Source organism: Alnus glutinosa, chromosome 10, assembly GCF_958979055.1.
Source record: "Alnus glutinosa chromosome 10, dhAlnGlut1.1, whole genome shotgun sequence".
NCBI lineage: Eukaryota > Viridiplantae > Streptophyta > Magnoliopsida > Fagales > Betulaceae > Alnus > Alnus glutinosa.
In genome coordinates this window covers 16205076-16349254 of record NC_084895.1, presented here as the reverse complement: position 1 = coordinate 16349254, position 144179 = coordinate 16205076, and the positions used below count along the sequence as shown (strand labels likewise).

Genomic DNA, 144179 nt, shown 5'->3' with positions numbered 1-144179 from the left:
TGCTGCAGCCTCATCCAGGGGCTTGCTGATGTAGAAGCTGCTGTTTGCCTTTGCACTGCCATCAAGGCCAATGTTTTGGGCATCAATCTTAATGTCCCCATCTCATTGAGCTTGCTCCTCAATTATTGTGGAAAGAATCTTTCTACCAGCTTCCAATGCGCCTAGTTCCATATATTGGTCACATCATCATGAACTACTTGACCTTCCACTTCTACTTCTAGTGGCAATAAATTATAAAAAAAAAAAAAAAAAAAAAAAAAAAAAAAAGGGGCCATTACGGGGAAACAGTAAAATCTGTGTTTCTTACGTTCTCTTCATGAATAATGGTGCTTTCGATATGTGTGTGTGTGTGTGGCGCCTAGTTCCATATATTGGTCACATCATCATGAACTACTTGACCTTCCACTTCTACTTCTAGTGGCAATAAATTAAAAAAAAAAAAAAAAAAAAGAAAAAAAAAAAAAAGGCCATTACGGGGAAACAGTAAAATCTGTGTTTCTTACATTCTCTTCATGAATAATGGTGCTTTCGATATGTGTGTGTGTGTCCTTTAGCTGCAAAGGGCTTCATGTGGTCCGCTCCGCCCTAGAGTTCTTTGTACTATAAAGGTCAGTATTACTTCCTCATTCAGAATATGAGCAACCATGCATCTGTAATATATTATAATATTGTTTTTATGTACTTCCATTGAAGTATTTGCAGTATTAGCGTCATAAACATCATTTTCGTCGTAAATAAAAATGGAAATAAATATTAGAGATATATAGCTAGCCATTTAGAATACTGATCACCTAGTAATGAATAATAAATTAAAGCCACTTTGCTTCATTTTGGATGGTTATATATTTTTTTAAAAAGAATAAAATAAAATTTATCTATTACTTATCCCAAAAAAAAAAAAAAAAAAAATTAAAGTGTTTTCTATTTCGAAAGCAAGGGTAGAGTGGTACAGGGCGGAGGCGGAGCCAACTTTTGCAGTATGAGGGGGCCAAATTATTATAAAAAAATAAAAAATATATACATAAAATTGGGGGGTGGGGGGCCAAAAATAATAAAAAAAAAATTAGGGGTAAAATTTTATTTTATTTTATTTATTTATTTTTGGTGAAAATCTTGGGGCTTGGAGGAAGCTTGCACACCCCCCCCCCCCGGTCCCCAAGCCCCTAAGTACCTCTGCCCCTGATGTGATACGTACAGTAAGAATTGTTAGAAAATATATTCTCCATGTAATTGTGATTAATTGGATTATGAGAATATATAAGATTGTACGATTTGATTATATTGTAATTGATTATAATTAAATTAAAATTGAATATATTCAATTCTAATTTGATTTGATCTTATTCCATACATTTTTGTATTCTCCCTATATCCCTATAAATATGGATCATTTATATTGTAAATTCAATAAGAATTAAGAGTATAATTAATGAAGCCCTAAAGGCTTTATCCTGTGAACATAGGTTATAGATCGAACCACATAAAATTTTTTGTCTTTATTTTATTGTTTTGTACTTTATCTTTAATTTCTTTTAGGTTTATATTTTCTTTCAAGAATAAGACCAAACAATATAAATTAGATTGAGATGCTATATCATGTGTATGAAAGCACGACCATTTTATAATATCGCAGTAATTTGGTTTATTTAACTCACTACAATTTTTTTTTTTAATGATTGGGTATTAGTGGCTTGTCAGGAGGTCTAACACATCGCTAAAATCTAGTGGTGTGTGATTAATAGCATGATTACAACATCACTAAAAACAATTTAGTGGCATGGCAAGGTTTCCACACCACTGGTTAGTGGCGTGACACCTTTGCCACGCCACTAACATTAGTGGCGTGGCACTTTAGCCATGCCACTAACATTAACTTGCCACGCCACTAAAGTTAGTGGCGTGGATTAAATGTCACGCCACTAAAGTTAGTTGTGTCGCAATTCATGTCACATCACTAAATTAAGGAAAAAAATATAAAATTATTTTAAAAATTTGTCGTGTTTACAGCTAATAGACAATTTCTATTTCCATCAATCCATCAACACTTAATAGAAAATTTACATTTCCATCAACAATTACAATTTACAACTATTCAAAATTAAAACACTAGTTTCAACAAACATACAATCAATATCTGTCATAGAAATGAACAAGGTATACAGATTACAAAACAAGAACAAATAATACAAGCACCTCATGACTTTCACCAACTATAAATTGTAATCGTTGGGTTTGAGGACATATTCGTTGACCTTCATTCAGCCATCACTGGATGAATAAACGATTAGAAGTTTGCAAATCAACACAAGTTGCAAATACTTTAAAATCAATGATTAGGAAAAATCATAAGAAATGATTTAAACATAAAGAAAAATGTAGGCTGTTCAATCATGTTTCAAGTCTTCAAACAAGCCAACCATTACTTTCTCATATACCACACCAAACCAACCATCAAGTCTTCACCAAACTAACCACTAAGTATTCTCTTAAACCAATCATAACCCATCCTTAACCGAATTCTCATTACAAAACATGACCAAAACTCCCAAGAGAGCACCACAATACTAAAGGCATCAGGGTATAATTTTAGAACTTGCAGGTACAACTATTTACTGGATTTGGGTTCAATAAGTAAACAATCTATAATCAAAACCCCAAACTTATCATTTAATCATTACAAAGAATCTAACCTTCTATTTATCTCATAAACTTCAAACACCAACAAGATCGATTTTCAGCCAACATAGGATTTTTCCATTAAGAAAACTGGATCTCCAAAACTTATCTTTTTAACGCATATATAACAATGACAAATCACAATCTTCAATAAATAATCAATTTACTTGACAAACGATGCAAAGCTCCAACCCGAGGCCAAAACCAAACCAACCAAAATATGACCGACATCGACAAGAGTTGAAATATCATTCCAAATTCCAATGACAATCTATACAAAATAAAAATAACAATAGTCAAAACAGAATGTTACCTCCTACACAAAATTTCTAGTTTATCATTCGGTTTCGTGATTACCACCATCTTTATGTCTGAACAACGTTGGCACAGCATGCTCCACGTCAGCTGCGAATGATAAAACAAATGACATCAACTCACAATATGAAAGAATCATATCATGTCCTAGGCATTTGGCATATTGTGGATGTAAACAAACATCATAATACTAAAATAAATAAAAAAGAAAACCATTAATTATTAACTGATTTGCTATCCATAAACGATCTCAGAGTCAAACGAGGTGCAGAAGCTCTATGAGACATTGTGGTCTGCTGAGTGACCGTGGGCCCGGATGTCGATGTGCCAAACATTGACTCAACGGCTCTAAGATGAGCCTCCCAATCAGCCCGCTCAGCATCACGCGCTGCCTGGTTAACAATGCGCTCAGCATCACATGCAGCCCGCTCAGCATCAAGCGCGGCCCGCTCAGTCTGTAGTGCTGCCTAGATTGCTCTCTCGATTGCTTGGTCAATATATTCTTGTGAGTAGGTGGCGCGACTTGAACTCTGTGATCGTGCTTGCAAGAGTATATAATATGATTGTGTGGTCCTTCACACTGGCAGAACATTTAGCCCAACCTGGCAGACCTTGCCCGCGTACTTTGGCTTATTGTCGTGCACCCTAGCGTACGCGTCGTCCGGTGTCCAACGCACCGTCCCTTGAGTCACGCTCGTAGATACAGCAGGATCAGTTGGTATGAGCTCCTCCAACCTCTCCTTTATGTTGTAATAAATGTGGGTACTCTAGTCAAATGTCAATCGTAAACAAGTTATAACACACATAAATTTAAAAAAATATGGATGGTGAGTTGCATACACATCTCTCTTTTATTACGTCGTTGGGATAGCTTTCATCCTTTTTTGTATATGTTTTAATATACGATTGTGCTTTAGTTGGAGGAGTGCCATCCCTGATAGTCTGTGGGGAAAAAAAAAAAAAAAAACATTAACACACACACACACACACATAACCAAGGGTAAGTTGTGGAACATACATCCTCGTACACCCTTGCAAAGCTTTTTGTCCCAGGGCAGTGGGGAGTATTGTTCAATGCTCGTAATCGCTTCATGTAAGCAGGATATTCCTATAACATTAACATTTTTATATACGTCATCCACAAAAAGAATTACATAAAATTAATAAAAATACACAAAATAGTTTTATAACACATGACCTACCTTATTCTCCTTAGTACACCACTTTTCCAACAATACAGTCAAGTCTTGGGGGTCGTACTTTGCGATGTTCTCTTCCCCATTCTTGCCCGTATCGTTTCAGGTGTATCGTCCGATTGAATTTTTAGCAAAGATTTGAACTTGTGTCTCCAGTTCCATTGCTTTAGGCCCATATCCCGAAACGTGTCACATTTTATAGATTTTAGATCGCACGTTTCTGAGATGTAGAACTGTACCTGCACAATTTAAAAGTTGTTAAATTAAAAAATCAATAAATAATATTAACAATATGTTACGGATATGAATGATAACATATAGTTTAAACTAACCACAAATGCCTGCCATATATTGTCCTTTGACCTTTGCGGTACATGCGCTTGTCATCCCGCATATTCACATAGTTCCTGCTTCTTATTAGCTTACTGATCTCCCATCTAAATCTATTAGCGCTTCGTCCTATGGGCTAGGACGCTGAATTATATTCAACTACAATCTTTTTCCCCGCAAGGATCCCCAAATAATTGTCTATGTCGGTAACTGTCAGCACTTTGAATTGAGTGCTGCCATCCGTTTGTACCTAACACATTAGTTGGCTCCGATTGATGCTAATTATTAGAAACCGAATATTAGCTACCAAAACACTATATATCTATATAATGGTGTTTTTATAGAAATATATACTTACTGATCATCCGAATTTGGTTGGTGCGCAGCACCTGGGTAGCAGGGTCCTCTGGCTGTGCATCATGCAGGCCCTCTGGTGCCTATGTCTCGCTATTGTCTGGTGCCTATGTGTCATCAGTGTCATGCACACACGGGATGCTCCAAAAAAAGGGGAAGTGTTGCACCATGTAACCGAGGGGGCACACCCCCTAACTAGCTCATCGTCGAATGTATCGTCCAGCCCATGCTGCTGGTACTGGTACTCAAGAGGATCAGGGAATACTGGATGGTAACCACTGTCCACCTGCTGAGTTGAGTTAGATCCCGACCCTTGGTTGTCCGACTACCTGCGTTGGCATTGGGTCTTATGAGATACCGTGTGTTTCCCCCTAAAACTCATTGTAACCTACAAAATACAACACACAACCATATTAGTATACTTAATTATTTATACATTAAACGTCACTAAATATGCTTATAATAATTATTACCATTTACAAATGATGCAATAATTAGTTAACTAACTACCAATCAATGTAGAAACAATTAACACATCTGGGAATATGACATTTAATAATTAGTGACTTTATAATTTTTTAAAATTTAATGATTCACATACGCTTGGATCAGATCTACGTCTAGTCAGACGTGACTGAAGTCATCCTGCGGATCTTGTTCGTTACTATTGGTCAATAGGAGCAACTGGCACTCGTGGTAGTTGGCACATGCATTATGAGGCCCTTCACCATTACCAACGTTGTATACATTCCTGGGTTTAGTTCTTACGGTGCAAGCCCAATCTGGGTCCCTTTCATCTTCGACGTAACATACTTGGTCAACTTGTGTAGTTAGCACATGTGGTTCATTAGTAATTAGCTCCCTGCTATGGACAAGGTTTTTGAAGTTGATAAGCACTAGCTCACACTCGTCCACCTTGTACCCAATGTCTCTCGTAGTGTCTGTCCAATCACACTTGAACAGGACGTACTTGGTCTTGTCGTAGTACTCGACCCCAATTATCTCTATTAACTTCCTGTAGTACATTTCACACACATACGCCGTTGTTTTGAGTCTTCTTTCCAGCATCATATGCAATAGTACGAAACAGTTTTCTATTAACAACGTATCTATTATATCTGAATGCGGTCTCCTTCGGCCCTCTACAGTGCATAACCAGTTTGTCACCCATTTCCTTCCGTCGTTGATCGTCCAATCAATCGACCTTCGAGTATATTACGTAAAATGTAAAACCAAATGTGCTTGTGGTTAGTTGATATGAACCAGAAGCTTAACATACGAGGCATGTAATAGATAAACATCACGTTAGTCTTACATATTCACGGAACCAATCGCAGAACTGCGCATGATGTTGGGCTTCCGATTGATCGCCCGTAGTTCGCCACCTATTGCATGATCACCTAAGCGTACCCATGTGCTTCCTACAATTGAAATTTATTTTTATTAGTTATTATTCAACATAAACGCTACAACATGACTAAACATGCACATGATAGTCTTATTAGCTTATGTCCGCATTTGAAGGAACTCGTCCGAGTTGAACGTAATATATCGGTGGACCTGGGTCAATGTGATACGGTTGAGGATGACTCGTCTTCCCACCCCCTTTGAAGCATCAAGATTTCTTTGGGTTCTGTTATGGAAGGCTAGTGCGTTGTCTAGATACCTCAAGCATAACGTCACCAACTCGGTGGCTATGTAGCCCTCAGGAGTCGCTTTATTGCGCACACTGGATTTGAAAAGCCCAAGGCTCCTACATATGTGCATGATGAAACCACAACAGTTAGTCATTGTCTTACAACATCGGGAAATTAAATTAATGAATATACATACAAAACTTTTACCTCTTTCCCGGATACATCTACCTATACTGTGCGGGTCCCCTAAGTCGGCATTATGCACGACCAAGTGAACCATGCTGGTAAAAAAACCGAAGGGGGGGAGATATCTGTTCCATCTTGCACAAAGTAACACAGATGTCACCCTCAAGTCGGTCTATATCATCATGTGTTAATTTTGTTGAGCATAGGCCCTTAAAGAATGTGGACAGCTCTACAAGAGGTTTAACCACATTACCAAGTAGTGATCCGCGCAATGTAATCGGGAGTAGTTGTTGCATCAATACGTGGCTGTCATGACTCTTCAATCCCGATATCGTGCGTTCCTTGCGTTTTACACATCGAGAAACGTTCGAGACATATCTGTTGGGTACCTTCACATTTCAAAGCACTTCAAAAAGTATGTTTTATCATCCCTGGACATTATGTGGCAAGTTGCGGGAATATAGGTTCTACCATCATCGGTTGTGAACGGATGAAGTTTAGGCCTCAAACTCATTTCCACCAAGTCTGTTTGGGCTGCGAGATCGTCCTCCGTTTTCCCTCTGATGTCAAGAATTGTGCCAAGTATGTTGTCTTTCACATTTTTCTCTATGTGCATTACATCGAGGTTGTGTCTTAATATATTTTCTTTCCAGAATGGTAACCTGAAAAATATATTTTTCTTATTTCACACTACATCATCAGTAGTTGCTTCTTCCCTTTTTTCTTGTCGCCCGTCTTGGCCTTACCCGTGTTCTCATCCCCAAATACCATCCTCTCCAACTGTCTCATGATTTCATCACCACTTTGCACATGGGGTGCACATTCTAGTTCTTGATTTCCATCAAATTTTCTTTTGTTCTGCCTCCAAGGATGATCCATGGGCAAGTATCGCCTGTGCCTCATGTAACAAATTTTTTTGTCGTGTTTTAACCATCTAGACCTTGTCGAATGCATACAGCAAGGACAAGCCTTCTCACCTCTGTTAGGCCACCTGGACAAATCTGCGTATGCCGAGAAGTCATTAATTGTCCACATCAACTGCCCTCACAGCACAAAATTATTTTTCTTGGAGGCATCGAATGTGCTCACCCCTACGTTCCATAGTTCTTGTAACTCATTAATCAAGGGCTGAAGGTAGACATTTATATCCATTCCAGGTGAACTTGGGCCCGGAATAATCAGTGATAGTATGAATGACGTTTGTTTCATGCATATCTAAGGAGGCAAGTTGTACGGAACAAGCATTACTGGCCAAGTGCTGTGGGAAGTTCTCATGTTCCCAAATGGATTAAATCCATTTGAGGTTAGTCCAAGCCTTACATTCCTGTTGTTCGTTGAAAATTCTTGATATAAGAGGTTGAATGACTTCCATGCTTCACCGTCGGTTGGATGCCTTAGTACGCCGTCCTTAGTGCGGCCTTCCGCATGCCAACTCATATAGGGCGCGATATGCTCCGACATAAATATGTGTTGTAGTTGTAGGATGAGTGGAAACCACCACAACACTTTCACTGGACCGTCGTCGTCTAAATGAATTTCATCATTTCATTTAGATTCTCCGCAGACAGTACATGAATCTAACTCCCCATTACCCTTTCAGAATAACATACAGTCATTACGGCATGCTAGAATCTTCTCATACCTGAGCCAAATGTCCCTGAGACATTTTTTCGCCTCATATGTATTAACTAGCAGAGTCTCTTCACTCACATGCAACAATTGAATGATGAACTCAAGCAAAGCCGAGAATATATTCTTACTAAGTCCATCAACGCATTTCAAGTTGTATAGATGTACAATAGCATTCAGTTTGCTATGTTTGGTACCCTCATGAAGTGGCTTCTTCGCCTTTTTAAGCAAGTCATAGTACTTCAATACGTCACCTTCAGCGAATTCTTCATTAACAATTTCTTCACCTCCCTACACCATGACCTCAAGCTCACAAGTGTCCTCCCTTACTTTGTGCATGCCGAATGCATCATGCAACATGGCATGCATGTCGCCACCCTGTTATGAGCTTCCACCCGGTGCATATGCTACCGGTCAATTCAAATAAGAGTTTGTAGCAGGACCGTGTGCATGCTTCTCACCGTGCCAATACCATGTAGTGTAGGTAGGCCACATTCCCTTACCCCCTGTCAAGTGGGCAAGTACAAAACCAGGATCGTGTCACTAGTTATTTCAACACAACTTACAGGGATAGCAAATTTTTACCATCAAGGATTATAGAGTTACGAACTACAAAGTCCACAAACGATCTACACTTGTCTCGGTATTCCCTCGTATCCCAAGACTTTGCCATCCATGTCTTGTCCATTTTTTTTTCTCTACGATCAATACAAAACAGTAACGTATGAACACGTAAATTAAAAAAATCTGGTACATTCATGTGACCCAAAAAAAAAAAAAAAAAAAAGGTAAATTATTTAATGTTGGAGGCCTTTAATTGCATCGATATATAGTTTAATTCCCAAATGGATTAAAGTGTATAGTTTAATGTAGTGATTTCCTTTTATTTTCGTACTCGTTACCATTCACATGTAGTACAAAGCCAATGGAAACCGCCCATAGAAGAGACACCTCGAGATACATAGTGCTGGAGGCTAAAGATACCATCGATTTTTTTTTTTTTTTTTTTTTTTTTTTTGGAGTGTGTGAATTTCCCTTAAAATTTTAAATGGCACAATCACAAAATATTCTCTTAATAATTTATTGATAGCAAAATGGTCTTTAAATAGAAAATAATTGGATAACAACTAAAATGGTCAATAGGTCACTAACATATCAACCTAATTTTGGGGCTTTGGGCAAGACAACCTTTGAACGTAACAAATTAGAATGTATTTATGTTGTGACTAGGCAAATAAAGAACACAGCCTCACTTTCATTATAGCAGGAGAACACAAATCTGAAAGTAATTTTCCATCAAAATTACTGAGATCACAAATGTAATAAATTCAACCTTTTCCAGCCCAATGCCAGAAACTCAATCTCAATTATCAAAACTTATCATTTTTCTATTATTCTAAATAATTTTTATCATAAAAATAAAATAAATCACTATTGCATAAAACTCAAAAATAAAAATATAGGTCTCAGACCCACGTGTGGAGACCCAAGACCACTCGTGGGTCTCAGACCCACGACTTTGTGGCCATGGGTCTTAGAGAGAGAGAGGGAGAGAGAAATATACCAGTGTCGGAGAGGGTTGTCGGCGATGAGATGGAGCGAGTGATCAGAGAGAGAGAGAGAGAGAAAGATAAAGCTTGATGGAGCGAGTGATCAAAAAGTGAGTGATTTCTAGCCACTTTTAGTGATGTGTCAACACTGACACGCCACTAAATTGTGGCGTGCATGTAATGACACGCCACAATTTAGTGACTTGTCAGTATCGACACGTCACTAATTTTAATAAAACCGCTTTTTCTAGAAAAAAAAAGTGTAATAGTAGCGTGTCAGGGTGACACACCACTAAATTAGTGGCGTGTCTTTCTAACACGCCAATATTTATTTTAAATATACAATAATTTGAATTTTTTCAATAAATTAGTGACGTGCTTAATGTGCCACACCACTATTTAGTGAGGTGGCATATTCAACACGTCACTAAATAGTGAGGTGACAAATTTAGCACACCACTAAATTATTTAGTGACATTTCATAAAATAAAACCTCACTAATTAGTGACGTGGCATAAAGTGAGTTACTGTAGCCACGTCACTAAATTGCTAATTTTTTTTTTGTAGCGACTTCAAGCCAAATGACGAATTTCAGTCAACTTGATGGAAGAAGAGATGAACCAACGAAATTGACTATCACAAACTTGCTGTAATGCTTTATATATATATATATATATATATATATATATATATATATATATGCTCTATACTATTTACCACACTAATATTTTACTATGCATGTTATTAGGGTTAACAATTTTTAACATGACTTACGAACTCGACACGAATTTAATACAAAATTAAAAGATTATTGTTGAGGAATTTGACTCATTTAATTAAATGAGTTGACTTATGGTTGATCTATATACTCTTATACACATGTTTCGACACGATCAAAACCCAACACACGACATAATGGTGGCTATTTTTGACCTGCTTAATTAAATTGGTCAGATTATGGTTAACATATATACTCTTATACCCATGCCTTAACACGATCCTAACCCGACACGCGAACACAGATTACCACCCGTTTGTGGTAGTGCCTTCTTTTGGATTCCAAGAAAACGCTTGTATCTTTCAACTCGACACGGTAATCTTTCTGGAAATTAATTCCAGAAAGATTAATAGATTTCAAGTTCCTAGTCTTATCCTTTTGTATAATTTCTGAAGAACCAACCAAGGGCTTACGGTTTCTATCAAAGAAGAGGTTCTATTTTAATCCTATATCTTTTTTAACTCAAGTTCCTATTCTAAAGCTTAGCATGTTTAGATGAATTGCCCGCAGTTTTTTTTTTTTTTCAAAAAAAAAAAAAAAAAAAAAAATCGAGAAGAACTACTTGCCAAAAGAACATCTAAGTGGCCAATTTTTTATTTTTCTAAAGTCAAAAGAAAAGAGAAGAAAAAGACCGAAGGTACAGTACAACTCTGACTTTAAATTTGAGCTAATCTTAACACAAGAAATGGACAAAAAAAAAAAAAAAAAGAAGAAGAAGAAAGAAAGAAAGGAAACACAGCCGGCCTGGATCATGAGCTTACATATTCATTAGGATTTTTCTGATCAGCGGGCGAGTAGAACCACAAAAGAAAAAACCATTGAAGTTGTCATGTGCACATGACCAAATGGGTTGTTTTCGGGCCAAACCTATTTTTATGGGCAAAATCTCAAATTGGTTGGTTTTGAGCCCAAATAATTTTTTTGGGCTAAAAAAGTGTTTATTGGACATGTTTATAAACACTCTTAACATATTCATTATCTTAAATTATTACAAATTGCCACTAATATATATGAAGTTAAACAAGAATCGATTAATATTGTTAAGACGTTGTCTTACCATACTTTAACCTTTCTCTATATAAAGATACTGATAACCATATGTTTAAGTCGGTTCGTTTCGGTTAATTAACCGATGAAGTAAAAACTATACCAATTAATCGAACCAAACCGACGTCGATGTAAATTTTTTATTTCGACTACTAATAGCCCAAAGTCGATAGATGCGATATATAGTCGATGAGAGTTCAATGACGATCGGTAGGTGGTAATCAATTATTTTGCCCACCACAGCCCTAGTAGCTGCTCAACGTGAAACACAAAAAAAAAGAAACAACTTCATTTTTTTTTTCTCACATTTTGTTCCTTTCTTTTGTCACAAGAGTCGTCCACTTAAATCCACCAATATGGGAAAAGCTTTGACAAAGTTGTTGCTTTCTTGTGTTGTGTTCTCTCTATCTGCCTTATCGTTGGCTTAAACTTGCAAGAGCAATGCATTCTCTGCCAACAGGGTGCCATATAGAATCTAATAATATAAAAAGATAAAGATCGATCGAGGTAATTCGGCATATGGCTTACATCTGTACATTAAAACATTCTAGGCTACATCTTTCCTTAACGTTTGATTTGAGTACAAATGCTATATTTATAGAGCTTTAAATTTTTTTTGAGAAAAATATTTTTTAACCCCTCAAAATTTATCCACCTTTTCACTTTTACCTCAAATGTTTAAAAAGTAACAATGACTCTAACAAAGTTTTTGAAATGTTCAATGTAACCACTCCATTAATTTTACCAAAAAATGCACGTGTGGTGCGCATAGGCTATTTTCTGTCAAAGACTACGAAAATGGTTAACAAAGTGGTTACATTGAAAATTTCAAAAACATTGTAAGGGTATATTATTTTTAAACATTTGACGCAAAAGTAAAAAAGTAGTTAAATTTTAGAGTTAAATTCACCTTTGGTCCCTGAGTTTTGGAAATTTTATTTTTTACTACCTGAGTTTCAATTCGCATCACAGATGGTATCTCAATTTTGGAAAAAGACCAAATTAGTACCTCAGTCAAGTTTTTCGTTCAAAAACTAACGGGCCGCCAAGGGTTGACACGTGTCACAATATAAAAAATTACAAAAATCAAAAATCTTTAAAAATTAATTATAAAATCAAAAAAATAATAAAACTTAAAAACTTATTAAAAACTTATAAAAAAAAAAAAAAAAAAAAGAAAAAAAAAAGGAAGAAGAAGAGGGTGGCCTTGGCCAGCCCCATGGTGGCCAAGGGGGTGGCTAAGACACTCCCATGACCGGCCTGGGGTGGTCGAACCACCCCCATGGGCCACGAGGGTGGTTCGACCACCTCCAAGGGCCAAAATGCTTCAATTTTTTTTTTCCTGTCATGGGGTGGCCAAACCACCAATGGAGATGGTTTAGCCACCCCAGACAGGTCATAGGGGTGGCTAAGCCACCCCCTTGGCCACCATTGGGGTGGCCGGCCACCCCTTTCTTTTTCTTTTCTGTTTTTGAAAAAAAAATTAAATAACTTTTTTTAGTTTTATTATTTTTTTTAATTTTATAATTAATTTTTTAAAGATTTTTTATTTTTTATTTTTGTAATTTTTTATATTGTGACACATGTCAACCCTCAGAGGTTAACACGTGGTGGACCGTTAGTTTATGGACAGAAAACTTGACTAAGGTACTAATTTGGTCTCTTTCCCAAATTGAGGTACCATTTGTGATGCGAATTGAAACTCAGATACTAAAAAATAAAGTTGTCAAAACTCAGAGACCAAAAAGGTGTTTAACCCTAAATTTTTAAGAGGTAAAATGTATTTTTTTCGCAAAATTTTAAATGACGTTGCAATATATTTACCATGAGACAATATATACATCAACAGATCGAGAAAAAGAGAATCATATTCTATCTATAACAGGCCTACATAAATCTTGTGCAAAATCTTTAGAAATTCTCCGAGCGTTAGATTCAGCACTAATCTATGTTCTATCATCATATGGTAGAAGCGCCATCCAAGAGCCTTCTAATGCCTTTTTGTTTTTAAATAAAACTTTAATACATCCAGCTCTCCCAAGTAGCGGTGGGCAAATTATCCGATTACCAACTACCAAAAACCTTCCAACCGCCACCGAACTGCCTACCGTATAATTAAAAATTCGAAAATCGGAATAAATTTTTTTTCCAAATTAATAGTATGTCGGTAATCGGTGAATAGGGTTTTTTCGCCAGGTGCCAACCCGACCCGACTATTGCAAAACCACATCGTTTTGAGAACGAGTAAAATGACGCCATTTAGCAAACTCTATATATACGAATTTTTTCTCAAAATACAGAACACAATTCAAACCCTAGCTCAGTCGATTCACTCCCGCCTGCGCCGTCTCACGATTAAAAAAACCCTAGATCACTCCCTCCCCATCGCCCACGTTGTGACACCCATCTACTGCCCAAGCCCAGTTACCCATGGCCCACGCCCACCGTCTCTCTGTCTCTCTCACTCTCGTATTTCAGTGTTCAACTAAATCGTCGAATCGAGGTAACATTCGGCATTTTCTTGTCAAAGCTGTGAATCTTGTGATCCTTTTTGGGGGGAGATAAAATGTATTTTCCTCATAAATTATTTTGTGGAGTACCTTTTTGTTGGTTTTATTGGGAGCCGAATGTTATTTATGTTTGGCTTCCTTTTTTGTTTCTGTTGATGAGGTGAGGTAAACTAACTTGTCTTTGCTTTGTTTTCATAGTTGAACTGTGATCCGCTCTGTTGATATTTACTTGAAGTGTTTTATGTTGGTTTTTACTTTCGGTTTGTATGCTACTCAATCACCGGTTTTGTAAGTTTTTATGAATAAGCTTCTTTTTCTTTTTCTTTTTCTTTCTTTCTTTTTCTTCTGTGCTTGATCCCTGTTACAAGATGGATGTACTGGAGTTTTGGTTCTTGAGTAGTGTAGGTGAGGGGAAAACAAACAAGATTGTCTCCAACTTAAAGAATGTTTTGAATTAGTTATATAATCACTATGCTATGAATGTTGGAGGAAGTGGGGCAAGACTGTCAAATGAAGGTCAGAGTTGCACAAGTTAAACTTCATTGGGTGTGGGTAGTGGTACTTCTGATCCAGTGTAGAAAGATGCTTTAAAGGACTTCCATTCATTTTGAGCAAGGAGAAATTTGATGCTAACTCGAACAGAGATGGAAAAATATTTTGTGGAGGATGTTAAGACACCAAGTGAAACCTTTGATATCTTAATGTGGTGGAAGGTAAATTCAGCAAAGTATCCAGTTCTCTCCGAGATAGTGCGAATGTCTTGGCTATTCCACTTACCACCGTTGCTTCTAAGTTTGCATTTAGCACTGGAGGTCGCATCATAGATCCTTATCAGAGTTCTTTGGCACTGAAAACAATGGAGGTTCTTATATGTAGTCAAAATTGGTTGAGATCTACTTGGATTAGTGAAAGTGACGAGTCAAACTTGCCTTTGCCTAGTGTTGAAGATAAAGAGAGCTACAAGCTTGACTCATGTAATATTTGTTAATTATATATTTGTTCATTGGCATTGTTCAAATTATTCAATTTATTTGATCGAATTGATTTTTACTAATACTTTAAAAATTGCATTGTGGTAGAAATTTTGTCTAATTCCATCACACTTGACAACAATTAAGGCTTGAGGAATGTACTTTGTCGAGTGATGTTTGTTGAAAGTATCTGGTAAGTTTTTTGCATCTTATTGTTTTCTTACTTGATATTTACTTCATTATATGGTCTTTTATTTTTTTTATTGATCACTAATTATGTTTATGTTTTGATTTGTTTGATTCTTGAAGAATGCAAATTAAAGGTAATCCATGTAATGTTCGAGGTGGCTCATGGAATTTTGAAAATTGGGAATTTGAAATGGTTGTAATCGTATTGTTTAATTTGTTTTGCTTTGCTTTTGATTTTGTTTAAGAATGGGTTGAATTGTTTGATTAGTCTAATACATTGATTGGCAAGCTAGACTATTTGACCCTTCTTAGTATTGACATGAAATATTTCTTTAAATTAGCATGTCTCTTAAGCTTGAGATTGATGATTGATGTCATATAGCTTTTGCAGTGATGGATATTGTTTGACTTTGCCCGCTTTAGATTGATGATTCATTTCATTGATAGTTCATGGAATAAGGTCTTTGCTGTTATTGGTTGTTTGTCTTTGTGATGTGTTTAAACATGGAATATCAGATTTAGTTGAATTGCTTTCATAAGCGTGTGATTCAATTAATGGGTGGATGTTAGATTTAATTGATTTGTTTTATATAGATACTCTGTTTTTTACCCTGTTTCCCATACTCCGACTTAGTTGAATTGTTTTTATTCTTTAGATCATGCGGTTCATGCATACAGCAGATGAGGAAAGTAGAAGATTTAGGTTCATTTCTTTCTTTCTTTTGATAAAAAAAAATAATTCCAGGTTGCAAATTTTTAGTTATTTTTCTCTTCCTATATTTTTATCAGCAACCAAACATGTACTTTTTTTTTCTTTTTTTTTATAAATCTAGTTTTTGTTATGCAGACTGCAGTGTTTGGTTGCTCGAAAATTAGAGCAAAAGAGAAGAAAATTTGCATTTCAACTCAATGTACAAGATTTGCATAAGAGTTTCACGTGTTCATTTCATTTCTTTTATGTGGTTTCTTTAGAATTTGTTAGACTGATGGTTAAAATAGAATAATAGAGTTAAAGACTTAAAGGGGCAAATAGGCCATTAAACGTGTCATCTCAAATCGAATAGGGGCAATGGGCCATTAAACATGTCAAATTAAAGCAATTTTTAGCCTAAAAAATTGTTTTGGTTTGGGCCAAAAAAATTCATTTTGGCCCATCAAAGTGGGATTGGCCCAATTTAAAAAGCTCACTAATAATCTGTTACCTGACATACCCGACCGACAATTACCAAATTATCTATTTTTCCCGAATTATTCAAAAATTTCGAAAATAATTGTTCGCGGAAAAAAGTCGGGTAATTACCCGATTTACCTGACTATTTCGGTTGTAAATCGATGAAGGGTTTTCGACACCGATTTAACCGATACCCAAGCCTACAGTCCTAAGTCGAACGAAGTGCAAATAATGTCTTCAAAAACTTGTCGATTAGCATAACGCTCTAACCAACTGAGCTAATAGGCCGTTTACTTTTTTTAGTTGTTTTTAATAAATTATTAGACAGCTCTACATGGTTTGATACTTTAGAAGTTTTTGGTTCTTAAAGCTATAGAGCAGATAAAGGAAAATGATTGGATCAATCTCATTATAATCACCATGGATTACTCTTTGTAATATTAAAATCAGCTATTTGTTTTGATTATAATTATCCTTTTGTTTACGCTTGTGGTGAACGATAAGAACAAAGATGAAGGGAGGGGAGGGCCGGTATGGGCTACAACTCTTCCACTTCTTTTGAAAATTTTCTTTATTATGGTTCTAGTGCTAATGAAAATAAGATAGAGCAAATTGCTAAAAGGACAAACATTTGTGTACTTAGAGTTGCAAGACGTACGTTTGCTGTTATTCAAGATAAGAAAAACAAATGTTTGTGTAGTTAATTCACATCATTTGTATAGTTTAAATTGGGTCATATTGATTTAATGATTGATTAGGAAAAAAAAATAAAAAATACATAAATGAGAGATGGACCGGAGATAGAAAAATATCATTATTACCTTAAAATGATTAGTCAATTTGAAGTTTTTTTTATAATTACTTATAAAGTTCAGTTTCGCTCAGTAAGTAGTCAATGTGGGACTTAATTAACACTAATGAGTGTCTTTATAAATTACACTCTCTATATGAACTACCCATCTTTTTAATATAGGACGGCGGCGTTACATCGACAATATTATCTTTATGGTAGCCAGCTTCATCGAGAGCAATTTTAAAAGTTAAAAAAAAAAAAAAAAAAAAAAAAAAAAAAAAAAAAAAAGAAAAGAAGATTTCATCTCAATCTGAAGTTTAGCAACCTAGATCTAGATTTCACACAACATAACTGACCATATGTGATCCAAAATAGAGTCTAATTCATGATTTTTCACACAAAATAATCAAATCTAGTTTGCACGCGCGGTTCCAAATATCAACAATTCAGGGATGATGGTGAACATATGAAGAGTTCAAACAAATTAAAAACAAATAAGGTGGGTTGACCCTTGGAGAAGAGGTTAGCTTCTTGTAGACCCTGACCTGATCAAGAAATGGCTTGAGCTCCACGACACCTGAGAAATCCCACAACTGACAACAAGGCTCATCTTCTTCCTTCCGCGCCTTTCAAAAGTATATATATATATATATATATAAATATATCCATCAACCCTTTGCTTAATTTGTATCTAGTTTTGCACCAAGATGAGTCCGCTAAGAACCGGTGTTACTTTCATGTTGGGCACCATGTGCGGCATCTTCGTAACTCGTAGGGTTCAACGTTGCCATCATAATCACGAAGCTCACCGGAACTGATCTTGTCCTCGTGACGCTGGTAAGAAGAAAACTGATGCAAGTCTCGGAGTGGAAGAGGCAACAAAAACAATTCCGAATAATTAGCCACGTAGATGTGTTGCAGTAACTAGTTATAACCCCAGTTCTTAATTTCCACTTCTTGTCATATTGTTGTATTTGTGTTACTATAAAGTGTGTTTCTTTCTTTCTGAGCTAATATTATTAAGTTTTGGAATAATATGAAGATGACATATTGTGCATTTGGAAGGTTTGATTTGTGGATCAACTTTAATGGGTTGTGAGTACGTAGCTTATGCAGTGTTTAACTCACTTAAAATCAAGCATAATTGGGCTTTTTTCTTCAATTAATCGTTTAAGCTCGATCAATTGAGAAATATAAAGTAGATTTAAAATGGAGGAGTCTTTACTGATGATGGTGTTCTTGGATTATCCGATGGAGATTGGGGATCCAGTTTGTTGATGATTTTGGGTTGATTGAGTTAGTGAGGATAATGCACAAAAGTGGTCTGAGTCAAAAGAGGACTTGTTTGAGACCGAGTCAAAGGATCTCATTGTCTTCTTTACAGGGCAATTTTTTTGTTTCTTTCTTCAATGTTCAATTGACTAAAATGATGTTTGATATTTTAATTCTTACGAAGAAAATAAAATATGGTCCTATAGTACTATAATGATGATGTTTGATATTTCAATTGAGTAATTTTTTTAAGACTAAAGAAAAAACCATGACGCTGTAAATATGCAAATTAAATATATCTTAGTTGTAACCCATGCAAATATATATATATATATATATATATATATATATATATATATATATATATATATATATATTATCTCATTTCATCTTATGAATACCACTTATAATACTTTTTAAAATCGGAGTAGTCATTAGTTTTGAGCATTATCCACGCGTACAAAAAAATATTTAACCCAAATTTTAATTCCACCCCTAATCACTTTATAATGAACACGCATGTTGATATTAGGCCATGACGGGTGCTGGAGGACTATTTTTGAGCATTTTTAGTAGCCTCACAAAATAAATTTTTATTTATTTTGGTGAGTTAATTCAGTGAAATTATCCAAAATGACTTTCTAGCAGCCTTACCAATTTGGTAAAAAAAAAAAATTGGGAGTGAACAGTACCCACCAACAATAGGTAGCACTGTATACGCAGCAAATCTATAAAAAAAACGATTAAATCTTTATCTCTCTTCCTCTCTTTTTTTTCTTTTTTTTCTCTTTCATGCATTACACTGTCTCAATTTTGAAAAATATTATTCAAATGGAATAGTGATAGTAAATAGCTAAAACGGTGAGGATGGTTGGAGTGCTTTAAAAAAGTAAATGGCTAAAATAGAGAAAAAAAAAAATTTGTTTATCTATTTTGGCTAGTAAAATTTGATAAAGTTACTAAAAATGCTCTTAGACCGTATATTTATTTGATTGTTCTTTTTTTATAGATGTAAAAAATTCCAAGTTGTTAAGGGTATGTTTGGGTAACATATTTTTTATTATTATATTTTATTAATTTTCAAATACATGTTTGGGTTATTTTGTTAAATTTGAATTATATTTAAGTTTTATCTAGCTTTTTCTCATTTTTTCTCAAATTTTTTATATCATTCAAACATAATTTTTTTTAAAAAAATCTTGATATTCGTAATTTTAAATATAATAATAAAAAAATCGCACAAATTACTCAAGCAGGGCATGTTGAGCCTTGTAAAAGGGGTAACCAATACGAGTACTGGAGCTCATCCACAAAGCCTTGGGCACTACCAAGGGCGGAAGGAGGGGTTTGAGAGGGGTTCAGTTTGTCGATTTATAAAAACAAATCTTAAAATAGGAGAAAAGAATCATATTTAGCCCTTAAAATTTCATTTGATTGAGATTTAGTCCTTAAGTTTAAAGGAATTATTCATCTAAAAGATAATTCATAGCAGTCAAATTAGTCAATGGAGAGATCTCTTTTATGTGTACAAGTCTCTTTTGTATGTGTTTTTTTTTTGTCCTTAAATTACCATCGGTTCAGATTGTCAATTAAAAGCTCTTTTGAAATTGCCAACTACTTGATATTCTCGTCTAAAAAACATAATAATAAGAAAAACTTTTTAAAATTACTATTGGTTCATATTGCCAACTACCAAAAATTCTCTTTTAAAATTGCCAACTACTTGCCAACTACCAAAAATTCTCTTTTAAAATTGTGAGGGCCTTGATATATTCATAACCCCCACCCAACTATTGCACAACCCCGAGGCATATTAGAGCGGGCCCACACAATGGGTCTCACCCCAATATGCCGTGAGGTTGTACAATAATTGAGTGGGGGTTGTGATTCTAACATTTTCCAAATTGCCAACTACTTGCCAACTTTCAAAAATTCTCTTTTTTAAAATTGCACCGTCATTGGTAGCACCCCGCTGCAGATCGATACCGTAGACCCTATTCCCCACCATGCACGACCAAAAAAGGCAGAACCTGGCCATCACGCGTGCCAGAGAGCAAAAGCAAACTATTAAACTACTTATCAATAGTATGAAAATCGGCCACTGTCTCTTTTGAATTCAACCCATTGCGTGTACTTTTTTGAAAATTCAATGCAGATAGTGGGCTTGTTTGGCAAAGACATGTACAGAACAGAACAAAATAGTGGGTTGTTATAGTTGGAATTAGTAAAAAGTGATGATGCGATATAAAGTAAAAAAATATATAGATATATATAGAAAAGTGAAAAAAATTTGGATTGTAGTGAATTTTTTTATTTAAATAGTAATAAAAAAATTATTGATGTGATATAAAAAGTAAAAAAAGTAATACATAAACAGTAATCCATTATCCTATTATGCTCCGTCACTTGATAAACCCCAGTAAATCATGAACGCATATAAAACATTTTGTAGACAGCTGGGTGGAGTAAGGGTCAGTGTTGCTGGTATGTTGTCATATCAAAGGATTAAAAAAAGAAAAATAATAATAATAATAATAAAAGAAGCAAAAACAAGACTCTAGTACTCTTTTTTACATTACTTTTCTTGCCCCATAGAATAATGTAAATATTTTTAAATATTAAAATAAATGTATTTGGTGTCATATTTTTTTACAAATTCATCATTAAATATGTAGAATTTCATAATATAAATTTGCATATTTCTTATATAAAGATAAACCAAAAATATGAAAAATAATGAAATTAAATATTTCTCATGTCAATCAAAAGAAAAAAATTTAAAAATTCTACCACTCTCAAATTGGGGAAAAAAAAAATCAATCTTCTAGTAATTTTGAGCCTATAATGTCCATTTAAATATACGAATCATAAGATCGACTTGTTATTGATAAACTGTTTTAGAGGTTTGAATGGTCTCAATGAACCAAAATCTAATACAATGAGACGTTTGAAGACAAAACAAGAGTAGTCTACTCATCAACAGCTTTACTCACGTCAATACTTCTTCGTCTCATAAACCACGGCAAGATTTCCGTGAGTCACGTTTGCACTCATTCCCGACATTCAAAAGGAAGGGGAGGATTAATTGAAAAGGAAAAAAAAAATACCAATAATAAAGCTGGAATGGAAGAAGTATTTCACTTTTACAAATTCTTGGTCTTTAAAGGTCATTAATGGTGGCTTTGGATTCGTTACCTAGATAAAACAAAAGATTTAGTTAATATTTATACACTTATAGTTCATTTGTAATATTAAATTTGTTTTGAAAAGAGAGGCTATCAAATTTAATTTAAACTATAAAATAAATTTTCTAAACCATCAACTAAATTTTTATTTTTTTTTTTTAATTTAAATTTCATGTAGGATTTAATTAACGGTGCAGAAGAAAAGGGATGAAAATTTCTATGGTGACTATAACCTTTAGAGGCATCCGCATCCAATTATTAGTATTAGTTGTATTGGGTTTATTATAACCGTTGGTCCCTGTGGTATGTCATAATTATTTTTCACTCCCTATGGTTTAAAAAATGCATAAGAGGTCCCTGTAATATGTAATAATTACAAATCGATCCCTATAATCAAATTCCGTTAAAAATTTTAACAGATTCCGTCAAATGCCACTCAGTGCCAGGTGTCGCCATCTTATTGGCAACACGTGGCGCTGACATGTCCATCTTGATAAAATAATATAAATTTATATATTAAAAAAAAAATAAAAATACTTATTTTTTTAAAAAAAAATCAAATTCAAAAAAAAAAAAAACAAAAAAAGGAAAAAGGTGACAAGGGGGTGGCCCAGGCCACCACCAGAGGCCGCAGGGGGTGCTCGCGGCCACCGGCCACCCCTTGCCTACCAGTTTTTTTTTTTTCTTCTTTTTTTTTTTTAAAAAAATATAAATTTATTTATTTATTAATAAATTTATATTTTTTATGAAGATGGACACATGTCGCCATCTTATTGGCGACACGTGGCGCTGGCGTGTAGGGCTAACAGATTCCGTCAAAATTGTGGACGAAAAATCGACCCAGGGAGTAAAACGTAATTATTGCATATCACAGGGACCTCCATGCACTTTTTAAACCATAGGGAGTGAAAAATAATTATGACATACCACAGGGACCAACGATACAATTATCCCATAAATTTAAGTCAAGTTATGGTTAAATCAAACTTGAAAAGGTTTATAAGCACTTACTTTACAGCTTAAAGATATGTATTATTGTTATAGTCATGACCAACTAAAGTAACCTTAATTGATCTCTCATCCTTATCTTTTTGAATATAAAAATAAAAAATAAAAAGTCTGAAAATTGAGTGGTAGCTCATAATTTAAGGAGATTCCATCTTTGAAGACTTGAAGAGAGTGTGAGTCAATCAATGTATTTTTGCTGTGAGAAAAACAATGGTGGTATCACAAGAGTATCATCAAGTTTTTATATAAATTTATTCTGCCTCCAGTCAAAATTTCACTCCAAATTTAACTTACAAAATTAAGGAGCAATTTGAATATTTTATTATTTTCACGTCTTTTTACTTTTTCGCTCCACTTTTGCTCTCTCCTTTCACTTCATTCTTCCTCCTATATTGTACCTACCGTTCTCACCATCTTTGCGTTCACAAACTTTCTCTCCCCTTATACTTCACTTTCCTTCTCCCAACACTCTCCAGCTCCAGCATACGCACACTCCCGGTTTGGTACTATTCTCTCTCTCTCCCTCTCTTTCCCTTCCTATGCTATAGAATATAGAATACATAAATGGGTGTAGGTTTTTATCACTGACTTGCACTGGAGCTATATTGGGTAAAGGTTTTTTATTTTTTATAGAAAATTTCAATTTCTTTTACAAAGATTTGATTTTTTTTTTTTTTTCATCTGGGTATTTATTATCTGCACTTGCTTTAGAGAGTTTGATGACTTCGAAGATTTTTTGCACCAGCTTTAGAGAGTTTCTTGATTTTCTGCAACTTGGAACTTATTAGTACTTGTTGTATTATTATAGATGTAAAATGAGTTTTTAGATTGATATGTTTGGTATTTGATCCTGCAAGTTGGAGTGATTTGTTTGACCTGACCGTGTTCGCAAGAATCATAATCTTTTTTCCCCGACTTTTACTAGATTTTCTAACCCTCTGCTAAGACAAGGTAAATGATACCTGTTCATATTTGGCCATCACTTTGTCAGGCGTATATGGAGTCATGGAATTAAAAGAATTATAGTTCCTTTTAATTCCGTTGGATGAGTTTTGTTGTGAAAATTATCAACTAGATATCATCTAGCAGTAAGTCCTACTCCTACTCACATGCTTCACAATACTATGGCTCTCTCTCATATACACCGTAAAGCAAAGCCATTTGGTCGTTTATTTCATGACAGTTAAAGTTATTAGAAGTGATCGTTTAAAATTAATAAAAAATTAATATTTAGTTAAAATTAAAAAAGTTTAGAAAATTTGATGTAAAAAAGTTTATTAAAAGTAGTAGTTAAAATAACAAAAATAAACTTATTAGTTAAAATTTGAAGAGTTTGTCGGAAATTCTCGTCTCTCAAAGAGCTTATTTGAACTTGTCCGAGTTGATCAGTGACAATCATTCTTTTAGATGTTACTATTAGATACATTTTTTCTGTTTTGGATTTACTTATAAATTATATATAAATTTTACATTATTGCTAATTTAATAATGATTGGCTTTTTGTTGAAACTATTAATTTTAAAGAAACGAGACCGGTTTGCAGGACAAGTGAATTATCATTTATGAATGGATCGATTGGGTGTTTGACTTTTTGAAAAATTACGAATATTGAAAAAAATTTATTTTTAAAATTACATTTGAATGATTTAAAAATTTAAAAATAAAATTAAAAAAATATATATATAAGTAAAAATAGATATTAAAAAAATATTTAAAAAGTATCTGAAAAATATCCCTCACTCAAACATGCGGGAAAGTTTTCTACCAAATCATGAGCACAATATAAAAAAAACATTTGGTGTGTTGTCATATCAAAGGGCAATGGTTTTTTAAAAGAAGCTGCTGTGTCACGTTTTATCGTATCAGGGATTCCTTTGGTTTTATTGAATCTCCATTTAAATATATGATCAATTCGCAGCAACTTATTTTGATATTAAGACACAAGTGCAGAATTTGTTGTTTTTCATAAACTGTTTTGGAGATTTGAATGGTCTCAATGAACAGGAGAGTGATACAAATACAACTTTAACATAACCCCTCGGCCCTCTCATATGAGGTGGAGCCCCATCACATAGTCTCACACTATGTGAGAGGGAGTGTGTAGAAATTGTATAAAAAAATTGTGTAAATATCATTTCTCCAATGAATAAATTGTTCTAGACATTCTTCGAACTTGTCAAAGGTTTGTGAACCGTGCTTGTCAACAATAGTGAACACTATTTACTCAACAAATTTATAAAAAAACTATTAAAACTCTCTCTTCCTTTTTTTTTTTATTTATTTTATTTCTCTTTCATGCATCACGCGCGACCTCCATTTTAAAAAATGTTATTTAAATGGAATAATAGTAGTAGTTAGCTAAAATGGTGATGCTGCTAGGAGTGTTTTAAAAAAGTAAATTGTGAAAATAGAAAAAAAATAATAATAATTTTTAGCTATTTTGACTAATAAAATTTGATAAGACTATTGCTCTTAGACTGTATATTTATTTGATTGTTCTTTATTTAGTGATTTAAAAATTTTCAAGTTGTTAAGGTATGTTTAGGTAATACATTTTTTATTATATTTTATTAATTTTCAAATACTTGGTTGGGTTGTTTTGTTAAATTTGAATTCTACTAATGTTTTATTCAACTTTTTTTTAAAAAAAATTTTGGCCCAATTTTTTTAAATCATTCAAAGATAATTTTAAAAAACAAATTTTATTAATATTAACAATTTTAAATATAATAGAAAATAATACAAAAAAAAAATATACACCTAAACGTACGCTAATTTACTTAAGTGGGGAATGTTGAGCCTTTTAAAAGGGGTAACCAATATGAGTATTGAAGCTAGCTCATTCACAAAGCCTTGGGCACTACGATACCTCAACAACTCACCTAACTTATAAAACCCTATTTTCATCCAAACCTCATACAACTTAAATCCCTAGCTCTTTACGAGTTTCCCTCTTCCTCTATAAAATTATTTATACACATTTTTGTAACTTCTCGACTTTGGGTATCATAAGGAGGAGCACCTTCTCACTCAAGGTGGGGAGTTTATGAGGGGTTTAATATCTCTCAGAAAGTTAGCCCAACCGTTGAATCGAGCTAATAACTCACTGATAAAAGTTGATTAATAATGGTACCAAACGACAGTAATTATGATACAACATTAATAGGATCATATTTGGTGTTTGGACAAAGAACTCTTTGATTGCCTTTTGGCGTGCACACGAAAGTTGAATATGCTGTCTTCCTGACTGCCTTTTTTACTACAAACCCACCATGCAAAGAACCAGGGCAGATTTTTAGTAAATTATAATATATTTTTTCGTAATCACGTCCAATTATGCTTTTTTTTTTTTTTGGACTTTAAGAGCTTATTCTATCTTTTCTCACATTTTGTTAGAGTAGAGTACTAAAAACAACTTTCTTAAGAACCATTTCATTTCTTAAATGTTGGAAAAAAACTCATAAATTTTTTTTTTGAAACAGAATTTTTTGTTGTTCCCTAACCTTTTGGAGCACCAAAGCTATACGTGACCTTGCGCTACACCAATATACTCCCCGGGGGTGCATGGTTGCTTGAGTGCGCGGTGTCCAGATTTTAGCCTGCAGGTGTATCGTTCTTTTGGTGCGCGCTTCACACCAAATTCCCGCATGTTTTATTTTATTTGATTTTTTAATTTTTTATTCCAAAAGAAAAATGTGTTTGTGTTTGTGTTTGTATATGTGTTTACGGTATTATTTTAATAATAATAATAATCATAATAAATAAATAAAAAATTAACAAACAGCTCCAAAAACAAAATTTTTTAAAATTATTTTTAAATTTTGATATTACATCAAAACATTCCTTCAAATTAAAAACCAAAAAGACGTTAAAAAACCAAAACATTATTGGCACAGCCAACTCGATTGAAGCTTTCTCAATAATTTTTATCCATTATTGATTTATTGTAATGCTATTCTGCTGTACGTGTCTTTTTACCCTCGATGTAAAATTCAAATGCACCTGTTTCTATTTCTGATATATGTTGTAAACAAACAAACAGATATGTAAGTAATTGCACCCTTTGTCATATCTTTTACTAAAAAGCCATTCCCATAAATAAATAAATAATTATTGCTCCAAACATTTTTGTCATGTGTTGTCATATCAGTGTTAAAGTAGCTGGTAACGATAATTGCCTTCCACTCCTTTCTAATATTTCTCGGTTACTCAAAACACTTGTTCATTCTACCCTTTCAAGTTTCAACTACGATCCCTTGAGAGCGCTTCAGTTTTGAGCATTCCTTCACTCACCATCAGGATCGATGTCCGAACACCTTCTCATGGGCCCTGCCCAGCAAATCATTGACAATTTGGGCTCACTGGCTACCAATGATATCGCATTACTTTGGCGTCTCGGAGATGAGCTTCAAAGCCTGACCGTCGCCGTTTCAACAATCAAAGCTGTGCTTCTCGATGCGGAGGAGAAAAACGCTGCTGGGAACCATCAAGTCAGAGACTGGCTCAGAAGGCTAGAAGATGCCATGTATGATGCGGATGACTTGCTGGATACTGTTTCCACTGACGCTCTACAAAAGGAAATATTGACTCGTGATAAGACGGCCAGACAGGTAAGCATTTTATTCGACAAATTTAACCAGCTTGTCTATCGTGGTAAAATGGCCCGTAAGATTAAGGCCATGAGAGAGAGGTTAGATTCCATCTACGCCGAGGGGGACAGATTGCACTTGGAGGTACGCCCTGTGGAGACACGTGTCGGGGGAAACAGGGGTAACACTCATTCTGTTGTCTGTGCGGAAGAAGTTATTGGTCGAGACGATGATAAGAAGGATGTTATCCACCTTCTGCTGGACTCCAACGTTGAAGACAATGTTTCAATCCTTCCAATTGTTGCCATCGGTGGATTAGGAAAGACTACACTCGCACAACTCATTTTCAACGATGACCAAATCCAAAACCATTTTCAGCTCCAAATGTGGGTGTGTGTCTCTGATCCCTTCCATGTTAAAAATATTGTTGAAAAAATCTTAGAAGCTGCAACAGAGCAGAAACCAGAACCCGCTGAAATGAATACGTTGGTAGTTAAACTTAAAAAAGAAATTGATGGAAAGAAATACTTGCTCGTGTTGGATGACGTGTGGAATGATGATCGTGAAAAATGGTCTGAATTGAAAAAAGTGCTAATGGGTGGTGCAAGAGGCAGTAGAATATTGGTGACTACACGCAGTGAAAAGGTTGCAAGGATTAGCGGGACAGTTGAACCATATTTCTTGGAAGGTTTAGAGGAAGACGCGTCATGGTCTTTATTGAAGCAATTGGCATTTGAGAAAGGAAAAGAGCCGGAGGACAATTCAAGCATCGCAACAGTTGGGAGGGAGATACTAAAAAAGTGTTCTGGTGTCCCACTGGCCATAAGGACAATTGGAAGTGTATTACGCTTCAAAATTTCAGAAGGAGAGTGGTCATCTTTTAAGGAGAATGAACTCTCACAAATACGTCAGAATGAAAATGACATCTTACCAACTCTGAAGCTGAGTTATTATCACCTTCCTTCACATTTGAAGCACTGCTTTGCTTACTGCAGTTTGTTTCCAAAAGGTTACGAGTTTGATAAATCAAGACTGATTCAGCTCTGGATGGCACAAGGGTTTGTCAAGTCTTGTGATGATCAAAACCGATGTTTGGAAGAGGTTGGCAATGACTATTTTATGGATTTACTATGGAGATCATTCTTTCAAGAAGCTGAAAAGGATAGGTTTGATAATGTAATTAGATGCAAAATGCATGACCTGATGCATGATCTTGCCATATTAGTGGCAGGATCGTTGATCACCACCTTAAATGATAAGAAGACAAACTTTCATGAGAAAACTCGGCATGTATCAGTTGTTGAATACTACAGTGTCGATGCTTCATCAATTACAACTTCATTGTGTAAAGCAAGTAGCATACGAACATTTCTTTGTAATCCCACTTCCGTCAACTTTTTAGATTGTGAAGAAATTTTTTCAAATTCCAAGTTCTTGCGCGTGTTGGACCTGCACGGGAGAAATCTTAAACTTCTGCCAAGCTCTATTGGGAAGTTGAAGCATTTAAGATATCTTGATCTTTCTTCAAACAACAATCTTAAGGAGCTACCCAATTCTATAACTAGGTTGCAGAATTTGCAGACACTAAAACTCTCATTTTGTTATCATCTAGAAGAATTGCCAAGCTCTATTGTGGAGTTGAAACATTTAAGATATCTTGATCTTACTCGGAACGAGAATCTCAAGAAGTTACCCAATTCTGTATGTATGTTGCAAAATTTGCGGAAGCTAACACTCTCATATTGTTCAATGCTTGAAGAATTGCCGAAAGACATGAAAGAATTAGTCAATCTCAGACATCTTGAGATAAATGGATGTCATCGGTTGCCTTATATGCCACGCGGATTGGGGCTACTTACTAATCTCCAGACGTTATCAAACTTTGTGGTCCACAAGGATCCTCTCTCTCAGCATAGCAGTGGGTTAAAAGAACTAGAGGGACTAAATAACCTAAGAGGATACTTATCTATTAACAATCTGAGACATGGAAAAGATGTTGCCTCAGAATGTAAGGAAGCAAATTTAAAAGAGAAAAAACATCTTCATGGTTTGTCTTTACGGTGGAGTTATTGGAGTACTGAAGGAGGTGTCAATGCTTCAGACGTTAATGTTGATGATGGGATGTTATTGGAAGTCCTCCAACCGCATCCACATCTGAAAGAGCTTTGTTTAGAAGGCAATTGGGGTTCAAGGCTTTCAAGTTGGCTTTCGTCACTCACAAATCTTGTTACATTGCGGTTATTTGAGTGTATGAAATGCCAATACCTGCCACCATTGAGTCAACTGCCTTCTCTCAAAGATCTTGTGTTTCACGTAATGAATGCTATGGAGTACATATCTGACAGTGGTGACAGCAATGAATTCTCTTCTTTTTTCCCATCTCTCAAGAGTATCGAACTCTCTTTTTGCCACAATCTCAAGGGGTGGTGGAGGAGGAGGGATTCTTCTGTGCAGGTCAATAGTGATAGTCATAATTCCATTGAAAATACAGAGCATCCTTTACTCCCTTCCTTTCCTTGTCTCTCAAAATTACGAATCTCGTATTGCCCTATGTTGACTTCCATGCCAACGTTTCCGCATCTTGAAGAAAAGTTGTTCTTTTGCAATGCTAGCTGGAAGCCACTGCAACAGACAATGATGATGAAAATGGGAGCACCGCAAAGCCCAACATCAACAGCAATATCCTCCTCTTCATCCACTCCTCTCTCAAAATTGAGGTCTATAAGTCTGGATTCCATTGAGGATCTAGAAACGCTGCCAGAGGAGTGGTTAAAGAACCTCACTTCTCTCAAGTTTTTAACAATACGGGGATGCAATAGATTAAATTCCCTCTCCCCAGGTATACAACATCTCGCTGCCCTTCAATACTTGGAACTTCATGATTGTCTTGAGCTTGAGCTAGCCAATGTTGAGGATGAGATGCAATGGCAAGGTCTTAAGAGCCTCCTCTCTTTGATTTTTTCACGTCTTCCGAAATTGGTGTTTCTCCCGTTGGGGCTTCAACATGGGACCACTCTACAAAAGCTCCTGATTTCAGATTGTGAAAACTTGACGGCTATACCAGAATGGATCCACAACTGCACATCACTTCATGTGCTTGAAATTGATGGATGCTCCAGTTTGACATCACTGCCCGAAGGAATGCGTAGCCTAACGTCTTTGCAGAGGCTGAAAATTAAAAACTGTCCCATCTTATTGCAAAGATGCAAGAGAGAAGCGGGTGAGGATTGGAGCAAGATTGCTCACATCCAAGAGTTGAAATTACAGCATTTGAATTCAGGTATATTCTTATCATTTTATCTTAATCCTTCGTGGAAATTTAAGTAACCACCTTCTTCTCCATCATTTTCTTCATTTTTCTCGCTCAGTATTTATTGGCTGTTAAATTCCAGGTACATAAGAAACAGAGGATTTGGATTCAGGTATAGACTCATCATCTAATCTTAATCCTTCATGGAAATTTAACCACTTTCTTCACCATCATTTTCTTCATTTCTTTTTCTTGGTATTCCTTGGTTGTAAAATTCCAGATTTAGAAGTAGCAGAACCAGCTAAAGCAAAGAAGAAACAGAGGATTTGGGGCATATTCAAAAAATCTAGGGCACTGAATTCATGATGCTTCACATATCAGGAGAAACAATTAGCCTCTATTCTTTCTCTTACCACCACCTCTCTACTGTCATCTCAAACAAAAGATAGTAAGTTAAATCGCTCATTCAAGATCTTTGCTCACCCCTGCACCATGGTGTGTGAGTTGTACTGTGCAGGATTTGGGTACTTAAATATCAGAAGTTTGATATTTTTTAGAAGAAAAAAATATATAAGCACAATCTTTCTTTTAAGAGTAGAACTGAACAAATGCGAAGATGTTTGGTTGAATTTGAAATTATATTCATTATGTTTTGGTGAAGGTTTTAAAAGCACAAAGCGTATCATCAAAACATACGGAGGCAATTGGGAACTAATTGATTAAGCATTTCTTTCTTTAAGTAGCTGTTTGGTATTCTTTAGATTGAGTAGCTGTGCTGTAGGAATTCATGTACTGGAAGAAAAGTATTGGCAGTAATTCATGAGAGAATCTATAAACGACTATAAAAAGATGTGGTGGTAGTTTGGTAAGTGGATCTGGAAGTACTTGCATGGAAGGATTCTTTGAGTTCAGTTTGGTTAGAGTAAAATATAGAAAGTTGCTAGGGAAGCATTGAAGTCACCTCAGACAACTAAACTGGGTAGCATTTCAGATTATTCACATAAGTTATGTTGATGTACATGTTGATGCAGGGTGTCGTGTAATTGAATATTGGGTGGTGCTTCAGTTTAGGTTTTGGGTGGAATTGAATAGTGGGTCAGAGAAAGTGTAAGGGTGAGGTATCGTGTCTTTTTCCAGATTATTCACATAAGTTAGTTTCATTGATGTGGAAGCACGCTCATGACTCAATAACTGCTTCTGTGGTGTTTTAGGTGAAAATGGAATCAGATGTTGGTAGTAAACAGAAGAAGAACAAAGTTTGTACCATTTTTGTTTTTCTTTTTCTTTTGATGAATAAAAATACTGTTGTTCAAATTTATGTAGGACGTCAAAATGTCATCCACTGCTTCAAATTCTAGTTCTCTGTCCATCAAAAAATACTATTGTTTGATAGTTATGGATGATAAAACCATAGCAGGATGGACATCATGATAAAATTCAAGTTATTGCTCTATTTTCTAATAGCTTTCATGTTCCACCAATGGTTTTTGTTACAATAGTAACACTTCTGTTTTCTTTTGCTTAATTTCTTGTTGGATGCAGTTTGATTTATAGGATTCGTTGTTCCTTATAGAACAGCATTGTGTGTAACATGATCTCTGTCTCTCTTTCATCTTGTGTTATTCTTGATGTACTTGAGTCAATACGCCAATCTTCAATAACTGTGGGCCTATTCTTGCTGGGATATGTCAAATTTGGTTTCCGTGGTTCATGTGATTGGTTTCCTTGAAATCTAATGTCTACTGTAATAAGATTTGGGATCAGAAACGGGTAGTTGGGGATGGGACCATGTTCAATTTTTATTTGGAAAGTTGGAGGTAGCAAATGTCAGTATATGATGACCATCTTGTATTCGTAAGTAAAGAAACAATAAAGAATAACTAAGTTGTATTTTTGGTTCCAACACAAGGAGTTGTATTTTTGGTTCCTAGCTAAGTTGGTAGGCCACTGTAGTGGAAATAGGCTGATAGCAAGCATTTTCTCTTACGCATAATTGAAGTACAAAACATGCAAAATTGCAGTTTCATGTTAACAATAAGTTCTGTAATTCTGCAGAATTAATGATGCTTATTTTTTTGGGAGACACGCTCGTTTTCATGCTGAATTCATCTTATGTTACAATCATGATGCGGTAATAAATTCATGTTAGCATTGACAATCTCCTTTAATGTTCTGTTTTATTTGAGTCAAAACTATCAAAAAAGTTAGAATTTGTGGTAGATTGGAAGTGAATTCTAAAATCTTCAGATTCTTGTCTTAAATTATGGGCTTAATTGATCTTCTAAATCCCATTGCAGAGTTAAACCATAGCTTAAATTTTTTTCCCGCAATTCAAGGGGATCAAAATAAATTTCTGCATAGTAACAATAGAAATTGTTCTCACATGCATTTTTGCTATATTTGTTTGCAGGTCAACGATGGCATTTCTGTTATGGAAAATTTATTACCCTATAAACGTTTAGCTGATGGATCCAAAAGAGTACTCAGGTTCCTCATTTTCTCAGTGCACAGGTGAAGCTGTTTACCTGAAAAAACATGTTTAACTGCAACCAGTGTTTAGAAATTGGCAGGGTCGAGAGACGGCAGTGTATAATGTTCTTGTAAACTGATTGTATATGTTAATGGACCCCCTAAGCCTTTACCTAGCTACACCTGAATTCAACGGTTCTCGGGGTAGGCCAAAATAATAATGTAGTCATTGCAATCAAATTCTGTCAAAATACTTGATGGATTCTATTAGTGTGTCACATCATTATATTGACACGTGTCACTCTTTTCTAAAAATATATAAATATATAAAACTAAAAAATTTAATTTTTTAAAAAAAGGGGAAAAAAAAACTATAAAAAGAAAGGGGTGGCCTAAGAGCCACTCCCACCCGCATTAATTTTGTATATATCCAAAAAAAAAAAAAAATTAAAAAAAATCAGTAGACTAATATGAAAAGGGCCATATTTCTCCTTTTATATATATATATATATATATATATATATATATGATAGAAGTTAAGGCTAAATTATATTTTCCTCATATATAAATATATAAAAAAGAAAAGGCTGATATAGGCACGGATATTGTGGAAAGATTTTTATGATGAGCGGGCGAGTAGAACCACAAATGCCATTGTCCATGGCCAAAAGCCATTGTGGATAATGGATATTGTGGCACGTTTTTGTAATTAGATTTGGCATTTGTCTTTGTTGTATCATCCCAAATACATGGCCAAGAGATTTCATTAAAGTTGTCACGTGCAACGCACATTTCCAAATGGGTTGTTTTTGGGCAAGCCTATTTTTATGGGTCAAATATCAAATTGGTTGGTTTTAAAATTAAACTTTAATACACGCATCCAGTTCTCCCAAGTCGAATGAAGTACGAATAATGTCTTCAAACGCTCTAACAAACTGACCTAATAAGTTGTACGGACAGCTCTACAGGGTACGATGCTTTAGAAGTATTTGGTTCTTAAAGCAATAGAGCAGATAAAGGAAAATTATTGGATCGATCTCATTATAATCACCATGGCTTACTCTTCCACTTCTTTTGAAAATTTTCTTTATTATAGTTCTTGTGTACGTGCTAATGAAAATAATTAAGAAGAGTCGGAGATAGAGCGAATTGCTAAAACAACAAACATTTGTGTACTTAAGAGTTGCAATACGTCCGTTTGCTGTTATTCAAGATAAGAAAAACAAATTAATGTTTGTGTAGTTAATTCACATCGTCTGTATAGTTTGTAGTGCTTATAAATTGGGTTATATTTATTCAATGATTGATATGAAAAAAAATAAAATAAAAATTACAAGAATGAGAGATGGATGACAGATAAAAAAAATAATAATAAATAAAAAAAAATAGCATTTTTCTAATGAATAACTAATTAAATGCACATGGCAAACTACCATGCACAAATCTCTTCATTGTTAGAAGGGATTTGAATTGATATATATATATCCTCACATCCACTCTAACGACTTAAAAAAAAAAGTCACATTTGCACTATTACCTTAAAATGAAAATAACTTTTTTAAAATATTCATAGTAGCTCATGAGAATAATTTTTTTTGTTATTTTGGTGAGTCAATTCAGTGAAATTATCCAAAATGACTTTCCAGCAACCTAACCAATTTGGTAAGTGAACAGTATTCACCAACAATAGCGAACATTATTCACTCAGCAGCAAATCTATAAAAAAAACTATTAAAACTTTCTTTGTCTTTTTTTTTTTTTTTTTTATTCTCTCTCTTGCAATACACAGTCTCCATTTTGAAAAATATAATCTAAATGAAATTGTGATAGTTGATAGTTAAAATGGTAAGGCTGCTAGGAGTGCTTTAAAAAAGTGGATAACTAAAATAGAGAAATATAATTTTTAGTTATTTTAGCTAGTAAAATTTGATGAGGCTAGTAAAAATGGTCTAAAGACCGTATATTTATTTTATTGTTCTTCATTTATTGATTTAAAAAATTCCAAGTTGTTAAGGGCATGTTTGGGTAACACATTTTTTTTTTAATTATATTTTATTATTTTTCAAATACATGTTTGGGTTGTTTTGTTAATTTGAATTCTACTCAAGTTTTATTTAACTTTTTTCTATTTTGTCTAAAGTTTTCAAAATCATCCAAACATAATTTCAAAAAACAAATTTCATTGATAGTCACAATTTTAAATATAATAATAAAATATAATACAAAAAAATCGTACACTTAAACATACTCTAAATTACTTAAGCAAGTCATGTTGAGCCTTGTAAAAGAGGTAACCGATACGAGTATTGAAGCTAGCTCATCCACAAAGCCTTTAGCACTATGATACCTCAACAACTCACCTAATTACTTATAAAACCCTATTTTCCTCCGAACCTCATACAACTCAAATCTCTAGCTGTTTATAAGTTTCTCTCTTCCTCTATAAAATTATTTATACAAAATTTTGCAACTTTAATTTCTTGACTTTTTGTGCGTGATCGGCAACATAAGGAGCACCTTTCTCACTCATGGTGGGGAGTTTGTGTGGGGGTTTATTTCTCTCAGAAAGTTAGCTGATTGTGGCTTTTTGATGGCCAAGCACATTGAGGAAACCCACCGCAAGCCCAACACCAAGAGCCAAGACGACGACGCTTTGAAGTAATACATTCTTTTTGCAAGATCATGATCCCCATTTAAAGATCTAGTCTCTTACATATTATTATAACTCTTCCAATTATATATATATATATATATAGGTATGTCGTCATTGTAGTTATAAGGATATGGTATGTTCTTCGTATCATGGTCTTAGTGTTATTGGGAATAGCATGATTATGATTTCCACGATTTTCAAATTGGGTTATAAATTTGTTTTCGATCGACCATGATTCTCAAATTGGATTGTAGTTTGAGGAGCCTTAACTTATGATAAATTAACTCAATGATTTTATTAATATTCTAGTATTTCTAAATAAACACTAACAATTAAATGAAATAGATAAGACCCAACTATTTATAAACTTAATTTTTAAAAATAATGAAAATAAAACTAACCTAATCTTAATTTATAAAAACAAATCTTTAAATAGGAGAAAAAAATCATATTTAACCCTTAGATTTTCATCTAATTTAGATCTAGTCTTTATGTTTTCATCTAATTTTCAATTTCAAGAATAAGATCCTTAAGTTTTACCAAGATTTCAAATAGGTTTATACTATGAAAGTTAACGGTATGCGATTTGCCACGTGTGTCATTTCACATGCCAGCATTCACATTAACAACGTAATATAAATGCCACGTCATCCATACAAAAAAATAAATAAGTCATTGGATTTCTTTTGAACAAAAATCAAAACACCTTGTATTGATACTCATAAAACTTGTTCTAAGCAGTCTATTCTGTGAATGCATAATTGAATGTGTGATTCGCCTCTTAATCAGGAAAGAATCTGGATTTAATTCTTTGTTCCGACCTATTTCTCTAATTTGACAAAATTAGCGGTAAAAAATTGGAGGATCCTAGATTTCTTTGTCAAACACTAAGTTTGGAATAACTTTATCATTTTCCATGCCCTTTATTCAAGGATCACCCTTTAAATAGGTGAACGATAGGACTCAAACTTAAAAATTGAAGATAGACTTGTACTCTTACTTGGAGATAAACTTCGACAAAGACTCTACTAAAACATGTGCAATGTAGTGCCACACCTAAATTAAATAATTAAAACAACAATTACTTTAAATAGATACACAGTGCATGCAATATCCCTTAGTAACCTATTATCACAAATTCCTCCCTCCCATCCCCCTTAAAAATGCCATTGCCTTAAGGGTGAGTTCTGGAAACTGTTGCTTCTATTAAGGCGTTAATCATGAAAGAAATCTAAAACCTAAAAGAAATAAAACGCGGAATAATAAAATAAGAGAGATAAGAGATTTTACGTGGCGGCCTATGACCTATATTCATAGGGTAAAGCCTAAAGGACTACATTGCTATTCTTATTGCTTGATTAATTTACAATACAAATAATCTCTATTTATAAGGATATAGAGAGAATACAAAATGGTATGTAGAGAGAATATAATCAAATCAAAATTGAATGTATTCAAATCTGATTTGATTATAATCAATTACAATTAATGAGGATTAAATCAAATCCTCCAATATATGGAGAGTACCGTAATATACGGTATCGATATATTCTCTAACATCTATATAGAGAGTACTGTAATACACGGTATCAATATATTCTCTAACAAATCACACGGTGTTGCCCAGTTACATCACATTGTTGGCATTGTTTGGTAAATAGCTGTGTTGTGAAATTTTTATTTGAATAGTAGGTAGAATTGATTGATGTGATATAAAGTAGAAAAAAGTTTTAAATTTTTTTTAATGGAAAAGTAAAAAAGAGTTTTTTTTTTTAATTTAAATAGTAATAAAAGATGATTGATGTAATATAAAAAGTGAAAAAAGTTATTATATTTAAAATTTAATTTTTTTAAAAAATTAAAAATTAAAAAAAATGGTGAAAAAATAATTACAAAACGGTGCCGTTGTTGTTGGCCGAAAGATAGAGAAGTTTGTTTGAATTAAATGCAATTTGGGGTTCAAGTAAGGTGGGCCCATAGGCCCCATACTCCATAGTTTGTGGTAAAACTGTTGCTCACATCATCCTAACAAGTGGTGCGCCAGCTGTTTGGCCACTTTGATGCTTGTCGGCACTCACATCTTTCAGCCTTTTCTTCTTTTCTTCACTTTGTTCTTTTGTTGACCTGTCATTGTTCTTTATAATCGAAGTGGATGCCAATGATTTAGCCATTTAGGCCAACTTTTGATTTTGATTTTCGTGACACTTATTTCCAATAATTAATGGCTTTATCCATCTAAAAGATAATTCAGTGCAATCAATAGAGGTTAAAAATCTCTTTTATGTGCCAAAGTCCTGATGTAAAATATATCAGCTTTGGCAAAAGCAAAAAATTAAGAGCCTTTATAGTTTAGATTTGGCAATTTGGGTTATCGTGTTAACCTGGTTAACTAATTTGATAAAAAAATATGTTATTAAAGCGTCGTAAATATGTCATAAATGAGTTAATCGGTCACAAACGTGTCATAAACGTATCATACCCTAAACCTAAACTCTATTTGTTCGTGTCGTGTTCATATCGAATTTGCGGGTTGTGTTAAAATTGTCAAACTTATTTTATACCTCTTTTTATGTGCCAATTAAGGACGCCAACTGGTTCACAAAGTCTATTTTTGATATCTCTGCCTTTATTTTTTTTTTTTGTAATAAATCATCAACTCTCAATGTAAACAGCTAGTTGCATGCACGGTCAAAGTCAGTAATTATGCGTAATGGGTCAATGTGTTGTTATATCAAGAGTTAGTAGGGTTTATGTTTTTTAAAAGAGCTACCGTGTCACATGTTATCATAATTTTGCACTTTCGAATGTTTTCAAAACGACGAGCAAATTGTGTCTCTGTTTTGCTAAAGTGTCCATGTCACATCTACACCAATTCCCTTAAATAATTGCTCCAACTAGGATAGTAGATAAATCAGTCTATTCGGCAACTTGTTCGATATCCACTCTGACCACTCAATTTAGCCGTATTCAAACTCAAACTTGAACTTGATATTATAGAAACCCGCTTGTTATTGTATAAACGTATTCGATTAGTAAGTAATACATATTCGACTCGCTTGACAAAACTCGATAAAAGCTCGCGAGCTCAACTCGTTTAAAATTCAACTGGATTACTCGCCCAAGTCATTAGCTCATTCATTTCTCTTGTATATATATTAATATATTACTAAAAATGAGTTATATAAATTTAAGAGCATCTCAAGTAGCAAAAGCTAATTTAGCTATTCAAAAAACTTATTTTTCTATTTTACCTATTCATTTTTAAACACAACACTCCATCAAATTATTTACTTAACTCAAATTTTTTCTTCCACCCCTTTCTCTCTAGCTCCCCACGCATACCCCCTTCCCTTCAATCTAAACAAATTTACTTCAAGAACAAATAGCGAAAACAAATTTACACACACAGGGAGGGAGGGAGAGCAATTAATGGCCGTGTAAGTTAATCTCCAAATTTTTCTATACCGATTTTCCTTGAATTAGGTCTCAATTTTTATTTTTTGGCAGCTTAGAAAGAGTAAGGTTGAGAAAAAAAAAAGTAATGGGTTTTAATTTTTTAATCTTTTTTTTTTTTTTTAAGAACTTCACTTAAAACTTATGATCTTTTATCATTTTTTAAAACTTTGAAATTTGTTGTTAAAATCCGGCGAGTTAGGGACCATTGAGATCAAAGCTCATTAATTTATAACAAGAGAGTGGTTTCTGTTTTCTCTCTACGTCATTTTCTCAAACACCACACTTACCATCGATCTGCTCTTTTCAGCAAATTGTTCATTGTTCTTGTTAGTACAGTTTCCGGTGTAGTGTGACGTACAACAGCTTGTCAGGGGTGCCGGCTTCACCCACTCTGATACCCAAGTCAGTTTTAATCAACAATTTTGAAAGTATTTAGAGCAAAGTGACGTAAATTTATACCTGAGATAGTAGTCTATTTATATGCACACAGTTCTAAAATTACCGGAGTGATTAAGTGCAATAAGATTATGAATCTAAGTCCTAGATTGCATGAGCTTAAGACTTTTCTTAATAGAATCCAAGTTGGAGAACTTCAACTCTTCAGCTGATTCTATGTTAATAGGTGTCTTATCCCCTGATTTATGGTATAAGGGTCTATTCCGAGATAGTTGGGATAGGAGTCTCTTGATGATATGGAGAATCCTGGATAGAGAAATTAATCTGTGAAATTCGAACATAGTTCCCTGGATGCCTTGCCAGATCTTCCTGTAGAGTTTGAGGAGATGTATTCGAGTCGGTCTAACATGCTCTGACAGTACTATGTCCAAGGGAGGGTTATCCCGAGATGATTTTCCACTGAGGTGTGGACGTCTTGAGATGTTTTACATCCTGAGGAATTTTAAGCTCGAGATGCTTTTACTCTGAGGTTCTTGGAGTTCGAGGTACTTTTGTCATGTGATACTGTAATGAATACTCGATTGTATATGGACCGAGCTAGCCTAGTCGGGTCGGTCCGACTAGTTGGGCCCACAACTCGACTGTGAGCCCAGTTGAGTTTAGGAAAGATAATTTTCCCAATAGTTCTTTTTGCTTCATTTTCCTTTTTACAGATCAATTATTCTTCATATCAAATGGAATAAAAATTTTTTTTTAAAAAAAAAACAAACAACTTCTTCAACTCAACCTTCTCCCTTGTCCAACTCTATTTCACCTTCACCTTCAGCCGTGTTCCATCGGCAATAGGTTTTTTTTTTTTTTTTTTTTTTTTAAAAAAAAGAAGGTTTTTAATAAAAAAAAAAAAAAAAGTACTAATTTAAGGTCATTTAGGCCCCCAAAAAAAAAAAAACCATAAAGTGTTGTTTTAGCTAATGTATCAATGCCTATGTGAATAAAGAGTGACTCACCCTAATAGATGTTGAGAAACTGAACGGAAAAAATACGGAATGACTATTTTGAAATTCGCAAAAAACTGAAGGAGCGAATCTTTATTTTTAAGAAATGAGAAAGTAATTTTAAATCGTCCATTAACTCAAATTTTTTTTTTTTAAAAAAAAAGAATTAAAAGGAGAAAAGTTGTAAAGAAAAGAAAAGAAAAAAAAAAAAAAAGTCTTAGGAAGATGAGGAGAATCAATAATGTTGATTCCAATTTCCAACACCCAGCTAACAAATAAAAGATTGCCTGATATAGAGAGTCTCTTTGAGTAGCATGTCATAAAGTATTAAAGTAGAAAAACTGTCCTAAAATTATTGAATCCTTAAAAAGACTAGAAAATATTATATTTAAGATTTCTTAAAATAGACAAAAAAAAAAAAAAACATCACAAAACCAAAAAAGTTAACAAATAACTCAAAACATAAATTTTCTTAAAATTGTTTTTAATTTTATATTACATCAAAATATTCATTCAAACTAAAAACAAAAACCAAGTTAAAAAAAAAAAAAAACCCTCAATTTTTCAGTACCATTTATATAAAAACTCAAAAGTCATAGTTAAATAGAGAAAAAAAAAACATATTTATATTTATCTTCATTCTCTACTATTTCTACCCGTCAACTACTACTTCAAAAGAAAGAGCGTGTCATTTTGAGAAAAAAATCCACCAATCTGAACAGGCTGTAAAATTTTATTTTTACAGTCTTCAATATAACGGCAATACATCATCTTACAAATACCAAATATAATATACATGAAATAAAAATGTAAACAGTGGACCTATTTCAATTTCCGATATATCTGTTTTTATTTTTATTTTTGGGTAATATGGTGTAAAATTCATTGCACGTGTTTTTTTTTTTTTTTTGAGAAGGAATGCACCTGTTTCTATTTCCGATATATCTGGTTTGTTGTTTTTGTTTTTACCGATAAATCATCAAGGCAATATAAAATATCTTGTAAAAAAACAATTGAGTCAGTAATTACACGTTTTCTCATATTTTTGCGAGTGTCTCTCTCTTTTACTAAAAACTCATTCCCATAAATAAACAAATAATTATTGCTCCAAACATTTTTGTCATGTGTTGTCATATCAGTGTTAAAGTAGGTGGGGTAACATGTTCCACACAATAATTGCGTTCCACTCCTTTCTAATATTTCTCGGCTACTCAAAATACTTCTTCATTCTATCGATCCTTTCAACTACGATCCCTCAAGAGCGCTTCAGTTTTGAGCATTCCTTCACTCACCATCAGTATCTATGGCCGAACAACTTCTCCTCGTCCCTGCCGAGCAAATCATTGAGTCTTTGGGTTCACTGGCTGCCAATAAGATCGCTTTGCTATGGGGTCTCGAAGATGAGCTTCAACGCCTGAGGAACACCGTTTCAGCAATCAAAGCTGTGCTTCTGGATGCGGAGGAGAAACAGGCTGCTGGGAACCATGCAGTCACAGATTGGCTCAAAAAGCTAGAAGATGCCATGTACGATGCGGATGACTTGCTGGATGCTGTTTCCACTGAAGCTCTACAGAGGGAAATACTGACTCGTGATAACAAGGCCAAACAGGTACGCATTTTCTTTTCCAAATCAAACCAGCTTCTCTATCGTCTTAAAATGGCCCCTAAGATTAAGGTCATGAGAGAGAGGTTAGATTCCATCTACGCCGAGGGGGACAGATTGCACTTGGAGGTACGCCCTGTGGACACAAGTGTCGGGGGAAACAGGGGGGACACTCATTCTTTTGTACGTGCGGAAGCAGTTATTGGTCGAGACGATGATAAGAAGGCTGTTATCCACCGTCTGCTGGACTCCAACGTTGAAGACAATGTTTCAATCCTTCCAATTGTTGCCATCGGTGGATTGGGAAAGACTACACTCGCTCAACTCATTTTCAACGATGACCAAATCCAAAACCATTTTCAGCTCCAAATGTGGGTGTGTGTCTCTGATCCCTTCCACGTTAAAAATATTGTTGAAAAAATCTTAGAAGCTGCAACAAAGAATAAACCACAACCCGCTGAAATGAATACGTTGGTAGGTAAACTTAAAGAAGAAATTGATGGAAAGAAATACTTGCTCGTCTTGGATGACGTGTGGAATGAGGATCATGAAAAATGGTCTGAATTGAAAGAAGTGTTGATGGGTGGTGCAAGCGGCAGTAGAATATTAGTGACTACACGCAGTGAAAAGGTTGCAAGGATTAGCGGGACAATTCAATCATATTCTTTAAGGGGTTTAAAGGAAGACGAGTCATGGTGTTTATTGAAGCAACTGGCATTTGAGAAAGAAAAAGAGCCGGAGGAGACTTCAAGCATCGCAACAGTTGGGAGGGAGATACTAAAAAAGTGCTATGGTGTCCCACTGGCAATAAGGACAATTGGAAGTTTACTACGCTTCAAAAATTCAGAAGCAGAGTGGTCGTCTTTTAAGGAAAATGAACTCTCAAAAATAGATCAAAATGAAAAAGACATCTTACCAACTCTGAAGTTGAGTTATGATCATCTTCCTTCATATTTGAAGCACTGCTTTGCTTATTGCAGTTTGTTTCCAAAAGATTATGTGTTTAAAAAATCAAGACTGATTCAGCTCTGGATAGCACAAGGGTTTGTCAAGTCATGTGATGATCAAAACCAATGCTTGGAAGAGGTTGCAAATGAGTATTTTAAGGATTTACTATGGAGATCATTCTTTCAAGAAGTTGAAACGGATGAATTTGGTGACTTAAGTTATTGCAAAATGCATGACCTAATGCATGATCTTGCCATATTAGTGGCAGGATCGTTGATCACCGCATTAGATGATAAGAAGAGAAGCCTTAATGAGAAAACTCGTCATGTTTCAATTGTTGATTACTACGATATCGATGCTTCATCAATTACAACTTCATCGAGTAATGCAAGTAGCATACGAACATTTCTTTGTATTACCACTTGGTACAGATTTCCTTCTCATTCCACTTCCTCCAACATTTTAGATTGTGAAGCAATTTTTTCAGGTTCCAAGTTCTTGCGCGCTCTGGACCTAGAAAAGAGAAATCTTGAACTTCTGCCAAGCTCTATTGGGAAGTTGAGGCATTTAAGATATCTTAATCTTTCTCATAACTACAGTCTCAAGAAGCTACCCAATTCTATATCCAGGTTGCAGAATTTGCAAACACTAAATCTCTCATATTGTCACAATCTTGAAGAATTGCCAAGCTCTATTGTTGAGTTGAAGCATTTAAGATATCTTGATCTTTCTCGTAACCGAAATCTCAAGAAGCTACCCAATTATATATCCAGGTTGCAGAATTTGCAGACACTAAATCTCTCATTTTGTTGTCATCTTGAAGAATTTCCAAGCTCTATTGTTGAGTTGAAGCATTTAAGATATCTTAATCTTTTTCGGAACGACAATCTCAAGAAGCTACCAGATTCTATAACCAGGTTGCAGAATTTGCAAACACTAAATCTCTCATATTGTCACAATCTTGAAGAATTGCCAAGCTCTATTGTGGAGTTGAAACATTTAAGATATCTTGATCTTTCTGGGAACGAGAATCTCAAGAAACTACCCAATTCTATGTCCAGGTTGCTGAATTTGCAGGCACTAAAACTCAAATATTGTAAAAATCTTGAAGAATTGCCAAGAGACATGAAAGAATTAGTCAATCTCAGGCATCTTGAGATAAATCAATGTGAACGGTTGACTTATATGCCACGTGGATTGGGGCTACTCACTGATCTCCAGACGTTATCAAACTTTGTGGTCCAAAAGGATCCTTTCTCTCCGCATAGTTGTGGGTTAAAAGAACTAAAGGGACTAAATAACCTGAGAAGGAAGTTAGTTATTACAAATATGAGACATGGGAAAGATGGTGCGTCAGAATGTAAGGAAGCAAATTTAAAAGCGAAGCAACATCTTCATGGTTTGTCTTTACAGTGGAGTACTGAAGGAGGTGTCAATGCTTCAGACGTTATTGTTGATGATGAGATGTTGTTGGAAGTCCTCCAACCGCACCCAAATCTGAAAGAGCTTTGTCTAGAAGGAAATGGGGGTTCAAGGCTTCCAAGTTGGCTTTTGTCGTTCACAAATCTCAAATCTCTTGTTCTTTCCCGAATGGATGCTATGGAGTACATATTAGACAGTGGTTACAGCAATGAGTTCTCTTATTCTTTTATCCCATCTCTCAAGGAAATCAAGCTAAAAAATTGCCCTAATCTCAAGGGGTGGTGGAGGAGGAGAGATTCTTCTGTGGAGGTCAATAGTGATGGTCATAATTCCATTGAAAATACAGAGGATCCTTTACTCCCTTCCTTTCCTCCTTGTCTCTCACGATTATTTATCATGGATTGCCCTATGTTGACTTCCATGCCAACGTTTCCACATCTTGAAGAAAGCTTGTACCTTAGGAATGCTAGCTGGAAGCCACTGCAACAAACAATGATGATGAATATGGGAGCACCACAAAGCCCAACGTCAACAGCAAAAGCCTCCTCTTCATCCACTCCTCTCGCAAAATTGAAGTTTCTACGACTCGAATCCTTTGAGGATCTAGAAACTCTACCAAAGGAGTGGTTGAAGAACTTCACTTCCCTCAATCATTTAGTGATACGTAGCTGCAATAGATTAAGTTCTCTCTTCCCAGGTATACAACATCTCGCTGCCCTTCAATACCTGGATCTTCATGATTGTCCTGAGCTTGAGCTAGCCAATGTTGAGGATGAGATGCAGTGCCAAGGTCTTAAGAGCCTCCTCTCTTTGGAGTTTTCATGTCTTCCGAAATTGGTGTCTCTCCCATTGGGGCTTCATCATGCGACCACTCTACAAGAGCTCCTAATTTCAGATTGTGAAAACTTGACGGCTATACCAGAGTGGATCCACAACTGCACATCACTTCAAGAGCTTGAAATTGATGCATGCTCCAGTTTGACATCATTGCCCGAAGGAATCCGTAGCCTAACGTCTTTGCGGAGGCTGAAAATTAAAAACTGTCCCAACTTATTGCAAAGATGCAAGAGAGAAGTGGGTGAGGATTGGCCCAAGATTGCTCACATCCCAGAGTTGGAATTACAGTATCCAGATTCAGGTATAGACTCATCATTTTATCTTAATCCTTCATGGAAATTTAAGTAACCACCTTCTTCACCATCATTTTCTTCATTTTTATCTCTCAATATTTATTGGTTGTTAAATTCCAGGTACAGAAGTAGGAGAACCAGCTAAAGCACAGAAGAACCAGCTAAAGCACAGAAGTAGGATTTGGAGCATATTCAAAAAATCTAGGGCGCAGAATTCGTGATTCTTCACGTATTACGAGAAACAATTAGCCTCTATTCTTGCTCTTCCTACCACCTCACTGCTGTCATCTCAAACAAAAGACAGAAAGTCAATTCGTTCATCAAGATCTTTGCCCACCCCTACACCATGGTGTGCGAGTTGTACTATGCAGGAGGATTGGGGGCTGTTTAGTGGGACAAAGCCCATATTGGCCTCTACATGGGAATTGGTATCAAATTCTATTTTATTATGTTGTTTGTGTTTTTAGAATTTTTTGTCTCGTTTTTCAACATTTGTGAGTAAAAAAAGACATAGTTGTGTGGATTTATCATCCTCTGGCTTAAGATACATACCTAGATGGAAAAGTATATGTACACCCAACAAATAATGTTAGTGCGTTAGCAGAGAAAACCCCAATATGAGGTAATCACATTATGAGCTCTTGTTTGATTGACCTCATCATGCCAAAGTTCAAAAGCTTCATTGTCATCTTCATAAAAACTAACCCATAGTGTGTCAGCTGGCAATGCAAATCTATAACCAAAAAAGCACCCAGTTAATGATTTTCTTGCATACAAAAATGAATTACGATGAAATAATATACTAACTTTTCCTTTTTTGTTCTGATAGAAAAACAATAAATGCCTGAGCGCACACACAAACAAACAATTAGGATACATTGAGGCTGTGAACTTGAAACTTGCTAACTCTGAGGCTCGCCGACTTCTCAATTCTATTCTACACTAACATTTAGAACATATTGAGGTTTTGAACTTGAAATAAATTGAGAGATTAGATGCCCAAAATACTTATTGTTGATGGTATATCTAATTTTCTGGCATAAACAATATTCACAAATCACAAAAAAAACAAATTATGGAGATGACAAGAGCTGAAAGTTTATTTAAGGACTAAAAGTTTATGTCCTGTTTTATAGGCTGAAGTTTAATGAGGAAAAAAAAAGGGAATGTTTTCCATGCTTAACTAACTTAACATGTTGAAAATTTATGATTGAAGAACTGGCAAAATGCTATAGTGCTGTGTGTTTGAGTTATTGCTATTTACATTGTGTTCCAATTGCATTGATTAAGCAACTTACATGGAAGGCTTGAAACTGCCAGATGACGTTGGTAAATTGCGCGAGGACTTTGAGTTCCATATATGACTCTCACATTTTACTGGGACAATGAAATAACTTCTTTGATCTATCACTTTTGATGGTAGCATGTGATAGACTTTATTAGCGTTTTGTTGCTTAATAAATATTTTCATGTCAGGCATCAATGCGTGCTTTCCTATACATGTAAGCTATAATTTACGGCAACTTTAACTATGCAGATAGTTATTCTAAATTCTGGAGCATACACGTGTTTTAGTTAAGAGTGGTGTTGTCTGTATATTAGAATTTCGTTAACAAACATATATAAGTTCCTCAAGGGAAAGAAAAAATGAGAAAAAAGGAATGGTTGTCTTAGGTATTTCTTGCCAAGCAACATCTGCACTTAACCATCAGAATTGTTGACACAACTATATGTTTTTGCTTTGATAGTATTTGTGTTGTTTTCAGGCCTAAGCTTTTTCATACATAGCTGGCTGGCATCTCTGCCTTATGGTTTGGCCTCTTGAAGAAATATGGTTCCAAGTAATTTGTATGATTATCTGTTAATTCACAAGAATTTTTTCCTTCTTAGTGAATGTGATGCATATGAGAGCTTAGGTTTCAAAACTAAACTTGTGATTGTACAAATGTTGTTTTCTTAAATTTGGAGGTACTTGCCTTTGACTTTCAAAACTAAACTTGCAGTAAAGGAGGATGGTCATTCGTAGAATCTCTGATCTTTTTTCTCAAGATGAAGTGGGCACTTCTGTCCTCAATTTAATTTCTTTAGAAGTAACTTGAGCTCACTGAGGATTCCTTTTGATAGAATTGCCTTCCAAATTTTATCTAACTGGCATAATTACTCTTTTTTCATCAAGTTATCCATTTTTTTTTTTCTTTTGTTGTGTGGAAATGATATTAAACTTCAATTGTTGTTGATTTATTTTATTTTTGTACTCATTGCTTTACTCTTCATGTAAATGATTAATTCATTACATGGATGCAGAAAGAAGCTGTATATGGCTTGATGAAGCTTTTGAGAGAGGAAGTCAAAAGTGCTCGTCTAGTTGTTATCCAACATCCGTTCAGCTTCCTCTAGTTCCCTTGATTAAGGTTTGTGTCCCTTATTTTGTGTTGCGTGTAGGATGGATCATTGTGTTCTTTGGTGACAAATGGTCAAGTTACTGTGCAGTGCTTTGGATATGTGTGTGCTGAGGTTATTTTAATAGCTAAATACATCAGCAACATGTGAGAATTGTGCTTGAGATTAGTGGCTCGAAATTAAGACTTAAGAATGTATCTCAGAGATAAATTGAATTTATGCATAGGTTGTATATATGCTTTAGATGTTTCTATGATAACAAGGGAAGATCGAGGTAAAACACATGCTTAGAAGCTATCCTCAAGAAAAGAAAGGAAGAAAAAATGATTAATGTACAAAAGATAATTTCAATTGAATCGAATAAACTATATAAAGTTTAAACTTCAAGAAAGGCGTTTGAAGATAATCAAATTAGTGATTTATTTGACTAATTATTATATGAACCTTGGCTGCACTAATTACTCTCTATGATACTAATGTGGAATCCATCCTTTGATAATATGGATGCTTGAAGTATTTTAATTGCACATGGTTTGATATATTCTTTAGATTATGGCACTGTACTACCCATTCCAAAAATGAAGTATTTTAATTGCTTAGGGCTCCATTGGTCACTTTTATGCCTTACAGTTTTGATGATTTTCTGCGTGCTTTTTGGCTTGCAGGCTAATCTCATTGAATTTAGGAATGTCATTATTGACTGCATTCCCCGTGAAAATTCTTTGCATTGGTACATGACTCCTTACCTGGTTTATCATAATTTTTTTGTTTAATTTTCCTATATCCTTTAATCAAGATCATACTTGCTATCATACTTTGCACAGTCATAATTGTAATGTTTCTTTTGTAGGACATCATTGTGGCCAACGATTATTTGAAGCAAAGAGGAGTTGGCAGAAAATCAAGAGGATTAGAACCTTGTATTCATATGCCAATGTATCAACCAAGTGTGTGAAATAAGGTGTAGTGATGAGTGTAATTTATGTCCCATTCTAACATCCACAATTCTCTTCCCGCCAGAAAGCCATTTCCCAGGATTTGAAAGTCCAAAACACACAAAAAGTCGCAGTGAATTCAATTCTAGAGAGAGAGAGAGAGAGATGGAGGCAAAAAAGATGGGTCATCGCTGGACTATCTGAGCTCGTCCTTGCATGAAACAGTGAGTCAATTGCCTCCTCTCTTTGAAGTTTTCACGTCTTCTGAAATTGGTGTCTCTCCCATTGGGGCTTCCACATGGGACCACTCTACAAAAGCTCCAGATTTCAAATTGTGAAAACTTGATGGATCCACAACTGCAGATCACTTCAAGTGTTTGAAATTCTTGGATGCTCCAGTTTGACATCACTGCCCGAAGGAATGCGTAGCCTAACGTCTTTGCAAAGGCTTACAATTTGGAACTCTCCCTACTTATTGTACAGATGCAAGAGAGAAGCAGGTGAGGATTGGCCCAAGATTGCTCACATCCCAAAGTTGGAATTACAGCATTCGAATTCAGGTATAGACTCAGCATTTTATCTTAATCCTTCGTGGAAATTTAAGTACACACCTTCACCATCATTTTCTTCATTTCTTTCTCTCAGTATTCCTTGGTTGTCAAATTCCAGCTAAAGAAAAGAAGAAACAGAGGATTTGGAGCATATTCAAAAAATCCAGGGCGCTGAATTCATGATTCTTCACATATCAGGAGAAACAATTAGCCTCTATTCTTGCTCTTCCCACCCCCTTTCTGCTGTCATCTCCAACAAAAGACAGTAAGTCAAATCGCTCATCAAGATCTTTGCTCACCCCTGCACCATGGTGTGCGAATTGTACTGTGCAGAATGTGGGTACTTAAATGGAAGTTTGATATTTTTTAGAAGAAAAAAATTAAAGTACAATCTTTCTTTTAAGAGTAGAACTGAACAAATGCGAAGATGTTTGGTTGAATTTGAAATTATATTCATTATGTTTAGGTGAAGGTTTTAAAAGCACAAAGCATGTGGAGGCAATCAGGAACTAATTGATTAAGCATTTCTTTCTTTAATTAGCTGTTTGGTATTCTTTAGATTGAGTAGCTGTGATGTAGGAATTCATGTACTGGAGGAGTATTGGCAGTAACTCATGAGAGAATTTATAAACAACTATAAAAATATGGTGAAAATGGAATCAGATGTTGGTAGTAAACAGAAGAACAAAGTTTGTACCATTTTTGTTTTCCTTTTTCTTTTGGTGAAAAAAATACTGTTCAAATTATGTAGGACGTCAAAATGTCATCCACTGCTTCAAATTCTAGTTTTCTGTTATATGAAAACAAAACAAAATCTGGATGGTAAAGCTTGATAAAACCATAACAGGATGGACATCATGATAAAATTCAAGTTATTGCTCTATTTTCTATAGCTTTTATGTTCCACCAATGGTTTTTGTTACGATAGTAACACTTCTATTTTCTTTTGCTTAATTTCTTGTTGGATGCAGTTTGATATATAGGATTCGTTGTTCCTTATAGAACAGCACTGTGTGCAACATGATCTCTGTCTCTCTTTCATCTTGTGTTATTCTGGATATACTTAATAACTGGTATATGTCAAATTTGGTTTCCGTGGTTCATGTGATTGGTTTCCTTGAAATCTAATGTCTAATGTAATACGATTTGGGATCAGAATCGGGTAGTTGGGGATGGGAGCATGTTCAATTTTTATTTGGAAAGATGGAGGTAGCAAATGTCACTAAATGATGATCATCTTGTATTCGTAAGTAAATGATGATCAGTAAATGTTGTATTTTTGGTTCCAACACGAGGAGTTTTATTTTTGTTTCCTAGCTAAGTTGGTAGGCCACTATAGTGGAAATAGGCTGATAGCAAACATTCTCTCTTACGCATAATTGAAGTACAAAACATGCAAAATTGCAGTTTCATGTTAACAATAAGTTCTGTAATTCTGCAGAATGAATGATGCTTTATTTTTTTGGGAGACACGCTCGTTTTCATGCTGAATTCATCTTATGTTATAAATTCTGAACCTCTGATTTCTATCACAATCATGATGCGGTAATAAATTCATTCTAGTATTGACAATCTCCTTTAATGTTTTCTGTTTTATTTGAGTCAAAACTATCAAAAAAGTTAGAATTTGTGGTAGATTGGAAGTGAATTCTAAAATCTTCAGATTCTTGTCTTAAATTATGGGCTTAATTGATCTTCCAAATCCCATTGCAGAGTTAAACCATAGCTTAAATTTTTTCCTGCAATTCAAGGGGATCAAAATAAATTTCTGCATAGTAACAATAGAAATTGTTCTCACATGCATTTTTGCTATATTTGTTTGCAGGCCCACGATGTCTTTTCTGCTATGGAAAATTTATTACCCTATAAACGTTTAGCTGATGGATCCAAAAGAGTACTCAGGTTCCTCATTTTCTCAGTGCACAGGTAAAGCTGTTTACCTGAAAAAACATGTTTAACTGCAACCAGTGTTTAGAAATTGGCAGGGTCGAGAGACGGCAGTGTATAATGTTCTTGTAAACTGATTACATATGTTAATGGACCCCCTAAGCCTTTATCTAGCTACACTCTTGAATTTAATGGTCCTCGGGGTAGGCCAAAATAACAATGTTGTCATTGCAGTCAAATTCCATCAAAATACTTGACGGACTCCATTAGTGTGTCACATCATTACAATGACACATGTCACTCTTTTTTTTTAAAAAAAAAATATAAATATATAAAACTTAAAAATTTAATATTTAAAAAAAAGGGAAAAAAAAAAAAAAGAAAAAAAAAAAAGAAAGGGGGTGGCCTAAGAGCCACTCCCACCGGCATTGATTTTGTATTTATCCAAAAAAAAAAAAATTAAAAAAAATCAGTAGGCTAATATGAAAAGGGCCATATTTCTCCTTTTATATATATATATATATATATATGATAGAAGTTAAGGATAAAATATATTTTCCTCTTATATATATACAAAAGAAAAGGCTGATATAGGCACGGATATTGTGGAAAGATTTTTATGATGAGCGGGCGAGTAGAACCACAAATGCTATTGTCCATGGCCAAGTACATGAATATTGAATATATAGCTAGTGGCACGTTTTTGTAATTAGATTTGGCATTTGTCTTTGTTGTACCATCCCAAGTACATGGCCAAGAGATTTCAAAGCCCCATAGCTTCACTGGTGCTGTACGTATAAATGTTTTTCTTTCGGTAAGGTTTTAGTGCTTAATTTCGGACCATTTTATAGGAAAAATAAAAATAATTACAACGTTTCTTAAAATAATCATAATTCTTTAATTAATTCCAAAGCATCTTCTTTTAACGATATGCAGCTCACAAGAGATTACGGTCAAATTTTGTTTTTCTATTCATTCTAACGGTCAACACTAACAAAAAGGCCTCTTAGTTACAAAACAATAAGTGTTACGCCTGTCACTTTATGAGACTTTTTTAAAAAATGACATGGAGTGAAAAGGCCATTTTATATTTTTTAAATTGATTTACTTTTTCATAATTGTAAAGTGGTAATTTAGGCATTTTAAGTGTCAAAAGTGGGGGTATTTCAAAAAAAAAAAGAAAAAGAAAAAAAGCAACGCACATGACCAAACGAGTTGTTTTTGGGCCAAGCCTATTTTTAATGAGCCAAATCTCAAATTGGTTGGTTTTGAAATAAAACTTTAAACATGCATCCAGCTCTCCCAAGTCGAACGAAGTGCGAATAATGCCTTCAAACGCTCTAACAAACTGACCTAATAAGTTGTACGGACAGCTCTACAGGATACGATTCTTTAGAAGTATTTGGTTCTTAAAGCTATAGAGCAGATAAAGGAAAATTATTGGATCGATCTCATTATAATCACCATGGCTTACTCTTCCACTTCTTTTGAAAATTTTCTTTATTATAGTTCTTGTGCTAATGAAAATAATTAAAAAGAGTGGAAGATTGAGCGAATTGAATTGCTAAAACAACAGACATTTGTGTTGTTAGAGTTGCAATACATTTGCTGTCATTCAAGATAAGAAAAACAAAAATGTTTGTGTAGTTAATTCACATCGTTTGTATAGTTTGTAGTACTTATAAATTGGGTCATATTGATTCAATGATTTTTTATTTTTTTATTTTTTTATTTTTTTTAAAAAGAAGAAAAAAAAAAAAAAAAATACAAGAATGAGAGATAGACTACAGATAACAAAAAAAATAGCATTTTTCTAACAAATAACTAATTAAACTCACATGGCAAAACTATCATGGACAATCTCTTCATTGTTAGAAGGGATTTGAATTGATACATATCCTCATATTCATTGTAACGACAAAAAAAAAAAAAAAAAAAAAAAACGCTAGTTACATTTGTACTATCATCTTAAAAGGATTAGTCAATTTAGAGCTTTCCTAGAATCATTTATAAAGCTCAATTTCGCATAGTAAGTAATTAATGTGGGACTTATATAGCACCTATACATGAGTGTCTTTATAAACTACACAGTCTTTATGCGGACTACTCGTCATTTCAATATAGGACGGCGGTGTTAATCCATAATATGATCTTTATAGTGGCAGCTTGATAGAGAGGAATTTTAAAAGTTAGAAAAAAAGATTTCATCTCAATATGAAGTTTAGCAAACTAGATCTAGATTTCACACAACATAACTGACCATATGTGATCTAAAATAGAGTCTAATTCATGGTTTTTCACACAAAATAATCAACTCTAGTTTGGACGCGCGCGGTTCCAAATATCAACAATTCATGGATGATGATGAACATATGACCCACTAGGATTTTTTACTTTTTTAAACAAATTGATTAAGTGTACAGCAACTTAGGAATTAAGTGCAGGCCGGTAAGCAATTAAACACCGAAAATTAGCTTGTTCAAGTTTAAGGCTAGTAATTTTTTATACGATCTACAAACACGACATGAACTTAATATAAAATTAGCAGGTTATGGTTAAAATATTTGACTCGTTTAATTATATAGGCCTACTTAATTAGAGTTAACATATATAATCGTATACTCATGTCTTAACATGTTTCAAACCCGATACGAGACCCATAATCAAGTTCAGTCATGAATTTAAAACTACTGCAAATATTAAATTTAAATTTTTGAAGATCCCACGCCAGAAGAGTTCAAACAAATTAAAAAAAATAAAAAATAAAGTGGGTTGACCCTTGGAGAAGAGGTTAACTTGTTGTAGACTTGACCTGATCAAGAAATGGCTTGAGCTCCACGACACCTGAGAAATCCCACAACAAGGCTCATCTTCTTCCTTCTACACCTTTCAAAAGTATACATATATATCCATCAACCCTATGCTTAATTTGTATCTACTTTTGCACCAAGATGAGTCCGCTAAGAACTGGTGTTACTTTCGTGTTGGGCACCATGTGCGGGATCCTCGTAACTCGCGGGGTTCAACGTTGCCATCATAATCACGAAGCTCGCCAGAACTGGTCTTGCCCTCGCGACGCCAGTAGGAAGAAAACTGCTGCAAGCCCCGGAGTGGAAGAGGCAACAAAAACAATTCCGAATAATTAGCCCCGTACATGTGTTGCAGTAACTGGTTATAACCCGATCGAGTTCTTAATTTCTGGCCACTTCTTGTCATATAGTTGTATTTGTGTTACTGTTAAGTGTGTTTCTTTATTTTCTGAGCTAATATTATTAAGTTTTGGTGTAATATGAAGATGACATATTGTGCATTTGGAGGGTTGATTTGTGGATCAACTTTAATGGGTTGTGAGTAGCTTATGCAGTGTTTAACTCACTTAAAATCTCCCTTCAAAAAAAAAAAAAAAAAACTCACTTAAAATCAAGCTTAATTGGGCTTTTTTCTTCAATTAAACGATGGGAGATTCAATTAGAATTATAATAAGCTCGATCAATTGAGAATTAAAAAGTAGATTTAAAATGGAGGCGTCTTTACAGATAATGGTGTTCTTGGATTATCCGATGGAGATTCAGTTTGTTGATGATTTTGGGTTGATTGAGTTACTGCATGAGGATAACGCACAAAGTGGTCTGAGTCAAAAGAGGAGTTGTTGGAGACCGAGTCAAAGGATCTTATTGTCTTCTTTACCGGGCAATTTTTTTTGTTTCTTTCTTCAATGTTCAATTGACTAAAATGATGTTTGATATTTCAATTGAATAATTTGTTAAGACTAAAAAAAACAAACCAGACCTTGACGCGGGGATCGAATATGCAAAATATATCTTACTTGTAAGTTGTAACCATGCAAAATATATATATATATATATATATAACCCAACTTTTAATTCCACCCCAATCACTTTATAACGGACACGCATGCTGATATTAGAAGGTCCTGACCATGACCAGGTGCTGGAGGACTATTTTAAACCGTATATTTATTTGATTGTTTTTTATTTATTGATTTAAAAAAAATTCAAGTTGTTAAATTACTTGAGCAGGGCATGCTGAGCCTTCTAAAAGGGGTAACCGACCAATATGAGTAGTACGGAAGCTCATTAATTCACAAAGTCCTTTATACAAATTTTTCAACTTTTTTTTTGGCTTTTTGTGTGCATGTGATCGGCAACATGTATGGTTATCATAAGGAGCACCTTCTCACTCATGGTGGAGAGTTAATTGTGTGGGTTTATATCGGTCAGAACTACAACGTTCCCAACATTAGAAAGTTAATTAGTTGATTCTGGCTTTTTGATGGCCAAGCACGTTGAAGAGACGCTTTGAACTAATACACTCATTTTGCAAGACCATGACCCCCATTTAAAAATCTAGTCTTTTATATATGATTATAACTCTTCCAGTTATATATATTAGGTATGTTATTGTAGTTAGAATGATATGGTATGTTCTTCATATCATGGTCCATCTTAGTGTTATTGCGAATAGCATGTTTATGATTTCCAACATTCTCAAATCGGGCTATAAATTCGTATCCGACCATGATACTCAAATTGGATTGTAGTTTGAGGAACCTAACCTGGCCTCTGATAAAATAACTCAATGATTTTATTAATATTATAGTGTTTCTAAATAAACACTAACAATTAGATAAAATAGATAACTCCCAACTATTTATAAAACTTAATTTTTATAAATATTGATAATACTTAATTTTTATAAATATTGATAAAAAAACTAACATTGATCTTAATTTATAAAAACAAATCTTTAAATACCTTAGGTTTCCAATTTCAAGAATATGATCTTTTAAGTTTTGCCAAGATTTCAAATAGGTCCATACTATGAAAGTTAATATATACGATTTGCCACATGTGTCTCATTTCACACACCAGCGTTCATATTAACAACATAATATCAATGCCACATCATCAAGTGTCATGATATTCATACAAAAAAAAAAAATAATACTAAGTGACTAAATGAGTCCTCGGATTTCTTTTAAACAAAAATTAAAACACCTTGTGCTGGTACTCATAAAACTTGTGCTACATAGTCTATTCTGTGAATGCATAATTGAATGTGTGATTCGCCTCTTAATCGGGAAAGAAGCTGGATTTAACTCCTTGCTCCGGCTTATTTCGCTAATTTGAAAGAATTAGCGGTAGAAAATTGGAGGATCCTATGCCTCTTTGTCAAACGCTAAAGTTTGGAATAACTTTATCATTTTGCATGCCCTTTATTCAAGGATCACCCTTTAAATAGGTGAACGACATGACGTAGATTTAAAAATTGAAGATAGACTCGTACTCTTACTCTTACTTAGAGATAAACTTCGACAAAGACTCTACTAAAACAAGTGCACTGTAGTGCCACACCTAAATTAAATAATTAAAACAATAATCACTTTAAATAGATAAATAATGCATGCAATATCCCTTAGTAACCTTTATCACAACATTCTTCCCTCCCATCCCCCTTAAATACGCCATTGCCTTGAAGGGTGAGTCCTGAAAATTGTTGTTGCCATTAAGGCGAGCGGCGGTAATCACATGGTGTTGCCCAGTTACATCACGTTGTTAGCATCGTTTAGTAAATGGTTGTGTTATGAAATTTTTGTTTGAATAATATAAACAATTGATTGATCCAAGAAAGTTTTTATTTTATTTTATTTGAACAATAATAAAAAATGATTGGTGTGATATAAAAAGTGAAAAAAGTTATTATGTTTCGATTTCTTGTTTTTTTTTTTGTTTTTTGTTTTAAGAAGTGAAAAAAAGGGTGAGAAAATGATTACAAAACGGTGCCGCTGTTGGCCGAAAGAGGGAAAAGTTTGTTTGAATTAATTGCAATTTGGGGTTCAAGTCAGGTGGGCCCATAGGCCCCATAATCGATAGTTTGTGTTGCTCACATTATCCTACCAAGTGGTGCGGCAGGTGTTTGGGCATTGACTGCAATCGTTTGTTTGGAATTGGATAGCATGATTTATGCCACTTGATGCTTGTCGGCACTCATATCTTTCAATTCACCCTTTTCTTCTTTTCTTCACTTTTTGTTCTTTTGTTCTTTTTGGTCAGGGTATGGATCAAAAAGGCCAAGAGGGAAAGGAAAGGAGAAAGAGAGAGAGAGAGAGCGAGCGAGAGATTTTTAAAGAAAAAAGTGGTTAGTGAATAGTAAGTGCGCCAGAAGAAACCCAAAAAAAAAAAACAAAACAAAAAACAAAAAACTTAAATTAAATTAAAAGAAAAAACTTCGTCAGGCTAATGATCATTTCGGTCATTGTTCTTTATAATCGAAGGGGATGCCAGTGATTAAGGCCAACTTTTGATTTTGATTTTCGTGACACTTATTTTCAATAATTAGTGGCATTATGCATCTAAAAGATAATTCAATAGAAATTAAAAATTTTCTTTTATGTATCACTTGAAACACTCCTAATAGCTTATAAATCTCCCCATTTAAGCTAAAATAGCTAAAATATTGTTTGGTTACCAAAAAAGGGGAATGAATATTTTTTTTTTTTTTTTGAGAATGATCCATGCACTACTAGTGCACAACAAGTGCACTACCCCAAGACACATTGGGGTGAGACTTAATGTGTGGTTCCTACCCCAGTGTGTCTTGGGGTAGTGCACTTGTTGTACACTTATAGTATTTTTAGCATTTCCCTTATGCTAATAAGATATCTTGATCTTTCTTCAAACTACAATCTCAAGAAGCTACCCTATTCTATAACCAGGTTGTAGAATTTGCAGACACTAAATCTCTCATTTTGTTCTGATCTTGAAGAATTGTGAAGCTCTATCGTGGAGTTGAAGCATTTAAGATATCTTGATCTTTCTTGGAACAAGAATCTCAAAAAGCTACCCAATTCTATAACCAGGTTGCAGAATTTGTAGACACTATACCTCTCACATTGTGAAGAGCTTGAAGAATTACCAAGCTTTGATGTTGAGTTGAAGCATTTAAGATATCTTGATCTCTTTGAGAACAAGAATCTTAAGAAGCTACCCAATTCTATATCCAAGTTGCAGAATTTGCAGACATTAAATCTCTTATTTTATCAAAATCTTGAAAAATTGCCAAGCTCTATTGTTGAGTTGAAGCATTTAATGTTAAAAATAATTAAATAACAATTATTTCTTTAACCTAACATGCGCAGCGGAAAATTAAATAGAACAGTTTTAGACATACCTCCGGCCATTGTTGCTCAAGCACTCCTCCAGAATTTCTAAGAACAAAATTATGAGGTGTCTTCTAACCTATGCCTATTGCTTGATGGCTGTACTGATGGTGTACACATGCACTCTATTTATAGGCTAGGTTAGGGACCCTCAAATGGTAAACACCGTATTGTTTCCCTTCATCAAGGAAACAATATTGTTAATTGATTTTTAAAATCAATTAACCGATTCCATATTTACGGTAATCTAAATTAATAGAAATAACCATAATACCGATTCCATATTTACGGTAATCTAAATTAATAGAAATAATCATAATACCGTATATGTTTATTAAAAAAATAATAAACATAGCAAACACCGTAAAATGTGATATAAAGGCCACATAAGGGAATAATATCTTACATTCTCCCACTTGGCTTTTATGACACATGACCTTATGGTATTAGGTTCTTTAGTTTGGCCAATCACTTATGGAATCCTCCCACTCAGATAAGAAATGTTTCACACGAATCATGGCGGTAAAACTATTATTAAATTAGGTTGTCCCTTCCATGTATCACAATGTAAAACACTCCTTACATCAGTACCTTATGGATAATCAAGCTTTATGAATGAACTTCCTATAAGTCATTCGGGTCCAACTTTATTTATCCTCATGGATAAAATAACAAATGTGCACAAAATCTTTATTATCATAACTTTATGTCTATAGAACAAAAAGAGACAAACCAAGCGAAAATGAATTAATGAGTCTCATATATTCCGCATGACTTTATTCTTTCTTTACCGGTAAACTTTAAGTCATGGGATCCGCAATCATTAATTCAGTACTTATGTGCTCAATAGACCCTTTATGTCTCTTAATGTTATCTCTCGTACTGAGATACTTGATGTCGATTTACTTCTGCTTCTACTCTTTATTCTTATAAAAGAAGATTATAGTAGAATTACCGCAGAGTATCTTTATGGTCTAACTGTAAAATCGACAATATTGAGACTTTCAACAAAATGTCTCAACCATCATGCCTGTGTACTAAATTCATAGCACGCTAGAATTTTAGCTTTCTTGGTAGACGTAGCAACCATAGTCTGCATACTGCATATTTAAGATATATCTCTCAATAAAAAATATATATACCCTAAATAGACTTTCTACTATCTACACAATCAGCAAAACTCAAATCTGAACAACTAACCACCTTCAAATGGAAAGGTATCCTTAGGTTAAGTTGTACTTCTTGGTTCCTTGCATATACCGCAAGACTTTATTTGCAACACTTTATTGACCCAATATTCTTATTGTCAGTCATATGGTTATGCATAATGCAGACGCTTTAAAAAAAAAACTTTTCATCTGCCCTTATTCCAATACCTTTTGGGACATTAATCTGTATTTAATTAGTCCCTCTTAATTGCTACTGAAGGTACATAATCCTTCATTCTAAATCTTCCCAAAACTTTTTCAATGTAGGCCTTCCGAGACAATGTTAATATTCTTTATGTCTATGTGAATCTCTATGTCAAAAGACATAAGAGGTTTCACCCAAATCCTTCATTTCAAAGTTTTGTGAAATGAACCTTATGTAGCAAACCTAAATCACCACTTGCAAAAACAATATCTACATATAGAACTAGAAAGATTACTGTACTCCCACTGACCTTAAGGTATATATACTAATTAACAAGGTTTTCAGTAAACAATAAAACAATTACCTTGTAAAAAATATATCACCGGTGAGAGATCTATCACAGCCCATAAATAGAATTCTTTAATTTGCAAGTATTCTGACTGTTATTTTATAAAACGTTTAGGTTGTGTCATGTAAACCTCATCTTTAAGATCCTCATTCAGAAAAGTTGTTTTCGCATCCATTTGATGTAGCTCTAGATAAAAAAATGAGCTACTAATGCTATGATTATCTTGATGAACCATTCTTAGACACTGGAGAGAATGTTTCACGATAATCAATGCCTTCCTTATAAGTAAAACCATTGGCTACGAGTCTAGCTTGACTTTTGAGCAATGGATTTATCTCTTACTTCATGGCACTGAATCTCAATGTGGAGTTTTCTCCACTCATAGCATGTGAAAACAATTTTGGATCATCTTTATGTCCAATGTCAACATCAAACTCTGGGAGATATACAACATGATCACTAAGAATTGTTGATCTCCTTATTCTATAGGATTTTCTTAATTCTACTTCCTCTGCATTTCGCAATGGGAGAATAGATTTTGAACCTGTTCTGTATGAGTTGGTTGATTGTGGCTCAGGATAATCAATCTGATTTTTCCTGAATACAATCAATCATCCTCTATGAGGAGGAGATTTGGCCAACTCTAGTGCTTTCTTAAATTCCAATTTGTGTGAATGAGCACTCCCATTAGGTTCTGCATCCTCTAGAAATTTTACAATCAACAACTCTAGGCTTATATGAAGGATAATAAAACATTAAAACCCCTTAAAGTTTACTAGATAGCTTATAAAAGATTCGCTGGTTGTCCTTGAATCTAATTTCCTTAGACGAGGATTTATAAATCCCCTCTTTAGCAAGGCAACCCTATATGTGTAAATAATTTAAACTAAGCTTCCATCTATTTCATACTTTTAAAAGGTGTCTTATGGACAACCTTAGATGGAATACTGTTTAACATATACACAACGGTCTTCAAAGCTTTACTCTATAAGGGTAATAGCAGATTAGTATTACTAATCATTTCCCTTTTGTGTGTACTTGCCTTAATACTCTATGCCTATATCAGATCTTATGATCTTCATGTTGTTTCTCTTCTTCTTCCTTATAGGTATTAAAAGCATTCAATACCCCAGCTTTAATATTTAGAAGATAGAGATACATAAACTTTATATGGTCATCACTAAAAGAGATAAAAAATATCTCTGACCATTTAGGCAATGAGTATGAAAAGGTCAACACCTTTCAATGTACATGATCTCAAGAATCTCAAAAGGCTCTCTTTGGCACCTCTAGTGGTCTTGTTGGTATGCTTTCCCTTATGCAGTCCACACAAGTACCAAAGTCAGTAAATTGCTGACTTTTATTTTCTATATGGAGATATATTTCAATCTCCAAAACCATAACAAGAGCATTTTTTTAAATTCTCAAAGACTCTACTTTACGTCAACATCAGTATGCAGAAATAAACAAATAATTTTGTTTCAAAAATTAGGATGTAGGTCAATTTTAAATAGACTTTAAATAAACCCCAACCAATATTCCACCAAAATTAAGAAAAATTTCAAGTTTAAAATAAAATTGAAATTTTTAACAAGCCAAACTAGAAAAATGAATTTCTAAAAGATTATGGAATATAAATAATTTTTGAGGTAAAAAATATAACTGAATCTCAAAATTAACCTATAGATCCCAACAACCTCAAATTATAAACACGTGTTATTCACTTTTAAAAAGATTCTGCATTTGTGTTGACAACGTGGATTGTTAAACCATAATCAATCCACAACATATTTGAATGAGTCACTAAAAGAGATTCACGACATACTAGATATATGAGATTATCTTTATTTTAAGTCATTTCACATACTTCACGTAATCTTTCTTTATATGCCCTTAATTTTCCTTATTGCATGAGAAATAGGTATCTTGATTGCCATAATACTTTATTAGCACCTTATTCTCATGCTTTAAGTGTTAGGCATGATTGCATTTATCGGTCTTTCCCTTAACATGAGTAATCATGTGAACACTTTATAGATTCTCTTGAACACACATGGTTAGAAGTTCACTTACTAACCATTTATCCTTATGTGTAGTAAAAGATAAAATTCTACACTTAGAAGAGAGAATTCAAAAATGAAATAGACCAATAATGACTCAAAAAATCTCAATCTTTATAGACTTAGGCTAAGCTATAATTTCCTTCATTCCCATAATGAGATTATAAACACTTTAGAAACTGTTAGAGGTTTGTCTTTAAAGCTTTTTTCTATTAGGGTTCTGGCCAAGTTTTGTTTGAACTTACTAAATGTTCATAAACAACCTTTATAAAACTTTGGCTCTAAAACATTCAGGAATAAATCCCTGATGACTTTAGTGACATGAGATTTCATGAACATCTAACTTAAGTGATTAAATCACTCCCACCGTTCATGCTTAATAATCTCACGTGGCGTACTTAATTCCGCGGGAGTAGGTGGTTTGTCCACACGGAGCACCAAAATTTTTAACACCCCAAATAAAAAAGCATATTAATATTTTTCAATCAGAAAAAATATTACCTTAAAGTATTGGAATATAAAACTACCAAAAGTAGAGTAATACGAATAGCTGCAATGACCAAGAATATAAAAATAAAAATACTTTAATGCTATGAAGTAACTTTATTTTAAATTAGCCAATGCCAATTTAAATAGTAAATTTCAACCTACCTTTGGGCAAAGGTTGCATCACGCATGAAATTTACTCTTTATTGATAAGACTAATAAATTTAAATATTAATAAATAAAATTCTTCGTACCTTTGGGCAACCGAAAGAAATTTTACTTTTAATACTAAATTTGTTATCTCATTCTAATTAAGTCATAAAAATAAAAACTTCCCTTTGGGGATAGGTAATTAAATTTATGAGTTAATTACAATACGATGTTAATTTTTCTATATGAAGTTCATGTGTACGATCCTTATGCAATTATTACAAAATTAGGATGCTTTGGCTCTCCCAAAATCATAATAATCACGCTGTAATTCATGAACATCTAATAAATCTTTATGAGGTTCATGCGTGTGATCCTGATGTAATTATCATACAAAAATGGGATGCTTTGGCTCTCCCATAATTATTATGATAATTACGTGTGTGTGTAATCTTGATGCAATTGTCATTCAAAATTGGGATGCTGTGGCTCTCCCAAAATTATCATGATAATTGCTACTTCATTAACATCTAACAACTTTATAGATGCCCCCTTAATAGCCCCAGGAATATAACAAACCAATACTTAAATGGGGTAAACAGCATTTTCCAAAGTGCAAGCAGATGAGCTCCCAGGAAAGTGAGGGGGGTCACACTGGACACACTTAAATCCCAAGACTTTCCTTGCCAGAACTTTCCCCGACATTGCATTCTTAGATATTACTGTAAACACACCAGTATATATGGTATTGTTAATTATTCTTAGGTCTAGGCATCATGCAATTTATATTTAAACAATATAAATTCAACAATTAAAAATATATTCCTCAATTCATGTATTAAATAAACAATAATTTTAATACACAGTACTGTAAATAATAAAGGGAATAAAACTTTAATGTGAAAGCATAAAACTAGGCTTAGCTCAATGGTTTGAAGCTTGTTACTTTATGGACATGAAGGTCCCAAGTTCGAACCCCATATGAGCCAAATCTTTTATTTTATTTAAATGCTACTGTAATGGGCTACTATATTGGGTGGGCTTCTGGGTCACAAGACTCCAAATGGGCTACTGTATTTGGGCAATTGGGTCAACCCACTTAAATTATAGTGCTGGCCCAAACTAGGTCAGCCCACTTAAATGGCCCAAAACTGCATGGGTTTTAAAAAACCCTACCTGAAAATATATCCAACCCAAAAACTTTAATGGGTCGAAACCCTACCCAGTCACCAACCAACCCGACCCGTAATGTTCCAGATGGGTTGAAAACCCTAAAAATGGAACCCTAGCTGCCACCCCTTTATGAAAATACCCATATCAAGATTACAACAACTCAAAATTAGGCAGTATATCACAATACATAGAATAGTGATAAAACAAAAAATAGTTATATCAAATTTATGGGTTTTCACAAACAATACGTGAACAACAAATATTCACAAAATAATCGCTAAGCAAAATAGCACAGAGGATGGCTCTGATAGCACATGTTAGAAATAATTAAATAACAATTATTTCTTTAACCTAACATGCGCAGCGGAAAATTAAATAGAACAGTTTTAGGCATACCTCCGGCCATTGTTGCTCAAGCACTCCTCCAAAACTTCTAAGAACAAAATTATGAGGTGTCTTCTAACCTATGCCTATTGCTTGATGGCTGTACTGATGGTGTACACAGGCACTCTATTTATAGGCTAGGTTAGGGACCCTCAAATGGTAAACACCGTATTGTTTCCCTCCATCAAGGAAACAATATTGTTTATTGATTTTTAAAATAAATTAACCGATTCCATATTTACGATAATCTAAATTAATAGAAATAACCATAATACCGATTCCATATTTACGGTAATCTAAATTAATAGAAATAATCATAATACCGTATATGTTTATTAAAAAAAATAATAAACATAGCAAACACCGTAAAATGTGATATAAAGGCCACATAAGGGAATAATATCTTACATTTAAGATATCTTGATCTTTATCATAGCAAGAAGTCAAGAAGCTATCCAATTTTATATCCAAGTTGCAGAATTTGCAGACACTAAATCTCTCAGTTTGTTCTCATCTTGAAGAATTGCCGAGAGACATGAAACAATTAGTCAATCTCAGACATCTTGATATAGGGTGGTGTGAACGGTTGACTTATATGCCACATGGATTGGGGCTACTCACTAATCTTCGAACGTTATCAAACTGTGTGGTCCACAAGGACCCTTTCTCTCCGTATAGCAATGGGTTAAAAGAACAAAGGGACTAAATAATCTGAGAAGATACTTAAGTATTCAAAATCTGAGACATGAAAAAGATGCTGCGTCAGAATGTAAGGAAGCAATTTTAAAAGAGAAACTACATCTTCATTCTTTGGATTTATGGTGGAGTACTGAAGGAGGTGTTAATGCTTCAAACATTAATGTTGATGATGAGATGTTATTGAAAGTCCTCCAACCGCATCAACATCTGAAAGAGCTTTTTTTACATGGCAATTGGGGTTCAAGGCTTCCAAATTGGCTTTTGTCACTACATTTCGATTAATAAAGTGTACGAAATGCCAATACTGCCACCATTGAGTCAATTGCCTTCTCTCAAAGTTCTTGAGCTTCACCAAATGGATGCTATGGAGTACATATCAGACTGTGGTGTCAGCAATGAGTTCTCTTCTTCTTTTTTCCCATCTCTCAAGACAATCTACCTCAGAAATTGCCCTAATCTCATGGGGTGGTGGAGGAGGGATTCTTCTGTGGACGTCAATAGTGGTACAGAGCATCCTTTACTCCCTTCCTTTCCTTGTCTCTAAGAATTAGTGATCTTTGATTGTCCTATGTTGACTTCCATGCCAACGTTTCCACATCTTGAAGCAAAGTTGTACCTTTACAAAGCTAGCTGGAAGCCACTACAATAGACAATGTTGATGAACATGGGAGCACTGCAAAGCCCAATGCCAACAGTGTTAAACCAGCACTTGTCCTAAAAGCTTAAGCTAATAGAAAGAGGTAAATTTAATCACTTAATCAATACTTTAACACTCCCCCTCACGTGTGGGCTCGGACTTCCTCTTAATAGATGAGGCTCAACACGTGGAATATTTGATTGAAATGGGAGGTAAAATGACGGAGTCAAGGTTTGAACTTAGGACCTTTGGCTCTGATACCATGTTAAACCACCACTTGTCCTAAAAGTTTAAGCTGATAGGAAGAGATAAATTTAATCATTTAATCAATACTTTAACAAACAGCAACAACCTCCTCTTCATCAACTCCTTTCTCAAAATTGAAGTCTATAGATCTGGATTCCATTGAGGATCTAGAAACGCTGCCAGAGGAGGGGTTGAAGAAGCTCACTTCTCTCAAGTCTTTAAGTATACGGAGATACAATAGATTAAATTCTCTCTCCTCAGGTATACAACATCTAGCTGCCCTTCAAGACCTGGAACTTGATGATTGTCCTAAGCTTGAGCTAGCCAATGTTGAGGAGGGGATGCAATGGCAAGGTCTTAAGAGCCTCCTAACTTTGAAGTTTTTTACGTATTCCAAAATTGGCGTCTCTCTCATTCGGGCTTCAATGCCAATCCCGGAATCATAAACTATCTGAAATCTGTAAGTATCAACAAGCCTACCAGCCGGGTGCCAAGCATCAAACCAAAGAGATATATCACGACCTTTCCCAACTTTAAAGCTCAGAAACTCCTTAGCTACATCCCGGAGCTTGAGAATCTTTTTCCAACTCCAAGAACAAGTGTTCGAAAAAGGAATATGCCAGAAACTCTTCCCCTTCAACCAATTTTGCTGGACCCATGCAACCCATAAAGAACCGGCTTGAGAAAACAGGTTCCATATATGGTTAAGCATGGCAGCACAATTCCAAACATCAAGTTTCCTAAGCCCAAGACCCCCCTCAGATTTTGGAAAGCAGACTTTGTCCCAAGCAACCTTAGCTTTAGCTTTGGTATCCTTCCCACTCCACAAAAATCTGTTGAATTTCTGTTCAATGAGTCGAATCACTTTCTTAGGGAGAATGAACACTCTAGCCCAAAAAACTTGAAGACTAAAGAGAATAGAAGAGATTAGCTGAAGTCTCCCTGCAAAAGACAAATGCCGAACCAACCAAGAATCGATACGACCCGCAATCTTGGCCACCAAAGCATCACAATCCATAACCGAGAGTCTTTTAGTAATCAAGCGAACTCCCAAATACCGGACCGGCAAAGACCCTTCAGGCATCTGTAGGACCTCTAAGAGAGCTAGCTTATCATTTCTATGAATTCCAGCACAAAATAAAGCACTTTTGACAGGATTAGCTTTGAGGCCGGATAAAACTTCAAACTCAGCAAGCACATCTTGGACAGTTTGAATAGACCCCAAATCAGCTTTAGAGAAGATGAGTAGATCATCTGCAAAGCACAGATGAGTTAATTTCAGCTTGCTACACTTAGGATGAAATCTAAACCTCTCAGGGTTAGAAGAAGCTTCCGTAAGTAGCATGGACAATATCTCCATAGCAAGCACAAAAAAGTAGGGTGAGAGCGGGTCACCCTGTCTCAAACCTTTCTTGCCTTTAATATAACCCACTAAGGAACCATTAAGAGCCACTGAAAAAGAAGTAATACATGCTCGAACCCAAGAAACATACTTCTTTGGGGCACCAAAACAAACCAAGCAGTGGAGGATAAAATCCCAACTTACTGAATCATAAGCTTTCATTAGATCAATCTTTAAAGTACATCTAGAAGTCCCCTTACTTTTATGATAATCATGCACAATTTCCTGGGCCAGCAGAATATTTTCTGCGATGCTTCTCTTTGGAATGAAGGCCCCTTGGTTATTGCTAATTATATCAGGAAGCCCCGGCAGTAAACGATTAGCAAGAATCTTCGTGATAGTCTTGTAGACAAGATTGCAATAGGATATAGGTCTATAGTCACCCATGACAGACGGGTTACGTTTCTTAGGCACAAGAGTAATGATGGTGGAATTAACTTCCTTAAGGAGAATACTTGAAGAGAAGAATTCCAAAACTGCATCAGTAACCCCATCACCTACTATAGGCCATGCCTTATGGAAAAACCCTACAGAGAAGTCATCAGGGCCGGGAGCTTTTCTAGGCTTCATAGAAAAAATAGTTCTACGAACTTCATCTCTAGAAACAGCAGCTCCCATACCTTCAATGAAATAAGCAGAAAACTGTCGCTGAATGAGTTGTGCAACTCTATCAGCTTGAGTTTTGGAGAACACGTGAGTAGAGCAACCAAGAAGGTTCCTGTAGAAGTCAATAGCCATCTCCTTAATGAGCTTTGGATCCGATATAGAATTCCCTTGGTCATCCTTCAAAATTTTCACAAGATTGGAAGCATTACGAGCTTTAACAATCTTATGGAAAAAGCAAAGTTGCTGTCCCCAAGATTAAGCCACTGAATTCATGACTTTGTTTAATGAAGTTCTTTTCAGCTGTCATAAGAGAAAGGAATTGATGCATACATTCCTTTTCCTTTAGATACCACTCCCTACAACCACAAGAGTTTAAAAACTCTCTCTGAGCTAAAGCAAGATCCTGCCTAGCCCTTTCTACCTTTATCCCTAAACCACCAAAGACTTCAGCATTCTTAATTTTAAGAATAGATTTGATAGCCTTAAGCCGAGAATACAACTTGTTCATAGCATACCCTTCAACCTCGATCTTCCAACCAACATCTACCCAATCCAGAAACTCCCACGATCAGCCCAAAAGTTGAAGAACTTGAAGGGCTTAGGACCAAAGCTAATAAACTACTGAATGGTTACAAGAGCAGGGGAATGATCTGAAACCCATCTCTCAAGAAACTCCACTGTGGTGTTAGGAAAAGACCTCAGCCATTCCATGTTAGAAAGGACCCTATCTAGCTTCTTAGAAACAAAGGCCATCCCTTCCTGTTTATTAGTCCAAGTATGGAAGCAGCCTGTAAAAGCAAGATCTTCCACCTCAATGTCCTTGATGCACTCCACAAAATCCTTTTCATATCCAGTGTGATGGGAACCACTAGACTCTTGCGGATACCGGATGACATTAAAGTCTCCAGCTATAATCCAAGGGAGATCTTCAATAGAGGCCCTCACATGCACCGATTCCCGCATCATTTGCTTCCGAGCTAACCCCTGATTAGCACCATAAGCAGCAGCCATAATCCAGGACATAGACTCTTTTGTCTCAGTTACCTTACAAGTAAGAACTTGTTCAGTAGAAGAAACAATATCCATGGACACAATAACTGGGTCCCAACAGATCCAGATACGACCCAAAGGATGGGAGTCATAATTGTGAACCATCATCCAACTAGGACAAATATAATCATTAATCCTCAAAACATTATCTTCCTTAACCCTGGTTTCTAAAAGACAAATAATTGCAACATGTTTACTCCTGATGCTCCTCTTGATCTCCTGTTGTTTAAGGGGTTTATTCAAACCCCTTATATTCCACACAAGAACCTTCATACCCCAAGAGTGGGAGAGAAACCACGCACCTCATCTTCACCAACCTTCGCTTTGCCCCTGTCCTTAGAAGATAATGCCTTCTCAAAGACATCAAGGAAAGTAACAAGAGATCGAAGGGTAAACTCTTCCTCAGCAGTATCTTCCAAACCAATATGAGAAAAGGAATTGGATAAACCAAGAGCCTTAACTTTATCTGAAGGGGCTTGGGTGGCCGAAGACCGACTGATAGGTTTCACAATTTTACTAGGAGTCTGCACAGGTTTCCTAGTATTCACACCACTACCACCAGGAGCAGCCTGATGAGTGGACAAAGTTCTAGGCTTTTGAATAGCCCCTAGGCTTTTTCGCTGAACAGCCGTAGGTATATGGGTCTTGGGAACCCATTTCTTCGTCTCCTTCTTTGAGCAAGCATATACCGCATGCCCAAATCCACCACACAGGGAGCACTTCGGAGGTAGCCAAGGGTATTCCACCTGTTAGGGAAATTATCATCCCCTAGGCAAATGGGCCTATACCCGAACCAGGGCCCAGTTGATATTGCTGGCCCAACTTAACCCACTCAGTCACTAAGGCTTAACAGAATCTTATAACACCTTGAAGGCTATATTTGGAACACATGGCTTTATCAACCCCTTCCTCAACAGCCTGTTCAGGAGGAGAAACCAGAATTCTATCGCCAAATTTTTGGGGAGCAAAGTAAGCCAAGTTACCTAAAGCATTATTCAATTTGAATAGTCTTCTCCAATCATCACTTGAATCGATATTAACATCAGAACCTCCTTGGGATCAACAATAGGATCCTCAATATCAGCCTCTGACACATTCAATTCATCAGCAAAATCAACCTTATCAATAGGAAGATCACCTAAGAGATCAACCTCACAAGGGACAATAGGTACAAAATGCGGACTATGAACCTCAAGCATCGCACTTGCAGAATTTGTAACATGATTATTATCAATCGGTACAGAGCAACTAGCCCCTGAGACACCAGAAGCAGTACTCCCTACTGTAACCTTCGAATTACCCCGTCCCCGACCTCTACCCCTGTTAGGTTTTTTCGCCATACCCAACTCTCGTCGCCAACATCAAACACCACAATCAACGAAGAAAAACATTCAACAACAACACAATTGAAAGAAAAAACCTGCTCTGAAGCGATCCTCCGAAGATCAGAATTGATTCCGACGACGACGCGCCGACACGCGCCGATTAGAATCAAATTTCCTTTTTCCCGCGCAACTTACCTTCAGAGAGGAGCGATGCTGACATGGCCTTCAATGTCTAATGCACAAAAAGGAATGTTTTCCATGCTTAACTAACTTAATTAACATGTTGAAAATTTATGATTGAAGAACTTGCAAAATGTTATAGTGTTGTGTGTTTCAGTTATTGCTATGTGATTTATGTTCCAATTGCATTGATTAAACAACTTACATGGAAGGCTTGAAACTGCCAAATGATGTTGGGAAATTGCGCGAGGGCTTTGAGTTCCATATATCACTTTCACATTTTACTGGGACAATGAAATAACTTCTTTGATCCATCACTTCTGATGGTAGCATGTGATAGACTTTATTAGTGTTTTGTTGCTTAATAAATATTTTCATGTCAGGCATCAATGCATGCTTTCCTATACATGTAAGCTATAGTTTACAGCAAGTTTAACTATACAAATAGTTATTCTAAATTCTAGAGCATACACGTGTCTTAGTTAAGAGTGGGGTTATTTGTATATTAAAATTTCGTTAATAAACATATATAAGTTCGTCAAGGGAAAAAAAAAATGAGAAAAAAGGAATGGTTGTCTTAGGTATTTCTTGCCAAGCAATATCTGCTCTTAACCATCAGAGTTGTTGCGACAACTATATGTTTTTGTTTTGATAGTATTTTGTATTGTTTTCAGGCCTCAGCTTTATCATAGATCAATGAAGCATATTGTGAAGATTATGACATAGTTGGCTAGCATCTCCGTCTTATGGTTTGCCTCTTGAAGACATCTATGGTTCCAAGTAATTTGTATGATTATTTGTTAATTCACAAGAATTTTTTCCTTCTTAGTGAATGTGATGCATATGAGAGCTTAGGTTTCAAAACTAAACTTGTGATTGTACAAATATTGTTTTCTTAAATTTGGAGGTACTTGTCTTTGACTTTCAAAACTAAACTTGCAGTAAAGGAAGATGGTCATCCGTAGAATCTCTGATCTTTTTTTCTCAAGATGAAGTGGGCACTTCTGTCCTCAATTTAATTTCTTTTGAAATAAATTGAGCTCACTGAGGATTCCTTTTGATAGAATTGCCTTCCAAATTTTATCTAACTGGTATGGTTACTCTATTTTTCATTAAGTTATCCTTTTCTTTTTCTTTTGTTGTGTGGAAATGATATTAAACTTCAATCGTTGTTGATTTATTTTATGTTTGTACTCCTTGCTTTACTCTTCTTGTAAATGATTAATTCATTACGTGGATGCAGAAAGAAGTTGTATATGGCTTGACAGAGCTTTTGACAGAAAGTCAAAAGTGCTCGTCTAGTTGTTATTAAACATATATTTGTTCAGCTTCCTCTTGTTCCATTGATTAAGGTATGTGTCCCTTATTCTGTGTTGCGTGTTGGATGGATCATTTTGTTCTTTGGTGACAATTGGTTAAATTAATATGCAGTGCTTTGGATATGTGTGTGCTGAGGTTATTTTAATCGCTAAATACATCAGCAACATGTAGAATTGAGCTTGAGATTAGCGGCTCAAAATTAAGACTTAAGAATGTATCTTAGAAATAAATTGAATTTATGCAGAGGTTGTATATGTGTTGAGATGTTTCGATGATGATAACAAGGGAAGAGGTAAAACACATGATTAGAAGCTATCCTCAAGAAAAGAAAGGAACAAAAAATGATTAATGTACAAAAGATAATTTCAATTGAATTGAATAACTATATAAAGTTTAAACTTCAAGAAAGGTGTTTGAAGATAATCAAATTAGTGATTTATTTGACTAATTATTATATGAACCTTGGCTGCACTAATTACTCTCTATGATACTAATGTGGAATCCTTCCTTTGATAATAGGATGCTTGAAGTATTTTAATTGCACATTGTTTGATATATTCTTTAGATAATGGCACTGTACTACCCATTCCAAAAATGAAGTATTTTAATTGAATTTAGGAATATCATTACAGACTACATTCCCCTTGAAAATTCTTTGCATTGGTACATGACTCCCTACTTGCAGGTTTGTCATAAATTTTTTGTTCAATTTTTTTATATCCTTGAATCAAGATTATACTTGCTATCATGCTTTACACAGTCATAATTGTAATGTTTCTTTTGTAGGACATCATTGTGGCCAAGGATTATTTGAAGCAAAGAGGAGTTGACAGAAAATCAAGAGGATTAGTACCTTGTATTCATATGCCAATGTATCAACCAAGTGTGTGAAATAAGGTGTAGTGATGAGTGTAATTTTTGTCCCATTTTAAGTTTAGTTGTAAGGCTTGAACATACTTCTTGTATTCATATTTTTAATAGAATTTAAATCATATTTTGCTCAAAGGGAGTGTGGAATACATGTATGATATAGGAGTTTAATGACAAATTTGGCATTGGCAATTATATAAATAAATCCTAACATTTAATTATAACTCATGTTGGAGAGTTTGTGTGGGGTTTATATAGGTCGGAATAGGGTTGTAAACAAACAAAGCTATCTGTGAGCTCGCCCAGGCATGGCTCGATAAAGCTTGGCTCAAGCACGACTCGCTTATTAAAAGATTCGTTCGTGGACACGAAACTATATTCGAAAAAAAAAATTGAAATTTAACAAATACCCTTTTTTCAAAAAAAAAAAAAAAAAAAAAAAACTTGAAACAAGAATCTGGGATTGGGAAGTGTAGATATATGACCAAAGTGTAGAACTATGTATAAGCATGTTCGATAAGAGATTTACCAACTTTTAGAGTATATATGATTGTGCTCTTTTAGATAGATGTTTTGTGTTATTTGCTGCTGGTATTGTTGTGTATCAGGTCTTGTTGTGAAGTAGGTGTTGTAGATGGCTAGATAGTTTGGTTGGCTGTGTTGTTTTTCTCGTGTAATATTTGGAAAAAAAGACAAAAGTAACGTGAAATTATTAGATTTTCAAAACATTAAGTCTTAAAAAAATTAAAACAAACTAAAACACTAAAAATTGACCCAAATTATTTTTAATATCATTTAAAATATGCTTTAATAGAGACCCACAAGATTAAAATAGACCTAATATCTAATATAGGGATAGTAGATAATAACTATATTTAATAACAATAATAATCGCAGAGATGCCATTAGTAAAACCGTGATTAAAATATTTAAAGTCGTACATATGTTTCATGTTTTATGTCGTACATATGTTTCACGTGGTGCAAGTTTCATGTTTTTCTAATTTTTTTTTTTTAGATTGAATTCTCTAGTTACACGAGAAGTACTGGGCACAGTTAGAATTAGGACATGTAGTAAACTTCCTACAAAACCGGAAATTGTGTCTAGTTTGTATTAAAGTGGTCACACCGTGAGACTAGAGATAAGCTAACAATCGAGTCGAGTCTTAATATAACCTTGTTCACGAATGTTAATCAAGTTGAATCTAGTTTTATTTAATTTGAGTATAAATTATTTAATAATTAAGTCTAATTTTGTGTTCACAGAAATTTTATTTAATAATCAAGTCGAGCTCGAGTCAAATTTGAGGAAATTCACGAGTACTTTTATTCATTTAGAGTTGTAATTACAAACTTATATGTATAATAAGATTGGTTAATGTCATTTCATCTTCACACTATGCTATAATTGTACTTGGAAAGTATAAATTCAAATGAAGAATTGAATGCTACCTTCAAGTGATGGGAAGTTGTCGGTTGATCTAAAACGTGGAACCCTTTTAGTTTTGAATTAGGATCATTTACAATTACTCACTCGAAGTGTAGACGATTTGGATAAGTAATTTCACTGACCAAATAAAAATTGAACTGTCCAACCACTTAAATTCTTAATCAAGACCCCAATACAAACCTTTTCTTTTCTTTTCTTTTTCCTTTTTATGAGCAATCAATAGGTTAAGGGGAAGCCCCAATACCAAGTTACGAACTTACTTCACCTGTGTACTTTGTCCATGATCACCATGTGCAAGTGATACTTGTGGCTATGTTTGAGAATTAACTTGCCATGCCACAATAGTGGCAAGCCATCTTTTCTCAATTTTTTACATTTTCCAATAACAACTTACATCAAAACATTCTTACTTTTTCTACTTTTTACACCACATTAACAATTTTTTATTATTATTTAAATATAAAAATTCACAATAATACAAAACTTTTTCACTTTTCTACACAAAACATTTTACTTTATATCACATCTACCACTTTGCCAAACATGGCCACAATTTTGTTCAAAAAGTTATCATAGACATTTCATTTGTGTCGATTTCAATCAACTAAAACAAATATTTAAGCTTTGTTTAATTTTATTTATTTTTCTTTTCAAAACAAAAAAAATGTAAAAACACATAACAGTTAAACATGCATTCATCTTAAGTCAAACCAGAACACTTTTTGAAACAAAAAATAAAAAGCAACATCTAAAAAAACATTAACAAATTGAGCCATACTTGTTGTCTTGTTTGATTGGCAGGTGACGCGCCAAAGTGTGGTGGATTCATCTTGGCCTTCCGCTTCAACCACAAAATGAGTGATGCCAGTGGCCATAGTCTAATTCATGACGGTTGTAAGCAAGATGGCGCGTGGTGCGCATGCCTCATCCATCTCGCCTGTGTGGCAAAGACACCTTCTCAACGCAAGGGATCCACTGCGCATGAATTTCACACACCATGAGTACAAAGAAGTGGTTGACACTAAGGGCACAACTATCCCACTTGATGACATGGTCCACCGTTCCTTCTTCTTTAGCCTTACTAAGGTGTCCACCCTCCGTAGATTTGTACCACATCAGCTGAGACAATGCTCTACATTCAAGGGACTCACCGCATGCTTTTGGAGTTGTCGTACCTTAGCGCTCCAACCCAATCATGATGAGGAGGTGTGCATAATATGCGCCATCAATGCACATGTCAAATTCAACCCTCCTGTTACCCACAAGTTATTACGATAACATTGTGGCATTCCTCGCAGTGGTAACAACTATTAGAAATTTATGTGAGAATCTATTAATGAGGTTACGCGTTGAAATTGGTGAAGAAGCCCAAAGAACGATATAACAGAGGAGTACATGAGATCGTTAGCTGATGTGTTGGTGATCAGGGGTCGACCCCACTTTACCGTAGTGCGAACATACTTAGTGTCGGATTTGAGACGTGCCAGGATCGAAAACGTGGACTTTGGGTGGGGCAAGGCGACATATGGAGGAGCCACAAAAAGTGGGGTGGGGGCCATCCCTAAAGCGGCAAGTTTTTATGTACCTTTTAAGAACAACAAGGGAGAGGATCGGATCGTGGTCCTAATTTCCTTGCCTTCTTCGGCAATGGAAAGATTCATCATGGAGTTGGATTGCTTGTTGACTAACAAGCTATTTAGTGGCCCCAAAAAATCCAAACTTTAAAGCTAATTTGCCAATGGCTGTTTGTTAGAATATATATTTCATATTACATTAGTAAGTTTTCCTATAATAATATTTCTCATTTAGATTTGATTGTAATTGAATCTAAATGTCATTTCATATTTTCCTTTATTCTATTTCCTTGTATGATTTATTCTTGTTATGTTAGAATATTTATATTTTATAAATTAGGTTTATCGATATTTACTTTATTTAGTCTATATATGATTTATTGTTTACTACTCATTATCTCTTTATAAATAGAGAGTTGTGTAATATTGTTGAATATAATGAATAGACAAGATGTAACCCATACGTACGTGTATAAATTAATTTTAATTCGACTCAATTAATAAGTTGGGTCAAAAATTTTAATTTTAACTTACTAATTTCGTGTTACATTCATATCGAATTTGGTGGTCCTGTAAAATATTTTCAATCGTAGATACATGAGATCCATCATTTGACAAGTTAAATTGTAGAAAATGATAGTTGCAGTAGAGTACTCTACTGTAACCGCTAAATGCTAACTCGTTTGGGTGTGCGATGTTTTGAAAAATTGTGAAAATTGAGAGAATTTGTTTTTTGAAATTATGTTTGGATGGTTTAGAAAATTAGAGACAAAATTAGAAAATGTTGGATAAAATCTTAGTAGAATTTGATATTTGAAAAACAATAGTGATGTGACAAAAAGTTGATTATTTTAGACACATCAGTAAATGCTAATTCTTTTGTAGTGCTTCCTCCAGACTATTGCCGAAACTCAAATTATTAGTTAATATTTTTTAATTATTTTATATTAATATTTTTATGTTGTAAATAAAAATTAATTTTTATAGGTAAATATGACTAAATGAAAACAAAAATAAAGATAAAAAATTGTGATTTTCCATACTGCATCCCTGAACCTCAAAGTTGAAAATGTTCCAAAATTTGATGAATGTAGTTCACTTGCTTCGGATAATCCAAATTCGATAAATGCTCCGCTTGTTTCGGCGTAAAATGATTTTTGGAAAATAATTTCGGCATTTTCCGGTGTTTGGTAGGGGCGAAAATAATAGTCAACCGGAAAATGATTTTTGTTTGACCAAAAATGCTTAGTAAATTTCAGAAAATGATTTACGCTTTTTAAAAGCGTAAAGCGTTTTTCGAAGACGCTAGACGCAGTCGATCTATTTTTAAACAGCACAGTCGACCTTCACGTTCAAGCAGCCGACCACCATCGAAATATTGCCGGTATCGGAATCCGACAACATCCAGTTAATGTCTCCGGAATCTGGCGACGGAATCCGGCCACCTTCACCGGAATCCGGTCAGCCAGATTCCGGCGACCAATCTGACCGGATCTGGCCAGAGAGGCCGGATCCCGGCCGGATCTGGCCAGAGAGGCCGGATCCCGGCCGGCCCTAGCCAGAGAGGCCGGTTCCCGGCCGGCCCTGGCCAGAGAGGTCGGATCCCGGCCAGCAGGCCGAATCTAGCCAGATCCGGCCAGCCTGCCTGGATCCGGCCGTTTGTGCCAGATTCTGGCGAAACTGCCGGAACCCGTCCACTTTCGCCGGAATCCGGCTATTCTAGATTCCGACGAAACTGTCCGGATTCCGGCCTTTATCTCGAATTCTGGCTATATTAGTCGAAATCAGGTAAAAATGGTTAGAATCTTGTCGGTCAATGACCGAATCTCGTCATCGATGATTTTTATATTATTTTATATTAATATTTATATGTTTTGAATAAAAATTAATTTTTATAGGTTAATATGATTGAATGAAAGTATGAAAAATATTTGTGATTTTTTGTACGCGGCAAACACCGAAAAATGCTTTTGGCGAAAAATATTTTTCAGAAAAATGACTTCCCTAAAACCATTTTACGACGGAAACCATTTTACGTCGAAACAAACGGAGCAAAACTCTCTTCTTGTTTGACCAATTTTGACAGCTTAATGATGATACTCGCATGGAAGTGAATCATGTTTAACAAAATCTCCTTTGTAATTTTATTAGCTGTAATTCCTTAAATCCTACCCATTAATTGTAACTAAACGGCTAAAATTATGGCTATGTTTGAAAACCCTTTTCCCCAACCCCCCCGATTTTGAACCCAGTCGGTACTGTACAAAAGGCAGGCTTTTTGCCTGTATTGTTCTGTGCGTCTTTGACTTGGTTTTCCCATTTTACCCCAAGTTTTATTTTTGCCCTCACTCTCATTTCAAAAACCAAAACACCAATATCCCCAATATATCCTTAAACTACCTGCAATCCAAATGGAACCTCTTTTCCATATGCATCTCCGCTGGTTCTTCTGTTGCAGCTAGGGTTGGCAATTTTTGACACGACCCGCGAACCCGACATGAACACGACACGGGAAAATAGGGTTTGGGTTTTATATAATCGGGTTCGGGTTGAAATCGGGTCAACCCGATTCTGACCCGATTTTTTTTTTTTTTTTTTTTCAAAGAGAAAAACCCGAACCAAAGGTCCAAAACACTCAAACACGAAATGCCTTATGCGGTTATGCCCATTCTGATTTCTGAAAGACTGAACTGAAACCTAGCCCACTGCCCAAGTGCCTAGTAGCCCGCTCGCCGCCCGCCCGCACGCCAACCAGCGAAGTCGTAGTGTCACTGCGACGCTCGTACTGGCTTCCATCGCGAAACCCTAAAAAGACCATTTTTGACCAGATCCGACCTCTCTCTCTCTCTCTCTCTCTCTCTCTCTCTCTCTCTCTGTACGTACTCAATTTGCTTCACCGCCACTTCCTTTCTCTTTTTACTTCGTTTTGACTGCAATTGTTGTGTTCAATTGCAATGCCGAACAGATGCTTAATCATTTGCCTCTGGATTTGAAGAATTTGGTTGGTCTTAGTGTGAGTTACTGAGTTTGTGTTCACAGTAGAAATGGTCTTACTTATGTATTATTCTATGCCAGCGTGTTAACCTTTTTGTCTAGAAACACAGTCTATACTATAATAGCAATATTTGAATTCTAGTGATAATGCAATGGATGCCATTAAGCCAAAAAATAAAGGCGTTTGGAAGAATGATTTACAAACTATTTTACAGAACAGGGTTGATGTATAGTTTTGGACTTGTTCATCATTTTTAAAGACATTACTTAGGCATCATCTGTGTGTGTCAGCTGATGCATGCTACGGTGTCTCAATAAATTATTCTTAACATTTGCTTCAATTCTTCCATACCAGTAGGTACTGCTCTAGGAATTGACCTTGCAGCTATGTGGCTTCACTATAATACCAACTTTATCTAAAATGCTGATTTAAGAATTGTTAAAATATTAACTAAATGATGAAGTTTATCGTTTCTATTGAGTTTAAGCTTTTGAGACAAGTAGTGATTTAATATGTATCTGACTAAAGATCCTGATTCGAGCTTTAACTCTACAATTCACTCCCTTTCAGTTCAATAATTCACGTGTTTTGTCTCACTTGTAAGGGGGAGTGCTGAAATATTAATTAAGTAATTGATCGAATTCATCATTTTCTATCCCCTTAACCTTTTAGGAAAATGGGTGATTTAACAAGAATTGTTAGATGTTTTGAAACAAAAAATGGGAGAAAAGAAAAAAGCGTAAGATGTAACCTTATTTCTGAAGTAGGTGAAATTCATTTTGTCTACTTTTTTATGGTTGCATACTACAAAATCACGAGTGGCTCCTTGCTTCTAAATTTAATTTCATTCCTGTAATGGCAACACTTGCTTCATTAAGTCTCTTAAGGGCTGCTATGTAATCATGTTTGACAGATTGTGGTGCTAGATGGAAATGGACCTAGTGCACACGACATCTTGAGAGAGATCTCCTCTGTTGCAAAAGAAGTTCATCAAGCCCTGCGTGCCTCAGATGTGCATTTTAAAAAGTTGGAAAATCACAATAATATCTGACAGCATTCAGTGGTTTTGTGTTCTTTCTACTAGAAAATGCTATTTCCTTTGATATCAGAAACTTTAAAATTGATAAGCTGCACTTCTAATGGGCAGTAACTTCTGCAGATAAAAAGTGCTGATGAAGATGGTAAAGTAGTATTTCAAGATGGATCATTTGTGTATGCAGATGTCATCATCCATTGTACCGGGTATTGCCATGAATGTGATTTCATAGTCTCTGCTTTATTTTCTTTATCTTATTTGATCAATTAACAACTTTTGTTTTCACATTCCTAAGCTATTATTTCTAAAGTTTGGAACCTCTTTTTTTTTTTTGTTGAATATTAATCTCCTCTTGCAGATTCAAGTATCATTTCCCCTTTTTAAGAACAAATGGAATAGTGAGCATGGATGACAACTGTGTTGGACCTCTGTATAAACATGCTTTTCCACCATGCTTAGCTCCTTCTCTTTCTTTTGTAGGACTACCTTACAGGGTATGCTATTATATATATATATATATATATATATATATATATATATATATATATTACGAAGTTGATGAATTCTAGAAAAAACATAAATGGTTCTTGAAGCAATGTGTTGTTTGGAAGATTTACTAAACACAAAGATTTCCCTTCTTTTAACTAAGAGAAATGTTATTTAGTTGACTAATATATTACTGCCATATGACTGAAATGACGTGACAGTAAAAGTCAGCCATTGATTTTTCTTTTTTACAAACTCTTGTTAATTTAAAGACTGATTTTCACTATCATGTCATCTCAGTTGTACGACAGTTGTAGAATAGTCTACTAAATAGCATTATTCGTTAATTAATTGCCCCTTTTTTTTTATCAAACTTTTTCTTGTAAAGAAATGGTTCTAATAGTATCTGTTTGATTGCATAGAAACGATGAGATGAATGTCGATGTTCGAAGTTTTCTTTTGGCACTCCAAGTTATCTATTCTTGCAACTTCATAGCCATCAAAGAAATGATTTCTTTTATCTTCTTTAGATGATGATATCCAATTTTAATTGTACATACTCTTATAGTATTCCTTACAGCTCTCTTTTGGTATCTCCAATACTTCTTACTAATTCATATGTTTGGTTGATTATGATAATTCATTTGTAATCAAGGTGCTACCAATTTAATAATTGAGTTACAGTCTCATTGGGTAGTAAAAGTTTTGTCTGGCAAGGTGGCACTACCAAGTGAAGAAGAGATGGCATCATCTGTTGAAGAACTCTACCAGCATATGAAGGTGAGTGGATTGCCTAAGCACCACACTCATCAGCTTCAGCAAAACAAGGTTTTAAGTTCTCATATTCAATAATCTTTCTTTTATTTTAGACATTTCTTATTGACTTTATCTCTTTGGTCTCATTTTGAATACGAAAACTAGCTAGTCACTCAATTGGGATTACCACCCCTAGAGCAGTGGAGAGAAGAGATGTATTTCTATGCGTTGCAAAAGATTACTTCACATGATGATGATGAATATCGGGACACCTGGGATGTCATAGGTGGATAGGGGTGTACAAGTGAGACGGTTATTAATCGCTAATAACCGCCAACAACCAACAACCACTAATCAGATAACTGGAAAACCGAAAATAATCGCAACTGGATAATCAGGTGTCCCGGTTGCAGTTACCGGTTATAGGGATTTAGGAAACCGGTTGATAACCAGGTAACCAGTAATTGGTTTTTATATATATATATATATATATATATATATTCCAGCCAAGGCCTAAATTGAATTTCCACTTGAGCCTCTAATAAAATTATACCTACTGCTACTGTTTATAATATTACTGGGTTTATTCCGATGTATTAGATTGTTACTACATAATGTGTTGAAGGCAATGATAATCTGTAGGAAATTCAAATATTACAATAATAATGTGCCTAAACAATATCTACCTAAACAATCTCTCTTAGCACACTGGAATTCTATTCAGAATTCTTACAATAACACAGCCTAGAAGCCCATTTAAATAGGCTTTAGAAATCCTAATTCTACCCAAATTCGGATTTCTCTAGGCAGCATTCAAACCTAGCCTCTAGCATTCGGACTTTTCATCTGCATCTTTATAAAATACTGAAGCGCGTCAAGATTGGCAACCCCAGCGTCCAGACGGTTGCATAAAATAGTTCCTCCGTCCGTAGTCATCTAATGAGCGTCCAGACTCTCTGCAAACGGGATGCTCTTTGTTAGTTTGTAATTGGCCACTTTTTGTTGGACAAAATCACTTCTTTGTAATAATGCTTTCTAACAGGGATTCCACTATTCAGAGTACTTCTAGAAAATTCTGCACAGATCACAAGTTAGAAAATTCGGTTCCCTGTTAGCCATCCAGACGACGTGTCATTGTGAAGACCGAGAAATTAAATAGGGAGTTTAGCAACTAATAAGATTGTATTTATTAAATTGATGTGATCGATATTTATATTATGGAAATAAAATACAATTGGGTTAAGATGGGGATAATTATTATAGTAGGTCCTAATTAAATAAATAATTAAATACATTGATTAAAGTTTAGTTTAAAAATATACGGGGGTCAAATGTTAAATAATAAACGATGTGATTTTAATAAAATGGGGTCCTCCTTTAATTTATATAATTTGGGGGCTTTAAAAATAAAGTAATCTCCCTTTTGCCATGTGTCATTGCCCGATTGGCTGAGGAAGATTTCATCATCCCTTTCTAGCCACTAGCAGCTCGCCACGTGTCCCCTATCTTCTTCCTCTTTCTTTTCTTTCTCTCATCTCTTCTCTCACGCACGTCACTGCCTCTCTCCTTCTCCCTTTTCTTTTCCTTTTCTTCCTCTTTCTCTCCTTCTCCTCTCTGTTCTCCCGCACATCACAGCAGCCCCTCCCCTGTTCCAACACCTGATTCCCTCTCCCTTTTTCCTTCTCTTCCATTTTCTTCCTCTCCTCGTCTCACTGCCATGCACGCACACGTACACCAGCCCATGAGAGATTGAGAGAGTGAGACGCAGAGATGGAGAGACCCGTGAGCAAAACCCGTTGAACAGTGCACGAAGCCGACAAATAGCGGTTCCAGTGGTGATTTCGGCGAAGCAAAGCTGAAACCCGACGGCTTGAAGGTCGATTTCCGGCGGAACCCGACGAACCCAGGAGCTCCGATCGGGAAGACCCGTGACCCAGTGATCCGTGACCCGAGACCCATGAAACCCGACCATCTATGAGCGGTTTCCGGCGAGTTTTCCGGCGACCCAGTGAGGGATTTCCGACGATTTCTAATGGATTTTCTATGGAATTTCTAGGGTAAATTCTTATAATCCATTTTGATTTGTTCTAGGTATTTTCTTGTTGACTATGGATAGATTAAATTAGTTAATGAATTTTGGAGAAGAAATTGAATGTCCTGATTCTTGGATTAGTGCTATTTCCTATTGATGATTTTGGGTGTTGATGATTTGTTGTTCTTCACTGATTTAGAGTGGGTCTTTTTGGGTTGAATCCGAAAATGGATATGGATTTTATGGGGTTTGATTTAGATGATTTTTGTTGGTTGGGCATTAGCCGAATGGGGCTTATGTATGAGGTTGTTGATTTTGGGTTACTAATAGGTTTATTTAGTATATTGATGAGTGTTTGATATTAGGTAGTTGATTTTATGAGAATATGTAATTTGGGTGTTTTGTCATTCAAGCCTAGTGGGTTGATTTTCTATGATGGTCAAAGGGGTTTTGGATGATCATTTTGTTGGTGAATTTCTATAGTATTGATATTGTGATTAATGGTTAAGTTCATTACCATGGTAATTCTAAATCAGAATTTATGGCTTGATGTGGGGAGATTTTGGTTGGCTATGGACGATTGGGTTGAGGATTATGTGGTTTAGATTTTGGTAGTTTTAGTTGGTGTTTTAGTTCTTTAATTTCATTAAATGATTGAGTTGTTTGGATTGAGAAATTCTGGAATTTCTTATTGGATTGATTATTAATTGGTATCCTTAGAGTTGGTTTTAGGGCTTGATGGTGTAGAGCTTGAAGTTTGAGTTTACGGGAATTGTGGAAGAGTTTCTAAGTGGATGGTCGTATGATATTGTGCTAGATTGTTGATGGTTGTTTGTATGTGGCTATTTAGAGATGCTTTAGGTGAGAATGATGTAGCTTTGGAGAATGTATGTGTCTTGTGGTTTTAATGGAAAATCTATGTATATGCCTCAATCGTTAGTGTGTATATATATATATGGTAACCTAATCTAAAATGAGTGGTTGAATTGATATATTATATAAGATTTATGTTCTATAACCTAAACAACCTAGATGGTTAGTAGCTAATAAAAGATAAAAGTGTTGAATGTAATAACAATGGTGTTTGAGGATAAGAAATAAATTAAGATATAAATCTAGAGTCTAAGACTAATATCATAGGAGACGAATATTGTGATGTAAACTACTTAAATAACCCTAAGTTAATATGTATAAGCTAATAGACTTATAGAACATATAAATGTAGTATAAATCAATTATGTAGCAACCTAGCAACTAATTCACCTACCTATATACACATAGCATTTATGTGTACTAATAGATTAGGTATAAGCTTGTTAATCATTGCATGTATATATATATATGTATATACATACATACATAGACATATACATGAATATGAGTCCGGTAAATAATGATAAGTTAGTACATAAGCAACAAGCTATAAAAGGATTAACAATAATGACAATATGGTGTAAATATAATAAGAAGACAAATAAAATAGTAAATGCGTTTTAAAGATTAAAGTGAGATATAATATAAACCTAAACCTAAGTGTTAACCCAATAGTAGTTAAAGGTGGCGAATTAGCTTTATACGCGGGTTATATGACGTGTGAGCATGCGGGTAGTTAGGATGTCATAGAGTATGGGATTCAATAGTGTAGTCTAACGATACCAATGTTTGCAGGATCATGTTCGGATTGGAAACTTTAATTGGTTCTCCAATGTAGAGTCCAAGTGACTAGAGTCCAAGGAGTGTTCGAGTTGGAGTCCAATGCAGCCAAGGTGGGTATTCCACTCACTGAGAAAATATATATTTTTATATGTATTGGATTGATAAAAATATATATATTGTTTATGAAACCGAACCAACCATATGATGAAATGTATATGCTTTGAGATGATTTGTTTAGTTTCGATTATGTTTAAACTATATCAATGATGTTAAAGAGATAGTGTATGAGTGAAAAGTATTGAATAGATTTAAAGTGTTAAGTTCTGCGGTTGAGATTTAAATTATGCAAATTGTTTGAGAATATGTCATGTTGAAACTGCGTAGATTTGATAAAGAAACTGAGTTTTGAATGTCTTCGAAATGATTGATAAAATGTTGGATTTGTTTAGTTTTAAAAGGATGTGATTTAACAATTGCATGATTTGAGCATGATACAGTAGTGAAATATATACTGGTCAAGCACGAAACATTGAGCATGTAGTATAGAGCATACATCAACAGTAGTACAGCAGTAAAGGAACATGATATACAGTAAAACAGCAGTTATCAGCATCGTGGGGGACCGAAGCCCCAGTAGACCCAGTCATGCATATCATGTATAGCATTGTGTAATGAGTGATGTTTTTATGTTATGAGTAGTTTTACTAGACATATTGGTATGCATAAGAGTCTTCATGAAAAAGATCTTATGTATATTTCTATCGGATAGTCATGTGTTAATAGCATACATTGAACTTGAAAGTACATGGATACATGATTGCCCAGGTGCGAGTAATGGCATGTCTATGAGTAGGAAGGTTGACTGTTCTTGTTCTCCAGGAAAGACGTGTTAGCATGATTGAGTTTAGCTCTAGTGCTCTCATGATCTACTGGCGTCAAGGCACGAAGCTGAAATACGATTAGAGATGGTGTTGCGAGTATTTTGTTGACGGATGTTGTCCTAGTACGGAAGAGTAAGATGCCATGTTCTTTGCTTAAGACTTATGTGTATACGTGATATCTGTGATGGAGTGATCGTGTGCACATATGTCCAAGCGACCGGGGAAAAGTATTATTATAGAGGGGTTTATATGTAGAGTCTTCCAAGCGGTAGATTGGAACTTCTACATATGTTCACAGCTATATAGTATGTTTTAAATGTTTTCTAAATAGTCGGTGTTTGCTGCATTAGCTATTGGTAAATTGTGGCTAATATAGTGCTCGCACGACAAAAAATAAAATAAGGGTTGGTTCTTTGTGAAAACTCAGTCAGTCTTATACCACTGAGGTATTAGTATGAGGTATACTAAGGCGGTGAACTCATTATTTCACCTATGCGGATGTGGATACCACCACAACCGTGTAGATGATGTTTCTTTGGCTGCAGGTACTTCGGTATAGTCGATGGGTTGGTAGCAGTGTGCTTGGGATGTTATGACTGAAGCTCGCCGCGACAGTTGTAATTGTCGGACCACGGGTTGTCCACTATTATATAGGTTTGGTATGGCTTGTGACGTTTGTGTCACTTATTCTTTGTTAAGCCATTATTGTTATAGTGTTAATAAGACTCGAACAGATAGATATTAAATGGCTCTTTGTTGTAATTAACTTGTGATAGATGTATAAGTTGTAATTTCCGCTATTCAGATTTATGTTTTCCGCTGCATAGATAGATGTATGTTATACTCTGATTATCAGGTACATGTTATGGGGCATGTGCCATATGTTGGCTGAGCGACACGTAGTCGTGCCACTGCGATGACTCGTTTTATGTTTGTATAAAAAAAAAAAAAACGGGTCGTCACAGTCATACCGTTCGAACGCCAAACTGTCCAAAGCACCATCTGTCCAGACGACGGGTCAAACTGTCCGGACGACCTACAGTCCACAGCATCATCCGTCCGGACGACGAGGACTTTTTCGTCCGGACCTTCCTCTGTGTTGAGAAGCTTCGAACTGCTCCATCTTGCATCCGTTCGAACGTTTCAGCAGCCCGTCTGGACAACCTTCAGTGTTCGACCAAAGTTTCAGGATTTCTTTCCAAACACAGATATGGAAAGATTGCTGCAACCGTCCGGACGACGTGGATTCCCGTTCGGACGCGCTAAATCCATAAGGCAAGTATCGTTATTCAAATCCAGACGTTCGGACGCCAATCAGCATGGTCCGGACACGCGTACATCAAATATGGAAATTGTGTGCCTCTGGTCGACCGTCCTGACGACCATCCTCCTGGTTCGGACGCGCGAAGCCTCTATATGGAAATTACTTGCAGCGGACGTGCGATCGTCCGGGCGATAGGGCAACACCGTCCGGACGCGGCTCTCAAACAGGAAAGATCTTCAGCAAAATTTTTGGAATTTCGGTCGTACAGTTGTCTGTCCGGACAGCCTATGACCACCGTCCAGACGGCGCCAAGATTTATCAAGCCAGACACTCATTCGAGCCCTCAGCCTATAAATAGAGGCCCCTGTGCTTGAGAAATGCAAGAATTCGTTATTGAATTCCATTAGTGCTTAGAGAGCTATTTTGTGAGGTTATTGAGCTGAGTTGATCTCTCTGAAGTCGTTGTTGTGTGTGCTATTGCTGAGCTTAACTTGAAGTCTATCTTAGGGGTTGGCCTTAAGATAAATGATTCTATTGAAGACTCCTTCAGGTAGGAGACCTGGTTGGGAGGCGTTTGTGTTAGGCTACACGTTAGAGAGCAAGGTACGACCACTACATCAGGGGTATGTGAGTGTTACTACTTTGTATCTAGTCTTGTCTTCTAAATAATGGATATCCCGGGTTTGGCTACCCGGAGTGGTTTTTCTCTTAATTGAGTTTCCATTTCGTCAACAAAATATTTGTCTCCTTTAATTTCCGCATTTAATATTTTGTTGCACACTGTTCACACACACTTGTTAAAATTAGAACTCCAATATTTTTTCAATTGGTATCAGAGCAGGTACACTCTGTTAAGGATTTATTTCCTGAGTGTGATCCTCATCTCTTGTGACTTCTATTTTTCTATTACACCTTTTATCATGAATTCTTCTCAGTTATCTATTGAGGATTCTGATATTAAGCTCTTTAAGGTTTTTAATAAATTGAAGAATGCTCAACATTCTAAAGTTTCTCATAAAGAGTTTAAAAAGGTGAAGCAAGAAAAAGAATCTTTGACTGTTCAATTATCTGAATCCAATGCTTTGATTGACTCTTTGAGATCTGAGAATATCATGCTATTTAACATTAGTGATACACTTGAGAATAAATTAAAAGAATCTGAGGATCTCTTGAAAAAATTCTCAAGTGATAATTTGAAAAGCATGCTTTGTATTCATTCAGATATTTCTAACAAGCCTGCTTTAATTGTTGATGATATGAGTACTTCTACTTCACATACTTATGATTCTGAATTAGATTCTATTGATGTTAAGCCTATGATAGTAGATACAGCTTGTTTAGAAAATTCTTGCTTAAATAATCATGTGATGCTAAAGTCCAAGGAATTAGGAACACGAGGTAAGTTTGTTCCTACTTGTCACAATTGTGAAAAAATTGGTCATATTAGGCCAAATTGTTATTTGTTGAAATCCCACAGGCCTTGGATTCAGCAGGATGCTCTGAGGAAAAGTGAAGTTAAAGATTCTTCCTTATCAAAATATGTCCCTCCGCATAGGAGACATATAAAAGGTAAGGGCAATGTTATTTGTAAGAATGCTAACTATAATTATGCAGAGAATATCAAGAAGCATTCAAACAAAAGAAGCTTGCCCACCTGTCATCACTGTGGCATCACCGGTCATATCTGACTCAAATGTCCACAGCTCCAGGCTCAAAAGTCGAAGGTTCAGAGTAAACTACCAACAAGAGCTACATCAGGCACTATACCTCCGATGGCTCTTCAGGCTCCATGGCATCAGCAAAAGTTTGTTCCTGCCAATCAAAGTGGCAAACCAAAGAAGAACAAATCAAGGCACTATAATAGAAAGCCACAGAAGCCCAATGGCAGCCATGGCTATGAAGGATTGCTAAGCCTAATACAAGGTATGCTAAGGAGTATGGCCAACATGGACATGACCCACAAACCATCTCCACGGGTTAAGCAGGTATGGGTCAAGAAGGATGAAACCATTCACCCCTTGAAGGGGAGTTGACTCACCTAGTAGGTGATGTCTCCCATGTCTAGGATTTTGGTTTCTGAATCCTAGTGCATGTCAGCTATGTTTGTATTGCATAGTTTATCTTGTCATATTTTGTTCATGCCTTGCATTCTGTTTGACGAACCGTTTATCCCCCATATTTTCTCTTATTGTCTTGAGAAACATCTGTAGATATTCTTTTTAGGGATGACAGTTAAAAGCATGTCGGGCGGCTGCTTTTCTGTCTTAGTATTTCTAAACCTCTCTCCATAAGGACAGGTTTGGCTTTACCTTACATGCTAGGAATAAATGTCATTTCCTTTTCCATAAGCATGTCTTTGTTGTTTTTCTGTCTCATTTTTCAACAAAAAAAATAAAAATTGGTGAAGAAGATGCAGAATTTTATTTTTTTTCTTTTGATAGCTTTTCAGATATTGCATGTGTTTTTGCCTAATATCTCAGTTCATTGTGCATTGATTAAATATGCTTATATATGATTGAGAGTTTATGCATGATATCTGCTAAGTTTTCCTGTGGCATCTTAATGATAGATAGTTACTTTCCTCATGCGATGAAAATGTGCACTATCCAAGGCTCCCCTAAGGTACATCATTTTCCTCTCTGACTTCTTTCTTCTAGAAATTCTAATGAGAGAAATGTTTTTGATAAGATGGTCAAATTGACCACATGCTAGTTGAACCTAGAGCCTAAAAATTCTAGCATTCTCTCTAGGTTGCAGCACCACTAGAATCAAGCAGCAACTCTTCAGTTTTCTGTGTTATATGCTTACATTTACTGCTTCTGTGCTGAAATAAGCCTTGTCCTTCATGGTGTAAGTAAAATTTTACCTTGTTCTTCATGGTACAAGTAAAACAATTAGATGCTGCATCTTAGGGGTAGTGTATCAGATAAGGGTGGCTAGGCCCTAGTAATTAATAAGGTTCTGACTTTTGACTGATATTTCATTGATTTTCTCTCTTGTCTAGAAAATCTAATTGCTTTTGTCAGATCAATTAAATTTATACCTTATTGGGAAAAGTCTTCACACACACACACACACGCATTGTATAAGTTAAGTAATCTATTTAAAATTTCTATCTACAGGGAAATTTATGCTTATTGAATACTTAACTCTCATTTATATCTTTGCATATTTTTGCAATGCTATTTGATTATTTTATCAGTTGATTATACATGCGTGTTCTGAAGCTAACTATAGAGAAAGATATTTTTCTGCAAATCTTTTTTTGTCAAGTTTCAGTTTTTCAGTGTGAAGCATCCGAACGGACCTATTCTTACGTCCGGACAAGCGCAGTCTTGCCATACGCTGACCTAGCAAGAGCCGTTTGAACGGTTAAATGACATGTTCGGACGGGATCTCTACAGGTTTAAGACTTGCGTCTCTTTCTCTGGCATACACACATCTTTGCATTTTTATTGATTTATCATGGCATGTTGTGTGTTTTTATCGTGGATTTCTCCCGACATTTTGGCATTCTTTGCACATCTCTTCTCATCTCATGATCTTCATTGTGTCTTCCTTTATTCTTTTAAGTTTTTGTGCTTTTAGAATATTGGAATATTTGTTGGGATATTTTTTTGAGATAGTGTGCATGAAAATCCTATTCTGTCTGTGTGTTGGGTTAATTCTTGGGCATCCAATTAACAGCTGTCATAATACCACTTTCTTTTTTGGACTAACAGGATCTAATATTTCTTTGTGGTGTTATTTTTGGAAATATTTCTGTTTAAATCTTTTCAGAAATATGTCATCCAGCAGCTCGCAGCACAATATCTGACAGATGGATCCTTTGGAAAACTGACCGTTGTTGAAGTCGGATGTTCAAATTCCAAAGGTCTCAGGATTAAGATGAGCTTTTTCTCTTAGCTCATGCAGAGCCTTCCGTAGCATTCCCTTGGATCTTTATCCATTAGAGGTTCAGTGGTGAATCTCCTCAGTTATCTTGCAGAGTAGTTGCTTAGAGGATGTCAATCTGCGAATAACCAGTTCAGGCTTTCCAAAATCAAGAGAATGAAGGTTTTTCAGTCCATGGTTCCCAGCTTCTTGAGCTAGAAGCTGAAGTAGTACAAATCCAGCTTTTTAAACAGATTTCTCTCTGCTACTTGATTTCAATGGATCAGCGGGATTTGGTACCAGGAGGATTTTTGCTCCTCTCTTTTGGGCCACTTGCAGACTCTTCTCTTTAGAACGTTTTTGTCTGTAGATATTATTACTTTGTTTACCCTTGTACTTCTGAGACATTGAGGGGAAGTAATTGTTGTGTGGTTTTTTTTCATTACTTTGTTTTACCCTTTGTCCATTTGTGACAAAAGGGGAGTAATTTTTGTTTTGGATCTGGATTGTATATTTAACCGGTCAAGTGATTTTTGTCCCAGAATGACCGAATGGAGAGTTTGTTAGTTTGTAATTGGCCACTTTCTGTTGAACAAAATCACTTCTTTGTAATGATGCTTTTTAACAGGGATTCCACTATTCAGAGTGCTTCCAAAAAATTTTGCACAGATCACAATTCTGAAAATTCGGTTCCCTGTCAGCCATCCGGACAATGTGTCATACAGTCCGGACGCCAAACTATCCAAAGCACCATCCGTCCGGACGACGTGTGAAACCATTCAGATGACCTACAGTCCACAGCATCATCCATCCGGACAGCAAGAACTTTCCATCCGGACCTTCCTCTGTGTCGAGAAGCTTCGAACTGCTCCATCTTGCATCCGTCCGGATGTTTCAGTAGCCCGTCCGGACGACCTTCAATGTTCGACCAAAGTTTCAGGATTTCTTTCAAAACACAGATATGGGAAGATTGCAGCAATCGTCCGGACGACGTGGATTCCCATCCAGACGTGCTAAATCCATAAGGCATGTATCACAATTCAAATCCAGACGTCCGGACGCCAGTAAGTATGGTCCGGACACGCGTACATCAAATATGGAAATTGCATGCATCTGGTCGACTGTCTAGACGACCATCCTCCTAGTTCGGATATGTGAAGCCTATATATGGAAATTACTTGTAGCGGACGTGTGGCCGTCCAGGCGAGAGGGCAACACCGTCCGGACACGGCTCTCAAACAGGAAAGATCTTCCGCGAAATTTTCAAAATTTCGGTCGTACAATTGTCCGTCCGGACGGCCTATGACCACCGTCCGGACGGCACCTAACTTTATTAAGCCAGACGCTCATTTGAGCCCTCAGCCTATAAATAGAGGCCCCTATGCTTGAGAAATGCAAGAATTCGATATTGAATACCATTAGTGCTTAGAGAGCTATTTTGTGAGGTTATTGAGCTGAGTTGATCTCTCTAAAGCCGTTGCTGTGTGTGTTGTTGCTGCGCTTAACTTGAAGTCTATTTTAGGGGTTGGCCCTAAGATAAAGGATTCCATTGAAGACCCCTTCAGGTAGGAGACCTGGTTGGGAGGCATTCATGTTAGACTACACGTTAGAGAGCAAGGTACGACCACTGCATCAGGGATATGTGAGTGGTATCACTTTGTATCTAGTCTTGTCTTATAAATAGTGGATATCCTGAGTTTGGCTGCCCCGGAGTGGTTTTTCTCTTAATTGAGTTTCCACTTCATCAACAAAATATTTGTCTCCTTTAATTTCTGCATTTAATATTTTGTTGCACACTGTTCACACACACTTGTTAAAATTAGAAGTCCAATATTTTTTCACTCTTTGTGGTTCGTGTTTGCTGAGTCGTTCAGACTCATTTCAGACTCTAAGTTTCTGAGCTAGGCGCCCGGACTCTGGCATTTGGGCATCTGAAAGGGTTTTAGGGAAAACCGACTTTCTGAGTTGTAAGTCTCCATATATATTTCCTTCAACAGGAACTTGCCTTCTTAGGGATATTCTGTACAAATTCATGCCTTAATCAATCCTTTCCACATTGGAATTAATATTCTACAATATTCTTATAGAAGTCCTCTGCAAATACAGTGTCCCTGTTATGGATGCATTTTTGTCAAACAGAATGTAGCCAATTAAAATAAACCAACAAGAGATGAATTACAACATTGTGTTTCTATACAATATGTATCTAGCAATTGCATGAGAACTATAACTCTATAACATTACACATATAGAACTCTAAGATAAACATTATCTTAGACTTATAGTTGGATCAGTATTATCACGTAAATGAGTTTATGAGGACTTCAGTTGATAAGTCTATCTTTATCTTCATCTTTCTCTCTAACAGCCCCCCTTAAGCTAAAGGGAGGGGAATCACCAAAAGCTTGTCACGAAACATACCAAAACAAGCTAATGTTCGGCCTTTTGTAAAGGCATCGGCAAGTTGATCATGTGTGGAGAGAAACTTGACGAGAATATCTGAGTTCACTACTTTTTCACGAATAAACTGATAATCATCATCGATATGCTTAGTACGAGCATGATAAACTAGATTTGAAGCAAGAGCTAGAGTGCCAATATTGTCACACCATAAAGTAGGAGGAGACAGTAGTGGAATTCGAAGCTCTTTGAGCAACATACGAAGCCAATAGACCTCGGCAGTGCCAATGGCCATAGCTCGATACTCAGCCTCCATACTTGAACGAGCAACAATCGATTGCTTCTTGGCACACCACGACACAAGACATAGACCAAGAAAAATACCAAAACCTGCAGTAGACCAACGAGTATCTAGATTGCTAGCCTAATCTAAATCACAGAATGCCTCTAAGGAAAAAGAGCCCTTGCAGTAGAGTAAGCCATGATCAATACTCCTTTTTAGATATCGTAAAACTCGCTTAGTCTCCATCCAATGAACATTTGTTGGTGAGTGCATAAATTGGCAAAGTTGATTAACCGAGTAAGAAATGTCTGGTCGAGTGAGGGTGCAATGTTGCAAGGCACCAACAACTTGACGATAAATGGCCGTGTCAGACTCGGAGAGGGGATCACCATCTAAGGCTGGGAGTTTAGAACCAGACACCATAGAGGCAGAATATGGTTTGGCACCTATCATAGTTGAATTGTGTAGTTAGTCCATGATGTACTTGGACTGTCGAATATGTAACCCAGTGGAGTCCCGAAGTGCTTGCATCCCCAAAAAGAACCCAAGATCACCGAGATCCTTCATTGCAAAAACTGCTTGCAGTTGTTTAATAACTACAAAGATAGCCTCCTTGTTGGTCCCTGTACTCAAAATGTCATCGACATATACTAAGACATACAAGGTTGCATTAGTAGTATAGTAGATAAAAATGGATGTGTCCACCTTAGAGGACTGAAAACTAATTTCAAACAATGCTTGAGAAAGACGGTTAAACTAGGCATGAGGTTCTTGTTTAAGGCCATAGATAGCCTTATGTAAATGGCAGACATAATTAGGATGTGAAGCATCCACAAAGCCTTTGGGTTGTTCCATAAAAACAGCTTCAGCTAGGTATCCATGTAGAAATGCATTTGAAACATCTAATTGACGAATACACCAATCAAAGTGAACAGCCAATGTGAGTACCACGTGAACTGTTGATTGCTTGATGACAGGACTAAATGTCTCATGAAAATCAACCCCACTTTTCTAATCAAATCCCTTAGCCAAAAGTCTTGCTTTAAAATGCTCTATCGAACCATCTTGTTGATGGTTGATTTTATACACCCACTTATTACGAACAATATGTTGATGCAGAGGTCGTGGGCATAAAGACCATGTACCATTGGCGAGGAGGGCATCAAACTCAAGCCCCATTGCAGCACGCCATTCTGGTTTCAACACTACTTTGGTGTAGCAGCTTGGTTCAACAAATGGGAGAATACTGGTCAAGGCTATAAGAGGGTGTTTGGTGGAGTATAAAGCCGTGTAGTCAAGAAAGGACCTTGGTTTGAGACTCCTGGTTTTAGCTCCAGTGACCATTGGATGTGAGTTAAGAGAACTTGTGGGTATTAAGGTAGGACTAGCTAGACTTGACTGGGCAGGAAGTGTATTATGCATGTTAGGCAAGCACTCGACAGGAAGAGAGGTAAATGAGGCATGACTAGGATGGGCAGGGGTGTCAGGTGCAGTTGGACTAGCAAGTGCAGTGGGCGAGAGAAGGGGATCAATGGTATTGTCATCGACTAACCCAGCTAACACTAAAGGGATGGTACATAATGCAGGGATGACCGTGGGTGAGACATGTGATGAAGGAAAAATTTCAACAAAAAAAAGAGGAATACCTGTTGCACTTACTGTAATGGGCGAAGAGGCAGTGACCCCCACCTTGGTTGGAAAGCTCATTTCATCAAACACTACATGCCGAGTAATAAAGATTTTGCTCGTGAATGGATCAAAGCATCGGTAGCCCTTGTAGTGGGAACCATGTCCTAAGAAAATGCATCGCTTGCGTCTAAACATAAGTTTATAAGAGTTGTAAAGCCTTAATAAAGGATAACAAGTGCACCTAAAAATTCTAAGATTAGCATAGTTGGGTGGTTGTTTAAATAAAATAGAGAAAGGCGAACCATTTTGAACCAAAGGAGTAGGGAGCCTATTAATTAAAAATATGGCAATGAGAAAAGATTTAACCCAAAATTCTTTGGACAAGCCAGATTGGGCTAGCATGGCAAGACCCATCTCCACAACATGGCGATGTTTCCTTTCTACTAGGCAATTTTGTTGAGCCGTGTAAGGACAACTGATACTATGGGCAATGCCATTTGATTCAAGAAGGGCTTTAATTTGGTTAGAGAGAAATTCACCACCACCATCAGATTGCAATTATTTAATGGTGGATGAAAATAGATTTTCCATTAATGCTTTAAATTTCATAAATGAGATAAATACATCAGCTTTGGTTTTGAGTGGATACAACCAAGAAAATCTAGAATAGTCATCTATAAAAATGACATAATACTTGTAACCTTCTAAGGATGGAACAGGGGAACTCCAAACATCAGTATGGATTAACCAAAGTGGAGCCGACGAGATCCTTGAAGATAAAGGAAATGGAAGTTATTTGCTCTTACTAAGTTGGCAAGGCTCACAAAATTCCTTATTATGTAAGGAGCCTAAAACAGGAAAAGAATGCTGACTAAGGACTACATGGACAACTATAGAGTAGATGGGGTAGAGGCCACCATCACTCTTGTTTTCTAGCAGGGTTAGCCCGTTTGTTTGTCCTTGATGAAATAATGAGATTTAGTTAAGATAAAAAAGTAGTTATTATCTTTACAAAACTGATTGATGGATAAAAGTTTAGCAATGGCAACAAGACAATGCAAAACTTGAGATAAATGTAACATAGCTGTGGAGGTTTGAAGGGAAAGAGAGCCAATGTTGTCAATTTGCAAACCTGAGCCATCACTCACAGTAATGGTGTCATACCCATCATACAGCTTAGCAAGTTGGAGTTGCTCAAAATCTGGAGTCACATGATGATTTACTGTACTGTCAGCAAACTAGGGAGCATCTTCAGGCTAAGTTGTGGACTGGGCAGCCATTGCTGTCAATTGTGTTGGAGGATGACGTTCTCGGTAGGTGTAGTCCATGTGATGGACGCAATCTAGTGCTTGGTGACTAGGCTTTCCACATATTTGGCAGGGAGGTCAAGACAGAGGGCTAGCAGAATGTGCTGGTTGTGAGTTACCTCGTGGCAGGGGAGGCACAATTGGTGTAAAGACTAAGAAAAATTAATAGGAATTTAGCAAGTAATAAATTGTATTTATTAAATTATGGGACTAATAATTATATTTTAGGTGATAGTATTTATATTAAGAAATTAAAATAGGTCTAAAATAAAATAGTGGAGTTAGAATAATTATTATAGTGGGTCCTAGTTGAATAAATATTCAATTACGTTAATTAAAATGCAATCAAAATAAATGTGAGGTCAAATATTAATTATTAAAAGATAGGATTCTAATATTATTAGGTTTTACTATAATTTACAATAGTTGGGGTTTTAAATAAAAAGGAGAATCTTATCCGCCACGTGTCATTGCTGAATTGGGTGGGAGAAGTTTACTCTATCTTCTCCCAACCACTCTCAAAATGACACATGGCCACTTCTCTCTTTCTTTTTCTTCCCTTTTGACCGAGTCTCTTCCCTCTCTCTTTCTTTTCTTTTTCCTTCTCCCTCTCACTTAGCCTCACACGCAGCTCCCTCTCCCTTCTTCTCTTTACTTTTCTCTTATTTCCCTTTCTTTCCCTTCTCCTCTATTCTGTCACGCCACTGCCGAGAGATGGAAAGATCTACCGAGAGTGAGAGGGGCGAACTGTGAAAAGAGAAGAGTCGAGCTGAGAGAGAGATTCACGCTGATGGAGAGATTCGACCATGAGATGAAGAAGAAGAGGAAGAAATGGGTTCCAGCCATGGGGTGATTTTTGAGGTAAATCCTTAGCATTTTCTCATGATTTTTGTAATTCCCATTGATCATAAGGCTAGAAAATTGTATGGATTGTGATGGTTTTGTATGGGTCCGAATTTAGGGTTCTTAGGGTTGATTTGGAAATTTTGATTCTCTATTGTTTAAGTAGTTTTGGGTGTTGATTCAGGTCTTTCCTTTGGGTTTCCTGTGCTTGAACCAATTATGGGAATTGGTTTTGAGTTTTCATTTGAATGATTGATTGTTGAGGACAATCGATTGGGTTTGATTTCATGGGGGAATGTTATATGTGTAGTTGGCTAATTTATTGATTTTATGGGTATGTTGAATGGTCTTATTTTCTGGTTGTTGTAGATTTACTGATTTGGGATTAGTGTAGCCGAATTGGGCTTAGGTGTGGTATTGTTGGTAATTTTCGGTACTGGCCGATTGGGTGATTTTTACAACAGATTTGATGTTGAGAGTTTTGAGGGTTTTGGATTATGGTGGATGCTGGGTTGACATGGAGTGACCTTCTTTATGGTGTTTTGGCTCCTTAATTTTTGTTGAATGTTTGGGTTCTCTTGGATTAAGAAATTCTGCATTTGTATTTTATTTTGGTTGTTTTGGAGATACGATTTGGGCCTCTTTAAGTTGGAAATTGTGGGTCTTTCTTGAGATGAAAATCTAGGGTTTCATGGAGATTTTGTGGTGTTGGCCAAATGATGTTTATTTTTAGGTTTTGATTCTTGATGTTGATAACCTATGATTGATGCTTTGTGGTAAGTGCTTGATGTTGGAATGAAAAGTGATTATGAAGGGTGTTTTGGTGGAAATTCATATCTGGTCTGTGTTTGTAAATTGAGGATAATTGTGTTAGTTGATGGTTAATGCTTTATTATATTGATTGTTGAATGTTTGGTTGAATTGGGTTTAGTTTTGGAAAGGAATTTGGTAGATGGTTGTGGTTTGTGATTGTTGGAATTTTGGTGGTTTGATGTAAAGGAAAAATCATGGCACAATTGATGTTGTATTTTAAGGCTTACCTTGATGATTGACAATTTGAGTTTTGGGGAATGTATGAGCTGATTTTGATGAGTGTTTTAATAGATTCAAATCTGAATTTTTGGATTGGTAATTTGATGTTGTTAGCTTATGATTAATTGTTGAGGATTAAGGTTAATGCTTGTGATGGATCTATGGGTGTAGTGTTATGTGGTATCTGATGTTTGTGGTTGATCCCTAGTAGTCCTTAATGACTATGACCCATTGTATGCAAAGGAGGGGTGTTTTGATTGATCTTGATGAAAGGCTATGGATGTTGAAGGTTAGGTGGAGGAGTTTGGAGAAGGTAATTTTGGTTATGTTTTAGATTATGCCCTTAATGGAGTTGAGTTGGTTATAAACTAGTAAGGAAATAAATGAACAAGATAATAACTAACGTTAATAAATGAATATATCCAATATGTGATTATAATTTAATCTAACAAGATGTACTAAACTAATAAGTTAAATATGATTAAGGTCTTAAAGTCTAGACTACTTAGATGATTAGTAACTAATAAGAATAAAGCATTAAATGTAATGGTAAATTATTCATGTAACCCTCAGACAACATGTATAAATTGGCATGGTGGTAGAAGTACATAATTGTTCTTTGAATCCAATGTGAGGCAACTAAGTACCTAATCCACCTATCCATGTACACTTAAGTATTTTTGTGTATCATCGGATTAGGTTTATATATATACACATATGCATGTATATGAGTTAAATATATATTGTTAAGTTAGTAAATAATCAACAAGCCATTAAAGGGATTAACAATGATAATATGATGTAATAATAAAGAGTAGGCAAATAAATTGTAAACGCATCTTAAAGATAATAAGCGAAATAATATGAACCTAAACCTAAACCTAAATGATAATTCAATAATAGTTTAGGATACTTAGCTAGACTTAGATACGGGTAATGCGACATGTGAGCACACGGATAGTCTATGTGTCATAGAGTGTAGAGTTCAATAGCGTAGTCTAACGATACCAATGTTTGCAGGATAGTGTCCGGATTGGAGACTTCAATGGGTTCTCCAATATAGAGTTCGAGTCATGCGTCCAATGCAACCCAGGTGAGTATTCTACTCACTGAGAAAACTACTTTTAAATATGTTATAGAAATGCAAGCACTATATTGTTTTATAAATCTGAACCAATTGTATGTTGAATATCTACGCTTTGGATGTTTTAAGTAGTTTCAATTATGTTGAATATCAATGATGTTATGAAATGATGCATGAATGAAAGGTGTTGAATCGATTTAAAGTGTCTGAATGTGTACTACAGTTGGGATTTAAATTATGCAAAGAAGAATGATGAAATTTCATGTTGATTGGTTTATCATATTTGAAGAAAGCATGATTTGCAAAGAATAGGAGTATAGAGTTTGAATTGTAAAGCATAAATCATGAACACATTAACGGAAGAGAGGATAAGCCTCATAATAACAAAGAGAGGGTGAGCCTCACAATGAATAAAAAGACTATCATGAGCATGAATAGCATTGTTTAAATTGTGTGTTGTTTTCTTGATATGTATATTGTAGTTTTGCTAGGTGTATTAGTATGCATAAGAGTCTCAATAGAAAAGAGCTTATGTATATTTCTATCGGATGGTTGCATGATTTAAATGCAATTGTTTTCTAACTTAAGGGTTATGTAATTCCACCTATACGTATAATCTTAGCTGCCTGATATATTTAAATGTTTTCTATTAGTCAATGTTTGCTATATCAGTTATGAGGGTTTTCAAACAAAAGTTTATAAAATTGGTAGCTGATGAGTGCCAAATATTGTGTATTTGGACCCCTTGATTTGCACTAGTTAGACCTTTAGCCTTGTTATTTTTCTAATGTTTTGGTTAGTTTTGTGTTTTCTGTTTTTGTAGGACAATAAGAGAGGAATGACAAAATTCATAAGGAAATAGCTGGAAATTCGGAGATCCTAGAAAGTCGATCGATCGAACTTAAAATTCGATCGATCGAATATTTGCCCGAAGTCGATCGATCGAAATAAAAGTCGATCGATCGAATTTTCCCAGAAACTGCTTTTGCAGAGCACACCAGAACGCCCAATCAGAAGCCAAAAAGCAGTCCTCCCTCTGATTTCTGCTGCAGAACACGCTGGTTTCGTGTTTATGGTTGTCTCTAGCTGCAGAAGAACCCTAGAGGAGGGTAGAGGAGTCATTTCTTGCCATGGCCTTCTTCTATAAAAGCCATGGCCATCCCCTTGTTGAAAGAGTAGTAGAGAGAGTAGGAGAGGAAAGAATAGAGCAGAAACTCTGTAGTTAGTTTCAATTTCGTGCTTATTGTAGTGTAATTCAGTAGTTTATTTTCAGAATTCTTTCTCTTTGTAGAGCTTTTCTTTCATTTCCATGGTTGTTCATCATTTTCTTGTGGTGTTCTTAGTCATGGAAGGCTAGTAACCTCAACTAGGGTTGAGGATGAAACCTTTCCATTGATGACACTCACAACCTTGCTGTACCACTTGCACATTTAATGATATATCATGTTAGTTGTTCAAGTTCCATTCATTTAAAGCTTTATCTTTTGCAATGAATGTGGTTAGTGGTGGATAGAGGACATTTTATGTGTTTCAACCGACTAATACATTGTTTTATCGGTTTGAATGATGATATCCATTGTGATTGAATGATACATTGGATGTTTTGATTTCAATCGGTACTCTTTGTGATTTGTCAATGTGTTGGATTCATTTAATGGTTCTTGGGTTTATGGTTAAGAAACTTGAATAACACCCTAAGCTTAATGTTCTTTGGGTGTTCAAGTGGAAACCAAGAGTGTGAGTTGTAGGATTTGGTTTGGTGGATTCCTTAACCTTAGTTCCTTTTATTTTACATATTTCATTACTTCTCTTTCATTTAGTCTTTTGTTCTTGAATCAAGTCTCAAACCTTTGGAACTAGGTTAAAATGAGGTTGATTAAGCAAGATACCAATATTTGACCATTTCCCTGTGGGATCGACCTTGCACTTGCATAACACTATATTGCAAAACGATTTGTGCACTTGCGAGTACTATTTAAAACACACATCAGTAGCTGTTATAGTGTTCACATGACTAAAAAGAAAAAGTTGGTTCTTTGCGAAAACTCAGTGAATAGTATACCTATGAGGTCTTAGTGTATTTATTTATGCTAAGACGATGGGCTCATAATTCCACCTATACGGATGTGGCAAACCCCCACAACCGTATAGATGATGTTTCTTTGGCTGCAGGTACTCCGGACGTTGTTGATGACGTAGTAGAAGTGTACTTGGGATATTATGACCGAAGCTCCCCGCGACAGTCGTAATTGCAGGACTATGGGCGTTCTTTGTTTTATGGGTTTTATTTATAGCTTGTGACACCTGTGTCACTTGTTATTGTATATAGTCATTTATGTTATGTATTTAATTTGAAGAAAGACTTAAATAGATAGATGTAATATTGGCTCTTGATTATGATTAATTTATGATAGATGTTTAAGATGTGTTTTCCGCTGCAAAGTAGATAGATGTTATACTTTGATTTACCAAGTACATATTATGGGGTATGTACCATATGTTGGCTTTGCAACATATTGTTGTGCCACTGTGAAGATCCGTTTATATTTTAAGAGATTAATGTTTATGCAAATATTTCTATAAAAAAAAAAGAAAAAGAAAAAAGAAAAAAAAGGGTCGTCACAACTGATATGGGCTTCTTTGAGTAGGAGTTGCGGAATGGGGGGCGCTGCTTCTTGTTGGCAATTGGAGCCTTGGATCTGTCCTTAGGTTTGGAAGAGAAGAAGGCTACTGATTGGTCAAGTAGAATCTATTGTTGTTGAGTGGTCAACAAGTTCTCAAAAAACAACAATTCTGCATGGAATTCAGCAAACGCAAGAGCAGTGGTCCGTGATGCACATGAAAAGTTGAGCACAAAAGGATTGTAGGATGGATGGAGTCCATTCAGTATGTAGGTGATGAACTCCTCGTCATCCACAGGTTTCCCAACTCCTACAAGTTTATTGATAAGACACTTAGCTAAATCAACGAATGGAGTGCAAGCTTAATTCCCATGTTGGAGCGTCTGCAGTTGACATTTGATTTGGGCAAAGCGAGTCCTTGAAAGATAGGCAAACCAGATTGCAAGAAATCTCCATACTTCATGAGAAGTGCTAAGGCCATAGATGGTGGATAGCACAGTCTCAGTGAATGTGGCATTAATCCAACTTAGAATGGATTGATCCATCTTAACTCAAAGGGAATAAGCTGGATTTGGAACTTGCTCATCCTTGTCGGCTGAGGCAGGGACTTGAATTGGTGGGCACGATTTTTTACCATCAACGATACCCAACAATTCATTGGCCTTAAGAACAGGCTCAATTTGCATTAACCACCTGATGTAGTTGCCATTGTCTAGTTTGATAGAAACTATATGAGAAACGTTTGGGAACGTGTTGGAAGCAGCAGACAGGTTTGAGGAAGAAGCCATAGGATCGATTAAACCTGAGCTTTTAGTATAGCTTTGATACCATGAAAGATCGTGCAAGTGTTTTAGGATTGAATACATAATTAGCACGTATGATATTCAATATATGGAGATGAATTACAACATTATATTTCCATACAATATGTATCTAGCAATTGCATGAGAACCATAACTCTATTACATTACATGTATAGAACTCTAAGATAGAAGTTTAAGATAAACATTATCTTAGACTTATAGTTGGATCAGTATTATCACGTAAATGAGTTGAGGAGGACTTTAGTTGATAAGTTTGTCTTTATCTTCATCTTTATCTCTAACAGTACATACTACAACAAAAGTTGTTTCTTTTGTTGCAAACTTTTTGGAGAGGGATTTTGAAAATTCCCTTTTTCATCTCGCATATTGTGATAATTCTTCATAAAGTCTCTTCCTTTCTCAAATCAGACATGAAGAGAAGAGAGATCAGAGGTAGAGAGAGAGAGAGAGAGATAGATAGAGAGAGAGAGAGAGAGAGCTCTTTTTTGCTATTTTCTTTTTAGAATGCTGGATAGTACCATTTGCTTAGCACGATTCTTTTTCTACCTTGCTAAATTATACACCGAAAGAAGACATAGATCACTGGTGAAATGGGTTTTTGGAAAATGGCTTTGACTTTGTAGTTGGAGTTGAAGTTGGTCCCCTTTCATCAAAAATTTTAGCTCTGCTCCTGGCCTCGACAACCTCAACTCATGGTCATTATAAATTATGACTTATTTTTTAAAAAAAAATTAAAATAAGTAAATATAAACAATTAAATTTAATTATTTAATCGTGATGGGACCCAACAAGGCAACAAAACATGAAAACCTTGAGAATTTGTGATTGACTATTCTATGTGATGAAGTGGAAGTCCTTGATATTTTGATACTACTTTTTGTGGACACCATTTGCCAACTAACGATAATTTGATGAGAAATGATTTGTGTACAAATTTTATGCTACTTTCGTATAATTTTTGTACAATGCTAATAAAGTTGTGCAACAAACATTACTATAATTTGATACAACTTTTGTCACAGATAACATTTGTGGTATGTGTTGTTGGTCGAAAAAGGGAGAAGCTTGTTTGAATTAATTGCAATTTGGGGTTGAAGTCAGGTGGTCCATAGGCCCCATACTCTATTGTTTGTGGTAAAACTGTTGCTCACATTATCCTAACAAGTGGTGCAGTAGCTGTTTGGCCGATTGCAATCGTTTGTTTGGAATTGGATAGCATGATTTATGTATGCCACTTGATGCTTGTCGGCACTCACATCTTTCAATTCACCCTTTTCTTCTTTTCTTCACTTTTTGTTCTTCTGTTCACACATCATTTCTGTCATTCTTCTCTATAATCGAATTGGATGCCAGTGATTAAGGCCAACTTTTGATTTTGATTTCCGTGACACTTATTTGGCATTATCCATCTAAAAGATAATTCAATGGAGATTAAAAATCTCTTTTATGTGCCAATTAAGGACGCCAACTGATTCACAAAGTCTATTTTTGATCTCTGCTTCTTTTTTCTTTTTAGTGATAAATCATCGACTCTACATAAAATAATATTTCTGTCATTCTTCTTTGTCTTGTGGTTTGTCACCAATCGGTGCTTGAATAAAAAAATTAAAGTAAAAGTAAAATATATATATTGAATGTTGTAAAGAAATATAAAGGAAAGTTATTGTGGAGTTTTTTTATAAGGAAGAACAAATAATTTTATTTCTTATATTTAGAAAAAATAATTGAATAACCATTGAGAATGCTCTACAAGTGGTGCGCCAGCTGTTTGGCCATTGACAACAATTGTTTGTTTGGATCCCATGATTTATGCATTCCACTTGATGCTTGTCTGCACTCCCTTTCAGCCTTTTCTTCTTTTCTTCACTTTGTTCTGTTGTTGACCTGTCATTGTTCTTTATAATCGAAGGGGATGCCAGTGATTAAGGCCAACTTTTGATTTTGATTTTTGCGACACTTATTTTCAATAATTAATGGCATTATCCATCTAAAAGATAATTCAATAGAAATTAAAAATTTCTTTTATGTGCCACTTGGAACACTCTTAATAGCTTATAAATCTCCCCATTTAAGCTAAAATAGCTAAGTAAATCAAGAAAAAACCCTCCAGCCCATTACGTAAATTAAATCTATTTTACATTTCTCTTCCATTTATGTACATTATCACGCCACATGGCGTGTACACCAATTCTTTATTTCTTTAATCGTTTCACTCTCTCTCTCTCTCTCTCTCTCTTTTTCCAACGTTTTTCTCTTTTGCCTGAAAGAAGCTTTTGTTTCTTCTCTCTCTTGCAGGGCAAAAGGTTGTAGAAGCATGTCTGATATTCCATACAACCCAAACGCCCCACGAAAACACTCAAAAATCCCCAAAACTGTACAAACCCTCGCCCTTGTGCTTTAATGGTTTGCTGAGAAAATTGGGGGGAGAGAAAAGTGACTGAAAAATGTTAAGTTCGCGTCTGATGGTGTTTTTGCATGTTGTGAGAAATGAAAATTTAAGTCAACTAAACTACAGCAAAGTTTTTTAGTAAATTTTTTGATTCCAATGGGTCATAATGAGAACATTGTTTGGTTACCAAAAAAGGGGAATGAATATTCTTTTATTTATTTTTTTAATTGATAAATCATCAACTCTCAATGTAAACAATTATTATCAAAGTCAGTAATTATGTGTAATGGGTCAATGTATTGTCATATTAAGGATCAATACGGTTTATGATTTTTCAAAAAAGTTACTTTATCACGTGTTATCATAATTTTACACTTTTAAAAGTACTCAAAATGACAAACTTTGTGTCTCTCTTTTGCTATACTATCCTTGTCATATTTACCTCATCCCATTCCCACAAATAATTATTTATATTCATTTTTTACGATCTGAGATTTCTACCCTTCAACTAGTGCTTTAAAAGAAAGAGCCAGAGCTTTACTTATCGCCCATTAGAAAATTGCCTTTAAAAAATTCATTATTAATTTCCAATTTAAGATTTTTTGTTCTTCTAAATTCCATTCATTCACAGAACTTGCCAAGCATTGTTTTTGTCACGTGTTGTCACATGGCTCACATCAGTGTTAAAGTAGCTGGCGTAACATGTTCCAAACAATAATTGCCGTCCACTCCTTTCTAATATTTATCGATTACTCAAAACACTTCTTCATTCTGCCCTTCAATCAGACACAAGAGTCCAAGACCGCTTGAGTTTTGAGCATTCCTTCACTCGCCATCAGGATCTATGGCCGAACAACTTCTCCTCGTCCCTGCCCAGCAAATCGTTGAGACTTTGGGCTCACTGGCTGCCAATGAGATCGCATTGCTCTGGGGTCTCGAAGATGAGCTTCAAAGCCTGACCGACACCGTTTCAACAATCAAAGACCTGCTTCTGGATGCGGAGGAGAAAAATGCTGCAGGAGACCCAGCAGTTAGACGTTGGCTCGGAAGGCTAGAAGATGCCATGTATGATGCGGATGACTTGCTGGATGCTGTTTCCACTGAAGCTCTACGGAGGGAAATACTGACCCGTGATAACAAGGCCAAACAGGTACGCATTTTCTTTTCCAAATCAAACCAGCTTCTCTATCGTCTTAAAATGGCCCCTAAGATTAAGGCCATAAGAAAGAAGTTAGATGCCATCGACGCCGATAGGCAGAGATTTCATTTGAATGTACGCCCTGTGGAGACACGTGTCGGGGGAAACAGGGGTAACACGCATTATTTTGTACGTGCGGAAGAAGTTATTGGTCGAGACGATGATAAGAAGGCTGTTATCCACCGTCTGCTGGACTCCAACGTTGAAGACAATGTTTCAATCCTCCCAATTGTTGCCATCGGTGGATTAGGAAAGACTACACTCGCTCAACTCATTTTCAACGATGACCAAATCCATAAACATTTTCAGCTCCAAATGTGGGTGTGTGTATCTGCTCCATTCCACGTGAAAAATATTGTTGAAAATATCTTAGAAGCTGCAACAAAGAAGAAACCAGAACCCGCTGAAATGAATACATTGGTAGCTAAACTTAAAGAAGAAATCGATGGAAAGAAATACTTGCTCGTGTTGGATGACGTGTGGAATGAGGATCATGGAAAATGGTCTGAATTGAAAGTAGTGCTGATGGGTGGTGCAAGCGGCAGTAGAATATTAATGACTGCACGCAGTGAAATCGTTGCAAGAATTAGTGGGACTATTCAATCATATTTCTTAAAGGGTTTAAAGGAAGACGAGTCATGGTCTTTATTGAAGCAATTGGCATTTGAGAAAGGACAAGAGCCGGAGGAGACTTCAAGCATCGTAACAGTTGGGAGGGAGATACTAAAAAAATGTTCTGGAGTCCCGTTGGCCATAAGGACAATCGGAAGTATACTACGCTTCAAAAATTCAGTAGCAGAGTGGTCGTCTTTTAAGGAGAAAGAACTCTCAAAAATACCTCAGAATGCAACTGACATCATACCAACTCTGAAGTTGAGTTATGATCATCTTCCTTCACATTTGAAGCACTGCTTTGCGTATTGTAGTTTGTTTCCAAAAGATTATGAGTTTGATAAATCAAAACTGATTCAGCTCTGGATAGCACAAGGGTTTGTCAAGTCATGTGATGATTAAAACCGATGCTTGGAGGTTGGTAATGACTATTTTATAGATTTACTTTGGAGATCATTCTTTCAAGAAGCTAAAAAAGATGAGTTTGATAACGTAATTAGATGCAAAATGCATGACTTGATGCATGATCTTGCTATATCAGTGGCAGGATCGTTGATCACCATATTAGATGATAAGAAGAGAAACACTCATGAGAAAACGCGTCATGTATCAGTTGTTGATTACGACGATATCGATGCTTCATCAATTACAACTTCATTGTGTAAAGCAAGTAGCATACGAACAATTCTTTTTCATTCCAATTCCGACAAAATTTTAGATTGGGAAGCAATTTTTTCAAGTTCCAAGTTCTTGCGCGTGCTAGACCTGCACATGAGAAATCTTGATCTTTTGCCAAGCTCTATCGGAAAGTTGAAGCATTTAAGATATCTTGATCTTTCTTCAAACTACGATCTCAAGAAACTACCCAATTCTATAACTAGGTTGCAAAATTTGCAAACACTAAATCTCTCATTTTGTTTTCATCTTAATGAATTGCCGAAGTCTATTGGAAAGTTGAAGCATTTAAAATATCTTGATCTTTCTTTAAACCGCAGTCTCAAGAAGCTACCCAATTCTATAACTAAGCTGCAAAATTTGCACACACTAAATCTCTCATTTTGTAGAAAGCTTGAAAAATTGCCTAAAGACATGCAAGAATTAATCAATCTCAAGCATCTTGAGATGGATGGATGTCAACGGTTGACTTTTATGCCACGTGGATTGAGGCTACTCACTAATCTCCATGTTAACATTGGGTGACTTGAACATTAAGTTGGTGGACTCCACTAGTTTGTTCTTTTCCTTCTTGGGTGTTGGAGACCCCTTTTTCGAGTTGTATTTGGAATTCCTTTTGGAGTTGGATTCCTGTGAAATTGAGGCTACTCAGGATTTCAAGTTGTGAAAAATTGACAGCTGTACCAGAGTGGATCCACAACTACACATCACTTCAAGAGCTTGAAATTTATGGATGCTCAAGTTTGACATCACTGCCCGAAGGAATGCGTAGCCTAACATCTTTGCAGAGGCTGAAAATTAATAACTGTCCCATCTTATTGCAAAGATGCGAGAGAGAAGCGGGTGAGGATTGGAGCAAGATTGCTCACATCCAAGAGTTGGAATTACAGCATTTGAATTCAGGTATATACTCATCATTTTATCTTAATCCTTTGTGGAAATTTAAGTAACCACCTTCTTCTCCATCATTTTCTTCATTTTTCTCTCTCAGTATTTATTGGTTGTTAAATTCCAGGTACAGAAGAAACAGAGGATTTGGATTCAGGTATAGACTCATCATTTTATCTTAATCCTTCATGGAAATTTAAGTAACCACCTTCTTCGCCATCATTTTCTTCATTTCTTTCTCTCAGTATTCCTTGGTTGTCAAATTTCAGATTTAGAAGTAGCAGAACACATACACATGCTGAATTCATGATGCTTCACATATCAGGAGAAACAATTAGCCTCTATTCTTGCTCTTCCCACCACCTCTCTGCTGTCATCTCAAACAAAAGACAGTAAGTAAAATTGGTCATCAAGATCTTTGCTCACCCCTGCACCATGGTGTGCGAGTTGTACTGTGCAGGATGTGGGTATTTAATTCTCAGAAGTTTGATAGTTTTTTAGAAGAAAAAAATAAAGGTACAATCTTTCTTTTAAGACTAGAACTGAACAAATGTGAAGATGTTTGGTTGAATTTGAAATTATATTCATTATGTTTCGGTGAAGGTTTTAAAAGCACAAAGCGTATCATCAAAACATGCAGAGGCAATAAGGAACTAATTAATTAAGCATTTCTTTCTTTAAGCAGCTGTTTGGTATTATTAGATTGAGTAGCTGTGATGTAGGAATTTATGTACCGGAGGAAGAGTATTGGCAGTAATTCATGAGAGAATCTATAAACAACTATAAAAAGATGTGGTGGTAGTTTGGTAAGTGGAGCTGGAAGTACTTGGATAGAAGGATTCTTTGAGTTCAGTTTGGTTAGAGTGAAATATAGAAAGTTGCTAGGGAATCATTGAAGTCACCTCGGACAGCTAAACTGGGTAGTATTGTGGATTTAATGTTGAAGTCACCTCAGGTTGATTTAGTGTGCTGCTTGCAACATTTGCAGGTCTTATATTTGTTTTCCTCATTCTTTCTCTCTCTCCCATGGTCCTTTACTATCATTCAATGTTCTAAATTTGAAATCTTAAAAGCTTTATACTTGCAGTTGTGATTTGAAACTTCTACAAAATGTGTCATCTTTGCTGAAATTGGGGGATCATTTTCTTTGGTATTATTCCGGACTTATGATGGGATCACAGGAAAGATGCGTTCTTATGATGTGGAGGGAGTCCAGTTTAGGCCAGCGGGTCTTCTCTGGGTCTTATTTGCTGGTGGTTCAGTTTAGGCTTTGGGTGGAATTGAATAGTGGTTCAGAGAAAGTGTAAGAGTGAGGTATCAATGATGTGTGGAAGCACGCTCATGACTAAATAACTGCTTCCGTGGTGTTTTAGGTGAAAATGGAATCAGATGTTGGTAGTAAACAGAAGAAGAACAAAGATTGTACCATTTTTGTTTTCCTTTTTCCCCTGTATGCATTAAGATGTTTAAATGGTGGGCTATTTGGATGAAAAAATTACTGTTGTTCAAATTTATATAAGACGTCAAAATGTCATCCACTGTTTCAAGTTCTAGTCTTCTGTTTTATGAAAACAAAACAAAATATGGAGGGTAAAGCTTGATAAAACCATAATAGGATGGACATCATGATAAAATTCAAGTTATTGCTCTATTTTGTAATAGCTTTTATGTTCCACCAATGGTTTTTGTTACAATAGTAACACTTCCAGTTTTTTTTTTCTTAATTTCTTGTTGGAACAGCATTGTGTGCAACTTGATCTGTGTCTCTCTTTCATCTTGTGTTATTCTGGATGTACTTGAGTCAATATGCCAATCTTCAGTAACTGTGGGCCTACTTGCTGGGATATGTCAAATTTGGTTTCCGTGGTTCATGTGATTGGTTTCCTTAAAAATCTAATGTCTACCGTAATACGAATTGGGATCAGAAACAGGTAGTAGGGGAAGATATTTCAGATAATAGAACAACAGCTTCTTAGATGTTTTAAAACATTTCAATATAACTTAAGAGTAACCCAATCACCCAGATGTGAGAAGTTGGCCAGATAATTTCATTGGTTTTTTTTTTCCCGGTATCAAATGATCGATGCTCAGAATTCAGAATTTCATACCACCTGGTTCTATCCATCAACAATGAAATACAAAGACTTCTTATTTGCATGATCTACCCTAAAAAATGAAAGTTATTAAGGAATTGATGCTGTAATTTATGAATGGGCATATAAGATGCAAAGCTTGCACAAATATGTATTTGAAATGTAGTTTATCCTTTTTCTTGGAAGAGAATATCCTTGAACAATAACAGCTACAAAGTGTAATCTTATGGGGTCATTGCAAGAACATGAATACACAATAGTAGCACTCTAACATATTAAAGGAACCTTGTCCTGCACTTTGTGTTTTTTAATGATATTTCTCTTGCTTATAAAAAAAAAAACATATTAAAGGAACTTTAACTTGGTTGTTCACTGGAAATGTGCTGTCCGATGTGAAAACTCAGAATTTTGATGTAATTAAAAAAACTTTTTGATTATTCACCATCAAATTTGGGGTTGTCTATGGTTATGGTGGTTAAGATTAATTCTTTTGATTTATGTATTAAATAGTCACTCCCTTGCTTATATATTACTTCTATTGCTCCACCAGCATCATCATGATAAATACAAAATAAATCTCTTCCACTGAACCTTAAGAAAAGGGTCGAGGTATCTAATGAAAGAAAAAAAAAACAATAAATAGGTTTTTTGGTAGTTTTTGTTAAAGTTATGTGCAGCTGCAGTGTGAGCAAATTACTGCAAGCATATGTTCTAATTTTGTTATGCTATCTATTCCAGGAGAAAAAGGGCCGTGGCTCTCCACCACTGTGGTATATAACTGCCAATGAGCTGGATTCTGTGTCATTGTAAGTACATATTTCCTTATGTAATTGTTCGACATTAGATATCAGTGCAAGTTTCAGCTACACCTCCTCTTTATGTATCGTAACAGATTACTTAAAGCTGTTTAATTGCTGCGATCATATTGTTTGTTACGGCTGTCTAATACTACAACTGTATCTGGGAATGTGTGCATCATTTCTATGTTTGAAATCGCCAATATTGAGCTATGTGCTTATGTATGTTTAAGTTAGTGCATATGCAGAAAAACCTTGGAGGCTGAAACACTACTGGCAATCATAATCATACCTTCCTCGGTTATATGTGCACATATTTTAAGAAATAGAGGTGAACTCTTTGAATTTGTCTACAAGTATTGGGCATGGTTGTCAAGTTGGGCGTCAGACATGCCAATTGTCAATTGATAAACGGGAATATGATAATACAGCTTTAGCCTCTACATATGCAATATAAATTCCTGCCCCTACTCTCCTTTTAATCTTTCTTTTTCTATTTCTTTTCCTTGTCTGGGTGGTCCCTTTAATTTAATAACGATATTCCATAAAATTTCTAGCTCTATGTGTCATGAACTGCAGATACATGAGAGGAAGGCTGACATTGGAGAAGGTCAATGCAACTTATGCTGAAGCAAATGCTCATCTTATTACGGCTCAAAAGAAGAAGGTTCTTATTATACTTTTTTTCTGATACTCAGACATATGTGTTTAATCTTAAATCTGTCCTAATTATGGTTTTCTTTCTTCATGAAGCTGGCAGAAAATCTCTGGGACAAAGCCCTGGTATGTCAACTAATCTCTGAATGAATGCTTCCCTGCACCCCCTTTACCTATGTAAGGATAACTTATCTTTAAAATAGCACTGGCTGATTGTCCCTAGGTGGTTGAAGCAGAGATCTGGGATCAAATCCCACATCAAGGTTGCAAGAGTATGTTATGGGGATGGAGTACCACCATATTATGCAAGCTATTGCTGAATTCTATCCCAAAAAAAGTAGGAGCAGTAGCCTCCTGTCCCGGCATCCAACACCTTGACCTTTCCCTGCAGTGTGTAGGAAGGAGGTGCTGATATAACATAATCTCACAACTAAAATCCAAGATGGGAACGTGTATTCCTTTTCTCGAGAAACTGGCTTATACTTGTTAGTGCTGATTATCTCTTCCTGTTTTGAGCATGAATTATTCTTTGATTCGTGCTACTGAATTTCAGCATTGCTGAAACATACATGCAGGAGCTAGCTAAGGGATATTGCAATGACAGAAGCCGTAACAGGAAAACCCTTTTTTCTTGAAAATGACATAAAAGGACCAGCACTGAAGCTTGACAATACTGGAAAAGCAATACTGACCGTGAGTGCACCCCTTCTACAGGCATTTAAAATAGCTAAACCATGCATTGTCAAGGAAGTAAAATGGCCTGTGGGATAAACTGATTACCCACCCTTATCTATACATGCTCCATGCTCTACCCCGGGGTTGGGTAAATGTTTTTAATATAGAATTTTACTTTGTTTCATGGCCAACTAATCCTAAAGATGGTTGTCAAATACTATTAGGCATCGTTGCATCTCCATGAATCACATTCCTTATGAAAATTTAAAGTACAAATAATGCAAAATGAAGAAAGTTGGATTCCTTTTGTTCTGTAAACTACTTTCTGGTTCTGCAAATGCTGTAATTATTTGTATGATGACACTAGACATCATGATGAACACCTTATTTGATTGTACTGAGATCACCTTTGTTAATTTATTTTTTCTGTAGACAAAATTTGATTACAATATCAATTTTGTACAAGAGGAATTCCATTTTGTACACTGGCATGTTGATGTTTGTCTTTCATCTTTCATGCCCGTTTGTGCAAAGAGAATCTCATCCCTCTGGATCATGGTGTGTTGCAGGTCCTTCGTCCTCTGGGCTGCTTAAGTGAGACTCAGATTGGGCATCACCGTGTGATTATTCTTTTGAAGCCTCAATGAAACCTTGCTTCCCAAAGAACCTCATGTTTACAAGCTTATAATATTTTCCTATATTTCTTTCAAAGAAGATTGTAAGCCATCACCTGGCATGAGTGTATATGTTCTTACTTTCAAGGTTTACAAGTATAGTAAAGACTAAGGAGGATAACATTGGCTTTTCAAAGGTGAACTCAGTAAGGATTATAAATTCTACTTTGAAGGTTTTTTGGAAAACTGATTTAGTAAGGATTGTAAATTCTACATTGGCCTTCTAACAAAAGAAATGACTAGTTACAAAGCAATCGTACTCACATAATCTGATGCAGTAGTTGTACCTTGAACTCTAACACGTACCTATACATGAACGTCTCTCAACTTGACCTCCACTTGACCTCCTGTCTGAAGAGTTTTTCAATGGATTCCTTTAACTTAGAGCTCCTCTCTCTAAGTTAGACTTCAACGGTTGATTAAATTACACAAATATTCCAAGAGAGTTAGCACATCTAACAATATCTGTCTAAACTCTCTCTTAGCACAATTAGAATTCTACTATGGAATTCTTTCCAATACACAACCTATGAGCCTCTTTAAATAGGCTTCAAAAATCCTAATTCTACTCAAATTCTGATTTGCATAGGAGGCGTCCAGACCTGGCTTTTAAGCGTCCAAACCTGCAACTGAAACTTTATAAAACTCTTAAGCATGTCTCGACCTGGAAACCCTAGTGTCCAGACGGTTGCATAAAGTAGTTCATTCGTCCATAGTCACTGCATAATCGTTCAAACTTCTTGCCGACGGGAACTTAATGACTTCAACATCTGCTGAGCCTGTCCGGACGGCTTCCGGACCTTGAGCTACTGACTTCACCATCTGTTGTAGCGTCCGGACCTTTAAAGGACTCTGAGTCTTTGAGTTGAGTGTCTAGACTCTGGCAGCTGAGCGTCCAAACGGTTTCTAGGGAAAATTGATTTCCTGAGCTGTAAAATCTCTAAAAATAATTCTTTCAACATGACCTTTCCTTCTTAGTGATATTTTGTATAGACACCTGTTCTAATCAGTCTTTTCCATATTGAAAAATATATTCTGCAAATAATCTTCTCGAAGCTCTCTAGAAATTACGGTGTCCTTGTTATGGAAGTCCTTGATATAGAAGCGTTTTTATCAACAGAATAAGAATCAATTAGGAACGATTTATTATGAAGAATATTTTCCACATCACATATCTTTTCTTTCTTGATTAATATTCTGCAATATTTTCACCACTCATCTCTTTCATTTTCTTGAAGAATATTCTGCAATATTTGTTTTTTCTTAGCTCTTTCATTTTTCTTGAAGAATACTCTGCAATATTCTTTCTTATTTGGCTCTTTCATTTCTTGAATAAATCAAATAAGTTTTGACACTAGATTTGCCAATATTAAAAACCCAACATAGAAAATCCATGCTATTTCATGCTACCTTTCACCTTCTTGGAGAAGAGAAGAAAATTCAACTAAAATGAACAAAAGGAAAAGAAAGATAATTTAGCTTATGGGCCCTTTTGGATTCCAAGAAAACACTAACATTTTTTTGAACGGTTTTTTGCCAGAGATTCTTGAGATTTTAAATTCCAAAGGAGCGAACGGAATAAATTAACAGATTTCAAGTTCCTAGTCTTATGCTTTTCAACAATTTCTGAAGAACCAACCAGAGGCTTAAGGTTTCTATCAGATAAGAGGTTCTTATTTTAATCATATATCTTTTGAAACTCCCACCAATTTTATTTCAAGTTCCTAGTCTCAGCTTAGGTTATTTAGATGAATTGCCAAAAGTTAAGATCAAGAACTTCAACTTTTTTGTTTTTGTTTTGTTTTATTTTCAATATAACTTGATAATATCTTCTTACAATGCAATTCTCTCACGATCATCCTAACCTTACAAAACACAATAAGTAATGTTATACATCACACCAAATATATTACTTTTATTTCATTATATATACTGTCATGGCAGAGTTTAGTAGTTATTAATTTTTTTTTTCTTGGGTAATCTTACGTACTATATCTCGATTCTACTTTCATCTTATTGAGTTAATGTGACAGTATCCATTAACTTCATGAAAATAAACCAAAATTTATGAGAGTTTAGATAATTATTCCTAAGCTCAAGTTTGGGTATTACACTTTGCTAACAAATTTTGACTTAAATCAAATTGTTTTGAACACTGATTTAGCCAACATAAATCCTAAAACATTCAATTGTTCCAACATAACAATAACATAATATAAATGAAAGAAAAAAAAAATGAAGAAATTTTGTGAATGGTCAAGAATAAGCAAGATGGCCTTCCCTAGCTCCGTCAATCTAGTAGTTTCTTTAATATTTAACAACCCAATAATCATTTAAAGCTCCGAACGACCTTACAATTTTTTTTTATTTAATTTAGTGTCATTTGAATAATAAATGACACTAACAAATTTGAATTCAGTGTTGTTTGAATAGTAAATAAGCTAATTTTAACACTTTTTACTGTTTAAATGATATTAAATTCAAATTTTTTAATATCGTTTACTGTTCAAACAGAGCTATTTAGCGCTGTTTTGTCGAGGCGACACTAACTATAATTATAGACAATTATAATTAACTAGACGACTAGAAAATACAATGGGATGCGCAGAGAATGTTTTATGGACCAAAGATTAGATTATAAAATGAGAAAATGTGTGAGAATGAAGGAGAAATTGAATAAATGCAAAAAAGGGGATTAAATAAATAAAATTAATGTGGCGCGTCCAGACGGCTCAACAGGCTCGTCCAGACGGTACCTTATCATCACGTGGCAGACGCCTTATTCCACGTGCGTTCGGACGTCTACTTTATAGGGTTTGGACGGTCTGCTGTGCGGCGCACGTCTTCTTAAATGATGCGCGTCCGGACGGTGACTCATGCCCGTTCGGACGATCTGTTTGAAATGGCTCGCGTCCGGATGATTGGAGACGCTCGTCCAGACGGGAACCGTTTTAAAAGGGGCAGTACGCCCGTTTCCTTCATTATCTCCGGTTTTCTTCACTATTTCTACATAGTTTTTCATTCAAAAACTGTGATATCTTGAAATCTAGACGTCCAATCTTAGATCCGACTTTGATAACATAATCCTTGAAGCCCGATCTACGTTCTGACCAAACGTTTTGAGGTAAATAGTTAAACTCGCATCTTTAAGAGGTTTTTGTTAAATCTTGTAGAAATGAGTTTAACTTGGTATTTTCTTTAGGTTTGGTGTGGTTTGGAGTTGCCATGACATCCCGAGCATTTGGTCACTGCTTGGTGAATTTGTGGTAAGTTTTCCCATAGACAGTAGTTTTGGGTATTTTATTAAAGTGTTATATTATTGTGGTTAACCCTAAGTTATGCTTATGGGTTAGCAATATTGGGTTTAATAAAGTAAATAGAAATTTTAGGTAAATGTTTAAGAATTTTAGAGTTTATGAGTAAAATTAGCTATGTGGCTTTTTGAGCGATTTAAAATGCCACTTGGTGTAATTACTAGCTGTAATACTAATTAATGCAATGTATTGTGTTTTAGCAGCACATTGCGGTTGAGCTTAGAGTTGTCTGAATAACTGGGAGTACAAGCAATCCAAGGTGGGTATTCCACTCACTGAGAAAATATATATTTTTATATGTATTGATTTGATAAAAATATATATATATTGTTTATGAAATCGAACCAACCATATGATGAATTATATACTTTGAGATGATTTGATTAGTTTCGAGTATGTTTAAATTATATCAATGATGTTTAAGAAATAGTGTAAGAGTGAAAAGTATTGAATTGTTTTAAAGTGTTATATTATGCGGTTGAGATTTAAATTATGCAAATTATTGAGAATATATTATGTTGAAATTGTTTACGTTTTATGAAGAAACTCTATTTTGAATGTCTTCAAAGTGTTAGATAAAATGTTGGATTTGTTTAATTTTAAAGGGATATGATTTAGCAACTGCATGATTTCAGCATGATACAGTAGTGAAATATATACTGGTCAAGCACGGAACATTGAGCATGTAGTATAGAGCATACATACCCCACCAGTAACAGTATCAATGGCGACAGTATCAACAGAGTAACAAAATCAGCAGCATAATGAGTTATAATGAGCCCATGATCATGCATGTCATGTATAGCATTGTTTAATGAGAGATGTTTTATGATATGAGTAGTTTTGCTAGACGTAATAGTATGCATAAGAGTCTTCATGGAGAAGATCTTACATATATTTCTATCGGATGGTCTATGTGTTAATAGCATACATTGAACTTGAAAGTACATGGATACATGATTGCCCAGGCACGAGTAATGGCATGTCTATGAGTAAAAGGGCTGACTGTTATTGTTCTTCAGGAAAGACATGTTAGCATGGTTGAGTTTAACTCTAGTGCTCTCATGATCTACTGACGTTCAAGGCATGAAACTGAAATACGATTAGAGATGATGTTGCAAGTGTTTTGTTGAAGGATGTTATCCTAGTATGGAAGAGTAAGATGCCTTATTCTTTGCTTAAGACTTATGTGTATAAGTGATATCTGTGATGGAGTGATCTTGTGTACATATGTCTGAGCGACCAATGAAGAGTATTATAATAGATGGGTTAGTATGTGGAAACTTCCAAGGAGAGATGACTGGAACTTCTACATATTTTTCCAGCTATTTAGTAGGTTTTAAATGTTTTCAGAATAGTCGATGGTTGCTGCATTAGCTATTGGTAAATTGTAACTAATATAGTGCTCGCATGACTAAAAAATAAAAGAAAGGTTGGTTCTTTGCGAAAACTCAGTTAGTCTTATACCACTGAGGTCTTAGTATGTTTTATGCTAAGGCGGTGAACTCGTCATTTCACCTATGCGGATGTGGATACCACCACAACCGTGTAGATGATATTCCTGTGATTGCAGGTACTCTTGAGGCGGACGACGACCCGGTAGCACACTACTTGGGTTACTACGATTGAAGAACGTAGCGACGATCGTAATGAGGTAGGACTATAGTGTCCTTATTTTTGGGTACTTTTGTGTATGGCTTGGCGTGTGGGTCACGCAATATTTTGTAGCAGCCATTCTTTTGTAGTAGTATATGTAGTTAAACTTTAAACAAATAGACTTGTATTATGGCTCGTTTTTGTTTAGAGAATGAGTGTGATTATAGTTATGCTTTTCCGCTTTATTGATAGTATTATGATTTCTTCCGCTGTAGATGTAACTCTGTATATCAGGTGCATGTTATGAGCATGTGCCTATGTTGGCTGAATGACATATAATCGTGCCACTGCGATGACTCGTTTTTACGTTTTGTATATAAAAAAAAAAAAAAAACGGGTTGTCACACTAACCGTAAACACTTAACCGTGTTTTTTTTTTTTTTTTTTTTGTAGTTACATTAACTTAATAAGTAATTTTGATCAAAAGTCATCTAAATTAGTTGTTTGTATAAACATATGAAGAGTTTAGAACCAAACGTCACAATGTATTAAATGGAAACCCCCCCATTTGAGGGGATTAAAGGACCAACTCCTTTTGGTGTTAGGCACGATTCCATTATCAAAACCGTTAGTAAGTAATCCATCACCACTAGCATAAGTTTTCCAATACTACTTACAGCATTGAATCTCAAATCCATGGCTTGCAAATGTATTGAAAAACTTATGGTAGTAATGATGGAATTACTTATCCATATTCTTCCGAAAAAGCAACTTAATGACCTTTCCCATATCTCTTTACGTCCCTCTTCACCTCCCAACATGCATCCTCATTTCTCTGTTCAAACTAATGACCTTGACCCTACCTTTTTTTGTCTCTCCCCACTACTCTCCTTTGTCTCCTCATTAGGCTAAACTTTATGAAGTTAAAAAAACAATACATACATGCCTTAGAGCATCTCCAATAAGGTTAGGTAAACCAATACTTCCATAGATTTGATTGTGGTTTACAATTATAGCTTTCATATCCATTTATTTTGGATTGTTTCCCATATAACTAGAAAGAGTCAGAGAAAATGTAGCAATTCAAATCAAGATTTATTGGGTACCCTATTTATATTAAACTACGTTGAATCACAAAAATAGAGGTGAAAAGTAAGAAATCAACGTTGTCTCAAAGTGCTTGTCTTTTTGTAGTTGGATACCCCAAGTTTTTTGTAATTCCCCAAAATAATTATATAAATAACAAGTAATTAACTGTTATAATACCTTTTTACAAAAATATGCTCATAGTACAAAATTTATTCAACTAAGTTCCCTCAAAATTATTTTCCTAAAAATCAAAACAAATAAAAAATTTTAACCATTGGTTGAACGTTCAAAGTAAACCCATTTCTTGGTTAAAAACTGTACACCGAATGTCCAAAGTAGTACACTGAACATTTGACCATGCCCGAAAAGCAATTTAAACCTATTATCCACATGATTCAGACTTATCCCCTTCAACCCACGCCCATAAAAGTCGTACCACGCCCTTCATCCCAAATCTTTCCTCCTACTTCATTTGTTTAAATAATGACACTATAGACGACCGGTGGATGAAAAAAATGGATGACATTTACTCATATTTTCGGAGTTTTTCGAATTAAGAAAAATAAGATGAACATATTGGGAAAGTGTTATTTGAGGAGATTTTTGTTCGGTTTAGGACAATGAAACTATAAAATGAAAGAATTTGTTAGATTTGTTACGATCCTAACAGATTGTCAACTGTGAGTAATGATTCAATGTCACCCAAATATACAACTTTTCACTACCTTGCCTATGTGGCAAGGTAGTCCCCCACTACCTTTTGATTTTTTTTTTTTTTATTTTTTAAAAATAAATTAAGGTGAGGGACCACCTTGCCAATGTGGCAAGGTGGTGAAAAGTTGTATATTTAGGTGGTAGTTAATCATTACTCGTCAACTATCAACTATATTTGGTTGACAAAAAAAAAAAAAAAATTAATTGATTTTTTTTTATATATATATATATATATTAGATTAGGATTTTACTATTTATTTTGAATTGTCCATCTTTAGTTTATTTTTATTACTTTTAAGATTTAAGATTTGGTAACACTTTTTTTCTTAGGTGATTTAGTTGCTTATTAGGTTGGGAAAACTTCACTTACTACCTTTGATCTTTCATTACTTTTGTAATCATACCTTTAAACTTTAAAAAATGTCAATTTAATATATCCATATTTCAATTTTTCTCAATTTCCACCCTCCCATCCAAATCCAACATTAAATCCTAGCAAAGAAAGCTAAATTTTCAAAATACCCCTCCCTTATAAAAAAAATAATATTGAAAAGGTTGTGACCCCCGGTGGGTCACGCAGAGGTACCCACTAATGGGTCAAAAGGTTGGTCTTTGTGACCCACCAGTGAGTCAAACTTGATTAGAAAAAATAATAATAATTATTATTAAATCAATAACTTTTATAATTTTATAAACATATTAGGGGTATAAAGGACATTTTACTCGTCAACAGTTTGATTTAACATTGAATTTAGATGGGATATGGTCAAAATTGAAAAAAAATAAAATAAAAAAAGGATACACTAATTAAATTTAAATTTTTTTTTAAGTTTAATGGTATGATTGCCAAAGTGATTAAAGATCGGAAGTGATGAGTGAAGTTTTTTCTATTAGGTTTTAGTATCCGTTGTTGGAATATTTTTATTAGTAGTTGTTGCAGAATTATCTTTATCTAGATTTTCTCTTTAGGAGCTTTGTATTTTCTATTTAAAGAGAGCTCATTGTATCAGGAAAAAAACTTTACAACTCTGGTAATGAATATTCGAAAAATAGTAATGATCGATACATGTCACCCCATGTTCTCTTTGTGTCTATACTTTTATTTTTTAAGCTATACGTAGCTTGTTACATTAATAAACTTGAAGACGCAGTTATTCTCTTCTTCTTATCCATGCTTTCCGTGCCGGATCATGTTGAGATTATGCAATTTAGGAAAAACTACAAACAAAAATGAAAAAAAAAAAGTACATGGAGAACCTACATCATTCGGCAATGTCTTTACGTTCACAAGCGCGACCTACTAATTTTTAATTATGTCGAAAGAATAGAGTTACATCATATGTATACTAATATTATTTAAACCTTAACCCGGTATATTGAATTTCCCAATATACCCTTGCCATACTGCCGGGGTGGTTCCTAACCTATTGTTCAACGTGGCATATATAACAAAATTAAAAATAAGCTGCAGCTGGCCTCATGTACTAAAGGTCAGTATTACAAACTTATTCAAATTTCAGAATATGGGCAACAATCTCTTATAGATTATATTGTTTTTATGTACTTTCATTAAAGTATTTGCATTATTAGGGTCATTGGGTGTTTCCTTTCCATAAATAAAAATGGAAATAACTATTATAAGAGTTAGCTGGCCATTTAGAATACTTACCGAGCTAGGAATGAATAATAAATTAAAGCCACTTTGCTTCTTTTTGGACGATTAGAGATGTGTGTATGAAAGCACGACCATTTTATGATCGCAGTAATTTGGTTTACTTGACTTCAAGCACTATTCTATTATTATTTTATTATGCTGTCGTAGGTGTTAATGTGCATTTAAAACAGCCGTTGTTAAAAAGAAATAAAATAAAATAAAATCAAAAGCAAATTGACATTGTCACGGACTTATGTAGCATATATAGTAGCATATTTATGGAATATTAGTTTGGTATATAGCATTACTCAATACTAAATACCTCATTTTTATCTTACTTTGCTAATGTAACATTGCAAACATATCTTTTTTCTTTAAAAAAAAAAAAAAAATTCCAAAGGCTGAATGAGAGTACATCAACAAAGTGAGATAAATTAAAGTATGGTGTATATATAACATTACTCGTATAAAAATATAATAATGAAGAACTCTGAGTTGAGTAATGCTACATACCACACAAACATATATCCCATAAATATCTTACAACGCTGATATATATATATATATGGTGGCCGTTAGGCCTTATCACATCAACTTTGTGCATGAAACATTTGTGTGGTACGTAGCATTATTTTTATTAGAAAATGTAAAAAGTAACAACATTAGAAAGATCTAGGTCGTCTATTTTTGTTTTTGGTGCAGGATGAATTCATGCAAAGTTCCAGCTAGTAGTACTGGAAGGCCTTTGATCCAATCCAATTTGTTCACAAGTCACAGGGGTCTCCAATCTCTCCATGTTATTTTATTCCCTTAACAAAATTCTCCATCTATATAAACCCCAACCCATTTCGACATCCTGCACCACTCCAAAGACATCCCAATACAACACACATCTCATACCCTTAATTAGCAAGGCTGCAAGTGTGTCTCAAAATGGGATCCAAGGCTATCACAACCATAGTTTTTCTAGTGATCTCTCTTGTTGATGAATTTTTTGATGTTGATGACGTGGAATTCCGGATTGATGCAATATACTGAAGCTCCCAAGGTCGATGAGAGTAGAGTGAGGGTTCTTCGAGAATTCTGCAAAACAAAAGGGGTCGTCGGGGTGTCCCGGCAACGCCTCCTCCGACGATCAAGTTAGAATTGATTTTAGCAATGAGAGAACACTTCTTGCTAGAGAATAATACTTACTTCTTTTTCCAGGAAGAGAAAAATCTTTTATATGTTCGTTTCCCTTTAATACTCTTCACGTCAACATTTATTGTCTGAAGATGCCATTCTTTTCCTTAGTTAATTTGAGCCCACGGACCCAGGCATTTATAGTTGATTCATCCCTGCTTTCTCTGAACGGCGGCGGATGGTCATCAATTAATAAGACAAAAATATTAATGAGAGAGAGTAATCTCCCTCTCGTTCAGCCCTATCTGCTTGTAGCCGTAGACTCTTAGCTAACCTCCTCATCTTTTCAAACGTTGGCGGGAAAGTCCTTAACACTTACCCCCCGAATTCTCTCTCCGTTCCTCACTAAGGGAAAGAGAATTCTGCCATTTTTCCCGGGGTCGTCCCTTTTCCGCCATCTAATTCGAGGGCATTCAAGCTTCCATGGTGGGTCCCAGGAAAGGAGTGTCCGAACTTACCTGCACGGGCATATTTGTCAGGGATAGGGGGCTTTTGCTCACGGCGCAATAATGACGACAAGAAGACCTTTCGACTTTCGTGCCGGTGAGAAAATTAATTCGCCGCCATCAATCAAACAGTCACATGTCCCTTCGTTTTCCACTGCCTATCAGTCGTCTCTTCGGCTTCCAGTATTCGTCCGTCCGCCCATTCGATTACCTGTGCTTGCTGGTCCACCCATAAATAGCTCGTCTCTCTCTCATTTTCCTTCATCTTCCTTGTCATCTCTCTCTGGTTTCACCTTCCCATTGGCTTATTCTATTTTCGTCTTCTTGCTTTCTCGGCTCCTTCTCTTCGTTGCTTCCTCCGACCACCACATGGCCATCACTCGTAGAGACCCAGCACCCAGGAGTCACGTTGACGCTCCCGATGAGCCTGTTCCTCTTGCCGTCGTCCCCCCTCCTACTGTCAGACCAGGGGCCGTCCGTTTGGTACCGCCGGAAGACCGGTTAGAGTCGACCTAGTTGGGGTGCCACGAGGCGACTCTTCGGAGGGCTTACGATATCGGCCCATCTGTCAAAGTATTCTTTCAAGAGCCCGGATCGTTGGGAATAGCCAGGGGTGAAGTTACCTTGACAGAGCGGATGCTCATGGCAGGGGTACGACTCCCGTTCCCAAAGATTGTTCGCGAGGTGTGTGCGTTCCTCGGGGTAGCCCCCGGCCAGATCGCTCCGAATGGCTGGAGGTACGTGGTGGCGTCATCTATCCTGTGGCGGCAGGTCCTCGGAACTGAGATGGATGCCGCCTAGTTCTTCAGTATATACCGTCCATTTACCAAGGACGGGGCGGTCGAATTGCGAGTGCGCCAAGATCCGATATTCATCTACCTCGATCAGCGCAAATATGGGAACAAAAAAGGTTGGAGACAACAGTTCTTCCGGGTTTCCGGAGAATGGGAATGCCCTTCCCAGTCGGCTATTCCAGACTCCCAAAGGGTTCCCAGGGAGTGGAGGCCGTTGGTCAACGACTTACGGATTTTGCCCACATTGAGCATTGCCAAAGTCAAAGAAGTCAACACCATGCTCTCCTTTTCGGCCAGGGCAGTCCAGTTGTCGATCGACTACGAGAACCTCATTTCCGTTCAGAGCCTGAACGAGTGCTTTGGGTACCAAATCCCCGAGCAAAAAATAATCCTGGACAAGCGGGGGGCTCCGATAGCTGGGTGGTCTGTGACGACCAGCAGGCCCATTCCGGGCAAGGTTCCGAAGAAGGCCGCCAAAAAAGGGAACACTTTGGGGAGGTAGGCCGGTCAGTCTCCCAAGAGGACACGCGCCTCAAAGGTTTATCACCCACAGGTTCCGGCTTCCCGAGCTCCAGAGGCTTCCCCGGACAGGTTATCATCCGATTCGTCGATCTGTTCCGACGACTCCATTATGAGGGAGATCGACGAAGTGGTCGAAGCCTCGTCCGAGGGAGAGGAGGGGAATTCTTCTTCGGCTGTGACGATCCTTCCTCGTGACCATCGTGCGGGTCCCCCTTCTCCTGGCTTGAGCGCTCGCTCACCCCCCATCTCTTTCGAGGAGGTCACCGAAGACGTGGTCACTGCTGCTGTCCTAACTGAAGTGGTTGGGTGCTCCACCGTTTCTCCAGTTGAGCCCAGCTCTCCTTCACAACCTGCGGAGGGCTTGGCCGTTCGACATGAGGCTCTTTCGCAGAAGCAGAAAGGGAAAAGGGTCGCTTCAGAGACCGACGAAGGTCCTGAGCCTAAAAGGCTTCAAGCCCAGAGGGACAGCAGGTTCATGGTTGACCGGATTTTAGCCATGGCCAAGGTTTACGCACCCCCGAGGAACCGGAACCCTCCGATGGCTACTTCCCTTCCTGCGTCTACCACGCCTGTGCCCTTTTCAGATGATCCGGTTGATCGCCCGTAGGCTGGTCTGATCTTCGGTGTTGATGTTACAAAGGGGGACGAAGTTCTTCCCAGAGGGTCACCTACTCACCCGCTACTGGGGAAAGACCCGGACACCTTCTCTCAAGAATTTAACAAATTACAAGAAGAAGTGGCTTCCGAAAGGGAGGCACTTGAGCAGGCCTCGCCGACGGTTATTTCATCAACAAGACCCGAGTCCCCAGCTCTGATTTCAACCCGCGAGGTTCCCGGAGCTTCAACTTCCGCTCCTCCAACCACCCCTGTAACCACCGGGCGACGGCCGGACTTTAGGATCGAAGGACTGGCGGGATGTCCCTTGGAGGCTCTGAGTTCCTTGATCACCCCGGACTATAGTCCTCAGCTCAGGCAGCTCTCAGTGGAAGGCTACGCCGAACAGCTCACTGGAAAGATCCTCCAGGTACGTGGTTCGGCAATCCATACTTCGGTAGTAGTTTATCTCCTATTTCTGCTCACGCATTGGTGCATTATCTTTGTGTAGTTCGCCGTGGACGTAGCCACATCTTGGAAAAGCCTCCGCGGCTCCGAACAAGACCAGTCCGAGACTATCCGGTCTTTAAGGGCCCGCGTGGAGGAGCTAGAAGAGGAGTCCGGGGGGCAAAGAAGGGCCTTGGCCGAATCCGAAAAGCATCGGCTCAGGCTTCAGAAGCTGTCCGAGCTCTGAGAGAGTACATTGCAGAGCACCCTGAATAGCTGCGAAAGGATGGTCAATGACATGGAGACTCTTGAAAGTATCTTGTCTATGGCCCAAGCTCGCCAAAAGGACGCACTGTCCGAGAAGGTCAAACTTGAGGCTACACTAGAGGTCGAGCTTCAATCTTCCAGTCTCTACAAGCCGAGAATTCGGCGTTGAAGTCCGAACTGCAATCAACACAGTCGGCTAGAGACCGAGCCGTGCTTGACAAAGAGAAACTCTCCGAGGAAAGGGATCAAGCGTTGTCCGAGAAGGGCGTGGTGCTTACTGCCAGGGACAAGGTTAGGTCGGAGCTCGAACAAGCTATCGCAGACAAAAAGCAAGCCATCGACCTTCAGATCAGCGCGTTCGAAGAAAGGAGAGAAGCTGTGGAGAGGATTGAAGAGCTTCATCTCCAAGTGGTCGAGCTTACAAGGGAGCTTTCTCAGGTTCCGGAACTCCGAGATGCATCATGGGCCGTGGGTTTCAACTGGGGCTTCGAGCACTACAGGGGTGTCGCCAGAAGCGCCCCGACCGGTGACGAGTCCTTCAAGGACCTCGATATCAGCACCATCCAGATCCCGGACGAGGCCTTGGAGACCATGGCCAAACTAGGAGTCGATCAGTTCCCCCATGTAACCAACTGGGGTCCGAAGACCTCTCAACCCGCTCCTGTCGAAAACTCAGAGCCAGGGTCTACTTCCTCTGCGTCCAGAGCGAAGTCATCTCCGGTGAGAGGGGGCGCCCATCATGGGGCAGAAGGGGCTCCTTCCTCCAGCAGCGTCCCCGGCAACCCCCGATAGTCTCTTTCTTTTAAAGGAAAAATATCTATGTACTGTTTCACTTTGTTGTTTTTTTAATGAAAGGAAACAGTACGTTTCACTTATTGACGCCATTAATAAACATCTTGTCTGGCCTTACCCCATTAATGGCTACCGGCCGAAATTAATTTTCAATCTAACTTTTCAGTGTTAGGTTTACCTGCCATCGCGGGAATCGCGAATGCATTAAACAATTTCGCGCCTATATATATGTACTTCCAGGCTTCCCTCGTCCATCACATCTTCATTCTAAGTTCTCGCACTTACCTTCTCTCATTTGGAGTCGCGATGCCCTTGCGGTTCCAGCACTTGGGCATGAAGCTAGGAGTGCCCCGATCTCAGCATCTTGACCCACTTGGATGCGCGATCTTCGGCTTTATCTAGTAAGGGAGGCGCGATCTCCGGCTTTACGCCGGAGATATTCCACTGCTTATCACGCCCGGTCGGGAGTCGCCGGCCCTTACTATGAGTTCCTCTCCATGGAGACGCTGGCTGTGAGGGAAGATGAGACCTCATCTCTATGGAGACGCTGTCAGAGGTCGAAACGCCAGGCAGACGGGAACCCAGCTATTCAAAGGCACGAGGCCAGCGACCTGTTGGCGCACGACTTGCCTTCATGTACGCCAGCCCAAATATTTTACAACGTGTAATTGTATATCCTATTAATAAGCATGCTCTTTTTCTGCTCTAAAATATCTCCTTTAAAGGTTGTCCCTTGATTATTCTGGAGCACTCATTTCCACTTTTAACTAACACAACCAAATAAAAATATACAAACGTCAGAGGGAGTGGGATCACTTACCTCACTCTTCCCCCCCAAATCCGTGTGTTGCTACTGAGTAGGAACGGAGGGATTTGCTATTTGAAACGGGAAAACCCAGGTGATCCCAAACAAAGCAGTCGAATGTTAATCTGTTGTTAAGAACGGGGTTAAATTATCCCACGTGTCCGAGGTGAGGAAGGGTGGTATCCCTATGGTCGGACGTTGTCACGTGAGTTCCCTATAACGTTATTGACGTCCCCCCGCCCTGTCCGGAGACAGGGGGTCCACCCGTTCCTCCCCTCGTGGGGGCGGGCTCCTTTTACCCCCCTGTCCGGAGACAGGGGGTCCACCCGTTGCTCCCCTCGTGGGGGCGGGCTCCTTTTACCCCCTGTCCGGAGACAGGGGGTCCACCCGTTGCTCCCCTCGTGGGGGCGGGCTCCCTTTACCCCCCTGTTCGGAGACAGGGGGTCCACCCGTTGCTCCCCTCATGGGGGCGGGCTCCCTTTAACCCCCCTGCCCGGATACAGGGGGTGAGCTTGTTAGAATTGATACAACAAAAGCTTCGCTTTACTGGACAAGAGTTTCAAAAGTAGTATTTTTTGAGGTGTTCTACATTCCAGGCCCTTGGGAGTGCTTTCCCTTGTTTCGTAGCCAGGCGATAGGCCCCGTTCTCACAAGAGCTAACAACTCTATATGGCCCTTCCCAGTTTGGTCCCAGCTTACCATCAGTAGGCTCTCGAGTCATCAGATTGACCTTCCGCAGGACCCAATCGCCAACTTGAAGTTCCCTGGGTCTGACCTTCTTATCATAATACTTGGCCACACGGCGTTGATAGGCCGCACATGCTGCACGGGCGTCCTCCCGTCTTTCCTGCAACAAATCCAAGCGCAGATTCATGCCCTCTTCATTCAACCCTGGATTGTAGTGGGCCACTCTGAAACTTGGTGACCCTACCTCAACTGGTACTACTGCTTCCATCCCATAGGTGAGGGCGAACGGGGTCTCTCCTGTTGCAGTTCTGACCGTAGTCCGGTAGGACCAGAGCACTTCCGGGAGGTACTCGACCCATGCTCCCTTCTTCTGGCCAAGTTTCTTCGTCAACATTTGAATCAACGTTTTGTTAGTGGCCTCTACCTGGCCGTTCGACTTAGGGAAGACAGGAGTGGAGAAACTCTTCCGTATGCCCAGCTCGGAGCACCATTCACGGAAACGGCCACAATCGAACTGCTTGCCATTATCGGTCACCATGGCATAGGGTATCCCAAATCTGCACACTATCGACTTCCATAGGAACTTAATGACATTCTCGGTTGTGATTGTCGCAAGTGCCTCGGCCTCGGCCCACTTAGTGAAATAGTCCACTGCAACCAGTACAAACTTCTTGTTACATTTTCCCGTCGGCAGGGGACCGACGATGACGACTCCCCACTTGGCGAATGGCCAGGGGGAGGTAATAGAATGAAGATATTACGGGGAGCTTCTGGGGATACGGCAGAATCTCTGGCACGCGTCACGGGTTCTTACTAACTCCGCTGCGTCCTTGCTCATCGTCGGCCAGTAATATCCTGCCCTGATAACCTTGTTCGCCAGAGCCTTAGCTCTTGAATGATTTCCGCATACTCCATGGTGCACTTCCCTCAACACGTAATCCGCATCTTCACTCGGCAAGCATTTTAGTAAGGGAAAAGAATACCCCCGTCGGTAAAAAGTTCCTCCAACTAGAACATAACGCGCCGAATGGCGGATGATCCTCTGGGCATCCTCCTTGGCCGATGGGAGCTCACCTGTTCTCAGATACTGCACAATTTCAGTAGCCCACTTAGGGTCCACTTCGCCTACTTGCATCAGCTCTCCTGTCGACAGTACTGTGGGGTGAGCTTTGATCAGAACTTTGCAGCCACTTACTGACGCCGCCGGGTCCGTTCCTGATCCAATTCGCGAGAGAGCGTCTGCCAACCCGTTCTTCTCCCGGGGAATTTTGACTATGACGACCCTGTCAAAGTATCAGTAAAACTGGTGTACTTTCTCGAGGCATTCGGACATCCTTGCTTCCTGCGTGGCGTAACTTCCATTTATTTGCTCGACAATTACCCGCGAATCGCTCTGAATCTCTATATCCATTATTCCCATTTGCCGCACGATTTCCATGGCCGAAAGCACAGCCTCATACTCGGCTTCGTTATTAGTGGCAGGGAAATCAAATTTAAGGGCGTATCTGAGCTCCTCTCGGTCAGGCCCTCGGAACACCACTCCAGCTCCGCTTCCTCTCCCTGCTGAGGAACCATCATCATAGGCAACCCAAGTCGGTCCCTTTGATGATCCTTCCTCTGGACTCTCAGTCATCTCTACTACAAAATCGGCCGAGGCCTATGCCTTCGTTGCGGTCCGGGGATGATACTCTATATCAAACTCTCCTAACTCGATTGCCCAATTGACTAGCCTTCCCGATAAATCTGGTTTCTGCAACACCTTCCGAAGGGGGTATTCGGTGAGGACCCGTACCGCGTGGGCTTGGAAGTAGGGCCTTAATCTTCGCGCTGAGATCACCAGAGCATACGCCAACTTCTCAATACGAGGATATCGCTCTTGTAGCGCCCCAGATTTTTAGGACATAAATTATAATGGTTTAAATTAATTTTAAAACATTTTTGTAAGGAAAAAGAATAACTAAGATTATTTATGAAAATAAATGTGTATTTTTGTTTGTAGAAACGTTTATAGTTGCAATTTGATAAAAACTCAAAACAGACCTTAAACTTTGGAATAACGAAAACAGGGTCAAACGAACTCCGTTTTGGTCGATTCAAAATTCTGAACGCTCATCTTGAAGTCCTCTAGCTACCCTCCAAATTTCATAATTTTTGGACTTTATTTGGTACCCGAAAGCATCCGTGAAAAATAGGACCCCTGTTCTGGACGGAAATTCACATTATTCTTTAATGGGCTATCTTTGGACTTAACCCAACCCATTCCAATTGCTATCTACAAACCCAAACCACATTTCACATGTTAAATTCACATTATTCATTATTGGGCCATCTTTGAACTTAACCCAACCCATTCCAATTGCTATCTACAAACCCAACCCACCTTTGAGAAAATAGTAATTTCATTGAGTGAAAAACTAGGCATAGTAGATTGGTCTAGCAATGAGAATGGTTAAATAATAATAATAATAATAATGTTAGAATTATATATTAAGGTTGAGTGCATTATGGTAGGTAAGTTTGAGTGCATTTTTGAGTGCATTGTGGTAGGTAAGTTTGAGTGCATTTTTGAGTGCATTGTGGTAGGTAAGTTTGAGTGCATTTTTGAGTGCATTTTTGAGTGCATTGTGGTAGGTAAGTGAGTGCATTGTGGTAGGTAAGTTTGAGTGCATTTTTGAGTGCATTGTGGTAGGTAAGGTTAATTTCCATCCATTGGATCAAAATGTGTCTACTTGATCCTAACCATTCATTCTCTTATAAATAGAACCCAAAATGGAAGACACAATACCCATCAAGCTTCACTCACACACACACCTAAGGCCAAGAGAGAAAATTGTGGGATTTGTGTAGTTTTGTGTGGTTTAAGGCTTGAAGTGTGTGCAAGGAAGTATTTTGGTAAAAGCTCGATCCCGATGCTAATAGAAAGTCCAAGTAAGGGAACCCTCTACCCCTTCTCAAATTTATTATATTACTTTAATTATTCCTTTATTTGCGTAAGGGAACCCTCTACCCCTTCTCAAATTTATTATATTACTTTAATTATTCCTTTATTTGCGTAAGGGAACCCTCTACCCCTTCTCAAATTATTATATTACTTTAATTATTCATTTATTTGCATAATTTCGATTTGATTATTTTTGATTCGGTATTTCAAATTATTAAATTATTTTGTTTATATAAAGGATTTGTTGGTTTTGATGTGAAAATTATTGAGTAAAAATAATATTTTTGAAATCGTGATTTTGAGTAAAAAACCCTCCAACACGTTGCCTCTGGATATACAAGTAAATAATGAGAAAGTTTTGTGAGAAAAATCTATGAGTTATATATAAAGGAGAAATTTTTGAGAAAAGGGCACGTGTGTGGAGGAGATTATTATTTTGGGTCCTAGACCCGCAGAGATTCGCAGAGAGATTTAGCTCGGTACCGTAGCTCGAGATGGAAGCGCACCCGCTGATTCACTTAGTGAAAGCGGTATCTGTCTCTATGTCAGTCTAAGTGCACTTCAATTAATTAGCTGACGGGGGTGGGGCCTGTGGCCACAGGTAAACTGCGTTACCTGCCCGAGGTCACCGCATCGACCGCGCAACCCTACGTACACAGGGCGTAATAGTGTACCGGGCATACTATGAGAACTAATTATTTTCAAATATATATATATTATCTTGTGTATAAAAAAAATGAGTTTTGACAAATGTTTTGGAGATTTATAAAAGGGAGTTTTTGACAAATGTTTTGGAGATTTTCAAAAGAATTTAACTCAACTGTTTTATGGTTGAGGATTTCCTTATTGAGCATGTTTTTTGTGCTCACCCCTTATTTTGTTTTTGTTTTCAGGTTATGAACAGAGAGACGTAGGTGGCCGGGATGGGATCTAGGAATGCATTAGGACATTTCATTTATGTTACCCTAAAATTTTCAGTTATTGTATCTTTTATAATTAAATTTTTCTAAATGACCGTTTCCGCATTTATTAAAAACTCTGAGTTTTAAAATCATCATTATTATATTTATTTAAATCAGCATACTAGTTAAGATATTTGGCAGACCTTACGAATCTTTGCAGTTTTTAAAAGAGAAAGTGACGAACCTAACCCTTAGCGGTTTGGGGGCGTTACAGCTCTTCCGCCCCATGCAATACCTTACTAGTAAAGTACACCGGCCTCTGCTTGCCGGATTCCTCCCTAACCAATACTGAGCTGACCCATGTTCGTGACACTGGAAGATACAAATAGAGGATCTCGCCCTCCACCGGACGGCTTAGGAGTGGGGGGTTGGCTAAGTAGGTCTTCAGCTCCCCAGAGGCTCTCTCACATTCTTCTGTCCAACTAAAAGCCTTCTTTAACACCCTAAAGAAGGGCAGACATTTATCCGACGACCGGGAAACGAAACGGTTCAAAGCAGCTAACCTTCCGGTCAATTGCTGCAGTTGCTTCATTGTCCGAGGGGATGGCATTTCCAATATAGCCTTAACTTTATCTGGATTCGCTTCTATTCCCCTATGTGACACCATAAACCCCAAGAACTTTCCGGAGTCGACCCCAAAAGCACACTTCTGCGGGTTCAGCTTCATTTGGTACCTCCTCAGATTTTCGAACGCTTCCGCTAGATCGGCGACATGGCCTCCAGTAGTTAGGCTTTTAACAAGCATGTCGTCGACGTAGACCTCCATATTCCGCCCGATTTGCGTCTGGAACATTTTATTCACCAGTCTTTGGTACGTAGCACCAGCATTTTTTAATCCGAAGGGCATTACAGTATAACAATATAGCCCGCGATCAGTCGTGAACGACGTCTTCTCTTGATCGGATTCCGCTATGCGTATCTGATTGTAGCCGGAAAATGCATCCATAAAACTCAACACCTCGTGACCGGCCGTCGAATCTACAAGCTGGTCTATCCTGGGGAGAGGAAAACTGTCTTTCGGGCAAGCTTTGTTGAGGTCCGTGAAGTCCACACACATCCTCCACTTCCCATTTGCTTTCTTTACCAACACCACATTGGCCAGCCATTCAGGATAGTCAACTTCCCGGATAAATTCAGCCTTAATCAACTTTTGCACTTCGTCCGCAATTGCCTGATTGCGCTTTGGGGCAAAAGACCTCCTCCGTTGCTTCACTGGTCTGCAGTTCCGGTCAACATTCAGTCGGTGCTCAATAATCGAGGGGTCTATTCCTGGCATCTCATCATGCTCCCAAGCGAAGACATCAAGATGGTCCCGCAAAAATTTCACCAACTTCCCTTTTTCGTCTGTTGGAAGCTGTGCGCCTACTCGGAGCTTCCTACCTTGGGGTCCGACCTCCACATCCTCAAGGTCCCCGGTCGGACTCCCTGCCTGTAGCTGCTATTTAGCCACAGGACCTGTCTCCTGACCAGGGTGTGCCTGCCAAGAGGGACCCCCCAGGGAGACATTGTAACACTTACGGGCTGCCTTTTGCTCCCCTCGGACTTCTCCTACCCCTTCATCCGTTGGAAATTTCATTTTAAGATGGGGTATCGATGTTACCGCTTTCAACTCAACCTGAGCTGTCCTCCCGAATATAGCGTTGTAAGCGGAGGGTTGATCGACAATAAGAAATCTTACCGGAATTGTCTTCTGTGTTGGGGAACTGCCCACCGTAACTTGAAGCTCGATCGACCCCAGTGGCATCACCTGTTCTCCTGCGAACCCCACTAGAGGAAATCGGAAAACAGAAAGCTTGTCCTTACTAATTTTCATCAAGTCGAAGGCCGATTTATATAGGATGTCCGCTGAACTACCATTATCCACCAAGACCCGATGAATCCTGTGATTTCCTATAACCATGGTTACCACCAGGGCATCCGAGTGGGGTAAGTATACCCCCTCGTAATCTTCATCCGAGAAGGTGATGGTTAACTTCTCGCGCCTTGCAGCTTTTTCCGGCCTCGCGACCGCATAAATGGACACTTCTCGCATTTCCTTCGCATAAGACTTGCGAGTTGAATAAGTCTCGCCTCCACCTCCAAAGCCTCCAGCTATAGTCTGGATTTCGGGGAAACACCCCGAGTCCTGTGGCCTCCTGCGGCTTCTGCTCCGCTCACGCTGAGGCGACTTCTCCGCCCGGACATCCTTGCGGGGCTGTTGAGGCGGTTTTCTTTCCCGATAGTACTGCTGCTTTCCTGAGCGCGCATCGCGCCCGGATGATCCCTGGTTCCCCACAAACTTGTACGCAGGGCGCTTGTCCGAGGAGCTCTCACGTCTCTCCACGAAACGTTTCAACTTGCCATCAGCTATATACTTTTCGATCACCTCTTTCAGAGAAATGTAATTGTCTGTATAGTGACCAAAAGAGTCATGGTAGTGGCAGTACTTATGCCGGTTGTAATGAGGCGGCCGGCCTTTTATTGGCGAGGGATCCTTATAGTTCGGATCCTTTCTGATCTCCATGAGAATCTCCTTCGTCGGAGCATTCACGGGCGTCCAGTGATAACTTTCAACTCTCCTAGTGGGTCTGCGCTCGGCAACCTCCCTTCCTACCGGGGCCGTCCTCGGTTTTAACTTCCTGTCTGGCATGGGGTTTTCTTTCGCCGGCCCCTCGGCCCCTCGGAACGCACGGAGGGTTTCTTCCTGGTTTACAAACTCTTCAGCTCGGTCCAGGAAGTCCTGTAACCCTTCGGCTGGCCTCCTCGCCAAATCCGCCATAAGGACGCCATCCTTCCTTATGCCCTGGTATATGGCACAATGAATGAATTGCTCACTTTGGCTCTCCGCAGCCAACCTTTCTTGATTAAAACGGAGCAGATAGTTCCGCAACGACTCCTGAGGGCCCTGCTTAATGGTCATCAACTGCTGAGCAGGCTTTTTCTGAACAACGCCCGCCATAAATTGTGACACGAACTTTTTAGCAAAGCCCTCAAAGTTCGAAATTGAACGAGGCGGCAGGGTTCTGAACCATTCTCGAGCTCCCCCCGCCAAAGTAAGGGGGAAAGCTCGACATGCGACCTCGTCCGGGGTGGCATGTAACACCGTGTGGGCACGGAAACTTGCGAGGTGCTCGATCGGGTCCCCCAGTCCTGTATACACCGGTATTTCAGGCACTCTAAATTTACTTGGAAGTTGGCATGACATTATCTGGTCAGTAAAGGGGGACGCGGCGGTAGAAAACAAACTATCAGCCAGTGAAGCTTTTCCCTTGGCCTTCAACTGGGTGGAGCCCATCAAGTAGTCACACTGCTGTTCCAATTTAGCCAACTTCTCCGCCCACTCCTTTTTCTCCTTTTCATTTTTCCTTATAAGGCTGGTGAGCTCCATGTCATCTTCAGTGCTGCTCTCCTCCACAGCTGTCCTCTCGGGGGGTGGGCCTTCGTACGCGGGATTCCCCGGATCACCACGCAAGGAATCTTCCTGCTGCTCCGTATGATCTCGTTCGCCTAACTCCTTTTCAAGTTGCTCCACCTTCTCCCTCAGATAAACTATCTCTATCTGCGGATCATAGGAAGCTCCGGCCTCTTCACGCATACTCTCTCCAACCACTCCTCTTCGAACTAACCGCGTAGTCATCATAAAGAATTCCAGGTATGCCTGCTCTAACGGTAGCACGTACCACGTCGTTCCCACAGACGGCGCCAAAGTGTTGATGAATTTTTTGATGTTGATGACGTGGAATTCCGGATTGATGCAATATACTGAAGCTCCCAAGGTCGATGAGAGTAGAGTGAGGGTTCTTCGAGAATTCTGCAAAACAAAAGGGGTCGTCGGGGTGTCCCGGCAACGCCTCCTCCGACGATCAAGTTAGAATTGATTTTAGCAATGAGAGAACACTTCTTGCTAGAGAATAATACTTACTTCTTTTTCCAGGAAGAGAAAAATCTTTTATATGTCCGTTTCCCTTTAATACTCTTCACGTCAACATTTATTGTCTGAAGATGCCATTCTTTTCCTTAGTTAATTTGAGCCCACGGACCCAAGCGTTTATAGTTGATTCATCCCTGCTTTCTCTGAACGGCGGCGGATGGTCATCAATTAATAAGACAAAAATATTAATGAGAGAGAGAGAGAGAGTAATCTCCCTCTCGTTCAGCCCTATCTGCTTGTAGCGGTAGACTCTTAGCTAACCTCCTCATCTTTTCAAACGTTGGCGGGAAAATCCTTAACATCTCTCAATCTTCTCTTCTTCACCATGGTCTCTTCAACTCATCTCCCTTGCGGATGCCCACCATCACCACCAAAGACTCCAAAACAGCCTTCAGTAAAGCTACACCTGACCTTAGCGGGGCCTGAGCCTGCCCGCGCTTGCCCCAAGGACATCCTTAAGCTAGGAGTGTGTGCCAACCTATTGAATGACTTGTTGCACCTTGTTGTCGGAACCCCATCAAAGGCACCTTGTTGCAGCCTCATCCAGGGGCTTGCTGATGTGGAAGCTTCTGTTTGCCTTTGCACTGCCATCAAGGCCAATGTTTTAGGCATCAATCTTAATGTCCCCATCTCATTGAGCTTGCTCCTCAATTACTGTGGAAAGAATCTTCCTACCAGCTTCCAATGCGCCTAGTTCCATATATTGGTCACATCATCATGAACTACTTGGCCTTCCACTTCTACTTCTAGGCCATTATGGGGGAACAATAAAATCTGTGTTTCTTACATTCTCTTCATGAATAATGGTGCTTTCAATATATATATGTTCTTTTTTATTTTTTTTTATAGGATGTGAAAGTTATTCGACTTGACATAACAAAATTAAAATAAGCTGCAAAGGGCTTCATGGGGTCTGCTCCGCCCTAGAGGTCTTTGTACTAAAGGTCAGTATTACTTCCTCATTCAGAATATGAGCTAGCCATCTGTAATATATTATAATATTGTTTTTATGTACTTCGCGACTACAAAAAAAAAAAAAGTCTTTTTGAGTCGTTTTTGTTTTAGCCATTTTAACAAAGCGACTCTAATTAAAGCCGTTTTCCACGAAAACGGTTCTAATTGGAGACGTTTTCCACTAAAACGGCTCTAATTTGAGCCATTTTCAGTAAAACGACTCAAATTAGAGTGTTAAAATGGCTCTAATTAAAGCCGTTTTTGTTAAAACGGCTCCAATTAGATTTTGAGCCGTTTAAATTAAAATGGCTCGAATTGGAACCGTTTTAATAAAAAGAGCTCTAATTAAAGCCATTTTACCGAAAATGGCTCGAATTTGAACCTTTTTCCTAAAACAGCTCCAATTGGAGCCGTTTGGGAAAAACGGCTCTAATTGGAGCTGTTTTTGAAATGGCTCCATTTTGAGCCAATTTATAAAAGACAGCTCTAGTTGGAGCTGTTTTATCAAAAACAGCTCAAGTTGGAGCCGTTTTGTGAAAAAGGGCTTGAATTGGAGTCGTTTTTGTTATGACGACTCCAGTTGTAGCCATTTCTCTCAAAGCGGCTCTATTTTGAGTCATTTTAAAAATGGCTCTAATTTGAGTCATTTTAACAAAACAAAAAAAATGTTCAAATTGGAGCCATTTTGTTAAAAGGGCTCTAATTGAAGCCATTTTAACAAAAAAAAGGGGGCTCCAATTGGATATGTTTGTGTCAAAACGGCTCCAATTGGAGCCGTTTTAAAAAATAAAAACGACTCCATTTTGAATAACTCTAATCCTATATACTATAAATAACATTAATTAAGATACATTAGAGTTATTATGGTCCGATCGATCATGATAGAATCATAAGATCGATAGAAGATCTGATCGATCCAAGTGTACTACTCCGATCGATCGAACATCCAATCAATCCTAGTGCATTAGTCTTATCGATCGTGATAAAGTTCGATCAATCAAACTTGACACAGTGTAAGTTTGATCTAACATGCAATTGATCCTAAATATTAGTTCGATCGATCATGATAGGATCATAGAATTGATAGAATCATCAAATCGATCCTGGTGTATTACTCCAATCGATCCTAGTACATTAGTCTAATTGATCGTGATACGATCAAATGATCGATCAAACTTGGCACAATTGAATGTTTGATCGAATATCTAATTCATCATAGTGCATCGGCCCGATCTATTGCGATACGAATGTTCGATCAATCAAACTTGACACAATGATTTTTCGATCTAACGTGCGGTTGATCTTAAGTACTAGTTCGATTGATCATGACAGGATCATAGGATCGATAGAATCATCAAATCGATCCAAGTGTATTACTTTGATCGATTGAACATCAAATTGATCCTAGTGCATTAGTCTGATTGATCGTGATAGAGTTCGATCGATCAAACTTGATACAGTGAAGATTTGATCGAACGCCCGATTGATCATAGTGTAATAGTCTTATCGATCATGATAGAATAATATGATCAATAGACCATCTGATTGATCATAGTGCATTACTTCGACCGAGTGTGATAGAGTTCGACCAATCAAACAATGAAGGTTCAATCAAAGATCCGATCGATCATAGTGTAGTAGTCCTATAGACTATATATAGTTAACTGCGATATATATAATATACATAGAAATATTGAGTAACATATAATTAATTATATTTAATTAGTATATGTTAATTAACTAGATAATATGTTAGTTTATGAACTAGTTAGTATATATGTTAACTAATACAAACATATAAATATTAAGTAACATACGTAATAATATTAATAAATTGAGTAAAAATAAAAAACAATTGGAGCTTCGAGTTGGAGTCATTTTATAATCAAAACGACTCCAAATTGTTTTTTTTTTTTTGGTCCAAACATCTTCAGCGGGAGGCTGAAATTAAAGCGGGAGACTGAAATTTTTTCATCTGGCCAAAGCGAGAGGAAGGCTGAAATATATATTTAGAAGGCTAAAATGTTTAGAGACTAAACAGAGAAAGATCCAGAGAGCGAGAGAAAGGAAGAAAGAAAGAGGGTCTAAAATTGAGAAGAGAGAGATTCACCGAGAGGCTGAGAGAGAGAGGTATTTTGTTAGGGTTTCAGGTGATTGAAAGGGTCTACGGGCAGAGGTGTAAAGACCAAGAAAATAATTCGGTATTTAGCATTTAATGATTTATATTTTTAAATGAGATAAGATTAATAATTAGGTTTTAAGTGATAATATTTATGTTATCTAAAATAAAATGAGTTTAAGATAAAGTAATAAAATATTACTAATGAGTCATAATGTAGTGAGTAATTAATTGTAGGGTTAAGTTGTAATGATATTTAGCAAAATGGTTGAGTAATAATTATTTGAGGAATTAATAAAATGGATGGGGTAATAGTGCAATTTAGAAAGGATAGGGGCTAGTGTTAAATAAGACCAAAGCTTGGCCTTATCCATAGCCACGTGTGTGGCTATAGATTAATGGGGAGATCTTCCTCCTCTCAATCTCGCAGCAACCCCCCCCCCCCCGGTGGGTGGTGCTGGGTCATCGCCGGCAGAGCCAAAGCCGACGATTTTCGGTGGAACCTAGGAGCCGTGACCCGCAACCCGCGAGAGATAACTCGAGCGGTTTGTGGACCCGTGAGCCAAACCCAAACCTTCCAGAGGTCCGATCCTCCATTTTCGGTGGCCAGAAGTTGATTTCTGGTGGGCTAAGGTGCTCTGGCTGATCCACGAAGACTTGTAACCCAAAACCCCTCAGACCCGCGACCTAGTGCCCTGAGCAACCTAGAACCCAACGACTTGAAGGCTGGTTTATCCGACGAATCTCCGGCGGTTCTGTGGCGAGTCGGAGCAATTGCCGGAGTGTGGGAGTTTCGGCAATCCAGTGTGTGATTTTTCGTGAGTTTTGACTGCTGGAAGGGAAATTAGAAATTGGTAAAAAATCTCTAGTCCTATTTCTTTGTGTTTTGAGTTACCCATTGTCTAATAGCATGAAATTTGTATCTTATTTTAGAGTTTTGATTGGGTCTTGGCTGAGATGAAATTCTAGGGTTTTAAAAGCTACTCATTTTGATGAATAATCTTATGGGTTTGATTTGGGTATTTTAGGTCTGTATAAATTTTGGAGTTGTGGAAACCCCGGGTCCTTGATTGGCCGAATGGGTCATTTTAGAATTGATTTTCATAGGGTATTGATTTATCTCTAGTTGTTGATTTTGGGTTACTAATAGGTTTATTTGGTATGTTGATGAGCGTTTGATATTAGGTAGTTGATTTGCTGAGAATATGCAATTTGGGTGTTTTGTCATTCTAGCCTAGTGGGTTGATTTTCTATGATGGTCAAAGGGGTTTTGGATGATCATTTTGTTGGTGAATGTCTATAGTATTGATATTGTGATTAATGGTTAAGTTCATTACCATGGTATTTCTAAATCAGAATTTATGGCTTGGAGTGGGGCTTTGCTTGGAGTGGCTTTGTGCTAGTTAAATCTTTCTTTGAGTATTGATGCTTAGATAGAGGAATGGTGGATTCTTGATGAAATGAGGTTTGGTTAATCTCTTTGTTATGGCTATTTGTGTTGAAATGAAGGTGTGAGATTGTTGAATGTAGGTTAAGTATTGGTTGGTTGAGAGGAGCTGAAGTTATTGTGTTTAGACTCCTTTGTGTCAATGGTAAATACGGTTGAAATAGAGAATAGGTTGTAATAGAAAGTAAAGGCATGAGCTAAATGGTAAAGTGATCAAATGGATGGGGTTATGGAATTTTAGTTAACCCGGTTTAGTTATTAACCCCAATTGAATCACTAGGGTTCTATAACACCTAATTAATGAATAAAGTAGTAAATGAGATGATTTATAAGGTGAAATTGTTATAGGGAGCATGATATGTCTCAAAATAATCTGTCGGTGTTAGAAAGAAATTATAAGTTTTGAATTTACTTGGAGAGGTACTAAACTAATAAGTTAATAAGGATTTGGTATTAAATATAAGGTTAAAATGAGAATGCCATAAAATGGTAAATAGCCTAAATAACCTTAAGACGAGAAAAATAAAATAGTGGTATTATGGGAATACCTAAATAGACTTTAAAGTCAATTGGTAATTGAATGACTTAGTACTTAGTTCACCTATCTATGTACACATAGTATTATAGTGTAATAATAGACTAGGTTTAAGTATTGTATGTGTATATTAATATATGTATACATATGCATATACATGTATGTGACTTAAATATATGTATAATACTAGGTGAATAAACAAGAAACTATAAAAAGGGATTAACAATGATAATGTGACTTAGTGATAATTAGTAGGCAAGTAAAATAGTAAACATGTTTGAAAGATAATAAGTGAAATAAATATGAACCTATAACCAACGACTAATCTAATAATAGCTTAAGGTGTTTAGCTAGCTTTAGAAGCGAGTGATGTGACGTGTGAGCATGCGGGTAGCTTTCGTATCATAGAGTGTAGAGTTCAATAACATAGTCTAATGATACCAATGTTTGCAGGATAGTGTCCGGATTGGAGACTTCAATGGGTTCTCCAATGTAGAGTTCGAGTCATGAGTCCAACTCAGCCAAGGTGAGTATTCTACTCACTGAGAAGTATTATTTTCAAGTATGATGAATTGCCAAATATATATTGTTTTACAAACTTGAACCAACTGTATGTTGATTATGAACTGTTTTGATGATTTGAGTACTTTTGAGTATATTGAAATTATGATGATGTTTTGAAGCATGAATATGATATGTGGAGTTTAAATGAATGGAGTCACCGTATGTTATAGTTAGGAGTTTTGAAAACTATGATTGCAATGGAACATAAGTATGATTTTAGAGTGAGTTAAATTATGCAGATTGTTTAAGAAATGACATGTAAAATTATTTATGTTTTTATAAAGAAAGCATGCGTTAAAGACATGATTCATGAAATGAAATGTATATTGCTTTAAGGCATGAAGCATACGCATATGAACGCTAAACGTGCAAACACCCACGATGCTTGGATTAATTTCCTTGATGTTTGGGGTAATTCCCATGATGCTTGGATTAATTTCCATGATGCTTAGATTAATTTCCATGATGTGCATTGCATGATCATTTATAGCATAGTTTTGATGAGTGTGATGTTTTTATACTATGAGTAGTTTTGTCAGACGTATTAGTATGCATAAGAGTCTCAATGGGAAAGAACTTGTGTATATTTCTATCGGATGGTTGCATGATTTAAATGCTCCTGTTTTTAAGTCTCACTAAATCAAAAGTAATATAGTAGGTGAGGATGTATGTAGATATTTCCAACAATGGAACTTCTACGTATAAGCTCAACTGCGTAGTATGCTTTAAATGCTTTTTAATAGCCAGTGTTTGCTATATTAGCTATGAGTGTTTTCTAATAAAAGTTTATAAATTGGTGGCTATTATAGTGTACGCATGACTAGAAAAGAAAAGTTGGTTCTTTGCGAAAACTCAGTGAATAGTATACCTCTGAGGACTTAGTGTATTTATTTATGCTAAGATGGTGGGCTCATAATTCCACCTATACGGATGTGGCAAACCCCCACAACCGTATAGATGTTCCTTTGGCTACAGGTACTCCGGTCGTTGGGGAGAGTGTTGTAGATGTGCACTTGAGATAATATGACCGAAGCTCGCCGCGACGGTCGTAATGGTTGGACCACAGTTGTCCACTATTTTATAGGTTTTGTTTATGGCTTGTGACGCTTTGGTCACTCGTTATTGTATAAGCCATTCATGTTATTTAAATATTATGTTGATAAGACTTAAACATATAGATGTTAAATGGCTCTGTATTGTAAATAATTTGTAATAGATGTATAAGCTATGCTTTCCATTATTCAGGTTTATGTTTCCGCTGCATAGTTAATTATATGTTATACTCTGATTTACCAAGTGTATATATTATGGGATATATACCATATTTTGGCTTTGCGACACATCGTCATGCCACTGTGAGGACTCGTTTATGTTTGTAAAAAAAAAAAAAAGGGTTGTAACATGAGGTTTCTTCAGATTCTTCGACACCAATGCCTCCTAAAGTTATTGGATTCGGTTTCTACTTCTACTTTGGTCTCATTACTTTCATTTTCTTTCTGCTTCTTCTGTTTCTCAGTTGTTTTTCTTTTAACTGTTTGTTTGGTTGTCGAGAAAACCGAGTAGAATGATGTCTAACACAGTAAATCCCCAATCCTTTTCTCATATCTGAATTCCTTTCACTTCTCAAAACAATTTTCTCAAATATCTTGTATTATATTTGGGATTCTCCTCAAAGCTGCTATCAAGATGGTACTCCTCGTGCAGAAACTGTGTGAGTTCAAAGTTTAATTTGGTTATTGCTTATTTCAGATTTTGGATGATTCTCATAATTTCTTAATGGTACTAACTTTTATTTCAGATTCTGGTTGTTGCTTTTTTGTTTTGCATTCTTTGGTTTATTTTGAGGGGTATAATGAGGATGAGGATGTGGGCTCTGATTTTACCTGTGGGTCATTATTATTTTCCCCTTTTTCCTTTTGCTTTTTTTCTTTGTTAATTTGTTGGATAATGTTGCGTGTGTGGGTGTGGGGGTGTTATTTCCTGATTCTAGAATTTATTTACCTGTTTTGTGCTAGTGTTTGTTGTTAAAGTGTTTTTCTGCTGAACGATTTTCCAATGTTTCCATTTTACATTTTATGTTGATTCAGGGACCACACTAATTCTTACCTTCCTATTGCTCCATCAGCCATTGACGGAAGTGGTTAGATAAGGCTTTGGGAATTGACACTTCCTTTGTTATATAGACTTCTACTAGGTGGCACTCAGACAAT

At 36.6% G+C, this 144179-nt stretch overlaps 5 protein-coding genes, 2 long non-coding RNA genes and 2 pseudogenes across 14 annotated transcripts in view; all 9 read left to right on the top strand.

Annotated features, from left to right (window-relative positions):
* The window catches only part of LOC133880063 (pEARLI1-like lipid transfer protein 1), a 1054-nt gene extending 353 nt beyond the window's left edge, over positions 1–701 (top strand). Inside the window, exon 1 of the mRNA XM_062318937.1 lies at positions 1–701. This exon is cut by the window's left edge and continues 353 nt beyond it. Within this exon, the coding sequence (XP_062174921.1) occupies positions 1–165 (165 nt within the window). The 3' untranslated portion in view covers positions 166–701.
* Positions 702–23189: 22488 nt separating this feature from the next.
* LOC133878894 (putative disease resistance protein RGA4) lies at positions 23190–113820 on the top strand. 7 transcript variants are annotated; one of them, XM_062317458.1, is made up of 11 exons: positions 23190–23300; positions 26280–26418; positions 27097–30666; positions 30779–30808; positions 30917–31084; positions 111570–111637; positions 112208–112295; positions 112382–112411; positions 112509–112770; positions 112861–112978; positions 113530–113820. In XM_062317458.1, the coding sequence occupies exons 3-4, from the start codon at positions 27102–27104 to the stop codon at positions 30784–30786; spliced, it is 3573 nt and encodes a 1190-aa protein (XP_062173442.1). In that variant the 5' UTR covers positions 23190–23300; positions 26280–26418; positions 27097–27101; the 3' UTR covers positions 30787–30808; positions 30917–31084; positions 111570–111637; positions 112208–112295; positions 112382–112411; positions 112509–112770; positions 112861–112978; positions 113530–113820. The 7 variants fall into 7 exon arrangements, 5 of the variants coding, with proteins under 5 accessions (XP_062173442.1, XP_062173440.1, XP_062173441.1 ...); XM_062317456.1 differs by having other exon boundaries at positions 27038–30666; XM_062317457.1 differs by having other exon boundaries at positions 26280–30666; positions 112489–112770.
* On the top strand, positions 41811–49769 carry LOC133879103 (putative disease resistance protein RGA4). Its single transcript, XM_062317648.1, has 7 exons — positions 41811–45716; positions 45829–45882; positions 48013–48119; positions 48774–48857; positions 48959–49028; positions 49527–49603; positions 49713–49769. Exons 1-7 carry the CDS (start codon positions 41909–41911, stop codon positions 49767–49769), a joined length of 4257 nt encoding a protein of 1418 aa, XP_062173632.1. The 5' UTR covers positions 41811–41908.
* On the top strand, positions 72749–76125 carry LOC133879102 (benzyl alcohol O-benzoyltransferase-like; annotated as a pseudogene).
* Positions 79121–81572, top strand: LOC133879101 (flavin-containing monooxygenase FMO GS-OX-like 2; annotated as a pseudogene).
* Positions 82792–86714, top strand: LOC133880256 (uncharacterized). Its single transcript, XR_009902223.1, has 3 exons — positions 82792–83304; positions 84948–85045; positions 86341–86714. It is a non-coding gene; the product is annotated as an uncharacterized LOC133880256 (long non-coding RNA).
* Positions 97150–101955, top strand: LOC133879347 (uncharacterized). 2 transcript variants are annotated; one of them, XR_009902051.1, is made up of 3 exons: positions 97150–97433; positions 99468–99540; positions 101683–101955. It is a non-coding gene; the product is annotated as an uncharacterized LOC133879347 (long non-coding RNA). The 2 variants fall into 2 exon arrangements; XR_009902050.1 differs by lacking the exon at positions 99468–99540.
* Positions 106074–108342, top strand: LOC133878895 (putative disease resistance protein RGA4). Its single transcript, XM_062317462.1, has 2 exons — positions 106074–107592; positions 108240–108342. The coding sequence occupies exon 1, from the start codon at positions 106210–106212 to the stop codon at positions 107575–107577; it is 1368 nt and encodes a 455-aa protein (XP_062173446.1). The 5' UTR covers positions 106074–106209; the 3' UTR covers positions 107578–107592; positions 108240–108342.
* A 22330-nt stretch (positions 113821–136150) lies between the features above and the next one.
* Positions 136151–137094, top strand: LOC133879100 (putative lipid-binding protein AIR1). The gene is made up of 2 exons (XM_062317646.1): positions 136151–136216; positions 136607–137094. The coding sequence occupies exons 1-2, from the start codon at positions 136151–136153 to the stop codon at positions 137042–137044; spliced, it is 504 nt and encodes a 167-aa protein (XP_062173630.1). The 3' UTR covers positions 137045–137094.
* Positions 137095–144179: the final 7085 nt, after the last annotated feature.

What these genes read in the sequence shown, in the direction of transcription:
- LOC133878895 (XM_062317462.1), top strand. Translation starts at nt 106,210, where the DNA reads ATGGCCGAACAACTTCTCCTCGTCCCTGCCCAGCAAATCGTTGAGACT.
- LOC133879103 (XM_062317648.1), top strand. Translation starts at nt 41,909, where the DNA reads ATGGCCGAACAACTTCTCCTCGTCCCTGCCGAGCAAATCATTGAGTCT. An exon ending in CTCTAGTTCCCTTGATTAAG is followed by an intron (nt 48,120 to 48,773) that starts GTTTGTGTCCCT and finishes TTTGGCTTGCAG; the next exon opens with GCTAATCTCATTGAATTTAG. An exon ending in ATCAAGAGGATTAGAACCTT is followed by an intron (nt 49,029 to 49,526) that starts GTATTCATATGC and finishes CTTATTGTACAG; the next exon opens with ATGCAAGAGAGAAGCAGGTG.
- LOC133879100 (XM_062317646.1), top strand. Translation starts at nt 136,151, where the DNA reads ATGACGTGGAATTCCGGATTGATGCAATATACTGAAGCTCCCAAGGTC. An exon ending in TCGATGAGAGTAGAGTGAGG is followed by an intron (nt 136,217 to 136,606) that starts GTTCTTCGAGAA and finishes GTAGACTCTTAG; the next exon opens with CTAACCTCCTCATCTTTTCA.
- LOC133878894 (XM_062317458.1), top strand. Translation starts at nt 27,102, where the DNA reads ATGTCCGAACACCTTCTCATGGGCCCTGCCCAGCAAATCATTGACAAT.